Source organism: Aplidium turbinatum, chromosome 11 (assembly GCF_918807975.1).
Source record: "Aplidium turbinatum chromosome 11, kaAplTurb1.1, whole genome shotgun sequence".
NCBI classification, from domain to species: Eukaryota; Metazoa; Chordata; class Ascidiacea; order Aplousobranchia; family Polyclinidae; genus Aplidium; species Aplidium turbinatum.
This window is the reverse complement of record NC_137482.1, coordinates 1,672,049-1,808,550: the sequence shown is the minus strand read 5'-3', so window position 1 is coordinate 1,808,550 and position 136,502 is coordinate 1,672,049. Positions and strand designations below refer to the sequence as shown.

Genomic DNA, 136,502 nt, shown 5'->3' with positions numbered 1-136,502 from the left:
ACTTAGGGAAAAAAATTAGCAGTCAGTCTTGACCTAGTAGCCTAGCTAATCACTCCAATATTGTGCAGAAGTACAAATTAATAGGATAACAAGCTAAAATTAAACAAAAAAATGGAGTGGTATCGTACGATGAACTGTCCAGATTTAATCTTTTTTCTTCTGAATTTGAACTGTTTAGCTTCCAATAAATGAACCTCTTTGGTGTCGATGGTTGAACTTGGTCTTGATTGGGTTGAAGGTTAGGCTACTTATAGTTGGGTAAAAAATAATGGCTCGGTTGAGAAAATGTAAAGGATGCCAAAATGAGTCCTTTTGACTTACTTTTCTTTGTCTTCAAAACTTGATGATTTGTCTAGCAGCAGTGATTTAATTTCTTAAATGCAGAAAATGACTGTTGACTTGTTGGCTAGTCTAACTCAAGGTTTCTTCAAATTGTATTATCTCTGCAACTTTCTGATGGATTTTGAAAATTTTGATTTTGATATGACTACAATTAAATTTTCTTCTTGGTTCTTCTAAAATTAGCTTTTCTCCAGGCCTTATTTTTTTTTATGAGTCCATTTTTTGATTTGGGCCTGGAGAGAAAAATTTTGCTGCTTACTCTAAAAAGCGCGGGAAAAAAAAGGCTATTAGGGAGCAGCCAGTCTGTGGTTTCATCATCCATTATCTTTTATAATATTTGTCAATCACGCACTGTGGCCACTTCAGTTCTTGTGGCAAGCGTCAACGCGGCATTATTGTCAAGAGGGTATCGCGGAAGCAATTAAGCAGAAAGTAAGATCCATTGTTACAAGCAAACATCTTGAGGGCTCTTTGAAGCAACATAGTACTAATTAAACGTCTGTTATATGGTAAACATTTGAAGGTGATAGAACATAACCATTAATTTAACAGAAAAGCATAGCCTAAGCTGTGAGGAAAAATAGTAAAGGTTTTATCTAGCTGCTTATTCTTCGGTTTGTTAGTCTCATTTTTATGTTCTCGTTTTCGAAAACCACTCTCTTTTTTCCATACATTCTTCTTTATTAATCGATTGTCATGTTCTAATGTTACCCTGCCAAATAATCCTTTGAAAATTAGGAAAGTTGGCAGCAGTGGCCGAGTGGTTAGCGCGTTGGGCTCACAGTCGAAAGCCTGCATGTTCGACTCCAGCCACCCGCACTTGCTGTTGTTTCTCTAGGCAAGAAACTTTACGATAATTGCCTCTACCCGGTGATCGATTTCGAGTAATGGGTAGTACCAAATTTAAGTCATAAATAGAGTAGACAACCGGAAACAGACATTGCAGTCGGCTGCAGCGTGGGTCAGGTGTACGTCGGAAGGCGTACACCGATGCATAGCGCTCAAGTCCGCTTTCCCGCAATGCAGGATAAAGATAAACAAACAAACAAACAATAACTTGGTTCCAGTCTGACACCGGTAGTCACTTAACACGTCCATTCTCAGTAAGACCCAATGACATTATCAACCAATCCGAACCTGTTTAAGGCTACCGTCCAACTGTGACCCTTCGAGTGTTCAGCCAGAGAGTTGGTCCGTGCTTTGAACTTTGCTTGGTAATTATAGAAGAAAAAAGAGTTATGGTTTGGGTGGGAATCGAGTACACGTCATCGAAATGTATTCCCCAACTCGAAACGTTTACTTGGTTTACTTTCTATCAGAACTGTTGTCATCTTTTCTTTGTTCTACCTTTCACTCCTGATTGGTTAAAACGCTATTTTACCTGTACTTCTGATTGGTTGATTACTTCGAAGCTTCACTGGCTCTTGCAAAAGTTGTTATGTTTTTTGTTTTTTTTTAAGTTGTTATGTTTTTTTGTTTTTGTTTATTTCTTTGCTGCTCTATTTCACTTAACGTACAATTCGTAAATTCTGAAGAAAACAAAGATACAAAAACAAAATAAAACAACAAAAAGCATCAAGTGAATGAATCTTCTTAGTATTCTTCTCCTTCCTCTTCACCCTCGCCTTCGACGGAGTCAACTCCGACAAAAGCCCTAAACCCTGGCCATCCGCTACACACAACCACGCTGAGATATCCACCAAAGCAGCGGCTAAAATCAAGAAAGCCACTTGTACGCGCTGCACAAGACCTTCTGGCAGCCTATGGTGGAAGCCCCAGCAAACAGTGGTGCCACGCGGCGTGGTGTGATCAATGGTCAAGCAGCACGTCCCCACTTCGCCAAGTACTTAGATCCCCGTCCGAAAACCAGCTGGGACATGGCCTCTCTAGACTTGCCTCATCAAGGCGTAACCGTTTGCTCACTGGTGTTGGACGCTATGGTGCAGATATGTTGCGCTGGGGCTTGGCAGAGAGTGCTGCTTGTGAGTGTGGCGAAATGCAGACGGCAGCCCACATTGTCAAGGATTGCCGGCTATATAGACCACCCCATGGTATGGAAGGCCTAATTTCCATCGATGACGACACCAGGCAGTGGCTAACCAACGGATGCCCTGACCTATAGCGACAATACGAGAGAAAAAGAACTCCGACTTCTTCGTAATCCTTCTCAAGAGCGTCCAAATCCTCTCTGGATTCTGAGAATTCTCCTTTTTCCATGCCTTCGCCGACATACCAGTGGACGAAAGCACGCTTGGCGTACATCAGATCAAACTTCCAATCCAGACGAGCCCATGCCTCAGGGTAGCCACTTTAACAAGTCGAAATTCTGCCACTGAAATTGACTGGAATGAAACCGCCAACCAATCATAAGCTACGGTTTAAGTGACGTAAAAAATGGCGAAAAGAAGATCATAGAAAGCAAATTAAGTAATGGATTTTTTGTCAGCTGGTTGGCTTAGGGGTTCGGGCTAGAAAGTAGTCATTTCATTGACGCGTGTTCGATTCTCACCACTGCTATTGCTCTTTTCCTTCTGTAATTACCAAATTAAGTTCAAAACAAGCATTAACTCTCTGGATGAGTGCTAGAAGGGTCACAATTGGACGGTAGCCTCTTATAACACGTTCTGATTGGTTGGCGGTTGCATTGTAGTCAATTTCAGTGGCAGAATTTCGACTTGTTAAAGTGGCTACCATGCCTCAGCCATGGTGCTCCGTCTACCGGTTGTTTCTTTCTTTAAAAATTTCACTTGAAGTTACTTTCATGTCTTCTTCACCTCGAGATGACAACCCAGCAGGAAGAGGGTACAACTAGTAGCCTTGACAGGGGTGGTCCAAGGGGTACCTTTGGACCCGGGCCCGGGATGATTTTAGGGGCCCCGAAACATTTTCAAGCTGCCCGGCAACATGAAGAAACCGCCGCGTATTCCGTGGATAGAGTGAGTTACTACATTATGTTTTTCTTATGAAGGTCTTGATGGTAGATGTCTCTACATCCAAGGATATTATTGGGACCGACCCAAATTATTCTCTCATCAGCCATGGTTGCAACAGTAAGCTTCTTGAGTTCTCCACATCTCGAGAGCGACATATCAAACCATCTCCACTGAGCGGTGCAATCGTCGAATAGTAAAAAGATTGACTTCAGCTATTATTTCGACTTCGAATAAGCATTGCTAAACAGATCAACGTTAAAAGGCTTTAAATATCTTACGCAATCCAGTGGCATAGGCAGGGAGGTGGGGCATCCAGGGGCGTTGACAGGGGGGTCTAGGTGGTACTTTTGGACCCGGGCCCGGAATATTTAGGGGGCTCGGATTTTAAACATTCCCAACGACTTCAAACATTATCAATATCTTAATATAATCAGATCTAAAGGAATTGCCATCAGAGGTTAAAACAGCCACTTCAGCCGTCAGATGATAAAGTACCGGGCCCCCTTCCGGGTATAGTGATTTTCCTAACCATGATTCTTTTTCTCGAAAACACGAAATATTTTTCTTTACCCACTCTTTAATTCTGAATATATATATTTTTTGCCCCTATTCACTTCGCTACTTGCGTCTACTTTACAAAGAATTAATTTCAGCCGAAAACTCCGACAACTTTAAGCATACCGACGAAGATCGTGATTGAAGGCACGGATTTTGCGGTTTACGAAGAAATCCCTAATGCGCAATTGCGCAGTTGGGGAAATTCGTGGATAAAACAAATCTTTGAGAGTGTAGTATATATATAAATAATATTTCTCTTAATTTTCTACTTTGAACGGCATATGTCATCCTCATTTTAACAATACATCGATAAAAGTTTTACACAACCTTTATATTCATACCATTGTCGATGAAGGGGGCCCGAAAATAGATTGGTACCGGGCCTGAGAAATCCTGTCAACGGCCCTGGGGGCATCTTATCATCAGTAACTCTTTTAGCTTCATACGTCGCTGTGGAAGTAAGATGCGTTTTATTAAAGCAGTTTTAGGCCTACAAAGCTGTTAGGCTACAATAACGTGATATTCAAAGTAAATGTACAACAGACAACACTTGTTGCATATCGGGATGTCAGACATTGAACCTAGTGAATGGAATAATTATCCGGCAACAAGACTTCAACAATCGGAAAACTTCACTCTGCCAATCTCGGTAACCGGCCCTGCATCAAAAGCCTCTACAAGTATGCGAAACTACCAGAAATAACCAATCAAGGCTTTGTCAATCCGAGGCAGTGGCGTAGCAGCCACCTGGCGGTTCTGGCTCGGCGGCAGGCTGCAAGGGGGCGGCAAAATGAGACTGCACAGTGCACACAGCACGAGAAATTAAGTAATGCAAAAATAAATAAAAAGTAAAACAAGAAAATGATTTACAAAGAGACAGCTAGCACACCTTAAAAAATGTAAGGATAGAACAACAGCTAAAAAGCTCAAGTTGCTTCTTGCATGATGTTGGATAGCTTTAGGGACCGTTCAAATATTACGTAACGTTATCGAGGGGGAGGGGGTTATGAAAAGCGTTACGTTAGCGTCACATCGGGGGAGAGGGGGTTCAAGCAAAACGTTACGTAACGCTTACGGTACGGTAGTTTATTTGTGCTGGCTGATATCGTCGTTTGGATACTAAATTAAGCTACGACATTCATACGTACGCGAGTCTGAAAAAGACAATTATGCATCAAGTTCGAACCACACAAGCGAGAGTACTGCTCCAATATATAGAAACATTTTTGAAGCATTGATGACCCCATTCGAAGATGCTTAGCTTTCCTTGCGGTTTCTTTAGCGATGTTGTTTTCAATACATAACCAAACAATGAAAAATGGGCTCAGTGCCGGTCTTTGGGGTGTGCAAACCGTGCGATCGCACAGAGCCCGCAAATTAGGGGGCCAGCAATTTACTCAGAAAATGCAGTAATTTTGTTATTTCCAATGGAAAAATTCAACAAGTCAATTCAACAAAGGAATTAGCAACAAGAAAACATAGAGACTCAACGGGTGCAACCTATTTCGTCCCCTGAACATTTCGTACCCTGAAAAGATCGAGAAAAAGAACAACAGAGCCGAAGTCGCTGATCGGAGTTGCCGCAAACATTTCAAATTTCTCTCGATCTTTTCAGGGGACAAATCAGGTCGAAATTTGATTTTCTTACTCCGATTTCAGGGTACTGAATCGGGGTGAGAATTTTTTAAGGGACGAAATAGAATGCATCCAAATCAACATAGAGACATAGCTTTATATTTCCGAAAAATGCTGAGGAAAGCATGATCTTATCCTTTTGCTATGCCACCGGACAACACCATTTTACAGTAATATTCATACCCAAATTTTTGTTGAACATGCTCTCAGAATGCACCAAATTCAAAGTAATTTTTCAAATTTTCTGGGGGAGGGCCCCCAGACCCCCGCCTCAGGGTGTCGCCTTCGGCGATGACGCCTTCAGGCTTCGCCTGCCGACCGTAAGACCATCCCCCCTCCCCTTTCAAAATAACCAGCTTCGCTACTGAATTGGATCATTGTCATTGGGGCCTGCAAAGTATATTCCGCACAGGGCCCGAAATACCCTAAGACCAGCACTGGTGGGCTATTAAACGTTTTCAGTAGGTACATAACGTTTTAATTCCAAAAAAAGAATATAGCTAAAATTTCATGTCTCAAACGTAAGCTTTAGGTGCATACAAACCAAGATATTTTATCAGCACGTGTTTCCACGTCATAATTTTGATTTAAACTGGCAAAACGGGCTTTGTAATGGAAAAGCATCACGTGGGGGAGGGGGGTTGACAAAAAACGTTACATTGGCGAAGGGCCGGATTTAGCTGATGGGGGGCCCGGGGCACTTTTAGATACGGCGCGAAAAACCATCTCTACGTCTACAGTAGCATCAGTCCAGTACTGCACAGCATTTTGCAGAAACTTTAAAGGCCAAAAGGAAAAAAATCACATTTTTTTCCACATAAGGGGGCCCTTCAAAAGTCGGGGGGCCCGAGGCAACTGCCCCCTCTGCCCCCCCTAAATCCGGGCCTGCATTGGCGTCACATGGGGGAGGGGGTCAAAAATTTGGAAAAACAGCGTTACGTAATATTTGAACGCTCTCTTAGCCTGTACTCCGTCTGTTGTTCAATTCTTAGTAACATTTATTACGTCATAAATCTGTTGTTATAATCACGATTCATTTTCTCTATCTTCAAACAGCGTTTGATGTTTTACAGTGGTTAGCTAAATCACACCTACTTGATTCGACACCATATTTATGCTTGTGTCTGAAACTTTATCTTACCATTGGTGTTTCAATTGCGAGCTGTGAGAGGAGTTTCTCAAAGCTCAAAATGATAAAGTCGTATTTACGTTCTACCATGAATGATGATCGGCTATCAGCTCTATCGATTCTTTCTATAGAAAGAGACTACGTTCAAAAACTTGATTTTGAAGATATTATCGCTGATTTTGCTTCGGCGAAAGCTTCAAAAGTTCAATTTTGAGGCGGCTATTGATCTTTTATTTGCCTGATACATTTGTTGTCCATTTTTTGTCTTTTATTTTTGGCCTTAACGCTGAGACAGTGAGGCTTCTTTCTCAAGCAATATAGAACTTCTGAGACGCGGCACATTATTTGTAATTATTTTTATTGAAAAGATTGCTTATTTGCCTGATACATTTGTTGTCCATTTTTTGTCTTTTATTTTTGGCCTTAACGCTGAGACAGTGAGGCTTCTTTCTCAAGCAGTATAGAACTTCTGAGACGCGGCACATTATTTGTAATTATTTTTATTGAAAAGATTGCTTGAACATAAAACTATTTCAAAATTTGCTGCAGTCTACTTAGGGCGGCATTTTCAACGAAAGCCTGGGACGGCAGCATATGCTCCTACGCCACTGATCCGAGGATAAAGATTCAAAACCAACCAACCCTCTTCAATACAACTTTTCAACAGGTACAGCAAAACTTTCAGTAGTTCAGTTCAGAAAATACAGCAGCTTAGTTCAGAAAGAGGCAAAGTTTTTATGCGGTGTTAAGTTACAAATAAATTAAGTCTACGAGCTCTAAATCCTGTCACTTTGCTTTATTAATATTAATGAAATCTTCGACTTTCATAATTTGCACAAAAATTGTCATTATTAGACCGACTGCTCGCAGACTAAACAGCTCACGAAACTCGACGGTGACGTCACGAAACTCGACGGTGACGTTGAATCAATGCAAAACGGCAGATTTTGCAGTTTGCTTGCTGGAAAACCACATGCTTGTACTGTAGCCAGCAAGACCAGTATAATATTTAAAATGTAGGCTACTCCTTGTTAGATCTTTTAGCGACAGGGTTCATTATAAGTTTTGCATTAGATTTACGATGTCACCACATTATTACCCGACATCCTGATGGCGTTATGGAAGAAAGAACACAACCTCTACCACTTTATAGTGTTTGGTTTAACACGACCCGGAAACGAACCCAGATCTATCAGCCTACTCGACCACTGAGCTGATGCAAGCAGCAAATTTCATTTCGAGCTTCTCTTTCTTTGTCAGTGGTAAGAAAAGAGTTTCAGCTGCGAAAATTCACAAGGCGATTTAATTTGCAAATTGCGATGTCATCGATTGGATATCTGAGGACGTTGCAACAATGTACGACCCACGCGACTGACAAATACTGCAAATCGTTGCTCATTGTTTGTTCTGTCAAGTAGTCACGTGGTAACAGATAAGGCAGTCACTGAATTCTCATTAATTTTAAGGTTATGAAGTGAGTTGATGATGAATGGCGATCCGATGATTATTATCTTCCCTCTGTTTGCACTCCCATGTTGCAATCGCATTCTTCGGGACGCGAGAGATAATCTTATCTGTGACGTCACAATATCAAACAGCACATAAATTCAGTGACATTGAGAGTTGTTTGCTGAAACGCGTTTTGAAATGTAAGGACAAGCGGCAGCTTCAGGCGACGTGGCAGATGTTAGTTCTGAAAGTTTCATAATTTATTTCCTTTTTATGACTTCAATATACTCATGTCTCAGCCAGCATCTTCATTTGGACGCAGTTATGTTTGCAAGCAGAAAGTTTTTTAGCAACGAGAAAGAATCTTAATTGTTGTTGTATAAAAATAAAACAATTGAGCTTCTGCCTGTGCATGGGAATACATAGATTTATCAGAGGCCTCAGCATCTTGGTGATTCAGGTCAGAAACAAATCACGGAATGTGTTCTGTTTTTCAAGGATGTACTGGACAATTATGATTATTGTTATGGGCTTATAATATTAATATTATTATTTAGTGTTACCAACGTTCTAACTTCTAAGCAAACATATTTTGAAGGTGTATCTTTATTACGATTGAAAGTTTCGATTAGTTCTTGAAAAGAAAATTCGTTTCCACCGTCTAAATTTGGAATTCTCCTAAACTCCTAATCGTTTTTCAAGTTCTTTTGTATGACCAGTTTTGAATAAGATTCTATTTGAATGAGATTATATATACTGAAGAAGCCACACTTGTGTGGCGAAAGCTCTATATTTTAACAATTAATTTTTCTGATTTGGTGTGATATTGTTTATTTTATTTCTTTTGTATGAGTTCGAGATAGATCTCGAAAGAAGAAAGATATTTGACTTTTTTTCTCCGATTCAAAAAATTTTTACAATGTGAACTTTTGGTCCACACCGAAACAGCCGTAGGCTGACGTCATAAATATAATTTATTTTCAAAGTGTTTAGGAGCACCTCGGCTTATGTGACCGCCTTTTAATATAATGACTGAACTGTGATAGTGCAGCAGTATAATTGAGAAAAAAAACGAACCCTATAGATTTGAGTTTGTAACATATTTTTAATCCTAGTTCAAACGGTTTAGTTTTAATATTTCAAGTCAGGCTTGAAATTTATTATTATCAATAAATTTTCATGGAAAATAAATAATTTTTCGTGTTTGATTGGTTTATTGATTGATTGATTGAATCTTTATCCTCGGACTGGGAAAGCTTCTTGCAGAACTTAATCCTGGCAGTTTCGCATAATTGTAGACTTGTAGAGGCTTTGATTCATAAAGCTTCAACATTTTGCAGTGTTAGTGCAGCGATTTCCCCTTTAGAAGTTTGGGTCTGGAAGAGATAGAATTGCTTGAGTGGGTTTCCAACTTTCGTAGAGTTTTTGTTTCCTTGTACCACAATGTCATACAATGCATAGGATTTAACATTTTGTTTTCATTAAGGGAAAAAATACAAAAAATGTATTGGACTTTGTCGTAATCTGTAGGACTGTCACCATGGAGACAACATATGCAATAAAAGTTACTAGAAAACCATTGTGATGTCAGTTATTTTTGTTTGTTTATTTTTCAATGGAATGATCAAATGCAACAGCTTGACTAAAAGAAAGGCAGATAGGCAACTAGGCAATCCCCTTTTAATTTATTTATGCTTTGCGTCAAAATCGTATTCACTTGTCTATGTTGGCAAGGCTTGACCCCGGTGACAATGGTACAACCCTTGCGTTACGTCACTGATCGTATACGTCATTTTGTTGATGTTTTGCAATCACTTAGCTTGTAATGAGTGACGTAGAAAATAATTTATGTCAATTTATTGTTGCTGTTTTGAGACTACACTAAAATACTATTGATTTCCAAAACCAACGACGAATGTTTGTAAACGGACAAAGTTGTTTACCAAGTGCTTTCGAGTAATAGTGTAAGTAATAGTAATAATAAGTGCTGATATGTAAGTAATAGTAATAATGAGTAATAGTAAGTGCTTTTTTCGAGTAATACAGTTGCAGTAACATAAATACGAAATACTTGCTTACAGAATAAGAGATGTTGAGAAAAGCAGCCTTGTTATTTACTCACCCATTGCGCGATTTAATAAAGCGACTTCTTTATGACGGGATACTGTGGTTTTGTTACATGTCAGCAACAAACTTATGATGAAACAATCTATGGTTGAACTTGTTGGAACTTCAGCTGGGTCAATATCGAGTCTTTCGTCGACTTCAGCTTGATATTGCAATTTCCGCTAAGATCTGTTTTAATTTAGAATTTCTTGCAGCAAACTTACCTTGGCGTTTTTATTTGCTGTTTAGACGTTCACAGACGTCAGAAAAACATGGTAACAGCGCTAAGTTTGTGAAAAGATCACGTGTTTGTCTTTCGCAAGGTTAACACTCAGAGGGCAGGTATCAACAGAGTGAAATTTTTGCGGCTTTTTTCATAAAATTTGACCACAAGATTATGTTTGTAGCTATTCAAAATATGGCAGACTTTCTAAGGCACTTTTGTAACTGTTCAGCGCATAGTGTTGTTGTTTTGTCACGTTCAGTCAAGATGAGATTAAAAAGTTTTCTTCTTCAGATTCTTCAATGTTTATTTTAGTCCCAGCAATTGTCGATTTGAAAATTTTAAGTAAAGAAGAAGTTGAAATCACAAACAACTGTAGATTTGAAATCTCATACAATTGAATTGTTTTGTCAACCATGTGATAGGCTAGACTCCAAGCAGTAGGTTTAGAAGTTAGCCTAGAAAAGCTATTATATCTCTTTGTTACTTTTTTTGGCAAGATATGCCACAACGCAGTCAAGCGCTATATGTGAAAGTTGAACAGACAACCGCCTTCAAAATAGTATATTGCTGCGTTGCGCTCTGTGGTTCTGATCTATTTCATTTATTATTTTCCTACATCAAGACTGCCCAAACTATAAGTCGCAACCTATAACGACGTCGCAAATCGCAATTTTAGGGTTGAAAAATTCAAAATGGGCTCACAGTGGGTGGTTTACATTGGAAACTACCCATCAGTGGGTTGCATAGAAAGTTATTTTCTGAAACAGGGTCATACAATAAAAAAACGTTTGAGAAACCCGGCTCTACACGATCCTTTTTACTGCTAACTGTTCTTCACCACCCTGATTCAACTTCCAGCACTTTTTTTGTGTTGTGTTCTTGTTAGCGATCGACCTTTATTCAGTTTATTATTGAACTGCACTGTTGTATTGGTGCGGTCGCAGTTTTAAGTTGTGTAATGCTTTGGTACTGATGTAATCTGATTCACTCCAACAACGCATGTTAAAGGTAACCAGCACACCAAGCATTCTTTGATAACATTTACAGGATCTTTCCAGTCGGATGGAAATTGAAATGAGTCGCTTTGACGTAAAATTTGTTTCGTTTCGTTTCTTTTCGATTCAATTAACTTTCCTATTTAAGATCAATTCAAATTCGTTTCAAAGTTTTAATCCCTGGGCACTATTGCATTTTAAAACACGTTGGAAGTGCAAGAAGAAACCACAAGATGTGACAAATGCAGTAATTCCGCATACTGACTCGTATTGATTGATGCAGTATAAATTTCCCGCTCCTCTAATAGGCTTGCGGTGTACAATTGTACATGTGTCAGTTTATAAGCAGGTGTTCCGTAAATATTGCAGCCCAAGTGTTTTACTTGTAAACAGCATAACTTGACAGCGTTTATGGCAGACTTCTAATTGTACAGCTCACAATGATATGTTCATCAAACTTTCATGACCTTCAGCGTTTGGTCTATGCAGCTTTGCACTTATCTGGTATTGAGGATTTGTGTACGCAAGGTAGCCTATCGAATAAAGTAATACATCTTAGTCGGGAGTAGAACTAGGCTCCTACGATCGTAGAACGATAGTAGCCGTCTTAATTAGTCTGTGACAACAATTTCGTTTTATATCAGATTGAATTGGCATAAATTAGTTGTCTTTGCAAGCAGTTGGAGTGAAGAGATAAGCAGCTTAAGGTGTTTACTGAAATCGATTAGGAGTTTCATGGCCGTGTTCTTTTAATGGCTTTAAGACAATTTATTGGGGCACTTACTTTGATAACCTGTGATAAGACCTCACCTTGTACGTCAATTCAACGTATGCTGGTGTTGGATCGATGAAACTTTGTGGTTGCCACAAAGAAGTTGAAAGACAACACTTCTGAGTGGTTTACGACCCAAAGCAGGTGTTGGTCGTCGATTTCTCGACTTTGGTGACTGCATTTACCATTTCTAACCATCCCGCATTAGAAATAGCAGCATTGAGGATACCTAACATAAAAATTCTTCAATGTTTGACCCCGATTAAGTTTTCGAAAAGAAAAACCCTTGTTCACGAAAAAACTTGAATAAAAGATGTTTTTTGTTGTTCGAGAAATTCTTTGTTCTTTTTTGTTGTTGGAAGATTAAAGTTTACAGAATGAGACAAAACTATTAAGCAGGTATTCTCACTGGTTGGATATGATTTGCCAATGCGAAGTGTGAACCTATTTTGAGGGGAGTTGATCTGATGGCCCGATCTTTGCCTATTCAGACATCTTTAGTTTTGCAAATGAAAGTAATTTTCCAACCTATTTAAAAGTCGATTTCCATTGTGACGAAACTGTCACATCAACCCGCCATTGTAAAATGTTATGGTTTGTGACTAAACAAAGAGTAGAATTTAAAAGGAAACATTTGGTTGTCTGCATGAGAAAAGGCTTCTTTGTTGTCATCCCGGCTGAAGATGGTTGGTGAACGCGTCATTTTCAGCAACGATTTTTTCCTGTGATGTCATAAATAATTCGAATTATCTACTGCGCCATCTTTGTTCGAAACTGGACTATTGTGACGGTTGAGTGTGAATTGATTACGTCACAAAGATGTTGTGGGCCGTTGAATTGACCACAAAGATAACGGAATTTCTTGATGAGAAATCAAACTATTCGATTTGAATCAACGCTACGAAACGTAGAATCGACGTTGAACCAACAAATTTGTCCTTTGGGCTGTTGCGCAGACAATCGAAGGTATTTTCAAATGACAGCTTGTGCCCCCACAAAAGCGTCTGCGGCATTGTCACCAACAATGAACACTTTGACGAGATACTCACTAAAGGCGCCTGTTAGTGGCACGAAAGATCTTTAGTTATTTTTAGTCAGAAATTTTATCGTTTGTCAATTGAACATTCGTCGATGTGGTGCCTTGGTGAGGAAATAGTAGTTTTTTGTTTTGCTTTGAAGTTCAAAATATCGCAGATTATTTTGTTGCTCAGACATTGCACAATAAGCTTTTGAAAGCAAGAAATGAGATTATAGCAGAAGTAAACTTTTTGAAAGTATTAGCTTTAAAATGTGTTTGACTTAGATTTAGAAAAGATTAACTTTTCTCACGCACTAAGCTTTTGTCTGTGAAAATGCAGTCGCATTTGATAGGGACGCACGTGCCAGTGGCACGCGGCAAGCATGATTGGTTTTCGTTGATAGCTTCCCAAAGATGATTAATGTCTTCAGCCATAGCTACCTGCATATCCAGGTAGCCGCTTCAGCCAATATAAATATAAAAATCATTGAAAGGTGTAAACTATGAGCGGCAGGTGTGGTGTGTAGTGAAACAAGTAGACATGTAGTAATCTGTACTGTACGTGATGACTGAAATTTAATTTGAAGCTGTTGAAGATTACTTTTCTCTGGGGTGTGCTGTGGTGTTCATTTGTATACTTTACATTGCTGCATCACAAGTATGGAGGGCTTGCTGTACCACAAGTATGGAAATACCACAAGTATGAAAGCACTGAAGTTAGTTTTGACCAGATCAGAATTGCTGATAATCCAACGCGACGACTTATCCAAGAAAGAAATTGATGTTAGATCTTCCCCAGACAGCAAAATCCATCCTTTTTACATTGATTCAACGTCTGCAGGCGTTAGACGTTGAATCAATGTAAAAATGACAAACTTTTCTGTCCGGACCATATGTCTTGTTCTGGCCCGAATTATAAGCCATGGATGTGATGTGAATTGAAACTGAAACCACGGCAACTGAGTGCATTGAAGTCATTTTGTTGCTTACATCACAACTAAGCGCACGATCTCAGACAGCAAGGTTATTCCTTTTATATTGATTCAACGTCTACAGATGTCAAATCAATGTAAAAAAGTACACTTTACCTGAGATAAGCTCACTGGCCAGAAGAGATGGTCAATGTAGGTTTGAGGCAAGGGTTTCAGCCGGGAGATGAATTTACCTTCTTTTAAAAAGTACAATTACTAAAGCAAAATTACTGAAAAAAAAAAAAAAGAATAAGCAAAGATAAATTGCCTCATGAATGTACAGGTTCTCTTATACAAATAAATGGTACAGTAAATTTATCACACTGTAACTTTTTTTGCTGTAGGAGATATCTCGGCAGACGATGAGACAATTCAGGGTTTTTAAAAAGTAACAAGTTTTTACTTGTACAAACCATGATCATAATCAGATTGTTATTTTGAACTTGATCTGTAGGTGGGCGTAGTGTTTGTATACAATCCAAGTGACACCTTGCAGATCTATCCACTGTTCGGGTCGTCGGCTGTGTTTGATGTTGTGACGTAATAATACACCGTAGCGGACGATTTGACACATTATACTTTCTTCAAAACAATTATCTAATTCTGACATCGGTTTAACATTGCTTAACATTGTGTTTGGCAGTAGCGCCTTGTTCTGTTAAAGTTTCAATTTCCAGTAGGTAAACTAAGCCGTGTTTATTTTCAGCATGTTTTGTTTTTGAATATATGAGAATTAAATAAAATAATAAATCATCAGCATAATTTCCGATCCCTGAAGCAAAGTAGATGTTTTTATCGCTGGATCTAGTTGCTAAGACAACAAGCAAGACTGGGTTTATTGTGGATTTTACCAAAAGGAAATTTATCTTTATTGGAAGTTACAATGTTTAGAAGTTGTTTGGAAGCTACACTCATATTTACAAGTAAGAAATTGTCTTATATGTTTTCGGTAATATGGTCAATGGTCATACAATCAGAAATGTTTAATTCAACTGTTTTCGTTTTTGCCCCCTTCGTTTGGTTGGAACTAACTTCGGAGTTTCTTCAGACAAAAATATTTTGAAAATTAATTGCCAGGAAAAAATGTTTATGTTTAGGCTGAAAAAAGCCTCTTTAAAGATAAATATTGTCAGTCAAACATAGTTGTACCGACCTTGAACCATTAACCCAGCCTCGGTCAGTGGACAAAGTCAATGGTTTTTTAATTATTCCATCCGTTATGCACTGCTAAATAAAGAGCAGTCTTTGCAATATGCTTTGCAAGTGCACACCCCAAGAGTTGAACATACGTTGCTTGTTCTTGCCATGTCTTCGCCATAAAGCAGGATGCTTCATCATTGCGCTATCGGGGGCAAAGATTTTGAATTTTAGAAATATATTTGGCTTGCACAAATTCCTTTCCTTTCATTTCATTTCGACTAACCCTACGTACAAAAAGAGCTTGTTTTATTTCCGCCAGCAAAAGCTCCCACTTGACTTGCACGATGAAGGGTAGGTAATGTGATAACTGGCTTGCAAGGCATATGATCAAACATCATTTATTTGTTATCGTTATGCGTGCAATCCGCCTGAGGGGACACCGCCATGCTGCTTGAGTGCTCAATGGAATCGTAATGAGATAAACTTAGAACAATTTTCTGTTTATTGGATCAACAAAACCATTGACTGCTTTTTCGGCATGGATTTACTCGAATTAAAATCCTATTTATCTTGATGTGTCTGAAACAACAGTATTTTTGAGACATTACAAACAAAACAGTACTTTTGAAATAAGGTGTATTTTCTCTTCCTATTATACGGTGCACTATTATGTTGGAGTGCACGCAATAATGTGTTGTTTATGACGCAATAACGGCAAAATTGCACAATGCATGGTTATCGCCAACAATGAAGTACACTGGGGAGGGGCAGGGGCGAGTTGTGTGCTCCCATTTATTTTGCAAATCAAGAAAATTTATTTTTGTATGATTCATTTTGTTGCGTTTTTGTTGGAAATGAAACTTTGTGATGATGTGTTAAAAAATTGTTTGTGATGTAATAAAAGGTTATATTTCAATTCTTGGATACCACTCAGGAAAGCATAATTACTCCATTTGCTTGATTTTTGGTGCCAGAATGATATGTTCTACCCGCAAAACTGATTTACATTTTACAACAGTGTAAATAGAGCATAGTATGTGATCTACCGGGCTATTTCCAGATCGATTATGTTAAAGCAGTGCATTGGCATGTCAAAGCAAGCTGATGCTCCTAAATACGTTGTTTTTGATTCCACAATTCATCAGCAACCTTTTTTATTTTCACTTATTTACTTATATAAGTTACATCATATCCTTTGTGGATCCTTCTCTTGCATCATTTTCTTACAAATTTTATCCAAACTTATGCTTCTAGCATCCAGTTTCTGATATTTTGCATTCATTTTAGTTGATTGTTTTGCCCTAGTCTAATTCTTTCCTTTTATTTAATTTTTCATCTTTGACATATTCCAATTGTTTCTTTGCGCAACTTCTCTAATAAAATTCAACCTTCTTATTTGCTGGAAAAGTTACGTTTCGCCAGCGTTTGAACATCAAAGTTGAGTGACTTCTTATTCTACGTTTTGAACACTGACGAAAGCAACCATCTCATGCGAGGAATAAAACATTGAAGCAAAGGAGATTTTTATCCTAACATTTCACTTCTCTGAAGAGAACGTTAAGTTGGAAACAGTTGGCCCCTGGTAATTCCTTTTTAGGCATTTTCTTACAAAATATAAAAAGATTTATGAAATCATGTAATTTCACTGTGCGTGGCATTACCATGGTGTTGGTAAAATTCATATTATGAAACATTACTCCTATTTTCCTAGTTGATGAGATTATACTACGAGTCGATTTCTGTACAAGGTTTTCCAGGCATTTCTGTCTTCTCTGACTGCATTATTTTGTACCTTGTCTTGAGATTATTGTTTCACACATCCTCTTATCTGTTTAAGGAGGATTTGTTTTCTTTTTTTCAAACCAACATTATGAGAAGCACATCACCTATTTGAGGCGAGTCCCAGCCAACAATAATAATTGCTGTCTTTTTTGTCGTTTCAACGTTGTTTTGCTGCCAAGACGTCAAATTTCAACCTTTCTTGGCTGGAGTGTTTCTTCAGGTACCCGGTCATTTGGTCGACAGGACGTTTGGTCGACAGACATTTGGTCGACAGGACGTTTGGTCGACAGGACGTTAGGTCGACAGAACGATTTATTTTAGGGTTAGGGTTAGTTAACTAACCATAACCCTAATCTAACCCTGACTCTAACCCTAACCCTAAAATAAATCGTTCTGTCGACCTAACGTCCTGTCGACCAAACGTCCTGTCGACCAAACGTCCTGTCGACCAAATGTCTGTCGACCAAACGACCGTGCACCTTTCTTCAAGTGTTGCATCAATGTAAAATGACCGAGTGTCCGACTGTATGGTGCTGACTGTGTGAGTGTGTGTCAATAGAATGGCCATGGCGCCGAGATCTGACCGAAGGTCACTCCCTTGTCTCTCAGCTAAGACTTGTAATCACAAAATAGTAAAGGAATTTATGTCATGAAATGCGAAACGTGTCTATTCCTTGACAAGCTTCTCAGTCATTACAGGAAAATTCAAAACATCCAAAACGCTGTTATCTTATCTTGAGAAGAAACGATCAAGTTTTTGAATTGCTTCAACAATTTTGAGACTTTCCTCAACCCCAAATTTTTTTTTGTTATACTTAATATGAGATTTGGGTCAATCTACCAATGGGTGGGTTTGTTGAATATTTGAAACATAACATAAAACAATAAACAAGCTCTCACAGCTTAACCAACTCATGTACTTGATAAATTCATTTTAAGCAACCGCGGTTTTGTGAGGTCGCTTTGCTACACAATTGTTTTCAGATAAGTCGCCATACTTTCGTCAGAATTTGCACACGGCTCGGGCTTTGAGAAGGATGTTACCTTTATGATCCTCCAATACATTCAGCTCGCGATGCTTATCACGGTGTTAACAAAGCGCGTTCTTATTTTGTATATTAAATGTCATATTTTACTCATCTTTAGATGTTTTCTTGACGTTTTCCGACGTCATAATCAAAGCCCCGAAGCAAATCGTCGCTTTTTCAAGTGACGTCACCGTCACGGTTGCAGGGGCTCAGGCTGGGAGATTAATTGAAGTTTTTTACGGTGATGAGACCTCCCCAATCACCGGCCAGATGGTCACAAGGTTCAACGGGCAGGTAAGTTTTGCTGTTTTCCCCAGAAGTTTATAAAGTCGGCAGAAATTGATAGCAATTGTTATTTTTCCTTGCATAACGTAATGAAGAGAAACGGAACTAATAAAAACAATACTAATACGTTTTTATCTAGAGCTGTATCAAGCTCAAATATGCGCTGCACTCATCACTTTACAAAGCAGACATCCTCACACACATATATTGTGTGCTCACCTACAAATATAAAACAAAATTTACATTATGCAGTTGATGCCTTGAATAAACGTAACAGCTAGGATGAGATAACAAAGGTCATGTCTCTACTTGTGATTATTTTCTTGCGTCGTGGCTGCAAATCATCATGAACTTATTTTTTATATCTTGAATTGTGTTGTTTTTATAACAGGAGCAAAAAATTGTTGTTTCATGTGATTATCTCCATGGTAAATTTCAAAAACATCAAAAGAGTATTCACTCTTAGAGAACCTATTTACTTTCATGCGCTTATTTTCTTACTTGGCTAAGAACTAGTTGATGGATTATTGACTTTAAGTTGTTAGTTTAATTTTTTTTTTTTTGAGGCAATTATTTGTTCCTTGACGAAGGCAAATACGTTTCATCGCTGCTTAGTTCCACCTACATGAGTGGGTAGTGGTTTCGTCTCTGATTCGGATAAGTCTGTGTTCGATACCAGGTCGGACCAGACTCAGGAATTAAAAACAGACTCGATTGTTTTCTTTTTTGAATGTACGATGAAGCATAAGTCGGGTAGCAATGCGATTTCATTGTAGACATAATACAAAATTGAAATTGACAATCAAATTCGCGAATAGATTCTAACCAGACAGAAAATCAACCTTTTTTTACATTGATTCAACATCTACAGACGTTGAGTTAATGTAAAAATGGTTGATTTGCTGTCTGGCTAACAATTGTAGAGCAACAGTGCTGTAAATGAACCATGCTGCTATTGGGCTTATTAATTCTTCTGTATGAAATTTTCCAACAGGTTGTATAACTTATTATCCTAATTTGGTGTACAACGATCACGTTTTATCGCTGCTACCTTTTTGTTGGCCTCTGTTCATCCAACTAACCCAAAGCAAGATATTGATCATCGCCTAATATTATTTGTTTGTACCTGGTCAGACTTCCGTCTGTTGTTTATGTTCTACTTGTTTTATTTTGTTTTCCTGTTTATTTCTTTGTGTGACTTTCGTTTCACCCAGTTTCACAAAAAGTCTTGATCCATGATTCAGATCTTCCGCGAAGTTTTTTTTTCTTCATCAAACATCCCGGATGTGCAGATTCTGTTCTGTTTCCGCGGTGGAAAATTCTCATCGAGTTGAATTTATTTGTTCGTCAATTGTATCACGAGTTCGGCATGCGTGATGTGATGTCATAATGACGTTTTATTTTATTACAATTACAGATTGGTGATGACGTCACATTGGTGTTTGATTGTGGATATTTTTCACGGTTGGGTGATTACAAGTTTGTGCTGAAAAGTTTGTCAGGTGAGGATTAGAGGTTACTATCGGTCACACAGTGACAATGTTACGTTGTTTCAACGCTTTCAACAACCACAAACGTCTAAACTTTGAAAGCGAAGTTTCATTATCCTGTTATGTCACAAGTGAAATGAAAACGACGTAATAAAGAATGCTGCAAGCGTCAGACTGAACTAAAGCGTTAAAAGTAAGAATTTTAAACCTTACGAATAACTCAATTTGAAATCCATTACTACATTGAGGGCACTAGAGATGAGTTTTGCACAAAAAAGATTTTCATTAAAAACGATCCAAATTTTATGAAGTTGTTGAACTTTCCAGTTTACTTGAAGAATATTTCTAACTTTGCGAGGTTAATGGTTATTGGTTGCCGACCATGGAAGGATCTCTTCTCACTCAATTGGTCACTGGGCGGTCGTTAAATTTATTGCCTTCATTTCCCATAAAGCGATGAATGAGTTTTATTGTCTCTTTGTCTACTAAGTGTTTTTCTGACATCATATCAACGTGTTTTAACAAAAAATTGATGAAAATATTTGCATTTTGAGACCTGGTGATGGCCATGAAGCGGCTTCAGCAATGCAGTTGGTTTTGAAAATGTTCTTCAACATTGTTTCGTCATAGGAGAACGTTCAATAAACCAAAGAATACGTTATTTTTTATTCTGCTTTTATTGCCTTGCTACTCAATATTTTCAGGCGAGGCTATTTTATAAGAATCTATCAGTGCATAAAGAATAAATCGCGTCGCTTTCCCAATGTTGGAAATCTTTCTCAACCAGCGTCTTGTGCGAGAATGAAACGCAGTCACTACCTAGCAAACAAAATCCGTCCTGTTTGCATTGATTCAACGTCTGCAAAAGCTTAATCCATGCACAATGTACGACTTTCTCTAGCTGGGCATGATCTCTCTGATGCTGTAGCTTCATTGCAAATGTTTGATTCAATACGTTTCTGTGTTGTGCTATTTTGCTGCTAAACATGTAGTTTTCACCTATTTCATTTCCCTTGGTAATAATATTCAGTCTCTGACTGACGAAATATTGATACTAAAGCTGGTTGCCATTCTCAGCATGTTGTGGTGGCCTAGTCTGCAGTTACCACAACAACGCAAGAAATTGTTTTATAATTATCCATATCGGTGGTACTTATGAAAGAAGCGAGAGAGTCTAAAAGGTAAAGGTGGTCCCATACTTGACTCAAGTGTTGGGTATGAGAAGGTGAGGTTCTCATTGTAGCCTTCGGCACTAACGAGAGTAGGATGGTCAGTTCCTTTCTCTCGGCCACCTTTCCTTCAGCAACTACGCCCACCCAATTTACTACAATTTACGCCCACCCAATTTACTACACCCTGAATAGAGGTGACCGGTGTTTTTCAACAACGAGCTTTAGCGGGAAGTCAAACCAGGGTTGAATGATTGCAAAGCGAGCGCCTTATCCGCTGCCCCATCTCACCGCCAAACAGCGTACGCATCTAAAAACTTGTAATTCTTTTGCAGGTTATGACAATTCATCTTCAGCGAGTGCTGTTTCTACTGCCAACAGGTGGCCAGACATTGACATCTCCGTGAAATCATTCCATGAAGTTTTCACCACGGATGTGACGGTAAGGTCAGGAGGGATGACGTAAATGCTTCATGCAGGTATCGCGCTTGAGTTGTTGTCCAACTTCTACGATTCCACATTGCATTGAATGGTAACCTCTTAAACATGACAATTTCCCGTAAGACCTCGCCAATCAATCAGAACATATGTTTGAGTGACTATTGTCCATTTGTGACCCTTCAAGCATTCAGCCAGAGAGTTGATCCTACTTTGAAGTTTGTTTGGTAATTATAGAAGATAAAAGAGTTATGACTGGGTGGGAATCGAACCCACGTCATCGAAATTTATTCCCAGGCTTAACCCACTAGACCACGCTGGCTACGGCGGAACGTTCAATGATTTTACTTTCTATCTCAAGAGTTTGCGTTTTTTCTCCATCTTACCTGTAACTTTCTGATTGGTTGAAACGCTGTTCCTGTAACTTCTGATTGGGACAATAATTCATCTGTCTAACCAAAAATTTTTATGTTTAAGTGCTTCCCGCATTAAATACTTGGCAAACAGTCTCAATCAATTTTCTTTCACGTTTGTTTCGGTAGTGTTTATCGTACAGTACTTTCATCTTTCTAAGAATTCCAACTCATTCTATTATTTTACTGTATACCTCGGTCTCTTTTGTTTAAATACAAACTAAAGATTTTGTACAGTTTTATATGAAGTTAACTTCTATCTGAGCTTGATGCTTGGTGAATGAAGTTTGTCGTCTTGGCTAATTCCTTTTGTGAAATTATCCAATCACCTCAAACACACAAGTTCTTGGGCTTCCTGCAGCAAGAAAGATATTCCGGGTTTGTGCTCGACACGTTGTCAAGTCTATTTTAAGGTTGTGAGGAAGTTAAATCCATCGTAGCCGAGTTGTAGAATCCACCTCATTAGATGTTATCTTGCCGTGGCGTTGTGTGGGATGCACATTGCACAGCTGGTGAGGTTGTAGTTTTGCAACTTTTCTACGTTTAGCAATGTTGAAACGATAAAAAAAAGCTTTTGCAAACAAAGTTGAATTTTATGACATTTTCTACTTTTTGTTGTTTAGGTCACAATAACGCCACCACGCGACGTGTGTCAATCAGCTGTAGCTAACCGGTACAAGGCGCAAGTGCGTGTCTTTAGAAATAACACAGGTGATTGCCTTTATTATATTTGCAATTATTCCAAGCTTTTTATATTTCTTAAATTCGAAACAGTTTATGACGACAGCAAAGTAACTTGTACTGCACTAACATGCTTCAAACAAGTTGGGTTTTATCGTGAATGATAACAACAGACACGCCTGCCTTGTTTTCGATTCCAAAATACAATTATTCCTATACCCTTTAAAACAGTTACGTTTTTTACCTTTTCCGTTCACTGGTGTATCGTGTATTGTAATTGGCATTTTCGTAGTTATCCGGTACATCAACAAGTTTCATCGAAAACTCAATGATGAGTCAGTTTAGTTTTGGTGTTTCCTGGTAATGCTGAAGTTGCTGTTATTAGTGAAATTGATCCTTTAACAAACTAAGACGAGAGATCAACTTGTGGTGCAAATGCCAGCATTCTGTGGATGCAAATTAGCAATAATACCTCAACTGATAATAATCAGAGCAATATTATTATATATATTATGTTATAATTTATTATTATTTTATATTAATATTAATATTATGTTTATTATATATTATTATTATAATAATATTAGCAGTAGTCTATAATATTCTCAACCACACTATTTTCCTACAGTTGCCATGAAAACCTATGACGTGTCGTTTCCGCCAACGTCAATCGTTTGCGAGTGTGACGTATTTTCTAAACCTGGCAATTACGTTGCGCAGTTGCTTGTAAGCAGCGGCATGTCCGATGTCGTCGTCAGCGAAAGTGACGTAATGCGCGCTGATTGGAGCGGAGAATACTCATTAAAATTAAGCAAAAACATATTTCCATGCACAGGTAAGTTGTTTAAGTTGGAGAGATAAGTTAGAGAGATAAGTGACAAGTTATTGAAATTGATTAAAGTATTCAAACTAACACACATAGTAAATTAAAAAGTTTTTATTGCAAAGTTGTAGCATATTGGTGTTCTTCCCAGCCAGCAAAGCCGTTTCCTGATAAGTTGGTTGAAGCAGAGAATTGACTAAACCCCGCAGCCTATACGGCTTTATCTGCACACCTCTAAAAAGTGTAATGTCTTGTCCTGCCATGGCAGGAAGATAGTTAATGCAAGACTTGAAAGCTTATTATGTACAAATGTACAGCATCCTTTATTTAATGTGACTGTTTTCGAACTGAACTATTTTCGTAATTCTAAAATGGTCACAACAACTAAATCTGTTGCATTCAAGCTTCGGTGTCTAAGTTTGTGCTGTACAGTCACAACGTAGCTACGGTCATAAAGCTACTTCTGACCGCACAAAGTGTTGTCAAAGTTTCTGCAAAAAGGTAGTTTCTTCTATCACGCAAACAAAATGTGATCATCCCTATTTGTTCACAGAGCGGAGAGTGATGATTTCCGTGGAGAGGCCCCCTTGTGTTCCCCGTGATGACGTCATACAGGCTGTCGCTATGTTTCATGACGGCTCGAGTCGTGTGATCGCCAACGTCACAATTGGGAATTCAGGTTTCGAAAAGGATTTCTTGAATTTTGTTGTTTTCATCTTATTTTGGAACCCCTCAACAAATTACCTGTATCCTTTGTAACCTTAAACAGGGGCGGACACAGTGATACTCACGAGTGAATGCACGCCCCTAAACACATTTTATTGGGTTAGTTTGAAAGTTAGTTGCTAAACAAAAGAATTGTAACCATACTAAGTTAATTGGAATCATAAGTTGTGTTCTGCGATCTGTAATGCAGTTTTGTGATTTTTTTGCTATGGATTATATGGTTCAGCAGATATACATTTTCCTCTTCATTCGCTTCGAAGAAACTTGGTTTTCATTCCAAAACACTTGGGTCAACCAATTGTCTGCAATGACCTCTCCCTTTCTATTGCTAATATCTTCAGTTTTAACAAGTTATCGTGCCATGGCATGCTATGTGAACGAATCGTTCAACTCTCAACTACCTTACCACACGAACACATGGAGACTTCAAATTGTCAATTTTGGTGACAGGGGCTCAGGCTCTGTGAGTTCAGAGCCTTTGTAAGTATATAAAATATTTTGATTCAAGTTTAAAACAAAGGTTTTTCATCTTAGGATGAATCTAAATATTACAGAAAGACCCCAGATTGCTTTTCAAGATAATACTTCTTCAGTTTTGAAATGAATCATCTACGTTTTCTAAAATTGTTTTATGTTTCTTTCCCAGATCAAGTTTCTTTTCCTTGTTCGATGCTCCAACCGTTCGGTTCTGCGGCAATCTGCTTCCGCTATGTGACGTCACACACGATCGTTCGCACCGTTTGTCGGTCACGTGGCAAAGGTATCGTGGCAAGTTATAGAGTTACTGAAGTGTTTCCAATCAGAAAATTGCTCTATTTTACATTGCATGACGAGTGCATGTAAAAAGGATGTTTTTTTCTGCTAGGGTGCTACCCGGTAGCCTACATCTTAGGCTATCTTAGATGGCAAGCTGTTGTCTCTTGTGTATCATGGCCAGAAGAAACCTTTGGCAACACTCAAAACAGAGAAGATGTGATTGAATATTAGAGTTTTTTACTTTAAAACATCATATGAAAATTATAGCGTTGAGAGAGAAGAAATTCTAGGGTATGAATTGTACTGTATGTGCTATATGAAAATTATGTCAATGTTTTCATCAATATTGAAATAAAAGTGATGGAAATGTTTCGTTTGGTTAAAGATGTTTGGTTTGTAGAAACTGGCTTGTCAATCAATAGCTAGTTATTTATAGTTGGAATGTCACAGATTTTGCTTTGGACGGTAATTGGTCTATTTGGTCGTATTGGAACACCTGCAGTCGTAAATGCTCTCCCCCTATTCGTCAGCGTGTCAGGTCATGTGACAATCCTCAGCCAATCGGAGTCGGTAGAAAATGCGACAAAAGTAAGTTTTGTTTTGTTTTACTTGTGTCATAGTTGTGGCTACATAAAACACGTGTTCGAAACCCCACTCACCACTCATTCACTCACTTTTTTTTAGCTAACAGCGTAATTTCAATATGTTTCAGTTACAACATCTAAAAATGTTTGAAGGGTTGATTGGTGATAGAGAACTTAAAAGTAGCAAATAGAAGGGTGCTCATAGCTCGAAGTTAAGTCTGGCGACAGCTCCTGAAGAGAGTCAGACGAAGAACTGTAACTTCGAGCTATGAGCCACCGTCTACTTGCCATCTGAAAATGTTAATATTAGATCGCAGCAAACTCCGTTCTCAGAGTTGCGAGGATAATTTTTAGTCTCACAAATATCAGTCCAGAAAAATCAATATTTGCAACGAGTTGATCATACAGGGGTTGAGTCGTCGTACCATTGGACGTGGTTCCAGTCCACGGTCGCTTTTTCAACTGTCACATTTAGAGCGTACTGTAGCTTATCAGTTGGCCATGGAAAGATTTTTACTAAGATTGACACATTGCAAATATAAAAAAATAATAACTTTTAAATCGTATATATTGAAAAGATTCGTAAATTGTTATCTTATCAGCCAACTTCAGCTTTGAAAAAAAAATCGTTTAAACTAGTTTTTCTCGTTTTCCTTTTGCAAACTTTAATGGCGTTCCTAAAATCGGTATATATTTCATAATATTTTCCTGGAATACCAGCTCAACACATTTTGAAGTTAGCCTACTTACAATCCAGGTTCTAACAGCTCCACCCAGTTTCAAGTCGTGAAGGAAAAAATAAATGGAAATAATTTTCGATGTCCTTTCGACGTCACGTCTACGCAATCTGTGACGTCACAGTGTGCATGCGGGTGTCTCGTGTCCGCTGTTGAAAAAGGAATATTTACGTCACCTGTTTCTGGAGAATGCAGCGAACAGACCACCCTGGTAAGTGGTGCATTTGATTCCGCAACAAAATATCCAGTTTACAAAATATTTTGTCATTATGACGACTTTGTAATGCAACAATAACTGTCTAAAGTTGCTGTTTCTATTCTCGTCCTTGGGCTAATGAATGATCTTAATGGATAGTTTCTTTCCCAAACGACGGATTTGCCGGTCAGCTGTTAGTGGAAAGTGTTGTGCAAATGTGAAGAAAGGGGCGTTCTTCCCGGCTATCAGCACAAGGCTGAGCACTCACTAGCACTGCGAGCAGTTGCGATTCGCTAACCATAACGGTGTAGCTTCCACGCTAGCCATTCAGACCATCCAATCAACGATGTTTCTCGGCAGCCGATTTGTAGCAAGAATTGACAGCGATAGACACGTGTTTTGCCCACGAGGCTGGGCTCATCAGTATCGAAAGCGGCGGTCGAATACCTTTGTGGCAAGAATACGGTGCGATACTGATTAGCCCAGCCTCATGGGCAAAACACGTGTCTATCGCTGTCAATTCTTGCTACGAATTGGCTGCCGAGAAACATATTGTTGTGCAAATGTTACTGTAATGAAACTGTTATTGTAATGCAAGTTCCTCGTTTATCTTGGGGCTCGTTGTCAACCTCCTAGTGCTGAGCCCTGGTAATTGATTCTTGCAAATGCAATCAAGCGAATGGCAACAAAATATAGACAGCAATTATAGCTTGCAGAGCTCTATGCAATTCCATCTTTGCTTATTTATAAGAGTCTAGTCCGACTATATTTGGCTTTTGTTTCGATGATTGCAGAAAGCCTGTTGAATTTTTTTAGTTGTAGCCTATAGTTTTTAATTGAGATAACCATTTGTAGCTGAAAATTTTTTTACATTTACAATAATACTCACTTTAACAACTCAGAAAGGTATAAACTTAGTCAGAGAGTAACATAACAAAAATTAAATCACTTTCCACTTTCAACACCAGTCAGTGGCAACTGGACTTGTCTTTCCTATAACCCCTTACTAGTGAGAGGCATGTTTTGATGGAGGAGCAGCAGTTTCGAATGAAAATTTCAACAATTTTTGCTTTTATCTTGTTGTCGGTGCAGTTTCTTGTTTGCTTTGAATAATAGCATAGATGACGTCATTCGTTTTGTTATTTCAGGTGTGGAAATTTTATACGTCATCAAATCACGTCATTCGTTTTCGTGTTGTCGACTTTCAGCTTAAATATGACGAAAGCCTCTCACTGGCTGACCGTAGTATAACGTCAACAATCACGCTTCATTCACGGACAGTGACCTCACAACACAACGTAGTTGACCTTCGATACGTGAGGTCATCGTTACGTCAGAACGTGGATTCTTGTGGCTTTGTTTTGGCGTACGAGTCCATTGGTGAGCTGAGATAGTTTGATAAACATCCTTTGCTCGGTCTGGGATTCTTACCATCAAAAGAAATAAAATATGTGATCTTTGGAATCAAATTGTGTTTGCAATTTCAGTTTTTATTACTGACCTGTGTTGACATGTTTGACCAAGGTCAAAAGTTAACTTGTTTGATGGCAACTTCCTGCCTGATTGCTACGTTTACTTGAAAAGCTGCTTTTGTTTCAAGTCACTTATTCTCTTGCAGTGTTCTCGTTATACATTTTTTGATAACTTTTTCTATGATTTTTAAAACGGAATCATGAAGTTCTATCAGTTCCGTATTTGTTTGCTGGCCACCTCATCAAGTTGAGAAAGCGTCTGCTTGTGCTCAAAGGGAACTCGTGTCTATTCTCTTCCAGGGCACACAACTATGTAAAGGTGGATTCGAAAATATACTTTTTAGCCTTTCCGTCTGCAAACGTTGAATCAATAATAAAAAGGCGGATTTGCTGGCTAGAAACTATTTTTAGAAACTATTGTGAGATTTTCAAAAGGTTTTCATTAAAGCATATTCTATTTGAATAAAAAACTTTTATACATCTCACAAAGAGAACAAACTGTTACGTTTTTTTGAAAAAATATTCTATTTTTTTTTAGTTGTGGCTTTAATTTACTTTCCTTTATTTCACGTGCTGTTACCTTCCTTGCAGAACGATCAGAATCTTTAGCAACAGCACCAACTGGTGTTTTTGGAAATTCAACAAAATTACCACAAGGGGGCGATAGCTGGATGAATGACGTTGTTCAAAACCCTGTGTTGGCGATCGGGGTGTCCATTTGTGTCGTCATAATCCTTCTTGTGGTTGTCATTGCTGTGGTCAAGTGCAGACGTCAACGGGTCAAAGGTGAGAAGTTATAGATGTCACGTACAATCGCTGATGAATTTCTAGAAAGGAATAAATAATTCTAAGATCATGATCTTTGCAGTTTAAATTTATCGCCATGACCACGTGAGATCATATTTTTTTCAACGTGTACAATGCACTTGAACAATAAATTTATATATTTTCAACTTCAAAAAGCGTATGGTGCTCACACATTACAATGGAAATATCACTTCGGTTGATTTTTAAGACCAATATGGCAAAAGTGCCAAAGTATTTTTGTTGTGCAAAATTTTGGGGTGACCTGGGCGCATCAAGTTTGAGGTTATTGCCATCCCGTCAATCAATCATCTTCATACGTTACTTAAATGTAACAAAGACTGGTTTGTTGACTGGACACAAAGTCAAACGCGACAATGGCGATAGCGTCTTACCAAGACCTTCATTGTCCAACAATCTAGACACAGCCGGCGTCCATGAAGACGTGGCAACTGCAAAAACACGTTCAGTGGTCTGTTTTAGTTTATCGGTTTAGAAAACGTGTTAATTGAAACACTTCAATACTTCCGTTGTGTATTCATCCGTCATTCTCTGTAGTTCATTGATTCACCCAACCTTGTGTTTTCTTTGTAAATATAATACGGTGTCATATCTTAAAACATTGCTTTCATTACAATTTTATTTTATTTGCTTTTATTGAAGTTATATAAAGTGTTGATGTATTTTGTTTGTAATATTTCTATTTTTCTTTGGACAATCATTTCACTGGTCTTCATTTAAACTACAACTGACGAATTAGTGAAGTCGTAATTATTTTGAATAAATCTAATTTTAAGCTTCAAGCCAAGTGCTGGTATGTCAGATATGGGCAATTTGTTCTGTGCTGTTACACTGTGCACTTCATTAAGCGCCTTATAGTTAAAGAATTGATTTCTTGATTTTTCAGATGACAAATTTTCACAAAATCTGCCAATATCCTTAGAAAACCGACTCACAGCGCCACCTGACGGAAAGAGTTCAAGCAATATTGATGCAGATTCAGGTGAATGAGATTTTTATGTTTGTAAAACTTTATAACGCGAAGTGGGCCTAATAAGCGGGAAGTACTGTATTTACTGCAAGCACCAACATGTGCTCTCGCCTGGTATCAAACCTACAACCTTTGGACTGTGTTTTTGAACTTCATATGACTTCAAACGAGGCCAATAGCCGTTTTGCACGTTTTGACATTAGGCTATTGTTTTTTCTATGTATTTCGTATACGAAAGCGCTGCAAACAGGATTCGAACCTGCGCGGGAACATCCCATTGGATTTCAAGTCCAATACCTTAACCACTCGGCCATAGCAGCAACAATTCTATCGATGAGGACACCAGGCAGTGGCTAACCAACGGATGCCCTGATATATAGCGACAACACTAATAACAATAGAGAAGAAGGCTATTGTTAAAAAAAAAACACTCACAATCGAATGCGTTTCGTCACCACACAATCCAAGATAAACGCAATTTTTAAAATACTAAATCAAATTTTTACGTCATTCTATTTTTATGACCACCACAGATCGACCACCACCGTTGGGAGAAAATTCACGTCACGATGACGTGCCGATGACGCCAAAACCACGTGCTGCTTATTATTTGGCTCAGCGTCAGTTGCAGCTGATGAAGGTGAGTTATAATGACGACACAAAGACATTTATTAATGACATGCTTAAATAAAGTAACCTTAGCGGGTTTAACATAATGTATTACACACAAAACAAAATATACAACATAATAACTCAAACGTTTTCGACACGTACGTGTGTCCTCATCAGGAATTAAATCTGCAATACATAAAATGAAAAATCGTAAGATAAATTTGACTTTGGACTGAAAAGCACAAACTGCACAAGTGATACAAGAATGATTGCGAGTAAATTATGCGGTGGGAAACAGATCACGTGAGGTGTAGACTACAGGCATTGGACAAACAATTAGAACACACACAAAAGGAACGATGAACCACAAGCGAATCACTGCTGGTTGAGAGACGGATTGTTACGTTTGATTCTTAAGGCTTCCATGATCTCAGTCTGAAAATCAGATCTGATTATATACGTGGTAACATCTCAAATTTTGAGGCCTATATCTTGAAGCTCTAGGCTTCAGCTTTTACAGTCTGATGGTAAATCCGGCACTGGCTGTAGGGACATTCATCAGAATGAGAAAGTGTCTGAAGTGCTGCCATTTGAACATGTTGCTCAGCCACGAACTCTGAGGGTTGCGAAACAATTAATAAGTGTTGCCAGACGCCGTCAGCGAATTACCCCACCAACGCTCTAAAGTTCCTTTAACTTCGTGAGTATTTCTAGACCAGGGGTTCTTAACCAGGGGTGCACGCACCACTAAGGGGTGCGAGATCTGTGCCTAGGTGGTGAGGGGATGCTGAATTATCAAAGTTTGTTATTATATGATGCAAGAAGCTAAGTTGTTTTACCAGGTTTCAACAAAAATTTCGAACTGTAGGCGTCTATTACTTTTCAACCAATCCTAGGAGGAAGTACGTGAACTGGTTGGTAAGTTCAAGGTGGTGCCTACAAGGCAAAAGGTTAAGAACCGCTGTTCTAAACGAAGTAGGCCTACGTCCCAAAAAGGTCTCCTGGTACCCGTGTACAGTACTTCGTTGAGGTTATATTTTTCATTATGAAAGATAAATTACTTTTTATTGATACTTTTCAACATTACTGTTTGATTGTTTGATTTCACAGAAAGAAGGCAAAGACAACTCTTCCCAAGTTTACGCTTCGACATGCATGAATGACCAGGCCATCCATGAGCAGGAATCGCTTTTGTTTGGCCCGTCTGTCAACCAATCAGAATCCAGCACGTGAAACTGAATGGTAAACTGCTGTGATAAACTTTCTATGTAACTTCATAAAAAGCACTTGACAGCAGATCAGGTTATTTATCAAAGCAGATTTAATCGCTTAGAAAAGAGTAGCAGTAGTAGCGTAGAGTCTACCATCATCTTCATATTGACACCTCCTGCGTTCAATTTACGCAGTGTAAAAATTTATTGCTTTAGTTTTGTCATTAGAATTAGTAATTTTCATCTTGCAAGCACTCAATTTTTATTATCGCGTTTTTGTTGGAATTTGCATTACTAGGCTACTGCTCTACTAGTGCTGCTAATTTATTGATTCTTTTTTCATCTATTTTCTAACGGAGGCAAACTGAATAAGGAAGGAGAACCTCACCTTGAAGTGGTTGGATTAAATGCCTTTTGTCCTACGCTACTCGTAGGCCCGGATTTAGGGGGGGGGGGGGCAGAGAGTGCAGATGCCCCGGGCCCCCCGACTTTTGAAGGGCCCCCCTACGTGGAAAAAATGTGATTTTGTGTTTTTTTTTTTATCTTTTAGCCTTTGAAGTTGCTGCAAAATGCTGTGCAGTGCTGAATTAATGCTACTGTAAACGTAGAGGTGGCTTTCCGCGCCGTGAGCGCAAAAAAATTTTTTGCACGGTGGCCCCCAGATCGAAAAGTGCCCCGGCCCTCCACCAGCTAATTCCGGCCCTGGCTACTCGTGTTTTGGCTTTTAATCTTGATACTTTTTCTGTAACGCTTAAACGTGATGTTTTGTTTCAGATGTCGTGTTGAATACAGAAATCCTACCTCATTGTTCATGAGAAGTATACAGAGGAGTGTGTACAAGCCGCCACAAGGCAACCCCGCGAGAGGACGAGTCGATCTTGGACGAGGCTTGAGCTTGGCCTTTGTGTTGTTTTCACTGTGGTTCAAGCAATAAAAGAACATGTCGAAAGCGACTGCATGTGTGCTTGTCAAACTTTTATATATTTTAAATTAAAAGTAATGTTTTACAGGACAATAGTTGTAACATGTGATTTGTTCCGTTGACCGTAGTCTAGTTTTTTCTCCGTTGCAAAGCTTTTGGTGCAAATGTTTCCCAGCCGGGTGCCCTTTCTGAGGCCTGCCACAGTTGTTGCTGGAGACCCGAACTTTATCACAAAATGGTGAAAGTAAAATCAGTTTAATTTTCGACGTTTCGTCCGTAGACTCGACTCGCTTCAACCAACATCTATTGTCTGCTCAACAATGAAGGCGTCCATCATTTACAACTTCTGCTGAGGCTAAAAATTGAATAAGGCTGTTCACCAGGCATTTAGTTGTTATTCTACTGAGGCTTTTCATGAAAATATCTTATTCATGCAGTCACTTAGCTTGGAAAATGGCCGACAGAGATCTGGTGTCCTTCTGGGGTCACCATTGGAAAGCTAAATCTTAATCTTTCAAATCGCAACAGGATCACAGAAAATTGGTCCAATCAAGCCAAAACAATAAAGTAATCAATTAGGCGAGGCAGCATCTTCTTTATTGAGGAAGAATTCAAAGATGTAAATAGAATTGTGAAAGACTGCCACTAGGCATATGGAAACTCACGTCACAGTCAACGCGAGCGATCTGTTGCCTCCCCAGTAGCTGTTGTGATGTCACTGCATGAAAATGCAAGCACAGTGACAATTGAAAATATTATAGAAGCCGATTCAGTCAGGTGTCAGACGTCACTTCCAAAGGATGTGGACGTGTTTTAGACGAAAACATTTCCCATTTATCAGCATATGATGAGGCATTGTAAAGCAAAGGTGAGTAACTTACTCGGATTCGAACACTTAACAGTGTTTTGAATCATGGATTCATCAAAGTGTAATCAAATTCTTAACCTAAGGGAAGTGTGGCTGTGCACTATATCCTATATTTGCTTCCAGCACAGCAGCTTTACACAAAGTAAAAATTTACTCTACTTGAAAAGGCCCCTTTACTTTAAAGTCTAAATGCTCCCTTGGTGTGAGCTGTTTTGATAACTTCCAAGACGGCTTTGCATCAGGTGTACTGAGCCTAAGCCATTAAACTGCCATTACCAGATTGTGGAAATTGAACGGCGTAATATTTTGCAAAAATGCAGGCAGCTGCAAAGCATATAGGCGCCCGTTCTGTATATCCTTCCTGTTTGGCATAGTTAAGATCTACACAAACATCTACTGTGCAACAACAATAGCATTAGTCTGCACTCGATTGTTGCGTTAGTGAGCTACTGCCCTGGTACAAATGTTATAGTCAGGTCTCAAAGGAGTGTATCAGTAGCCTACCTGCAGACAAACCTATTGATGCAAACTCTAGCAAGCTTTAGGTCTACTTTGTTGGTTGTAGCAGTAGGCCTATGTATGTAGCCTATGGCATAGCCTATAATTACAACAGAGACTGAGACAACTGAGACAATTTATATTTATCAAACTACTTTAAATGAAATAAGCAATATTATTCATGCAATGCCAGCAAAAACTAGCAGTGGCATCGATGAAATACCATCCATAGTTGTAAAGTCAACCCCAAACAACATACTGCATGCTTTAACTCATATATTTAACTTATCTTTAACGAGTGGAAAATTCATAAATTCATTTAAGTTGGGGAAGGTGATACCTATCTTTAAAAAGGGTAGCTGCAAAGATTCAAACAACTACAGACCAGTCAGCCTACTACCTGTTTTTTCAAAGATATTAGAAAGACTCATGTACAACAGATTATACTCGTTTTTAATTAGACATAAATTTTTCTATAACAATCAATTTGGTTTCAGAAAAAATCATTCCACAAGCCATGCTGCTTCAATGCTAATAGATAGTATCACTAGTATACTCAATGACAACCACCCTGCATTAGGAATCTTTCTTGATTTATCTAAAGCATTTGACACCATTGACCATAAAATATTGCTAGCTAAATTATATCATTTCGGAATAAGAGGCGTGGCCTATGATTGGTTCATGAGTTACCTGAGTAATAGAAAACAAAGAGTGGTCTTCAATGGCACACTATCTTCTAATGTTAACAACATATCTTTGGGTGTCCCACAAGGGTCTATCTTAGGCCCTCTTCTATTCCTGATTTATGTAAATGACTTTCCTAACTGCCTTCAACACGGAACTGCAATTATGTTTGCAGATGACACCACCATTATATATAAAAATAAAACCGTTTCTACGGTATATGATACGGCAAATCAAGAACTTGTATGCATAGATCAATGGCTATCAACAAATCGATTGTCTCTAAATGTCACCAAAACCAAACATATATTATTTTCAAGTCAAGGAAGCAAGACACTATCATACCACCCACCCTTGAATATTCGAAAAAGCAACATAGAACAAGTTGCCTCAATAAAGTTTCTGGGAATAATTGTAAACGAGCATTTGTCATGGAAATCTCATATGGAAATCTTGCTTCAAAAAATAAGATCAACACTCTGCGTGACAAAAAAAATTAAGCCTTTCCTAAACAAACAAGCACTTCTCTCCATTTACCATTCTCTAGTTGAGAGTCAGATATTATATTGCATCTCAACGTGGTGTCATGAAAACAAAACTATATTGCAAAAGCTACAACGTACATGCAATAACTTTCTTCGTACTGTATTTGACATTGACCGCAGAGAAAGCATAAAAGGTGTAATGGAACTCAATAATTTAAAATCAATTAACCACATGAAAACTACAGAGATTGCAACTTTTATGTTTAAATATTCAAAAAAGCTGCTTCCCACAACATTCAATGATATACTTATGTGTAAACAATCAAGTAGCCTAACAACAAGAAGTAATTCTCCTTATATTCCGATATATTGCCGAATTAACACTTGCAAACAATCAATACGGTACATGGGGCCAATAGTTTGGAACAAGCTTCCCCCTACTATAAGAAATGAATGTAAAACTGTAAAAGGCTTTAAATCAAAAATAAACAAGCTAAATCTTCCTTGAAATAATCCCATCTAAGTATTACATCATGCACCAAACATACTAATATATAAAAGATATATAAAAATATATATATATATAGATATATATAAATATATTTTTGATTTAAAAGATATATATATATACATATATATATATTTTTTTTTTTTTTTTTTTTTTTTTTTTTTTTTTGCCCAGCAATGATAAGCCAATGTGTGTAGATTTATTAGCAAAATAGTAAGATTGTAAGTACTCCTACTGGCCTTCTGGTTCTTGTGTTTTTTTTGTCCACAGAAGTTCTACAGAGTCTGCAGAAGTTTTTCCATCCTTTTTGACCAATCTCCATCTTTCGGTGAAGCGGTGGCCAGTTGTTTTATTTCAATATCTTGGACTGGATCGTCATGCTATTGTCTGATTGTTTATCTATTTTTTTTTTTTTTTTTTTTTTTTAACGTAATATGCCAAATTGGATATTTTTTGTCACTTTAATATGGTTTAACGTGTAAAACATACGGTAACCCAAATTTATCATATTACTGGGACATACCACTACTACATCCCAGCTGGCGATGCCTGTCATTTTTGCATTAATACAACGTTAGCTAACGTTGGATCGGTGTGGAAGTGGCGAGTTTAGCTGACTGGGGTCTAAAATTATCGCTTTATCAACGCAACTTTTATCAAAGCACGCTTGATATCTTTAAGACATAACTTCCCTGGGTATAATTGAATTTCCGCAAGATGATGATGTTAGTTTTTTGCTAGTTTGTTTTTTTGTCATTGTTTCATGTCGTCAAGTTATAGCCTATCTATTTTGTGAGTCGTGCAAGGCCTGGTGCGTTGCGCTTGAAATGGCTTTGCCCGTGGTAGGATTTCTTTGTGGGGTTTTCTTTGCCTGCCTTGCTCTTTGCTATGAGCTAAACGCATCAAGACGTGTTCCCCTTACGACCATCAGCACTCTTGATAACGCACCATGGCCGATCTTCATAGCAACTGTCCATACAAATCTTCAATATATCAGCTAAAGTTATGTAGGCTAATAAAGTTATAGCCTATAGGCTATATGTTTATTTGTTTTGTAACATTTTTTATTTTTTTAATTTTCCCTTTATATCTTAAATTTTTCTGAAGGTGTTGCGACCGTGCCAAATTTTTTTCAACTCAATAACTTACTTCGATCACAAGCACGTTTTAACGTTCGCGTTTTGTCGCTTCTACCTTTTTCTTGACCTTTGCTATGTTGATGTGTATTGTGTTGATATGATGGTCAGAAATAAAAAAACAACTGAACTGAACTGAACTGAACAGTAGTTAAACATCTCAACCACGCATAAGGTTACTAGGTGAAGCCACGGTCATCGAATAGTGAGCTGAACACTTGTCTCCGTTCAGCCAAGTTCTTATATTTCAAAAAATGTGTTAATTAAAACAAGAATCGCCTCTTCACATCCACCTGTTGTACTAGTGTTGAAGTGTTACCAACTACCGTGAATAATTACGTTAATTAATGTCATCATGCAGATGCAAGAACGGTCGAAAGAATCCGAATTGACAAAATGAAACTTGATGCCAACACTCAGGTGGCACCTCAATAGCGCAGGTGGGACCAATGTTTGTGGTTGTTTAGATTGCGACCAAGCTGCAATTACTTTTATGATAAATTATTGTTAATAAACATGAAAGCGATGTAATGTTAATATACTGGGTACTCGTCCTGTTAAACTAAATGTTTTATCACTTACATTTTTTGTAACTTGACGTGGTTTAAGAAGCTTTGTGAAGAGGTATTAGAATAACCAAAAGTCGAATCAAATACTAAAAAATTCAAATAAATAATCGAAAGCTTATTTAGTTACAAAATGTTTATTGTTACAAGGCTTCCAAAATGGCCAAACTGTTTCCAAAAAGGGTTTTTAAACAACTTTCAACAACAGCTTTCTAACATAGTCTAGGTAGGTAGTCATGACGTCACAGGTGGGCCGTTCTATCACAACAATAGAAGCTAAATAATACATGAACTCGGCAAAGAGAGGATGCTGTCGGTTTGTTTTTATCAATACAAATCCAGTTTCAAATTTGTAATATCTAGTTTGTTGATGTTAGAATCAATGCTTGACGTTGGCCCTACATTCTTAGACGTTCAATTCTTGTTAAACCAAACTCAACAAATGTGAGGCATGTCTTAAAGGTTATGTGCATTGTCGCGTCACAGGGTTGTGACTTCTTTTACGCAACACTAAAAGAGCATCTAGCCCTAATAAAAGGTTTGATGTTTAAATAAAGCTTCGTTTCAACACAATAGATACATTTTCGAATCTACAGTTTATTCTATAGAAGTCTAACAGAGCAGAAACGCAGATAAAGGTTCTGGTTTGCGGCCTGTCATCTTCCAATACGTTAGTTGCACAGTAACCTGCTCATTGGGACATTTTCTCTTTCTTTCATTGTTCCATATTTTAAGTTTATTTATATTTACAAATTCAAGATAAACCTGGAATTGTTCTTTGATCCATGGCTCAACTTCGGGTTTTAGTTCCTCATGATGAACTCGAGTCCATCAGTTCAGTTTCTTGTCTCATTTCTGACCATCAAAGCGATCAATGTTACTTGCCAGAACATAACCAAACACAGCAAAAATGATCTGGCCAGTGTTCCCTCTAAGAAAATTTTACGCTGAGCAAATATTTAATTTAGTGAGCATAAGCATTTTAATGCAGAGTTAAAATGAATTACCAACTTTGTGAACCGAGTTTGGAAACCACTGGTCTAGAAAAAATTTGATAAAAAGCGAACAAATTACACATTTACTTCAAATAGTTTCTTCTTGTTTTCGTGGTTTTCCGATGTTTATACACTTTATCTATATTTATTGCTGAATCTTCGATGGTAGCTGATTCATGATCAGCTGTTTCCGATGCTGTAATGATAGACTTGACAAAGACAAAGGATTGTAACAAAAGGGTACTGCATGCTCATGTGCATCAGCACACGGTATAAATGCGATAAGCGCAGAAGCGTTCTGTCCAAAAATAATGTTGAAGATCATTTTACTTTTAAATTTGGAAATTGCAAGTGCGCAAGAATGAGATTTTACTGCGCAAATAGTCTGGTGGTACTGCGCATTTGCTCAGTTGCGCACCTTAGAGGGAACACTGGATCTGACTAAAGGTAGAAGCGACAAAACGCGAACGTTAAAGCGCGTTCAAGATCGAAATGAATTCAGGGATTTGGCACGGTCAAAACACCTTGTCACTGGCATAATAAATTAGAACAAAATTTTCAAACTGCATTTATTTTAGAATCTGCGACTCCTAACAATCAGCAAATCATTAAAGAATAACCACGCTCTTTAAATTCACGCTTACTGAGGTTCTAGCTTTCAACGAATCAAATTAATTGTATTCTGAAATAAATCGAAAAAATTTCTTTACCAAAAATAAAATTCGGAAAAAAGTATGACCAAGAATTTTTGGTTTGAAACAAAATAATAACTAAGTTAGTTAAAAATTGCAGTCGTCCGAAATATCATCGCTGGAAGAATCGTTATCGGTTCAAAGAAATGTTTGTACGGACATTGCAAGAGAAATACTATATAGCCTATATTTACTTTTTGGACTGTGTTGCCCTTATTGATGAACTTTATGTGGAACTTCCACAATTTTGGATCTGTTTCTGCAGCTTCCGAAGGGTTGAGCGTAAGTTACTTTCAGGACAAAATAGCCTACTGTCTGCGTCTAAAACCGCAATTAAAAATTGCAATATTTGTTCTGCTAGCACAAGATTACTCAACTAATCTTAACAAAGGTCCAGTTTGACAAAGTGAATATGTTTAGCAGTCCGGTAAATAAGTTATTTCCCACGCAACCACGAAAGGTAAATTATCCGTACCAAACCACTTTTTAGAAAAAATGTAACTCGAATGGCATTTCTGAGAAAGTATTGGAGAATCTGGTAGTCGAAGCCCCCCAGAAAGTAGGATAATCACAGTAAAAATTGCTTCCTCCCAGTAGAAATCTGTTTAAAGAAGCCCTGAAACGTGGCAATGAGGTTATTCTTTCAAAAGCTCAAGGTCCACCTTCAACACCCAGAAGGTCCGGATTCAGATCGCGGTCCGCCAGTTGAGTAGCCCTGTGCTAGCAGGACAGACCGCATGCAATATCATCGTTGTTAGTTGCATCATTGAATCAAAAAGGTTTGCGTTGGTTGGATGGTAAGACCGAAGACTAGCTGCTCTCTAGTAGACTTCGATGTAGTCCAAGAAACATCAACCTAGGGGGGAACAAAAGTTAACCCCTCGACCCGAGAAGTTTGTATGACCACAATTATGACGTAAGAATAAAAAATAAACCATTTCTCAGAACTTTCTAGAAACACTTGTTTGCCTAAAGTGTAGTTCGTAAATTCCAGACTACAAATTCACATTACAGGAACTCGTCAGAAGTGGAATTAGGTTCAAAGTTTCAACATTAACCGTCAATCTGAGTTGTTTAAAGTGTTTTCAATGAATTTTAGTGACATAGCTCTCCAACAACTTAATGTATTTGTTTGCGTACCATCTGCTTTTAGTACTTTTTTTCTATGTTGTCAAATATTTGTGAATGACTTCAGTTACGTTTATAGGCTAGGTGAATATTTCTTCACTTTATGATTGAAGTGGACGAAAGGCGTTCTGTTGGTTCAAAAGTTTAGTATCAAAGCCAGCAGAGTAACTATTTTTACACTGTTGAAACGTTTAGCGACGTTAATACAATTTTGGTAGAGAGGTGACTTTCTTTAACCATAGACAGATAAAACCAAGCAACCACACGGCATTTAACATCATATTTGAGTGAACAGAAAACTATAAACTACGAACGTTTTCGGCCATACTCAAGTTAGCCCTTCTCAAGTAACGAAAATAACTGATTTCACAATAACATCTACATTGTATAGATCAGTTATTTTCAATGTGGATGTTATTGTAAAATCAGTTATTTTCGTTACTTGAGAAGGGTTAACTTGAGTATGGCCGAAAACGTTCGTAGTTTATAGTTTTAGCGACTTTGTCTAGCAAACTAGCAACAACCATCTAGCCACGTTGAAACGATGTAAAAATCGTCAAGTTGAAAACGGAATTCAATGTTATTTCGATGTCCATTTAACCAACAACAATTGTACTTGTTTTTCATGGTAATAGAAACAGAGATACAAAGAAATTAAGACAGAAGCAAGATACAATCAACTAAAAAAGTATTTATTCTATTTTATGTACGTAGCCTATGTTGTTCTGCCAAGTCTGCCCTATTTTGTCCACCAATTTTAGTCGCAATCTCTTCGTAAAACAAAACATAAAATTAATTGCACCTGTAAAAGGTAAATGCAAGTCCCATACTTCAATCCAAGCGTCGGAGAACGAGAAAATAAGTTTCTCATCTTGTTAAGCCTTGGGCACCAAGAAAAGTAGGGTGGCCAGTTCCTTATACCTGTTTCTATTATTAGATTAAGCACCGATTTGTTCCTAGAGATGTGCAAGTGGGTCAGCCTTTCAGAATCTCAACACGTTTAATATCTGTGATATTCAGTTTCATGTTTTCGAGACGAACAAGCGTTTGGCAGTTTTCTTAGTGAGAGCAGAAAAGATATGGAAGAGTTTTTAAGGGTTTTAAATTCGTCCAATTTTTTTAATGCTTTGTGTATGTACTCAGTTCATAGTTTTGTGAATTTGTAAATTCAAGGATTTTTTGAGAATAAAAAAGCCAAAAGTGCAACATTTTCCCATTTTTTGTTTTGATGAAAGAAATTGTCACAAAATGTGTTCTTTTAACTTACTTTCAAGAATTTATTTTTTTGTTCCCAGTAGCCTAATATCCTTCAGCTTTAAGTAAACCTTACTTCATAACTTTAACTTGTAGAAACGACTTTATTAGTCACAATGCAACTTTATTGCTGAATAAAGATCGTATTTTATTGTTGATGGAGTAGCCTACATCTTTAGAAGAGAAATCAATATTCTGCCATAATCCTTAAAATTTTCACTTTTTTTGTATGAATTTGTTTTTATGACTGCGTGACATTTTTTAACTTTCCGGAGATCTTGTCACAGTAATACCCGCTAAAGGTCGCAGACACACGCGGCCTCTTCAGGTAATAAGTTTATCTCTCAAGCTCAAGTTAATAACCTGCGAGAATGCGTCGAAACTGCAGTGGGATTATGCTACAATAGAATTTTCCAACAGAATTAAATTACAAAAAAAAAAACACCCAGAAATACGGTTGCGTAACATTGTTCGAATCTTTGTTCTTGGGGGGATTTGGTATTTAACTTGTGAGGTTCACAGCGTTTTCATTGTGACATAGGTATGTATAGTAGTTGGTTGACTTATTTGTAATCACGCTTATTTTATCTAAATCTTTAACCACGAGGCAGAAGCCTGTAATAAGTTACAAAAAAAATAGTTCCCTCTTGATGGGTGTTGTCCAGGACTTACACAGTTGTAACATTGTCTCTGTGTTGTTTTGTTGAGCTAGTTTTTGAAGATTGCGGAAAATCAGAAAGCCTGGGTCCATCTTTAGGTAAAACATTCTTGTCGATGCGCATTGATAAACTAAATGCTGAGGTCGTAAATTTTGAAACATCACTTGTCTACTCTATACACCAAATTAAACAAGATGAGTAATTTCCGAAAAGAATACCCAGAATTAGAACATAGAATGTTACAACACTTTACCAAGCTAAAAAGCTGGATAACTTATTGGTAGAGCGAGACGTAATGAAAGTTGATTGCTTGGGTTTATGTAAAATTGCATTAGTTGGAACAATTCGGGAAAATTACTAAAAACAAAATGATTTTCTATCTAGCCGATCCAAAGCATTAAGAGGGACATATCTCTAGCATTGTCTGAGCAACAAATGTTATTGAGGAAACTCAAATTAAGCCTTTTCACCGTGAACATTGTATATGCTTAAAAAATTGCTATTTTGAATAAAGATAGGCCTAGTGGCCACTCAATTGGAACGTGGCATGAATGAAGTTTTTCGGTTGAGGAAAAAATACAATTGCACTTTTGAAGTTTTCCATTATAAAGGTTTGGAGCACTGAAAAAGATAAGGCTTTTATGACAAACATGGACTAAGGCGTGGTCGCTTTGAAACCAATGTGAAGTAGGCTAAATTCCAAAACAGAAACCAAACGTATTCGACGCAAGCGTCTAAAGCTTTTATCTGTCTTCCTACCACTTCTGTTGCCTACTTTTTAGACTCAAAACTACGTCCAATCTCAAAGAAAGAAAAGCTAAAAAATGTTCGCAATAAATTTTTTTTAAGACTCTACTTTTATTGACTGAAGAAGAAAAGTGACCAGATGTCACGTGACTTGACAGCTATGCACAATAAATTTCCGGTTGACAGAAGGAGCGGCGTTGTTTGCTTGTTCAAGTCGTTTGTTTGGTCAGAAAGATTCGCCTTTCTCCGCTGTCAAGCTGTTAGCGTGGACGCGTGGGTGTGGAGGAAATACAAAAAGGCATTTTGGAAAAGCACAAATTGTTCCAGGCAGAGTTAAAGCATGCTGTAGTTGTCTCAGTAATTATTGTAAGGTAGTAAATTGAACGGACATTATGTGAAAAAGGGTAGTAGAATGTTCGCTGTGTGAATAGGAAAAACGAATATCTGGTTTCAATGAAGTCAAGTCAGTAGATAGATTCTGTTACAAATATGTTTAAATGTTATAAAGGTGTAAGCATAATCAGGGAACAAATGAAAAAGTCGGGAAAATCGCATGCGTCATCTTGTCTACTGTATGTAAGGCACTGGCACACAATTTAAAAAGTCCATTCAAATTCGTCCGAGGCCAGTGGCCTTCGAACTGAAGGTAGAAAAAAAATTAAGTTCGTTAACTTAATGAACGGTTTGGATTGATTGATTGATTGATTTTATTTCGTTGTAAGTAAATATACTAGCCTACAATAAATACAGCAATAAAAAAGGAATTTCCAGTAACGGAAATCTGCGAAAAGACCATGGGTCTTCGAGTCAAGCAGATACCCCAGATTCTAATAGAAGTACTAAAATTGCGATAACAGTTAGTTACGAAATTTAAAAGATCACTACGAATAATCGACATAGGATAGAGAACACAATGAATAAATCAATAACGAAAATTGAGACAAGGTGTTAGATGATGGTCACAGAGAAATATACAGTATTAAGTAGCCTATCGGTAGCACGAAGGTAGTACAAAATTAGTCGTTCTAATATTTGGCGATGAACGGTACATAGCATTTACAAATATTCACTGGACTGAAGACCTACAGATTGCATTAATGTATGATTAGTGTCAGTTTAAATATTATTTTTTTCCGGTTTTCTAACTTGTAAGTTGTATTTGTTGCATTAGAAATGGACATCGGTATACAACAAAGTGCTGCAGTGGTGACATGACACCACTGATTATCACGATCGAGTAGGGCCAACAATTGAAGCTGTTGCAATCAGAATTATAAATACTTAAGTGAAAAATTTTTCTATAACTTATTATATGACATAGTTTTTATAGAAAAACTTCGGTGGTAATTCAAATTTTGAAATTGGACAAAGACTGATTGTGCTGCAATAAAGTATGAGGATAATACAAGCTTGTTTTTTACATACTGTGCGGATGGTATTGTAGTTTACTGTGTAAGGTGAAGGTAGTTTCCCTTACTTGAATCTAAGCATCATCACAAAATACAATAAGAGTTTCATTGTACTTGGCTGTCTGCACTAAGTAGAGGTGGCCAGTTTCTTTCCCACGGCAGCCTTTCATTCAGCAACTAAACCCACCCAATTCATTACACCCAGGGTAGAGGAGAGCGATGTTGACCAACAATCAGCTTGCGGCGAGAGTCTAACCAGGATCCCATGCTCAGAAAGCGAAAGTATTTATTGTAATTTAATCCTTTCTCTGCTGTGTTTTTTTGTTGGCTTTTAAATTATCATAACCCATCAATCTTGCTGGTGTAGGCTACCCGGTGTCGTGCAGTGTCCCAAAGTGTTCTTGGTTGGATAATTGATTTATTCTGTTAATAATTTGATAAAATGTTGTTTGAGTTATTGTGCTACTGGCAGCATATAGGTTTATCTTTTCCAAAAATTGTTGGCTTAGTATAATCTAGTTACATAGTAGTACAGTAATCACGTCACGCAACATAAGACCAACACGTAAGTGTCAGTTTTTTTTTGATCAAGGTAAACTCAAGGTTAGTAGGTACTGTATTTTTGTTTGTGCAAATATTTGCAATGTAAAATAAACGCAACGTTGATGTATAACCTATTGACGCTTATCGTGTGGTTTAGTTATTCAATTATGACACTGTGATGATTAATTTGACATATTCAAAATAATTGCATTGTGACGTCATAAATAGGATTGTGGAAAATGTTTAACCGTGTTTGGTGTCGTGTGGTGGCGCCAGAGAGTAAAAAGTATAAAGTTTCGTTGAAAGAATGTCACTTGTGGTTTTGTTTGATGTCATAAAAGAACCGGTTTGAAACCCTGTCTGGTCAATTCATTCATGTGTTTATTTTATTTTTAATCTAGTATTCTCTGTTTATTAAGCCCACGGCTTGTAGGCCCATCCGCTCATGAAGTCAAAGTTGATTCGGTGCGATATTTCAGAATGTATAGTATAAAAGAGATGGAGAATCGTTCTCTGCTTAATAAGCCCACCCGCTTGACAAGCCCACCCGCTTAATAAGTCTAAAATCGTCTGGTCCTGAAGTAGACTTAATAAGCGGGGACTGCAGTTCTTGTACTTCAACAACTTTTAAATGAATTTGAAAACAAAATAAAGTTTTCGCCTTTTGAAAAATCCTGACAAAAGTAAAATCTCTTTAAATTCGACTCAAGCGCTTTGAGATCGAAAGATTATTTTTGGAACAGCACAAATAAAAAACAAATTTAAATTAAATTCAATTACCTACCAAACTTTGGGGTGATACATCGCTAGTAGCATGGGAACGGGGTAAAAAGGGACTTTTAGGTTTGGACAATGGATTGTTTATTTTAGCAGTCAGGAACCTTTCCAAGTAGAAATTGAAGATAATATTCAGCGTATTCTTCAGATATAGTATGTTTGCATTCAACGTGATACTTAGGAAGCAAGTTTTGCTTTTTGGGAGAAAACCCACTTTTCCTCGACAATATTACTGGTATTTCCTTAACATTTGTCTTTTTGGAGGTACCTTGTTTGTTAGAGGTACCTTGATTTGGGAGCCCTAAAGCCTTGTTGGCATCGGGCTCAAAACATCATACCAACGGCTTTGCATATTGCAACCGATGATGGTATTTTCACCTCAACAAGATAATGCCAAAATTAAAACAAAGTCATCAATACAATAATAATTGTTGTTTTAGTCAATGCTGGGACACCACTTCAGTTTCAGAAGCTTCCAGTGTTCGACAAAAGTTACGTTTTAAGACTTGACTTAAGACCAAGTTGTTATCCATACGCTGTGAAGACTTTTGCAAGCATGAAAAAAATGAAAGCTTTTTCATGTTATTTCAATGCTACTTGACGTTAAATCGATGTTCTCGTTTTGTAAATGCACCACAGTGTGACGTCACAATATCCTGTTTGCTGTGCATTCATCATGAACTACAAGTATGAGGTTAGTTAGATGGTTAGATCACAGCTGCATCATGGGTACTTTTTTTTCACGCAGAAATAAGACAGGGTTGAAACGTCATTACGTTTCACGTCATCAAATCGTGACGTCAAATAGCGAAGACTGTTTACTTGTGTGCACTAGCGCTCCGAGTGTTGAAGAAAGAAAGCGAAATTTTGCTAAAAATCCTTCCTCCGACAATCTCGATCTGAAAGGTTTTGAAGATTACGTCATCAGTAAAAAAGGAAAGAACAAAATGACGACAAAGTTTGTTAAAGAATGCCTCTCCGCACACAACACATACAGGAAAGCTCACGACGCTAAACCCCTCAAGCTGAAGGAAGAACTGAACAAACACGCCCAGCAGTGGGCCAACAAGCTGGCAGCCTCTGGAACGCTGAAGCATTCCAACAACAGGAGCTTCGGTGAAAACGTCGCAATGACCTCAAAGGGAGATCCATCAGGTGAGAATAGTTCTTATCCTGACAGCAAATCAACCGTGTTTTTAAATTGATTCAACGTTTGCAGACGTTGAGTCAATGTAAAAAACGGTTGATTTGCTGTCTGCGTACAAGCTTTGCTGGTGCAAACTTTTTGTGGTTAATTCTGAAAGCAAACTTATTTCAGTATCTTCTATTTGTCATAACCACACAGCACACATCTCAAAAAAAAAACGTATAAAACTATTCAACAACGCAGAATTTAACTTTTGCATTGGTTGGTTGGTTTTGAATCTTTATCCTCGGACTGACAAACCCATTAAAGGTTTAAGATTAAACTTTTCATTCAAACACATGAATAATAATAAATACAAAGAAATAACTGAAGCACTCTCGGTTTTTATTGAAGCCTTTATCAGCATTTGTTGCTGATGTGCTTGATTGAAATTAATTTTAAGCCTTGTATTGATGCTTAATTTTATATTTCAAGGATAAATTATAGCAATTGTAAACAATTGAAAATGAAAATGATGAAAATGAAAATGCAAGGATGCTTAGTTTTATATATTTGTAGTACAATTGTACAAGTATAGCAAAACATAGTCTATCAAAGCTATAACTAAGCAATAAAACATTGGGATTTTTCTTATCAAACGGTAATAAATCAAATTGCATTACAGGACAGGAAATAACAGCCATGTGGTATGATGAAATACAAAAGTACAACTTCCGTACTCCTGGGTTTAAGTCCGGCACAGGTAGGTAACATTATTTATCATTGTATGTTGCATTATTTGATAGCCCACTGGAAAAAACACCAAGAAGAGAAGATGGATTAAATGTGGTATGGCTTGAATGGCTTTTTCGCTTCCGCGTCAAGCTATCGTACTTATGAGGTTATTAAAGTGGAAAGTTTATTTTCATAAGAGCTACATGTTCTCTACGTAACTTATATGAGCAAAATATTGCAAAGTTAGACACAAAATTATCATATCCTCTAGTAAACGTTTAGTAAAGTTGACTGTTTTTACAACTTTTTTTACTTTACCAGGTCATTTTACACAAGTTGTTTGGAAGGGTTCCACGGATTTGGGTGTCGGGATAGCGAAGGGAAAGTATGGAACATTTGTCGTTGCCAACTACGAGCCAGCTGGAAATATTACCAATCCAGGATACTTTGAGAAAAACGTTGCAACACCAAACAAAAAAGTTAAGGTTGAACACAAGGCACGAAGCAGAAAAGATTCCAGTTCATCTTCATCTTCCTCATCCGATGATGAAACTCCTCCTAGCAAGCCAGGTATTGTGACATCACAGATGCTTTTTATTACGTAAAGTAAAATGCAGGATAAGCAACTGTAAAATTATTGGAATTGAGTCCATTTTCTGTTGTTGTAGTTGTGTGCTGTAAGTTTCATAAATGAATTGAAAAAACTTATTCTCTTTGTCATACAAATGCATTGTAAGACTGGTCATAGTCTTTCCAAAAAATGATGTATCCATACATTACTCTAACCTGATTCTGATGAGTTTTTCTTGTTTCTTTTAGAAGCGAAAAAACATGGGTAGGTTGTTTTTTTGCATCTTGCCTAATTTTTTTTGTGGAGATTTTTCAAGGCTTCTACGTCTGCCTATAAAATTTCTTTCGTTGTGTGCACGTTATAGGCTACAAGCCTATTATTCTTAACATGCGAATGTGCTACACACCGCACTAAAATGCCGGTAGGTTACGGGTTTGCAAAGTTTCACTCAGATCTTTTTGCTGTTTCAGCTTCATTGCGTGGAGGAAAAAAGACTGAGACCAAAGTTGAAACTAAAGTGAAAGAATTCACAGATAGTCAAGGTATGTGGTTCACTGTTAATAATGTAATAGCCTATAATTTAGCCAGAACAAGAACTGAAACATAAACTACTTTTATGATTTTTTTTATATTAGTTACTTTTAGGCATGTAGGTTACATAGGCAGCAAGGTAATAATAATAATGTTATGGTTTTATTGTACTGTCCCTCTGCATAAGCTCAGGTCATTTAGCGACAGGCCTCATGTTTAATTCGATATGAGGTTTACGATGTCATCAAATTGTTATCCGACTGACTCTCACTACATTATGCAAGAAAGAACACAATCTGTACCGTTTTTAAAGTCATCACTATGACCCGACCTGGAATCGAACTCATAGATTAGATAGATGTTTATTAGCTGCTGCAAAAAAGATGCACAACAAGTCAAAACACAATGTAGATAGCAAAACTGTTGAAATGATTACCAGATTACCAGCACTCGAGGCAAAAGCGAAACCTCTCAGCCCCTGCGCTGGTAGGCAGCAAAGTAGTTTTGCCACTACCTTTGAAGAATTTGAGCCTGAAAATATTTTCAGCAATAAAATCAATATTATTTTTACACCAGTTCAAATCTGTCTGAAGATAAACAAATATTGGCAAATTTTGCCTTCTGAGTTTCTATTGGTTTTCTTTCAATTTTCTCTATTTCGTTCATGTATGCAAACATCAAACGACTGGCCCTGGAGAGACTAATGTGGAAAACTAGACTCCAGCACTCAACACAAGAAATATATCTGATGATAGCATCTGTAAAATTGTTTGATGTTTTAAATTTATATCAAGGTTTTGCATTGACCCTTTGGTTGCACTTTGTAAAAAGATTCACTTCATTCAAGTTATTTCATTGGGTTGAAGAACTGAAGTTAACACGAGGAGCATAAGCCTGGGGAACTGTGCATCTGGAAAACTAAGGCTGAAACTGTGTCGTCCTCTTTGCTTAGATTTTGTACCAAGAATACTTTGGTCACAAGTAGGCTACAGTATGTCATCTAGTCTACTTTTGAATTATTTTTCCGTTGAATCTACTTTTATTACGTGTTTTCCGAGTGGACCAAACTTTTAGCTGCACCATGTTAACGGGTTTATTACCGCACAATGCTCATTGGTACCTCAGGTCGTAAAGTGAAAGAAACCACAAAGATTACGACAACGATCACCACCGAAGGAGGATCAAAGTCCACGTCCACGAAGACCGATGTCCACACGGAGTATCTCGGTGGAGCAGGTTCCAGCGGCAAACCAGCAGGTACAGTACTTAATTCATCATTAGTAGGATTATTCACCCTTTGATTGAGGTAACTTGTTTTTAGTTTTGACAGCGGCGCTTTGGTACACATACAAGTGACGTAATTCTAAATTTCTTCAAATACCGTCGTATTATGTCGTTATAAAATACGCAAGAACTTACATTATATAAAACAAAGTAGACAGTATCACACTAAACCAGAAAAGTCAGTTTTATTAATAAAGCTTTTGCTACACAAATGTGGTTTCTTCAATATGGTCCCATTTGCTACATTATGTAACCTGCAAAACAACTAGTTTGTTCTAACAACTGGTTTGCACGTCTTCAAATAATTTGAACACCCGATTTGTGCGAACTTGTGAGGATTGGTTCAACCCACTGGTGCTTGCACCGACTGGTAGAGGTCTTAGACCACCAACGCAAGCCACATCACCGAAGTTAACAGCTTGAGACATTCGCTTGTGGCTGCCTTTAGCTAATTCCTCCCCAAGTGCAACTTAATCGAAAAAGATTACATATTCATCTAAGCGGCTGTTTGAAAGAGAAGTGAAGGAAAAAGCCATATATCGTTGTTTTTGACATCAGACTGCTTTTTGGGTGGATGTGCTTGTGTCACGTGATAACGTATCGGACACAAACTCATCCGATGTGTTCCGAGTTGATCCGAAAAAAAAAGAGACCATAGAGCTTAGGAGAAAATTACAGCCAAGCGAAGGGCAGTCCTCGCACTAAGCACAGGAATATGGTAAATTTAACATTTCCATACGTTGAGCTAACGTCGATACGTCTCTTGCGAAAAGTTAGTGAAGGCCACGAGCAGTGATTGCATGTTTGGGAAGTTCCCTCGAGAAATCAAAATTGATCAAAGCCACCCAACAGTAATTGGCTACCAAGATAAGCTCGTTGCTTCATCTGCAAGCTTTGCAAGTATAGAATTTGCTGATTGCAGTGGAAAGCTCAGACTTGGAAAGGAACTTTTGTATTTGAATATAGCATTACATTGTTGCATTTTGAAACTAGTTTGTTAACATTGGACGGTACAATGATGAACAACAAAGATATGCAGTGGCTTGCTTTACAAAAGCTGTTGAACAAATACACCAACAATGCAGGTAACATCAGATATGTAACGAGTGAATGAGAAAGCATTTCAGGAAGGTTCAAGTCGAAAAACATTGAGTTCTATCAACTGTTCCTTGCTCTGGTTGGCAGGAACAACAGAATGATGGTACATTGACAGATTTTGCTAAACACTATGCATGCATTGATATATAACACGAAAGGTTTGCAAAAATACCAAACACAAAAGATATCTAAACGATAAAGATATCAAAAAAACTCATATGATGACGTATACAATGACGTATATTTGAATAAACATCAAACGCGATACAGTTTGAAATAATCGAATACTTTTATGTTTCTGAGATTGTTCAATGAAACCGTCTTCACTGACTAATTTGTTGATTTCTTCCAGATGATCCTACTAACGCGACAAAGATCGGCTCCATGAGCATCGCGTCTCCTAAATCTTCGATGACGGAGATGGATCGCAGGACGTTCAGGATCGAGTGCTTGAAACGTCATAATGACTTGAGAAAGAAGCACGACACTCCACCGTAAGCGCTTTGCCCTCGCGGTCATCGATTGTTTGACAATTGTGTGAATAGAATATGAGAAATTGTTGTGTCAATTTTTACCCTGGGGTCTATTGATGACGTCAAAACGATCCTCTCCATTGTGATGCAAGCTTCGAGACTGCACAGTGCCGCAAAAAGCTACAACGCTTCAAAAACATTCCAATTTTTAATTTAAACGTTGGAATGCTTTTGCTTTGGAATATCGAAAAAAAATTGAAATACTTGTGTGATTTTATGAACTCTTTAAAATTAAAGGTTTCAAGATTCCATTTAAACCAGGGAAGACCCCAGCAAGTAGCCTTAGTGGGAGAAAAGGAGTGGTTTCACCAAAACGCAATAATGTCTACATCTACATTAATCCGACCTTGCAAATACTCCGTAAATAACGTTACTTTTCTCTGTTCTAAGAGAGGCGACCGCCCTTCCTGGCTCCGCCACTGATTTAAACGTTATAGCTGCAACTAAGTTCAACTATGACCTTGACGTCACTTGTGTAGACTTGTCGTGACTGAAAAGCTGGAGAAGGCTGCGCAGAAATGGGCTGACCATCTCGCGCAGATTTCGCGGTTGCAGCACAGCAGTGGTAACGACTATGGAGAGAATGTCGCTTACAAATTCTCGTCAGACAAACGGAAAGTTACAGGTAAGGATGGGGCGAAAAAAGAGTGAATGGGTTATGGAAAGACAGGTTATATAGGATGGGATGAGTATTGCCTACCAAGATTGGATCAAGGATATGCTGGTACAGTTGCAGGTTCTTATGTAGAGAGTGGTATCTTTACAAAACGATGCCAGTTGATCGAGAATAATCGTTGAGCAATATGGTGCTAGCTATTGGGGAAACTAACAATGCCATCATATGAACGCTACAAAGTTTACAAAATGTTAAATCTCCAGACTTTAATATCTCTATGAAAAGAGCGTCACCTCTTGCAACGTTACTCAACAAAAGCTGCTTGTGACGCAATTCATTATAGTTTCGAATACAGTAGCTGCGTTTAGAGTTTAGATTTGAAAATGCTTGTGTTTCAACTAGACAACAAGTGAAGTGATATATTTGCGCACAAATACTTGCTTTTCCCAAGCATCTATTATTTTATCTTGTGATGAAATTTTCCTGAACATTTTGTGACGTAAAGTTGAATTGAAAACTGGTTTAAGGAGGAGGAGGGCCGCACTACCAGGTGTAGCGTTTATTTATTTCTTTTCGTTTATTCCTTTTCGTTTATTCACCAAAAACGGAGAGAATGCAGCACGTTCCAGATTCAAACAACAGCTGGTGTTTCCGTTATATGCTTTGAATCAGTAGCGTACACTCGTACAGTGACCATTTTTTGGGTGTTAACATTTTTACAAAGTTTCAAACACATCCTTGATTTGCACAGTGACTCTTTGTGTCATGATCATATCACATTAGTTATGTTGAAATGATCTGAACAGCTATTGAGCAAACTGCAAACCTATTGTGTGTTTAAAGCCTGCAGATGAAAAGTGAATATCCAAAAAATGGCCACCGTGTGCCACTGATGTGTACCGTACAAGACCGTTGAGAGAATAATTTGGGCCCGGTACCAATCAGATCCTCAGGCCCCCAATGAAGACACTTCTAAGAAAAATTATGTATACCCAAAAAATACACGATAGCTTCTCCAAGTTTCCAGGCCATTTGGAAAGGTTACTGGCCCTCTAAAATGATCCCGGGCCCGTATCCAAAAGTACCGTTTGGACCCCCTCCTTGTCAACACTACTGGTACAGTATCAATTCTGGCGTCTCTAGCAGTGAGACCATGCAGCGTCGATGGGATCTGCTGCTCCAAGCTAATGTTGAGTCGACGAGATTTGAGTCAATCCATGACGTAGGGAATTGTAGTAGGCTGCTACCGATTTGGATGCATACTTTTAGTTGTAAGACTAAATAGTGGTGCCATTTGCACGACGACCTTTTAATGACATAATGCAATAGATTAATCAAATTATATTGAATGTTCAGGCGGAGAGATGTGCGACATGTGGTACAACGAAATAAAGGATTATAAATTCAGCAAGCCTGGATTCTCTTCTAACACAGGTATGTTGCTCTAAATTCTAAAATGACGTCATTGTGACGTAATTCAACCTTTTGAGAAAATCTTTTCATTCAAAAGTAAAATATTTTATCACAACATAAAGCATTCTAAGTGGCACAATATTTTGGTAAAACTTAGTTGAGTTTCGTTTAGTCGAGTTTTCTTAGAGGAAAGTGGTTTAGTTTTTATTAGCAGCGGCTTCGTTGAAACTGTGTTCTTGGGTTTGTTCGTAGTTCTTGACAATAATTATTTTTCCAGAGAAGTTTGTGTTGTGAGGGGTAGCGTTAAAAATGTCGGAATAGTTTAACATTTCTATTCGAATAAAACTATACACTAGCATATATAAACATACACTAATCGAGGTTTAAAGTAGAAAAAACAATTTAGTTTGGTCCTAAAATCATTTCACAATCCCAAATCCTAAAACCTAAAAAGAAATTATTTTAATAGCGATATTTATTTTTTAGTTTCGGGAGAGAGTTTGCTTTCTTGTACCAAAGACAGGCACAACACAACAACAGGGTTGAGCATTATAACAGTATATTTTACATATTTACAAATAATTTTAACAGTCAAATGTTTTCGGTTTAACTTAAGCCCTCATCAGGAATCTGAAAATATTTATAACAATGCAATAAATTTCAACTTCTTGAAGGTAACTAACTAACTGACTATGAGCATCAAGAAACACGCAGCGATTAAAAGCAATAGTGTGGAGAAATTTATTGCATTTTTATAAATATATTCAGGTTCCTGATGAAGGCTTAAGTTAAGCCGAAAACGTTTGAGTGTTAAACTATTTGTAAATATGTAAAATATATTGTTATATTGCTCAACCCTGTTGTATTGTTGTGTCTTGCCTGTCTTTGGAATTTATTTTTGTTGATTGTTTTGTGTTTTTCAGGCCATTTCACTCAAGTTGTCTGGGTCGATTCGAAGGAGGTCGGGGTTGGGGTGGCCGATGATGGAAAAGGAAATACATTCGCTGTAGCGAATTACTCTCCGCCGGGGAATTTCCGAAACAAATTTGAGGCAAATGTCAAAGCGCCCCGACGATGACTTAACAACTTGTAGAAATCACCTCAAACTAATTTCCTGAATTGTTGGATTCAGCAACTGGAAACACTTTTTTGTCTTGGATTGCACGAAACAATTTATCAATCTGCAAAATCGTTCGTTTGGAAGGAATTTTATTCACAATAGTCATAAAATCGACAGCTACATCATTTATTTGGAAATTGCTGAATTTTTTTAGCAAAGCTTGAGAGCAAACGTTTGACGAAAACTTATAGTAATTCAGTCTCAGTTCAAGCTAAACTCTTTACAAAACTATATTTTAGATGACAGATTAAGGTCAAACAACTTGTTATGATCCAGCAATCAGCCCGATTTTATTCATGATTTTTTAATGAAAGTTCAATGTAGGCTACAGTGTATGTATGCAGACTTGTTTTTTGTTCGAAAGTTCAAAGTTGTTATTGTCTTCAAATTAAATTTTATTTCTAATTTGATGTTTTTTCATTCAGTTTTCGGTTTTGAACTACACCTAAGTGCACTTAAAAGAAATGTAAAGTAGATTTTTAGCATTGCATTGCAGATAAAGTATTCTCTGCAGATAATGGAAGAAAGATTCCATAAATTTAGTTGCCTTGCCAACCCATCGGTATAAACCGAGGTTATTTAAACCGTTTGAAGAAAAAATAAACGCAAGAAAAATTCGAAATATTGCAGTTTTAACGTTTCTTTTTGAAAGTAGTTGTATTTGGTACAAAGTCTCCCACAATACAATCATGGGACTTTTTTTTTATCTCGGACAATCAAGAAATATTTTGATACTCTTTAAAACCTAAATTCTCCCGGCATGTAACATAAACCTTTTCGTACCTTTCGAAACGACTCGACTAGGTTAACCATCTTGCTGGCATATTGCAATATATTATATACTGCAACGTACCTCACATAAAATAGTATGTATTCCAACTGTACATATTGCATATTATTTGTATATAGTGCGAATTTATCAAGTAGTTCATCTGTATTGTAAGACGTATAACTATTGCCCTTTGTTTTCACATAAAATGAATTGCATTCTTGAAGTCTTTCCGACAGTATTGGAATGATTGATTGATTTAGAGTAGGTAATTATTTGCCTATATCGTGATGAGCATTCAAGAAAGTTTTATTTTAACTTTCAGCAATTATTCAAAGCTGCATTGAAGTATCGCTTCATTTATTTGCATCTCCTTCAAAATTAAAGCGTTTTTACGTTGATTGTACGCAAAATATTGCTATAAAAATTGTGTGTGTCCCACTTGACAGCCATTGCTTCCCAAGCTACTTAGCCGTCTAACAATTTGTAGAATGCTAGATACAACTGTTTTATTATTTCATGTTTAAGTTGTTTACAAACAAAAATATGGAAGTTTTGTGTTTTCTGAATTGATACACTTCTTCTTTTGCTGTAAATAATTTTGAAACTAATTCAAATAAACTGTATGCTGTAATTAAACGTTTCTTCAATGTAACGCAATGTTAAGAATTTTTGATGAAGTCAATGTTGCTAATAAATTGCTAAAGCTCGTCTAAAAACGTATCTTTTTGATTTTGAGTTTTATATAAGTTTCTAGATATTGTTTTTGTTTAAATTTTGCTTGTTAAAAAATGAAATTCAGCACGCGCATTTTTGAAATTTGAAGTTTTAAAACATTGGCTTCATTTTTACGTCACATTGACCTCATGTCTACGTCAAACTGACGTCATTTCACCTGATTGTGTGAAAGTCTTCTTCAATGTGACTGATTTTGCAACTGAAATAATTAAGCGATCACAAACCATCGCAAGTGCTTGATATATGCCAGACAACAAAATCCGTCATCTTCAAATTGTCTGCAGACGTTGAACCAATGTAAAAATGACGAATATTGCTGTCTGGGGTGTTGCTTTCATATCTAATTCTTCCACTGATTCCACGTTCCCATTTATGTATCTTCAATGTAGTTTCACGTCAGATTGCCTTCGAAATTTTATGCTACCAACTCTTGCATTGTGATGCAATAAAGTGTGAACGAAAGTGGCAGCGTGAGTGTTCATGTGATGACCCAGCCGAGGCTCCTATTGACGCAAGTTGAGTTCGATTGGGTAAACCAAATGCAAGTCAATGGCGTGCAAAGGATTACTGTTACTGGTGTACCGGGTTCGATTCCGTGTCGAGTCACATCAAAGTCTTGCAAAATGCTCCAACATTTTAATCATGGTAGCAAAAAATTGTTTCCAGCGAGTAACAGTTTCTCTGTTTCTCAGTTTCTCTGTTCATATACACGAGTAACAAGTTATTCGTGTATATAGAATGAGTGGCATAAAGTGATACCTGTCCCATTGGTGTGTCATGATCGAACCGCATATATCTGCCTCACCCGTATGGGGAATGGCCTCTTTCTCTTCTTGTGAATGTGGTGCTGAGGGACAGACCGTAGACCACATCATCAACAACAATATTCTTTAACTCTCTCATGCAGTAGAAGGTCTACGTGACTTGGATGATGAAACCAAAGACTGGCTGATTTTCCGCTCAGACGAAAAAAATGTCAGTGCTCTACAGAGGCATCCAAGAAACCAACTCTGTTTGCTGGGGAGAGTTACTGTAAACAAATTCCCATAGACGATGATATTTTATTTATGTGTTTCCCAGTATTTTGTAAATATAAATCAAAAAAAGTGCGAAATCATTGAAGCAAAGCAAAGCAAACCAATCTCAGCGTCTCTAAAGTCATCAAAACACAACAGACTACTTGCATTGTGACGTCATAAAACAACGACCAATCACGGATTGGTTGTGTCTGTGTTCTCGAATGTAACTTCTATCGAAAAGTCTTCTTTGAAAATGTGCCATGTCTTCTTCTTGTGAGGATTGTCAAGTTGATCACGTGATAAAGTCACCTGACAGTTATCAACGAATCCGGTGTTGAGCCAAAAGTAAAAGGCGCAATCGTCATAACCACGTGGCAGAGATGTCTACGGAACGACAAAAGTTTAAAGGAATTCATTGTTCAATTTCTTTTAAACTGAAAATATCGTATTCAAAAAGAGATATAGGAAAGTTGGTCTTTTCCCAAACATTTGTAACAACGACTTTGTTCCGGCAAGGTAACAAGCAAAAACTTTTACTTATAAATATGATAAAAAGCGTAATTTAATCAACTTTAAATTTATTTCAATAAAATAAGTAAACTATAAATGTATTCTCACATCGCTTGAAGTAAATCTAAATTTGACGTCACCACGAAGAGTCGGGCAATCAATGACGTCACACGTGACGCTGTTTTCTTGAGGATTGTGAGAAGCCTGAAATTAAACCATAATAGGTAGAGATAAATAACTACGTCACTTCCTGTTACCAGTTTCATGTTTTATTTTTCAATTCAATTCAATTCAATTTATTTTTCTTTGTCGGAAAGAAACAGCAATGAGACCATCAAGGGAAAAACTACGCGCAATGACATTTTAGGCATCTAAGAATAGTAGAAGAGACAAAACACAAACGTTAAAGCGCGTTCGCGATCGAAATGAAGTATTAAATACATTTCATAATTAATAGAACATCTTACGTACTGTACGTGTGATTGGACATCTGAAATATTGAGGTTGTTTTGTAAGTAATTGATAATCGTAGAATGAATCTGCTTTGTGTGCTTGTTTCATACATTTTTTTCTTTTCATTTTTTTTCATTTTTAGAAATAATTTTCATATGGTAAATGACAAGCCATTGGCAATTTTTATACAATAAATGCTTCGAGAGTTATAATTGTTGTGAAAAATCCAACGTTTCTAATTCTGAATGCAAATCATCAGTTTTGAGAGAACAGCTTTATTGCGTCACAACTCACAAACGGTGAATCTGTGGGCAGCCTTCCCGATCCAACTTCCAAGCAGATAGGTTGCAGGCATCTCGCCCAACTGCTCGCGGCATTCTGCGAGTCTCAAACATGCACTCTTTGTTGCCGCGGCATGGTTGCTTTCACCAGTTACTAGAATCAGATCCAGCAAGTCGACTTCAAATATGTTGAGTTTGACCATTGATAAACAAAACTGTTTTAAAAAATTGTCAAGGCTCCAACAGAGTTGATAATGTTTAAGATAGTTTGAGATTCAGGGTTAGAATAACGTTTTCCTTCTACATCGAGCGTGGAACATTTATGCGTGCTAAAAAAAGCGTGGCACTCAAAGTAGGTGCAGTCACTGTTGATTGGTTGTGCCATTATGGAGCGTCTCTCAAGACTGTAGGAAGACACTTGCTGCGTTCAGGGAGCTTCACCAGCTTGTTTATTTTTTATTTTGTTCTTCTCTGCCAAACTTCGATTAAAAATAGATTTTTATTAAACTATTGAACTTATATTAAGTTGCAGCCATCTGGACGGCATCTAACATTGCATTAAAAACTGAAACAAAACGAAAGAGTGTTGCCCTTCCTTTGAGAAGGCGCCTTTCCCGCAGGTGAAGACGCAAGCAACAATTTAGCGAGGCGTAAACACAACAAATTTTGCCTGGACCGACCCGAGAAGCAGGTTTGACTCCGCTCGTAAGGCAAATGAGCCTCCGGAACACATGGGTGATGGTTCAATTCCCTGCTGCACCAAGTTTGAGGTTTAACCGCAAGATGAGCGACCAACTATATGACGATTTCATTTAGAATTCATTAAATAAAAAATAATTATATGAATTTAATACAAAAAGAAATCCAATCAGTATGAACAGTTTTGTGTTGAAACGGAATAGATTGGTGTTTACTAGGGGGCTTACGATTGCAAGCTAAAAGTGCAGGGGAGCCTTTGGGAAACGAAATAGATTGGTGTTTACTAGGGGGCTTACGATTGCAAGCCAAAAGTGCAGGGGAGCCTTTGGGAAACGAAATAGATTGGTGTTTACTAGGGGGCTTACGATTGCAAGCCAAAAGTGCAGGGGAGCCTTTGGTACGTTTCGGTTTTGTTTTGATTTTACAACGAAACGATATCAAATGAAATAAAAATATGTGCGCTACAAAGAAATGGAATATTCTAGAATATACTTTTGTTTTGAGCAGTTCTAACATCAACGTAGAATCGTGTGTATCGTATTAGACTGCCACATTGCGATATTCAGCAATGTTTGCAAAAATGCTGTACAGTAGGCTATATACAAATCTTTGCAAACCAAACATGATTGAAATTTAGTGTTAAAGGGTGTAAAAGAAATTTTGAAAACAATTATTTTAGAAATATCATGCTGTGCAGTGATAGTTTTGTAAAGTTGGTGGCAGGGGCAAGCCGACTGTCGGGGCTTTCAAACATCTTCATTAAATGAATCGTTGTGAGAATTCTAACTGGAAAGGTTCGGCCTTAAGAAAGCCTTTTTTGAAAACTTCAGATTAAGAAAGCCTTTTTGGAAAACCTCAGATTAAGAAAGCCTTTTTGGAAAACTTCAGATCAAGAAAGCCTTTTTGGAAAACCTCAGATTAAGAAAGCCTTTTTGGAAAACTTTAGATTAAGAAAGCCTTTTTTGAAAACCTCAGATTAAGAAAGCCTTTTTGGAAAACCTCAGATTAAGAAAGCCTTTTCGGAAAAGCTCAGATTAAGAAAGCCTTTTCGGAAAAGCTCAGATTAAGAAAGCCTTTTTGGAAAAGCTCAGATTAAGAAAGCCTTTTTGGAAAACCTCTGATTAAGAAAGCCTTTTTGAAAAACCTCAGATTAAGAAAGCCTTTTTGGAAAACCTCAGATTAAGAAAGCCTTTTTGGAAAACCTCAAATTAAGAAAGCCTTTTTGGAAAACTTCAGATCAAGAAAGCCTTTTTGGAAAACCTCTGATTAAGAAAGCCTTTTTGGAAACTTTATTCTAAGATACTGTATCAGCCTAAATAAATTATATCTTATCTATCAGAATATCATATTGTTTGTACTGTACTTGTACACTTGGGCATTTCATACAGCAGGGTGCGACAGAAAAACTTACCTCATTTCAAATTGTTATTGTACCAAAGCTGTAGCAGTCTAACAGGAGGTTGAATTGAAATTTTGCAGCAAAAGACCTACCATTTGTTTTTCATGTTTTAGTTTTTATAAGTAAATAATGTTTTGTGCACATTTTTTAAATTTTTTATCTGTAAGACTGTATATAAAATGGCCTGGACTAGCGAACACAGTGCATTTATTGTGGAAGATTTCATTAGAAATGGGGAAATTAAGAAATTTTAAGACTCATTTTAAACTAAACCATAACGATCCTGGTCCCAATCGAAAATCTGTAATGCTCCGAGTCAAAAAGTTCAGAGCTACGGGTTCAGCACTAAAGCGACATCCACCCGGAAGGCCTCGAAGTGTTCAAACTCCAACAAACATCCTTGCTGTAAAAGAGTCAATTTTGCAATCTCCTAATCGTTCAGCTCGCAAGCACGCTTCGGCACTGAGGCTTTTGAGCGAAATGAGCAAAATACATCAAATTGTAACTTCTTCACTTTGAGATGAGACAATAAATGTTTTGATTGCTTATAAATTTTGCCTCTTTTTCCTAGTTTGAAATGTGGTGGGTTTTTCTACCGCACCCTGTATAACAAGCACCAACCTTGCAATTGTAATCTTCGGCAAATTTGCACATTAGAATCTCTTCGCCTTTCACTATAACTTGCATCGTTAGATCAGAACCGTTTCCTCTGCCAACACCTGTAAATTTACGGACGTCATCGAAACGAACAAAGAGGTTTTGTAATCCGTGCATCTTAAAGGCATACTAAATGAAATTTTCAAACGGAAATTAAGCATTAAAATGCGTAAACTGAACATTCAAGAATAAATTTCAAAAAAAAAATTACCGAAAAAAATTTGTTTTCAATGGCACTGGCAAGGCCCAAAGTCCAGTTTTTCATTTATTTTTAATTTTTTCAAAAGGACCAAAAAGTGGAAACACTGCTCGAGAATACGTCACTATCGACAGCAATAACAAAAGCCACGTTACCACATCTGATGTTTTAACATCAGATCTGATGTTTTGAGCAAACTGTCTGATGTTTTGATGTTGAAATATGATGTTTTGATGTACAATTGTACATACATACATAGCCTACAGTTAAATCGTTGGCAGTAACAACTATTGCGCGATCAGCTGATCGCTAGTCTATAGTGACGTAGACTGTACAGTCGCACGCTTCGCTGCTCACGCCCATTCCCGTTTTGAAAGCTCTGACAAAAGCACGCGCAGAACGCTGGTCAGACCGCAATGGGGCTAAATTTTATTGAAAATCGTTTTATGGTAGCGCGTTAAACACAAAGAACGTGTACACTGTACAGTGTACAATCGCCAAGTCAAGTTTTTCCTTTAGTATCCCATCAGCCATTAAGCGAAAACTTAAATAAAAATAGATTTGCAAGTCTGCCTCAACCTACTGTAATAATCTGGAAAAATTAGCACTTTTTCTTTCCAACATTGGTGAAACGGTACTGCAGCCATAAAGTTACTAGAGTTGCCAAATAACTTTCTTATTGTCACAATCAATGTGCAAGGCCTCGCGATGGACTGCTTTGTGTCTTCAACGAGCGTGTTGTTTTGATTGTAAAATTCTGGTGCGATGTGTTATTATCGGTTATTGACCTGAAGTAACCTTTGATTGCAGGTCTCTATTATGTAATGTGTTTCCAGAGCATTCGGAACATTCATTCAGAACAAATCTGGAATGTTCTGTTGTTTTTCACAATTGCCGAGTGACGTTTGTCATGACGTCATAAGGATGTTGACCAGTAGATCTGTGATTGCGAAATCTTTATTATGTAACGTTTTTTCTGCAACCTTCTACGCCTACGTGACTATCTAGAAGCTTCTTTAAACCTGCTATAATTATGGGAGTTGTATTATGATGAGTTGATTACTATGATCAGTTGGTGATGAGAGATCATTGTTGTAGTAGTAGCAGTTGTTAATAGACGCAAAGATTATTGTTGATCGAGAGTTGAAGTATTGAATACGAGTAAAGCAAAGTTGATGCTAATACAATTTCTGATTGAAACTAGAATCGTATGAGAAGCTGTGAGTGGATCACGTTAGACTCGATCAAAAGCCGCAAGCGTTGGAATCTATTGCTGTTTACTGTTACTTTGATTAATTGCTGGAAGTGGTGAACCATTCGTTGGAGTCCTTCAAGCGTTTTCATATATATATCATTTCACTAGTAGAACTATCCGTGAATTTAATTGACTGCTTTTCGGTTTAACCCATTAAACTACGTCATTGAACCTTTCCAAGTCTTTTTCCTGGTAAGAGATAGAAAGAAATCGTGACACTTATTTATATCTATAAGTTGCCTACTTTAGGTGATGTAACTTTAACAACGAAAAAATTAACTTTTCAACAATTTCTCACAAGGAATTGTGCTTGACATTGAAAATATTAGAGTTCTTAAACCTACCTTGAGCGGCAAAATATTATTGCTCACCCATCCGCTTGGTGAAGCGCGAGTTTAATATGCCACCACAATGTCTGCGGATATTCTACTACAAATCGCTTCCATATCAATGTGAGTGTACACTAGTGGCGTACGGTTACCATTTTGTTTGGGTGTTCACTTTAACACATGCTTGATTTGCACTGTGATCATATCACATCAGTTTATTCTGATATGATCTGAACAACTATTGAGAAAACTGAAAATCTACTGCAGTTTGTGTTAAAAGTCTGCTGAAAACAAACAATCATTCAACAAAAAATGGTGACCGTACTCCATTGTTATTTACCTGCAATTGAGTTGATGACGATCTTGGTTAGTTTCATTTCCCTTTGAACAGGAACGGATCCTTTAAATTCATGCTTTATCCTTTCAAAGTAACCGACGTAGCGGATCTGTGATGCAGTTTCTACTCCTTGGAACGTTTCTCCAACGTTCATGTCAGTCCTCCGTAAGCCGAAGTATTCCAGTGCATCCTACAATGATAGCCTCAGCTTATCAAAAAAGAGCTGAAAGTAAAGATACTAAACTCACGCTCAGCAAATGTTTCGAAAACTAGGCTGTCTTCATCTTCAGTCTTATAAATTATATTTACGAGATATAATTTAAAAACGTGATTCGTTGACCAGTCAATAGTTAATGGGTGGGCCAGAGTTATGTTTCCTTGACAAACTATGAGTTACTTAAGTTGAACCTGATTTCATATTAACTTTCACAAAGGGTAAAGCATCTATCACGTCGCCTGATCGTGGTACCTACCGTGGCAGTCTGGAACTTGCCAGTGTCAATCAGCCAGGAACAAACAATGGTTCCGGTCCTTCCTTTCCCGCCTTTACAGTGGATGGCAATCACGTGACCATCCCCACTCGTCATCCACTGACGTGCGTCATCAATGAACTTCATGAGGTCACTGAGGAAAACGACAAAAAGCTTCAACAATAGGTAACGTGGAAAAGACATAAAACTGGCAAAGGAGATCATAAGATGGTATAAGGTTTATACCACAGCAGGTCGGTTTCTTTCTGCGCTGCCTATGTGTGTTGTTGAGTGATGGCATATATTGCTCTGTAATAGCCAACTGACTCTAGACAGCACAATGAATTTACTGCAATATTACTAACAGCAACATTATGCTTCGGTTTGCTGTGCTGCACAAGCCAATATGCATAGAATATATTTGCGGTCTGCATGTTGGCTAGTTATCAACGAAAAAATTGTCCCATAATCAGTTAAGTTTGCTACGTTAAGCCTTGGATTGTTTTCCTGCCTCCGAGCTTCAACCACCATTATAGGCTTAGCCTGAATACGAATAAGTTAATAAAGCACAACAATGAATGCATGCTGTATTTGCTACGTAGCCTAGGCTATGCTCCGTTGAATTGTGAAAATGTTTCATTTGAGCAAAAATATTCTCACAAGCAATTAGCTGCACCTGATGGTGGGTACATTGTGGTCATCGATCATTACTCTGCTCACTCTATTCTCGAACATGCGCGTGTCGTAACTTCTTTCACCTGGAACACAAAACAACCTATTTATAGCGCAAAGGTGTCAGCAAAGCAGTTTAGATGAAGAATTAGTCCCGGAAACAATGAAAGATCCATCCCACCAATCATGCTTTGAGGAAGGGAAAATGGCCAGTTAGTTTATCAAAGAAAAACGTAGTTTTCCACAAAAACAAAAGTTGCAGTTAAGGGGTGTCCAAACTTTTCTCGAAGAGGGCGAAGTATTATAATGCGGAAGTGCCCACTGGCCAACAATCTGTGATTCTTCTTCTTTTTGCATTTGAAACCGTGTGATACTTAAGACGCTGAAGACTACTAGGTGTCCTGGTCCGAAAATGTTCTTTGACCCACATGTCAACACTACTCCTTGTTTGTAAGGTTGGTTTTCTACAAGTGCTTTTCAAAAATGGTTTGGTTGATCTTCACTGCACTTTTAACCTTAATAGGCAGCTCTAGGTCAGTTGAAAGATAAGATAACGGACAAAATGCCACCTTTCAAACTCACTACACAGATTGTAGATTTTGTATTTTCCTTTGTGCTTTGTCTCAAAGAATCTTCTCACTTCCTTGATCGGATTTCGAAAGAAGCTCTGCACGCCACTGCTGGGAAATGACATCGCTATGACGTCATCGGTGACGTAGGTTAAGTCCAAGTCGAACCCGTCTTTCTGATTGAAGAAAATTAAAGTGAAATTCAATAAAGTGATTCCTGATTTATTTGTTCATATATAAAACGGCATAGCCTAACTGAGTATAAACATCCCTTCGACCTTCTTAGTGTGTTAGTGCAGAAATTGCACCTTAGATAACCCAATCCCTATCTTAACTTTGTAATTGAAATTAAATTTATCAAATTTTGATATGTTTTTCATGGTCATCAAGGACAGAAAACGTGGACAAATTAACAAATGTTCTCTCTGTTATGATCAACAACGCTTTCAGCGTTTGTACTTTATGTTGGCTAGATTAAAATGCAGGCCATTTGTGTGTTGTCATGGGACATATTGTTATGTAGTTTCACTATGGCTTCATTTCCTTTCAGGGCCACTCTGTTGTGACGTCACTTTTGATTGCGCACCTGGTAGCGTCGTTTGTTCTGAGACACCGTCATTCTGCTCGACTTCTTCATCTGTTGGTGGGAGTAAAAGATCCGGGCCACCCGTACGACGCGGAGCAACCGCGCGAACACGATTAGTCTGACGAAAAAAAGTCTTATGTGAGGATAATATTCTAATTTGTTGAAAGATCTATTTCCTCGAAGAACTGGTTACGAAAAGTACTTAAGTTACATTTGAATAAAACAAATTCAAACCACTTCAAGCATCTGTACAACGAGCCTTACATGCACTAGCAAGATATCTACACCAGAAAAACTACGTTTGGACATTCAGGTACCATTTTCAGATACAGATATCTTGACAATGTGTTACATGTTGATTGCAGAAATGCTTGCTGTGTTCGGAATATATTTCATTCAAATGTGACAAGTTGTTTTCGTAATCAGGTTTTCAGTTTCATACTTAAATGCAATTACATCATACTTTAAAATGTTTGGCTAGACTTAGATATACACAGGAAAACGTTTAGGTATTTACTTTTGTGTCACGATAAATATCTTGTCGTCACTTGGTTTTATTTGCACATAATTCAACAAAGTAACCTCCTTATCAACATTGTAACTTCAAATATGGCAGTCACTATCGAGGTTTAGTACTTTTTTGTTGGAAATTCCAACTTATCAAAACCACACTCATGCTATTTTGAAAACTTCATCGTTATCTTTTGACTTTATAAATTATAAACGAACGCGATGTTGTGAGATCAGTGGAAGGATTCGATAGGATTCCAACCGGCTGTTCATTGGTTTTAAATCTTTATCTTCGGACTGGCAAAGCCTTTGATACATTACTCCTGGCAACTTCATAGCCTAATTGCAGAGGCTTTAAATCACTAACGCAGGGCCAGTTACAGAGATCGACAGAGCCAAGTTTCCGATTGTTGTTGAAGTGTTGTTGCCACGGAATTATTCTATCTACTAGATGCCGCTGAATAGAGAACCGTCTTGAAATGCGTTGCTCAAGCGCACACCCCGAGACTGAGTCGAACCAGCGCCTTTTGATCTTGGGCGCGTAACCACTGAGCTAACGGGGCTAACGGTTCGCGCGAACCACTACCTGAAAATAAAAAAAGACATTGGCAGAACCGGCTCTTGACCAACTTTTTCTAGTGGACCTAACATTAATCATCCTACGCAGAGGTTACAAAATGTGGATAATTTTAATCAAAACAAACCGGCTGTTAACTAGATTGAATCTCACTGGCAAAGAGATTTAGACAAATCCGTTACCTTCCCAATCCTTGAGCATCCGTCTCTTGTATGTATTCATCTAACGCTGTGTAAAGAATGGTGACCGCGAATGTGACCACAATGACAATTCCATCCATGACTTCCCAGACACTTGTGAAAAATTCTCGAAACCTGAGTTTGAAATAGACAACAACAAATAAATGCAGCATAAGGTTGTGGAAAGTTGCATCACCATAAAGCAGTTGTGGTGATGTAATAATTGGCAGAAAAGGTTTTGAAAAGTTCCAGTATTGCATCTTCCCTCAGTAATAACAAAATTACTCACCTACTTCTGTATACTTCTGTATAAAATAAATATAATTGTTGCACTAAACCAGCGGTGCCCAGAGTGCGGCCCGCGGAAAAACTCTCTGCAGCCCCCGTCTGGACTCTAGCATACAGTATATACATTAATTATACAATTAAGCTCAGACCAAATTTCCAGAAAACAATGAGTGAAAATTTTATTGGTTCCCCCCAAGACTTGCGAAATGCAAAGGGCGGCACATGGTTCAAAAAAATTGAGCACCCTGCGATAAACTTTACCAATCATTTTGTAAACGAAGCGTTTGGAGCTACTTTGTTGTAATATGCCAATAAGGTCTTGTGCAATTTTTACTAAATATATGAGAGTACAATACTAGCAATAGTAGAAACAGCAATGAGGTATATCTAAAACCTGAAAATTGATTTTTGAAGCTTGTCGTGGGTGGCCTGCATGTCAACCAAATGTGCTTTATGGCACTTAGGGCCGTTGAGAGGATATTTTGAGCCAGGTGTCAATGAGACACTCAGGCCCAAAGATACTTTTAAGACAAACGCACTAGCTTATTTTTAAAGAAATCCGGTGGCTTCGTTAAGTTTTCTGGCCCCTTGAAAAGATTACAGGCCACCAAATCGTCCCGGGCCGGGGTTCAAAGGTATCCCTTGGAACCCCCCTCTCTCAAATAGTTTTGTCTAAACCTGAGCAGTTGCCAGAGATGCATGTTTATCAAGATAAAGCACGACTGGTGGTGGGAATGTGGATATATTCCTTATTTTTCCACATGCAGCATTCCTAATATTTCATGGTGGCGATGCCTCACTTTCCGCCGTGTATGCCAACTTCAGCAGTAATGTAAAAAATCCAAGAATGTCACAAACAATAAATTAGGCTAATAGAATAATTGTGCCTAAAATTGAAATGTTTATCTGACAAAGGCAGGTAAATACAATGTGTAAATGAATTAAAATTTTACATGATTTGTAGCATAATACTGTAGAGTGCGTATTGTATGCTACACTACATTCTTACCCATACGAAAATATCCGGAGAAATAAATCGATCATAAAAATTGAAGATAATCCCAATGCCATTCCATCAAAGAACAATTGACTTGATTCTGTCTTTTCTCCGAGACTTAGGTCTATTATCATTAGGATGATGTCAAGGAAAATGAGGAAGACTCCAAAAATCCTTACGCCGAGATGGTCAATGAAGGTCCGTATTGCCATTTGAACCTTTCTGCAAAGCATTTTTTGGATGACGAGCAATCTACGTTTGCATAAGAGGATAGACTAGCGGTTCTCCGACTTACAATGAACGGGCCCTCAAAGATTTTATTAAAGTTCCAAGAAGTCCGTGAAAACATTAGTTTTGGAAAAAAGCACTACGGTAGCCTACCTTTTATAACTTGCATTTACTGCAAGAATATTGTAATTATGCAAAAGCTCCGTCGGTTTCAGCAGTTCTAGCGTCGACAAGCTTGTTAACTTTTTGTAAGAGTTCTAGATTACAAAAGGACTGGGCACGACCAACGTGCATGATTCAGATTCTTATATGATGAAAAATTCTTTTTCATTATCAGTTTTTAGAGCTAAAAGTCCTTCCACGGCCCCAGGCTAATGTGTTTTCTTCCTGGATTACACAGGAAAGCTGTTAGAAAACAACTAGTTATTGGTTTCATTCTCGTTCTCATGCAGTCGTAGACCTTTTGCTCTTTTTTGATAGGTTGATGCGTTCGTGGAATTGGTCTGTGGTCTCTTCCTCATCACCATATTTGCAAGTAGATTTTACTCTATATTAGTGTACAGTTGAGCGGAAAAGCGCGACGCCTGATTATTTTTTTTACATAGAACGTTTGCTTCTCATTCTTCCAAACGAATAAACAACATCTCTTTTAGGCGAGGTTACATTATTGCAATACATAAGTTATAGACTGCAGAAAATTGTATTCAGAGAGTAATTTGAGCTGTGAACTGAAATTTCTGTTATTGTAAATGCACTTCTCCGCTGCTTGGGCGAGTGACAAAACGCCTTCGCGACACTCAATGGGACATCTGTCCGACACCAGTTTAAAGCATACGGCTGTATCCCGGCAAGACACCGGCAGGAAACTTGATGTCTTATTAAAATAAGAGTAGCAGATGTCACGATGATCGCGTTTCCCACAATTATGGTCGCAATGTATTATATGTAGTCGCATCTCCATGGTAATCGCAATGGGCGCAAAAGGAAACAAGATTATTATTATTATTAAATCATAACTAATCAACTGATTAATCATGCACAATAATCGTTCACTGGATAAACAATTGTTATGTCAGCGGTTTCACTTGTTATGATTGTGCTTGTTGCTCACTTCTTTCACCTCGTGACTTATTTCCTCCATTAGTGGTTCAGTGTTTTGGTAGCCTAATTCTAAATTGCAAATTGGATATATTTAAAATGGCCAAATTTTCTCTTGGTCTATTTTATTATACACTAGATTGGCTGCTGCATTGCCGACAAGTGAGACTTCTGGTTCGACGTTCAATAGGGCGCCGGTTCGACACCGCTGAAAAGCATGTGGCTGTGTCTTTGGCAAGACATTTAAAGCTGATTTAAAGGCATGTTGTCGATTGCGGAGTGGCGCCCCTTCGACTATAGCTCTTGCTTTCTCATGATTATGAACAGTACGATGCTCTAGAGAGAAATGCAAATGCCTATGGTCTCTGCGGCTACGACCGGCTGAATTGATCTTTTAATACTGGCTCCAAAGAATCTAAGCTAGGTTAATTTCTTTTCATCTGTGTTCAAAGAAGCTGACAGGAATCTTTGTTGTATTTGTCTATTTCTTTTTATTTAAAGTGTTCACCACTGTAATCAAGTATCAAAATAATCTTCTTCATGAAGATCAGACAAGTTCTATCAGACTAAGGCTCTATTAACTGCTTCAGTAAACTAAGAAAGTTACGACAAGCACTCGCTTTGCATGATTTTATCAACTGGCACCATGAAAGGAACACACCATGAACTCGACTACACAGAACACATGGAACTAAACACGCACACTTAAACTTACTCGAAATTGTTTTGTGGCTGCTTCTCCTTTCTTCCTCCATGAAGAGCCACATTATTCCACCAGAGATCGGATATTTCCGGTATCCCTGAAATTTCTCCTGATGGTTTTCCGGTGGTGTTTATTTTGGTTTGCGCCTTATCAATGACGTCATCTTCGCTTCCTTTCTCTTCGTGTATGACGTCACTGACCGTTATCACAGATTCCATTTTCACTTCAGGTTCTTGAAAACTGACTTTTTTCTGCCTTGTCGCCTTGGTGCTTGCGTTATTTGTGACGTCATCATGCAAGGGCGGAAGGCGAGGAATGTGCATTGACGGGCCGCTCTCGTGGATCAGCTCAGCCTCAGAAGACTCGAAGCTGCCGTTGATGAAGTCATTCATTTTGCCGACTCGCATAACTGCGGAACGGAATCCCATTTTAAAGGTAACCGCTCGTCAATTATTAACTGGGGATATCGCAGCGAGAGTGATGCATGAGCTGTGGCAGTTGTGTCAACAATTGTTGACGAAACAAATGCGTTCCAGTGGAACTAGTTACTGGTCGATTGCTTATTTTACGCTTTCAACGCAAATATGTCAAAAACAATCGAGACTTTGCTTGTACAAAAATAATAAAGCAGACCTGGTGACCCAGCCAGAAAATTAGTACTTTTTATATTAATTCAACGTCTGCAGACATTGAATGTTAATAATCATGTTTTATTTGCGCCCATTGCGACAACATACAGCGCACTGTGGTCATAGATGCAACACAAGAGACAACTGGAAGCAGTGCCGGGTCTATCAAAGACTTGCAGATGTTCTCTGAATATAGTGCAGCTTCGTATCCACGCAATCTGCCTTTCAAAATGTTTTAAGGTTGTAAATGTCGTTTCATTTTAGACGCTTTCAAAGAGAAAATGTCTTTTCAAACATCCTCAATTCCTTTTGGAAGATGACAGGATTCGTAACCGCATTGTCAGTGAAGTGTGGTCTCTCGTGAGTGCTATGGTGGATTGAATTAATCTCAACTAATGAACTTAACTGTACAGTAGCTTATGTTTGAAAGTGCGGGTTGCGTTAACTCATAGTGAGTAAGCGCCCGCAAGACCAAGCGGCGCTGGTTCGGCTCTTGGGCAGTGTTGTACGCGTCAATGAAATAAATTGACGACATCAGCGTCAGCGCGAATTGCCTAAAAACTTTACGGCGTAAACTACTGCGTAAGCGCTTAAAGAAATTGACGGCGTCAGCGTCAGCGCTAATTTTTAGCGCTTTTTAGCCAGGGTCTCACAAAACGGAAGTATTTCAACCAAGTTTAGGCTAACAATAGCTATGAATAAAGAACAGGTAATATGTTTTGTGACTGTATTGTAATTAGATGCTTAGCCTATTAGTTATTTCCTTGTAGAAACACAAGCATTTCAAAACGTTTGTCCGACAATCTGCTGCGTTTGGGACGCATAATGTCCTTTCCAAGTGAAAACATGCGTTCCACAGCAGCGCTGGATGGTATCGGTGTGTTGTATTTCAAAAACAAGCCTTGAAAACGTTTACTCGGAATGGTAGCCTATCACTGTTCCAAGCGTGCTGTAATGCTTGGCATATATAAATCTTTTAACGAGGTCCACTGCATCATCATCATCGCTCTTTTCTGGGGCATAGAGCTCTTGAAATAAAGTATCTTCAACCTCCGCGATGACATTCATTGATTTTTCGCTTTCCCTCTCTGACCCCTCGTTCTCGATAGGCTACTGCTCAAGATAGCCTACGAGTGATCACCATTTGGCGAACTCCTTCCGCTTGTATTCCGGGTAGCCATTTCAACCAACTTGAAAGCCTGTAATTCGGATGAGTCGCGCTGGCCAGAATACATTGTGAAACGAGATTTTCCATGAAAACAAAAAATGACGCATAGCGCTTGACGCTTAAAATCGACAAAAGTTGACGTGTGCTAGTTGACGGTGCTATCACTTCCGTCAACTAAAAAATAAACTGACGGCGCTAGCCTCAGCGTCAACAAAAAGTTGACACCGTCAACGTACAACACTGCTCTTGTGGTGTGTGCTTGAGCAAGACAGCTCTCCATTCAGCGGCACCTACTGGGTGTATTAATTCACAAACAACACTTTAACAATCAGAAACTTCACTTCGTCATTGTCGGTAACAGGCCCTACGTCAGAGGTTCAGAGCCTCTAGTCTACAAGTATGCGATACTACTAGGAATAACTAACTTATCAAAGGTTTTGTCAGTCCGAGGATAAAGATTCAAAACCAACCACTTGAGGCTGGTAGGACGGTTAATGCGCCTTGCCCTTTATGCAAAGTTAACAGAGACAAATCACTTTCGCAAGGTCTTTTATTCTTTTTTTATAAAACGCAAATATTGGATTTATGAAGCAAACATCACAGGTTCGATATAATCAGCAAAGAAACAATACAAAATAATTGCCACACTACGATACTGAGCAGATGGTAACAGCACGTGGTACAGTAGAGAACAAATTAGTAAATCGTAGGTGGTTGTGAGCCACGGGGTAGAGTTCTACCAATAAAAGCAAAAGCAAATCGATTTGAGACCGTACCGCAAGCTAGAAATGTTAGGTCATATGTTTAAATGCTTTTTGCCTTTGTAAACGTAATATTGAACGTCTATTGATTTGAAGCTGTTATATTGGGAATGCACCTATGCTTTTGTATTCCAGTAATTATCAATGTTTTCACTTGAGGAATTTCTTGAGCCACTCAACAAAGTATTCCAAAATATTCCTTAAGAAAAAAATTTGCCACCATTTTCATGGAGTAAAATTCGGGCTTTTTTGCATTACATTTTGGTAAATCTCGATAACACACATGAACTCAACGTTAAATAACATCAAGCTTATCGTAGAGAAATGATAGTTAGTGGGCTGCAACACTATTTCTAGTGTACATGAAACTGGCACACGTTCAAAATGAAAACAAAGTTACGCAGGTTTCTGGGGTAGATAGGAAGAATGCTTGTTATGCAAGAAGCGAAACTTTGAAAAGCGTAGAATGGTGCAATTTCAGGTGCAAGCAATGAAAACATGACACCATCTTCATTGTTGAAAGACTTGTGTATCTATTTACCCCACTGCAGCCAAATTTTAGCATCTTTAAACAGAAAATGATTGTTCTGTCAAGTCCTCAGCAATTTAAATCACCATCGCTTCGCCTTCGCACTGCATTACATAACACCACGGCCAGTGACGGGAGGTTTCGATCAAACTATGACCTCCTCAGGTTCAACTGGAGATGTCGGCTTGGTAGCGAAGGAGAGGCGCACATCTGCACTCGCCGTTGTAAGGTCATGAGCACGTGAGGAATCCTGGAATAACAAAAGTTGTTTGTTGAGTGACAAACCGACACAGACAACCAGGAACACCAGCTTGCGGATATTCAAGCTTTTCGCTCAATCAAACTATATGAAATATTACAGACTGTGATAAAAATTAAAGAATACCTCTCAAAAACCAAAAAATGTAGCTTTAAATGATTGTATCTCGATAAGTAATGGGTATTTTTGCTTCACGTGTGTAATTATTTTACTGGGTTAATGTAGAATCTCTGTGACAATGTAGCTTTGTTTCCTGCTCAATAAGTTACTTACACGAGCGAATTTTAGTCAAAATCAGTTAAATTTGTGAAATCAGTGAAAACATTCCTCTTAGAGCAGATAGAAATGTGACAATCCTGAGTCTTTTGAGCCAACAACAAACTTTCTACTGTATGTGGTCCACAAGTTACACGATTCGGGGGGGTGGGGATTTGGAAAATTCGGAGGGGAGCAGGGGACCTCTAAACGTTAATCTTTTTCGCTCAAATTTTTTTGGGCTGACTTCACATGACTTCCCACCTAGACATTGCTATTGGAAGTATTTTTGCAAAACTTTTTGTCAAAACGCAACACCCTACCGGTCCTTGCCTCGCATTCTTAATTTCAATGTTTTAGGTTGAAATATTTTGAGCGCTATAATACATCTACCTCTAAGCCACAACCTTTGTAGCTTGAAGCTTTCTTGGCTATTAAACTTGATTGGTCTGAAGCACCGTCAATAAACAAGCGGTAACAGACAATGCAGTCGCGATGCCGCTCAATTCATGATCCGCCCCAGGCTGGGGCTGCGTGGGACGGTTGGTCGTGACCGCTTGTTTATTGACGGTGGATGAAACGTGCAAACTATCGTAGATAAATTCATCGTGAAAACAACAAAGAATGTCACGAGAAAGTTGCTGTATGGTAATTGCTATCTTGCTCGTAAAGAACTCAAGTACGTACTATTGTACTATGCACTACAGTCATAAAACGTCGAATCAACGTAAAATGACTGATTTGCAAGCTTGTAACAAACGGTTGAAATGGTGGTGAATGAAATGTAATATCTCTGAAACTCTTTCAACTGCAGGTTAATTGTTCAATAAAATACTGCAGAGCATCCGACACTCCGCCGTGCCGGATCTCTTGTGGTCTGATGTTGCAGATCCATCGCTCAATCCACCAGAGGCACAACTTGGAGCCACCGCCACAGCACCAAGTGGAAGCTAACAATGCCGAGAAGCAACTTACCACATTTCTTGTAGTTGACGTCAGGGGGGAGACGACATTCTGGCTTTCCGTGCCGCCCATGGCAACATTGCTGCTTGCCTGAGTCTGTAAAACATTGAAAATAGAATTCGTAGTGTATAAGTTGATGCCATGCAGCAAAGTTCTATTGAAGACGATCTCGGCTTCGTCCACTTCTTCCAGAGTTTTTAATTCTGTGGCCCCATTTCATAACATTAATTACCCTCCTACAAGTTGGCACCAAATTTAAGGCGAGATCGCGACCCACCGCTTAAGCTTTAATCGTGATTGCCTTGGGATACAACCCGGTTGTCAGAGTTTGTCCTAATTGTTCTGAAAATCGCATGTTATAAAGTCATATTGCAGTGAAAATACCATTTTTAAAACATTTCAGTCAGACTGTTACTAAAAGTCTGCAAACTGCGACAAGGCCGTAAGCAAATCTGCCATTTTTACATTGATTCAACGTATGCAGACCTACCTTTGATGCAACTCCCACTTTAACGATATCCATCTTACACATGGGGCAGGTGTGCTTGTCTTGTAGCCAGGGGTCGACGCATTTCTTATGGAATGTGTGTCTAAAGAGGAGCAAGATGATTTATGATGTGGATTGTGGCGTCTACTCTTGCATAATGACATGGAAGCTTAATCGCGAAAACTACTATCGCTTGCTCAGTAGCGAGCTGCGCAATTGCTTATGGTCGAGACATATCTAGATGTCAGATAAAAACATCAAGTGAGAAGAGCTAACGTAACCTTCCCATACAAAGTATAGACGGGGAAGAGGATATAAGGAGCTTATGACTGTAAACAACCCAACTGAGCACACTAACCTACATGGTAGATCTCTGACGCGATCGCCGCCTTTATAGCTCGACAAGCAAATGACACAAACACCTTCTACTATCAAGTCATCGTTCTGCTTCAGTGAACGGGGTGGGAGGGAAGCGAGCATCTTCTTCGCAGCTTCCACGCGACGTTTCTACGAAAACAACAAACGTTTCAAACTGATTGACAGCATGGCAGAAGACAACTTGTCATTTCTGTAGCTCGTCGTGCAACGAACTAGGCTGTCCAGCACAGACGAATTCTTTTGAGGGTAATAATTGCCTCCGGGTAAAGATGCAATCTAACAATGTCACAATATCTTGCTACATGAAAACGATAGAACAGATCAATTATGTATTTGATATTTTACAAAAGTAACCGGGCGGCAGGGCGGGTGTCTCAACACTTCGACATCTATAAACTGACGGGGACCACATCGCAGACTTGAATTAGCTAAGTGCCACAGAAAAAGTGTCTGACCAAATATCACCGACAACAAAAGAATAATCAATATAATCATAGTTTAAAGAAATTAAATTTAACTACAGTTGGTGAATCGCATAACTACTGTGTCTTGCAATGTTGCTGGATTCGGAGTTGATGTACTGTATAAAGCCCTAACACATTTTTTATCTATGGAGTAAAATCGAATTTACGTTTTTAAACGTTGGATCAGTGTAGTCTGTAGTGGATTGTTGTACGCCGCAAGTTCTCAGAGATCACACGGTCAACTCCAATAAACAAGAAACATCGCTATTACTGGTTCGGTGACTGAGTGGTTTGAGTTCCCGTTTTACAATCGGTAGGCATGAGTTCGATAGGCCTACCCTGTCGAGTGTCGGGTCATATCAGGGACGTCATAAAAATGGTACCAAACTCGTTCCTGCTCGGCATGATGAGAATGAATTTAGGAAAATTTGTTCGCTCGGTTGCGTCCTTACGGAGCACCGAGTGTATCGATTGCGTGAGAAAATGTCATTTCAACCGCCACCGTCAATAACAACTAGAACGGTCAATGCAGCACAAGGTGACTGAAGCTTAGAACCAATGGGTACAGCAGCTTTACAAGCAAATAAGTAATCCTGTTACAAATGTTTGTTGTTTTTTTGGAGGAAGGAGGGCGGAAGTTCTTGTATATCGCAAAACAAAATCCCCTGGTGGAAAACTAAACGATTATGATCCACTGCAAACAAGCAAAAAACCACAGGTTCAAACACGAAACTTTACATGCGACAGAAGCTGCGAGGCCGGTTGGGTTTGCTCGAAACGAAATTATATCGTCAGAAACATTTGTTTAGGTGCAAAGTTCATTTCCTTAACTTTATTTCAACTTTAATCTATTGACGAACAGTTTCGATCAAACAAAATGTGTTTCGAACAGCCAGTGTTGCCAGACTCACCTTATTGCTTGTTCTCACTTGGTCGCTACGAAACCTTTCAATGTAGTAAAACAGAACCCATGCAAATGAGACCAACATAAGAACGATGAAGGAAGCACTTACAAATACAAACGATGTCTTGCTTAGCTGTATCGATCTAAACATAAAAGCAGGAGCTTCGAGTTATTGTGCAGTTTGATCGATAGCAAGGTTAGTACGACCACTGGTGGGTCCTGAATAACTGGGAGAAAGATGAATTTGTCAAACTTTTGGAATAGCCATCATAACAAGGTAGGCTGAGTTTTAGTGATGAATTTTCGGCGAGTCGAATTTCGTAATTTGTAAACTTGCGCCCTTCCCGTTAAAGGGCATAACTTGTGAGTTGGTAATTTTCTCAAAAAACGTTTTCAAGTCTCACATTGCATTGACGTAAAAACAACAAGCTTTTAATTCAAAACCATGCCCGTGTGTCAGCTGGGCCATTGAATGATGTACGTACAGAGGAAGGAACAATATTTTCGGCCCCATTTTAGAGGGCAAATACAGGACAGGGTAATTAATAAGCCCATGGTCATTTATCAAACACTGAGGTGGACGGCCACATTAACTTGCTGCACTTGCAACGCCACGTTATCAGACATTGCATCAACGTAAACGATTCGAGTTTTTGTGTGAATGTAAAATACAAACCGAAGTCGCTGGATGTGAAAAGCACAAAAGGTCAACTCTTAATAGATGAATGCGATGCAATACGTTTTCTCTACCGCTAATTATTGGAAAGATGGATAGATGTTATTGCGCCAAGTGGACATTAGAAGGGTGTGTCCTCGCAAGATGCGCATACGTAAGCGCTGCTAGGTCGAGCTCTGTGCGTGTTGACTTGTATCATCAGCACATTTCAGCTGTTTGCTCAAAGCGCCATATGTCAAAGCAAACAAACTACAATTAAAAGAAAATGCAAAAATTTTACAGAAAGTACCCAATCCAAACCATATAGGACGTTGAACAATAAAATAATATGGAGCACGTCATGTTTAGTTTAATAGGCACGTGCCCCGTACGGATTTGGCCAACCAGAACAACTAACCGGTAATTACCTGACGTAAGAATGGGAGCATCCTGTGGTTATAGTGACGTAGACGGCGTATCCTTTCTGTGCAGCTACAGCCGCGTTTCGTCCGAGGAGGTTGTTTATTGAAATCGCCACAATATCGTCTGCTTCTGCAAGTGTCATATATCGATCCATTACTTAGAACGCACTTAAGCTTCTGCAGTATGGCATTGACATTTAGTGAATAGTCGGAAACATTTCAATACCTTGAAAGCATTTACAGATTTAAAATCCTGAAAAAATTTTAAATTCGAGTTTCCAAATAAGATTGAGAAATTTTTTCGAAATATTCTGGAACAGCAATCCTTATCCAAGCCAGCAAACAAGTTGTTTTTACATTGATTCAACGTCTGAAGACTCAACTTGGATTAGACACCTCACAAGAATCCTGAGTGACTTAAACATGGTATCAACATTAAACCGACGCACAAGAAATGACGTCATCAACTGACATTGTCTACGCACCGTGATGACTCATAATGGTGATAGTGGGTTCGCCTTCGTAGTCGTATATGAGAACAGCGCTGGCGTTACGACGTTGGGCCTGAAAGGGTAGGAAGATGGTGAGGTAACCCTCACAACACGGAAGTGGTTTGTTTCTGCCACAAAACTGTTAACCATCCTACAATATAAAAAACTGGCCTATGTGCAACAAGATACCGGAGGCAACATTCCATACGTTCGATTACAAAGCAAATTAAGCTTTCAAATTGCATTTTTGAATGTGTTGTTATGCGAGACGCATGGTATTGGTGGATGGTGGATTCACCTACATTTAAAATTTTCGTGGAGAACTTGCAGTGTCCTCTTGCAATAAGAGCCACCCATTCAACTCCTGGTTCGACATGGGGGTAGTTGGAATTGCACCCAAATTTATCGCCATCATCATGTAGGTCACTGAAGGGGAGTGTGACGATGCCTGATACGTTAACCTTTGGAGAATGGCCCCCATAAGAACCAGCCTCTACAGTAGGAGACCCCTGCAAAATAAATTGGAATTATTACGTCATCACAGTAGCTCAACACAGTATCCTTTCCCAGACAGCAAAACTCGTCATGTTAACATTTATTCAACGTATGCAGATGTTGAATCAATGTTAACATGACGGGTTTAGCTGTCTGCGTTTCTATCACCTGCCATTCATGTATGCCTGCGCTGCTCTCAGCTGTGGACAATGGAGACAATTAAAGGAAGCCCCACCGATGTTGTGCAACAAGTGGCCGTGTAACGTTTCTTTACCAAATGCCGGGTGAACAAAGGAATGAAGCCGGTGAAGCTTCTTAATTAAGCTTTCAACGTAATCAACTGAAGCATCATAAACAAGCGGCCCAGGGAAGGAAGCAATATCTGCACGAGTACTTCATCAAAACAAACCACTACAAATCACAACAGGCGTCTTTAAAAACAACTTAGCCAGTCTGAAATAATAAGTATCAGCACCCTAACGAAGCCATGCTGAGAGGAAGGAAACACGTTTATCGCATGGAAATTTCACTAACTATTTATATTCTAGACTTTTTCATTCTCACGTTATTGGATAAGTAGTTAATTAGTGAATAAAAGCTGAGTAACCACAACAATGTTGTTTCTACCATAGTTCTACAAGATTTTGCAGGAAAAACATCATCAAAGTATTAAATAGAAAATAATTATCAAAGAACATGATCTCAGTTCAGATGCTACAATAGCTTACAGTCCGCCCAGTTAGCTCAATGGCTAAGCGCCTGACTCGAGATCAAGCGGCGCTGGTTCGACTCTCGTAGTGTGCGCTTGAGCAAAACATTCCAGGATTGCTCTCCATTCAGTGGTACCTAGTGGATAAAATAATTCCCTGGCAACCACACTTTAACAACAATCGGAAAACTTCACTTCACTAATCTCAGTAATCGGCCCTGCGTCAAGCGGAATGGCCCGTTTCGGTGAGTCCGATCCCTTAACGGGGGATTTTTTCAATTTTTTTTTTAAATTATTGGGTACATACCGTAGCCTAATTATCATTGCCGTTTTAGGGTTAGGGGTTAGAGGTTAGGAACTCCCCGAATCGGACTCACCGAATAGTAGCAGACCCGCGTCAAGAGCCTCTACAAGTATGTGACACTACCAGGGATAACCTATCAAGGCTTTGTCAGTCTGAGGACAAAGATTCAAACCAACAAAACCAACCAGTACTTGGGTGACAGTCAGCAAATAAATTATAAATTTGAGAAAGCACAAAATGTTGGCAACTGACATGCCAGGAAGTAAATTGTGATGACGATGAAAACATCAAATTCAGTTAAAAAGTATTTTTATTCTGCAGTAATAGATGTTTTGCTTTTATCTTTAAAAAAATATTTCAAAAGCAACCTGTCAAATTTAACATTCATTCCGGCAACCTGTTCTATTCTTATTCAAATGAAATATATATATGTTTGTTTTTCAATTAGATTTTTCAATTAGATATTATTTTGTACTACAATAATTCTCTCAATTGTTTGTTCACTTTTTTAATACAATTTTGGTAAAGAGGTCACTTTCTTCATCCACAGACATATACAACCAAGCAACAACACGGCATTTAACATAATCCATTAAAATTGAACATAAACTATAAGCTACAAACGTTTTCGGCCATACACACGTTAGCCCTTATCAAGTAACAAAAAAATAACTGCTTATCATATCTACAATGAAAATGAATAACTGATCTAAACACTGAATTGAAAAACGAAATGCATAAAATGAAACCGCAAAGCAAAGGAGAAAGGCACATCACATGGCGTTTAAATTACGCGAGGCAAAGACGCATCATATGACGCATGAAGAAAAGACGTTGAGATTAAATAGTTCCACCGTAAATGTTCCACCGAATTCGACACTAAAATCCATGAGGCTTTGCTAATAAAATCATACAATCCTCGCCTCAATACACAGTTGTTTGCCTCAGGCGCTTCTTATTTATATATTCAACGTCTTTTCTTTATGCGTCATATGATGCGTCTTTGCCTCGCGTAATTTAAACGCCATGTGATGTGCCTTTCTCCTTTGCTCTGCGGTTTCATTTTATGCATTTCGTTTTTCAATTCAGTGTTTAGATCAGTTGTTCATTTTCATTGTAGATATGATAGTTATTTTTTTGTTACTTGATAAGGGCTAACGTGTGTATGGCCGAAAACGTTTGTAGTTTATAGTTTATGTTCAATTTTAATATGTTAAATGCCGTGTGGTCACTTTTTTAATTTTTACTTTTTTAAGGGCTTTGACATGATCATACTGAGGATGTTGTGGTAGCGAAATAAATCGATTTATGATTAAAACATAAGGCTGATAAACCGTCTGTTGTGTTGAGTAACAAGACTTATACTAATGATATGACACAGTCAACCGCTTCAAGTGGACAGTTTGCTGAGTTGGTTCACAAAAACAGAAAAGTTTTATTAGTCAATCTGTCTAGTACTATTCATGGATTGAGAAACTTATTTGCAACAAACAGGCACCGCCTTCATATTGAAGTTCAGAAATAAATACGGTTATACAGTTGTGGTAATATAATATAGCCAATAGCCATTGAACTTTTTAATCACATAGTAACACCCTTTGTGTTATTGTTTTTAACAAATTGGTCAGTATATCATCATTTTATCTGGTGTCATCTTACTAGGGGTTCGGGCTGATTGTATTATAACTTGGGGGTGCTAAATGGGAAAAAGATTGACAACCCCAGATCTAACTACACTGTTCAAAGTTTTGTTATTGAAGTGACTTGAAATATAATTTATTAATAATCCTGTCAACTGACAAGCTACTTAGGCATAGTCATACTTGCAATTGTATGAAGTCACAATGGCCAACAAAGTAGTATGTTGCTTGGCATTATCTTTTCTTAACTAGGCTATACACTATATCGAAATATAACTATATATATAATATATATCATGAATAAAAATGAATACTCTGTCATTCTGTGAAGGGATTCAACTCAATTAATTTTCATACAATATAGATTGCAACTTGTCATAGTACCGGTACCAATACGGAAAACCCACTTATATTTAAGTTTAACTTACAAATATGCAATTAAGACCACACCTTAAAAATATTTTACTTTTTATAAACCAATATCATCAATTGTTTGCAACGTACTATTAACGACAAAATAAGTTATCATTTCAATTCAATGCTTAGCAAACTACAGACCAGCACATTATTGAACTACTAACAATGTATAAAGTTTCTTACCAGCACAACTGTGGTTGTTGCGTTATCATCATTGATGGCGTCAGTATAATTGAATAAAACAATAGCTCCAGTATAGTCGCTGGATCCATCAGTGACCATTCCAGAACAGAAACCACACATAAGACAGAAGAAACAGAGGTTTTGCAGTAACATTATTTAAATTGATATTCTTCTTTGAGTTACAACTTGTAAAGTTACTTGACTAGCTAGAGGCAATCTGTTACATAAAATTTGTTTTGATTAAAATTACTTTCTAGTTCAATGACAAGCAAATATGAAGTCACAGATGGAATGAAAAACTGGCAGATATTGTCAAGGGTTGTCAGACCACAAACTTAACTCTAACCAGAATCAGCAAAACCAATTTGAAGCTGACAACCTTGACAGTGTCAGATATTCCTCACAATGGATACTTAGCAGAGGTGTACAGTACAGAATCAGTTTTTTTGGACTCCTGCTCCACTCCGACGTCTGTGACTCTAAAATATAAACTCTAAATTCCATTCTTCGATCCGAAACGAAACTATAAAACCACAATCAATATACCTTCCCATTCTCATGTCATGAAAAGAACAGCATATTTTAAAATGAAAAAAAATGACTGCTTGGAAAATAAAAAGGTAAAGAAAATCTGGGGTCCACGTCTTTTAGGCGCAGACAGTTAGGCGCCGGTCAAATAGGCGCGCACACTGTGGCGTCTGGATATTTAGGTGCGGAGCACTGTGGTGCCCATTTATTTAGGATATATGATATTCCTAGTAAAGTCTGCAGATTGTATGTGTATCAGCTCAGGTTTGGTAAAACCTAGTCGTGGTTTTGACGGAAAACTAAGTTACTCTTCACTCAAGCTACCACCTACCACCAGCTTATATAGGCTATGGTATATTTTTTACTGATGTTTAGTGTAGTTATTCTTTGACTCTGGGTTTGTTTTTTTTTCAGTCATTTATCGGTCATTGACCGATTTTTTAGCAAAATGTCCGAAAAAAATATAGTCAATTTGGTCAACATGTCAGAAAAAATATATAGTCAATTGACTGTATATGACCAAAAATGACTTAAAATGACCGAAATATACAAAAAATGACCGAATTTTTTTAAGTCATTTCGGACAAATGACCGAAAAGTCTCAGCAAAAAAATAAACCCAGCTTTGACTTACATAACTAAAAGAGAACTCAGTCATGTTCGGAAACTTGAATGATTTATTGATAAAGCTTTCGCCGACGCAAACCTGGACTAACAACAAATAAATGCCGAACACGCCCATTAAAAAACAATATATTTTTCTGTTCAATATAACATTTTGTGTGAAAAGCATTACCGGTTTAAGCAGCTTCACTTACAGTGCGAAGCCATGACATATTTTTCTGCTCAATACAACATTTTGTGTGAAAAGCATTGCCCTACCTGCCAAGCTGATACAATCTGCAGACTTTACTAGGAATAGCACCTAACTGAACAGGCGCCACAGTACTCCGCACCTAAACATCCAGACGCCACAGTGTGCGCACCTATTTGACCAGCGCCTAACTGTCTGCGCCTAAAAGACTTGCTCCCGAAATCTGGGCGTGCTGTCACAGCACGATTTCAATATGAAAACCAAAAGTATAACTACGAGTTTTCAGTGGAAGGCATGTTTTCAGTTCTCTTTCGTAAAAGCAGTAAAGAAATTTGTCACTAGCCTATACCAGAAATTATGAGGAGTAAGACACTGCAATACAACAAAGTTGAGCATTGTAAGTCAAAAATATATTTTACATTTTTATATACGGTACAGTATAGTTTTCACATTCAAACGTTTTCGAGTTTCTCCTGATGAGGGTATATGTTATGCCGAAAACGTTCAATTGTTACAAAAATTTGCAAATATCTAAAATATATATATATAATGTTATAATGCTCAACCCTGTTGTATTGCAGTGTCTTGCCTGTCTTTGGTATAAGACTCTCCAGAAACTATAATATGAAAAGTGCCATTGAATTTTAGACAAAATGAGGTTTAGCTCATAAACTGAAAATTAGTCTGGTAAAGTGAGGTATGGCTATAACTGATCAGAAAAGAACTTATTCACTAGCTTTAAGCGTGTTCTTTTTATCACAGCAAGCAGATGCAACATGCTGTGGAGACGCACACTCGCACAGGTATGTTAATTGTAGAAAACACGTTTTTTAAATTAGTAACAAGGCCTGCTCTATGCTCTGTGACAACACACGGTGGGGTAGGGCATGTTATTACAGCTTATTCATCTGCATAAAATGACGAAAAATAAAATGAATGAAATATACATTTAAATGCAAAAACTAAACCGAGAAAAACTATATAATATATACTTGTATCATAGCTAAAAGAAGTTAAATGATTCCTCTTTCAATTGCATTATCCAACATCTACATATATATATAACTGCAGACAGTGCACACCATTTCGACCTTCCTGTCTCGTCAGTGCAGTGTTTACACTGGAATATATACCATTGGTGCAGAACGAGATACAAGCTTATTTGTAAAAATTGTGACAACATGCCCCAGTTTTCATTGCAGCAGAAACATTTATAGGCTTAAAGTATAAACTGGTGAAAAAATAGACTCAGGCTGCAATCCAGCTCCTGTTTTTGCTGAGAATTTCAGACTCCCGCAGTCCAGCTTCACTCAGACTCTAGACGAAAAACGAGACTCCGGCTCCTGTACTGTGTACTGTACATCTTTGGTATTTACAGGTACCCACAAAGATGCTTCAGCACATTTTACTAACAGAAACATACTGATTGATTAAATATAATATTTATCCTCAGACTGGGAAAGCTTCTTGCAGAGCTTAATCCTAGCAGTTTTGCATACTTGTCATAGAGGCTTTGAATCACTGATGCAGGCCCGGTCACCGAGATTGATAGAGTGAAGTTTCCAATTGTTAAAGTCTTGTTGCCAGGGAATTATTCCATCTTTTAGATATGCCGCTGAATGGAGAGCAGTCCTTTACGTGCGTTACTCAAGCACACACACCGTAAGTCGAACCAGCACAGCTTGATCTTGAAGCTACCATACTTTGTTAAAAAAGTCACGCATTAACCAACTGAGCTAACTATAAATACAACAGGATAAATATCACAAAACGCAATGTGGGATATGTACCGAGTACCGGTACCTCATGAACTCAAGATTTGCACCACCAGGTTGCACTGTCTGGAATGAATGTTAAAAGTTTTAATCTGTGGTCTTAATTCATCTAAATCGATCACTTAAGTCCATAACATTTTCTAGTTCTATATTGTCTTGGCTTCTGCAGATTTCCTCTATATTTCTTAATTGCTGTCATATAATTTGAAGCATACCTATGTTGTAATGGTTTTCACCCAGCCACTGTGTTGCACAATTTCACAGGTTTCTCGCAACAGACGAAATAAAAGGTTTCTCTCCCCCTCTCTGTGTGTACAACTGTACAATTTGTTTATTTTTGTCTTTTCGGATGATCATGAAACTTTACTGAATCACTGAACCGAAACTAAAGTTGCCAGGTAATCCTGGAGGAGGCTTTATAATTCTGACATTTTCAGACAAATAATGCAAAACGCTTTATTTATGGTCCAGCACTTCACTGATATCACCGGAAATTAAACGTGAGCACAAAAATGTCTGAATGACTTACTATCCGTTGGACATATAGGATATAAAATTAGGCCGATTTATCGTTTTTTTGTCCGAGTTTTAAGCCACCTGGCAATTTTGGCTGAAACTAGTATTATTTAAACTTTTGTGGGGCTAGTTTTTGCTCAGGAGGTTCAATTTTTTTGGGAGATGGATATTAGGCTTCATTGATTGAATCTTTGTCTTTAGACTGAGAAAGCTTTTTTGCGAACTTAATTTTGGCAGTTTCATATACTTGTACAAGTTTTAAACCACTGACACAGGCACGATCGGGAGAGGCCACGACTGTTTAAGGCCGAGATGTCCAACCTGCGGCCCCCATGAAGATTTTGTACGGCCCGCTAGTAAATTTCACTTCAAACAGTATTTTCACTCCAAACACAAATCTTTAAAACATCTGCCATAAGTTAGGCTATTAAGAGTTGATAAAGCTATCGCCTAGATATAATACGTTGTTGATTTTCATTTTTGTTTGTAGCCTAAATTTGTTTTTCCTTTTATGGTTAGTTAGTTATCTTAACTTTTTCTGAAGGTGTTGCGACTGTGCCAATTTTCTTTTAATTTAATAACTTATTTCGTTCTTAAGTAGCTCCTACGTTTTAACATTTGCGTTTTGTCGCTTCTGCCTTTTTCTAGTCCTTTGCTATGTTAACGTGTATTGTTTTTGCTGTGATGGTCAGAAATCAAAACAAATGAACTGAACTGAATTGGGGGAATAGTTACAGTTTGAACGGAGCGACTACGGACACATAAAATATCCTACCTGTTCCATTAGGTGCCACCAATCTGACTGGATTTATTTATTGTTCCATCAAACTAATTTTACCCCAACTAGAATGAGTTTAAATAAATAGGCCACACCTTTCAAATAGTTTATTAATTCTACGTTACGTAACGTGTTCTTCTAACGTAACTCCTACCTTTCTGGTCGTTTTCACTACATCTATGACGTTGACTAAGTAGCCTAAGCGAGACGAAACCATCTTAGCCTTTTTAGTGCTTTAAAGGAGATGTAGAAATGTTAAGTTAGCTTGGGCTACAAGTAGCCTAACTTAATTAAGCTTTCATCTATTTTTAAAATTACGGTAGGCTACTTTATCGTAGATACGACGAACATAATGCAAGACTGTGGTCAAATTAAAGTTGCGATAACGACAGGTTTGCGTTTTCGTTTTCAAGTAGGCCTATTTATATTAGGCTATTAGAAAATTGGCCATGTTGTGTGTCTCAATTCTCACAATAAAACGTTTTCTTTCTGCAGTTGCCAGGTCGGAAGCACTGTCCTTAACACAATAGGCTATCAACTCACTCGGGTATGGGAGAGACTAAACTAATTCTAAAAAAATAACATACAGTCTGTTAAGCTTTTTACCTTTTTTGTCAGAAGTCATCAGCGTTTTTAATGGAAAGCTTAAGCCCTGAGGCAACAAACGTGAAAGATTTACTTCTAGTTTTCTTCTTTGAAGCAATTTGATTTTGTAATTGTGCCACGCGTCGAGATGACTGACGAGGGCTTTGCGAACGGTCATTAGGCTAATGCCAATATTCTATCTTTGCTCCTAAGACTTGCACTTTGTAATTGAGTAAATTCATTCAATTAAAATATATAACTTATTTCTGTTGATGTTTGTTATTGTTTGAAGTTAGAGCCACAAAGTTTGATCTAAAATTGAAAACAATAAATTTTTGTGTGCGTGTGGTTGTCCGGATGCAACTTGAAGTTAATTCAAGTTCGCTTTGTTAGTAAAACAAAAGTTTCCTAATCGATACGTCATAGGCAAATGTGTCAACTTCTACAATAGGCTAAGTGACTGCAATGCTGTTCGTAATAATGGCACAAAGGATTTGTGACGACACAGACGTAATGGAAAGAAAACTTTAATATAGAGGCTTTGAACCACTGACCCAGGCTCGGTTACCGAGATTGACAGAATGACAAAGTGAAGTTTCCGATAGCTGTTGAAGTGTTGCTGAATGCTGCCGGTGAAATATTCCATCCACTCTGTAGGTATCATGGCTGATACAGCCCTTGATGTACAATGATGTTCCAGTTTGATCGATCTCGTGCGTCTTGCCAAATTTTAGTAGGGTTCTTGGTATGTGGTTGAAAATTGTGCAAAAATGTAAATTTGTGAGCTCCTCTTGACCGTTTTCCTAGTATTTTTCCACTTAAAGATAAATCTTCAAGTTCGCCTTTCCTTATGATGTGACCCAAGAACTTCAGTTGCCGCATTTCTATAGATCTCATTATCTGCTGCTCCTGGCCAATCTGTTGGAGAACTGCTCTGTTGGTTCGAAAAGCTGTCCATGGAATTTTGAGAATTCTTCGGTAAAACCACATTTCTGCAGCTTCAAGCTTTTTTCGTGTTTTTGCCGTTAGCGTCCAGGTTTCACATCCGTACATCAAAATTGACCAAACAAAGGTGACCCTAAATGGAGTGCAGTCCTGAAATGCGTTGCTCAAGTGCACACCATGAGAGTCGAACCAGCGCCGCTTGTTTTAGAATTTTCTTCGTTTTTTTCACGTATGAAGTTAGGCGCTAAACTAATTGAACAAACGGTGAGGTAAGTTATATTGTTTCTCAACGCAAAGTTTGTTGTTTTGGTTTTGATTGGAAACAATTTCTCTGCAAAACGTTTTGCTTTTATTTTTAAATGAAAGTTTCTTGATCATTTGGGTCTACTGCGCACTGCTTAATGATGTCATAACCTGCTGTGTCACGTGACATATGGGGAAGGTAGCAAAGGATGAAAATATGAGCTTAAAGAGTGTTCCACAGATATTCGCAAAAGGCTCCAAAATGCAACAATCAGACTTTTAAGGATCCAAGTTAATAAGTTTATTTGTTCAAATCAAATTTCCATTTGGACGCACAGCAAACAAACAATCAAGACATTCAATGTATTTTATAATAAAAATACCTGACGAAATTTTATAACTGCTAACAGTAAAATTCGCCTATGGTGATACTTAAAGGACGTTCGAAAAAGTGGCACTATATAGCGAAATATCATCAAAGCAGTAGGCTACACACTATATAGCCAAATTCTATCTGAAGATTAAAACGGGACTTTGCAACAGATGACGCTACAATAAAATGTCATTACCGTATTGCTGAAGTCAAAGTGTTTTTTTTTCTTTTACTTTGGTACCAGATGAACAACAGCATGATGCCGAATGGAAGAGTAGGCTAATTGTTACAACACTACGATGACAATATCAGTTTTACATAAATGTGCAACTCTTCTTGAAGTCTGTTGATTTCCTTTTCCAGCCATTTTACTTCTTCGTTCTCATAACACAAATTAGTATTCCAGGTCTCTTTCTCGCAAGCAAGGATTAAAAAACAGCCGCTGAAATAAAAAATATCTTTAGAAACTTTTGGTTTGCAGGATTGAGCAGCCTAAGAGTTCATTTTCAAGCTAGAGTTGACAATGGAATCAAAATTGTCAGGTTCCGTCCAGTGGCGGATTCAGAACGTAATGTATGGGTGGGCCTAGGAAATATCTTGGTGGGCCTTTTATGGGCTGTTGAAGTGGTATCATGCTGTGAAATAGTGATGTCACAGACAATTCAGTGCCACTTGTTTGTTCTAGTGTTAAACATTGATATTTTTTTTTCATTAATCTGATTTTGGGTGGGCCAACTGTCAATCTGGGTGGGCCTGTACCAATCAGGCCCACCCGGTAGATCCGCCCCTGGTTCCGTCGTTCCGTGCAGGTTAAAAATTAAAATGTTAATAGTCTGTAAAGTCTTGTGACATTTTTTATGTTAGAGTTGGACTGTTTGTCTTTAATTAATTCAATGAAACAATTTAACTTTGTTTGACCTTTTCAACTAAATTTTAGCATCTAGGTTAGTTAGAACTTTACACAGAGCCGATTTAAAAGTAAAATTTGTTTCTTCAAAAATGACAAAAGAGAACTTTTTATGAAATTACAGAACTTGTGAACTTCAATTTCTAAGTTTTATTGGAACTGGAAGAGTTTGCAATTTTTGTTGTTCACTTGTTAGGCTACAGCAAAATGTTGAACAGTGGGGCGAAGACATTGAAGCTTGCTTCGGGTACAAGATAGTCTTGCGCCGACCCTGCTGACAGATATCTTTGTTTAGTGGATTCGAACAAGCAGTTAGTTTTCACAAAGCAATAGAAGCCTGCTGTACTGTAGATACTGTAGCGAAATAAGTCATTAAAGCAGTATAGGCTGCAAAGAGTGAAAGATCAATAGTAGGTTACTTTAAATTACAATTTACTTGCATAGCCTACAAAAAATTGCAGCATATAAAAATTTCAAAACGGTGACCTATCTTGCTTATGCAGATGCAAAGTATTGAATAGTATTGTCAAAAATTCAATTTTTTTTCGATGAGTAGCCTAAGTTTCCTATTTATGGTGGGCCGAATTTTTGGGCCTGAATCCTCAACTTGTTCAGCTTTATGGATAATCCAGCACTGCCTTCACTTTGAAAATGTCGTGAAACTATTGAACTCAATTGCTGCAAAAAATACATTCCTGATTACTTTTTTTGTCATTTCAGCCGCATAATCCTTGCTTGGCGGAAAGAGACCGGCAGTTTTGATTCGTGTCATGAGGATGAAGAAGTCAAAAGGCTGAAGCAAAAAATTGGCACACTGCATGAAGAGTGGTTAAGAATTAGAGAGCAAATATTGTCATTGTAGTGTTGTAAATGCCCCTTCAAAGGCCATCATGTGCCGTTATATTTGGTACCGAAGTAAACGACAAATAGCCTACAGGAGACTGCGGTTATTTTTACATTTCACTACAGTGAAACTTTTCCGAAGATTTATTAAGGCGTCACTATAGGCGAGTTATACCGTATTATGAAATTTGATCTGGTAATGTTGTATAAAAATACATTTAATGTCTTGATTGTTTGTTTGGTATGCTTCTCAAAGGAGATTTGATTTGAAGAAATGCAATGCTTAACCTTGGATACTTAAAAAAATAATTTGTCGCATTTTGGAGCATTTTTGGACACTTTTGCGAATTATCTGACAGAAATTTCCTAAAACTCACAAAATTTTATCATTCACTGTCTTCTCCACGTGTCACGTGACACAGCAGGTTGTGACATCATCAAGCAGTGGTACTAAATAATCAATAAACTTCAATTTTGAAAAAGAGGCAAAACCTTTTGCAGCGAAATTATTTGTAATCAAGACCACAACAACAAATTTTTCTTCGAAAAACATTATTTTTGACCTAACTGTCCTCCTCGCCTTAGATTGTCTTCCTCGTTGGTTCAGTTGGCTATCCACCCGACTTCATACATGAAGACACCTCAAGATCAAACCTGCTGGTTCAGCTCTTGAGGTGTGTGTTTGAGCAACGCATATCAAGACTGACCTTGATGTAGGAACCTAGTACAGGGTTTCCCAAACTGTGGTCTGCGGTGACTGCACAGGTAGTCCGTGGCAATATGACAAGAAATTAAAAAGTCACACATATAGGCCTACGTTGTACAGTACGTAGGCTACCCTGTCAAAGATAATTGCCGCAGTTTTTTACAACTTAAATGATTTCGAAAGCTTTTGCTATCCAGTATCGAAAACCTTACTTGTTGCACCTTCGTTGCAGTTAAAAAGTTGTTTACGAAAAATTTGTATTGCAATTTATAAATATTTTTAGATTCCTGACGAGGGCTTAAGTTAAGCCGAAAACGTTTGACTATTAAACTATTTGTAAATATGTAAAATATATTGTTGTAATGTTCAACCCTGTTGTATTGTTGTGTCTTGCCTGTCTTTGGTACAGAAAAGTAAACTCTCTCCCGAAACTAAATTATAGAAAAGTAAATAATCATTACGTGAATAAAGATAGATGGCACGTTTCCTAACACAAGAGTAGTTTGACTCTTGAGTTAGTGTTCCATCATCCATTGATTGGCAGGTATATGATCTTGGAATTCGACGATATTGTATCTTTGCAAGGAGCAAATAAACATAACCAACTTCCAAAAATCCAACAGAGACAAATAAAAAATTGCTGAACCGAGGAAAAGGAGGTAGAAACATTCGAACTGATGGTTTGGTGTAACAACATAGTTGCCTTAAGCCCAGTTGAAAGACGCTACAAATGAGAGCTAGACGCAAACTTATCTTGCTGGATTGGATTACAAAGTTGCAACTAGTTGCCAAACGAAAGTCAGGAAACAAAAACAGACCAATGATTGCAAATCCATAGAAAAGAAAAACTAAGGAAGTGACGTATGCGATGCTGACGAGTAGGTGAGATATATTTTCACTTCTGTTTGAATTTCCTCTCAGTTTTTTGAAATTGTATAAGAAAGCAGCAATGGAACAGCATACCATGAAAAGAGCAACAATCGCAAATACTGCAAATGTTGAATAAAGGCTCACCGATCTCAATGTAGGTCTCAAATGCTCATTTCCAAGTGTTGGAGCTTCATTAGTCAGGCCCGTAGCCAGGGGGGGTTCTCAGGGTTCCCGGGAACCCCTCCTTGAGCCGAAAAGGTCCACATTTTTCAGAAGGTGTAGTGTATATATAATCACAGATAGTTCTAAATAGGAGGTTTCTGGAAGATAAATGGAAGATTGAAAACATTTTCGTCCGGGACGCGTTAATGACGAAAAATAAAATGATTCTATTGATAATTCTATTGATAAAATCTTATGAATACAGTTCTCGTGATAAAAGATAGTTGACGTGAGAACAGGCAAAGGAATTGTGGACGCGTATTGGTTTAGTGCAGTAGTTCTCAACCTTTTTGTTGTCACGGACCTCTTTAGACAAATTATTAATTCTGCGGACTCCTACCTAAATTTTGCTTGAAACTCAATTAACATGCTATTGACTATTGTAATAATTATGCTACTCAACTACTGTACTGTATCATATTGCATTGCTGCTATGACTCCTGCGGTAAATATTAGGTTAAACAGTCGCTCAAATAAGAAAATGAATGAATTGTTCAAGAAATGTCAGCAGTATTTGATTATTAAGGTGACCCAAAGTGCCAGGCCGAAACTTTTTCAACGTAAGCAAATTTAATGAGAGAAATGAAAGTAAAAAGATCGCTTTTCGTTTTTTTTCTCTCCAAAATTCATCAAGGTAATCACGGACCCCCAAACACTTTCTCACGGACCCCCAAGGGGTCCGCAGACCCCAGGTTGGGAACCACTGGTTAGTGGATAGTGTAAGATCTAGCTTACTTTAAACTGAATCACAGTGAAATTCGCTGAAGCTTAGTCTACGTGTATTTGTGCCATTGTCCCATGGCCATTTTTTAAGAAAAAGAATTCATAAACCATTGGCAATTGATGTCCATTATGTGAACCAATAAAAGTCTCTTTGGACCACTAAAAATTCCAGGTGGACCACCAGTGGCGCAAATTGTTATATTGCAAATTGTGCAGTAGCTTACATGACCTTATAAGGGCATCTGCCCTCTCCCCCCCCCGCTTCCGGCACCCCTATCGGTTCCACTGTAGATGTGCTATTGTTATTTAAAAAAAAAAATTGTAGCCTACCGGTATTTATTCATTTTGTTTATAATTGACAATTTGAATTTTGTTTTGTTTGTTGGTACATGTACTGCCGCTTCTTATGTTTTTGCTTGCTTGCTTTTGCTTGCACCAAGAAGAAAGCGTTTTCAAAAGGTCCATATTTTTGGATTTGGGAACCCCCCCCTTGAAAATGTCTGGCTACGGGCCTGTTTGGTTATTCATTGCTCTTTCTCACACGAACTTTGTTTTTTCAAAGCTGACTGACCAATGACTAATCAAGGTTGCTAGCTACACGGCAGTGCATTGGCTGCATGTTTATGTAAATGCCGTTATGCACTTGAGCCTTTTTCTTGTGTCTTTTGTACCATTAGCCAACTGCTGGTTGCTATTGCCAAGCGTTGCGATTGTTTTGAGTAGGTTAATGAGGGCGTTAACCAAAACTCAAACATATACAGGCCTACATAAATTTTGTGTAGGCCTACTACTGTACGCTTACACAAATTTTTGTTTTGGTTTTATGAAACTTAAATAAACTTTGGACTTTCTGTTGCATCATTTGACAGTTTTACTATTGATTTAGCCTGAGAATACTCTCAAAATGCACAATTCAAAGAGTTTTATTTCAATGTTTTCTGTGGAACCTCCATCCACAACTCCTCGTCTGGGTGTGTCACTACCGTCTCACGCGCCGGCCAGATTCGCCCGACGGTCTCACTGACACGTGTAAGTAGGCTAGTGGCTATATTGTGAATACAGAACGAAATTAAGAAAAAAGTCAATGTTTGCATAACAGAGATTTTTCATTAACAAAAAACAAAAAAAACAAACATGAAGCTTTACACATTCCGTTCGAGACAGCAATAAATTCACAAAGTTTTGATCAAACAAGTCTTTTAAAATAAGTAGGATTAGCCTAAGTTACAATTTGTTTTCTCGCTGTTTGAAACTGAACGGTGGAGCAAAATTGGTCAAATTCGATATAATTTGTGGCAAATGACAAAGTAGCACCATTCATACAAATACAATATATCATAGGAATACTTGGTTTAATTATTCATCCGGGGCTGTCATTAGGCTACCTAGTTCAGGCAAGGCAGAAGCATTGAAAGGAAGCAGAAGCACTGACGACAAAAACGATTATTTTAAATATTTGCAGTTTGATTTGGTTTGCAATTTACGTAGGCTACGTGTAGGCTACTCAGTGTTAAGAAAATTTCTGTCTCAGCTCATTTAACATGGTAAAAGCACATTTAGAAAATTTGGACTATATTTGTGTAATTTGGACTACGTGAACGTGATTAATTTTAACCTGTTGTTACAATTACATGGTGACTTGTGCAGTTGTGACTTATTGAGACCAGTCTTCAGTTTGTGAACTGTGTTCACTTTTTATCACCATGTTAGTTTTAAATGTCACTTTATCTGCCAACTACATAGGTTATTCGCCAGCATTTTGAATCTTTTTGCTTAAAAATTTCTTCAAATACAGAAAAAAAATCGTCCAACTACATTCTATTTCATACAGTATAGTACACAATGATTAAAATCATTACACTTTGGCCTATATGGCCTATGTCATGCTTTCAAATGCAGGAGTGACCTAATCTATGATATATTATATACTGGTTCAAATTACAAATGCCTTTAGTCCGTTTTACACGCGGTCCTATGTGTAATTTGGGTTACATTATCCGAACTTGAATAAATATATTTTTGATCGTACTGAGTAATCTTTAAAAAAAAGTGTGTATTTGCTGTGTTATATAAATGTTGGTGGGCACAACACAAAAATTAGTTGGTTGATTTGAATCTTTAATCTCGGACTGAAAAAGCCTCTTTTCGTCGTATCAAGGCTTACACCCGATGGTTGGATTTGGTGTGAATGGGTAAATAAGGAAGCCAATCTTTGTGTTTACCTTCAGGCATGCATTCAAGTGTCCTGCTAAAGACGCAACCGCATGCTCATGAGCGGTGTCGAACCAGCGCCCTTTGGAGTGCCGTACCAAGGCTTCCACCACTCAGTCATCTGGCAGTTTTGCATACTTGTAGACTCTACAATGTGAAGACACCACTGACGCAGGGCCGGTTAGCAAGTTTGGCAGAGTGAAGTTTCCGATTGCTGAAATGTTGTTGTCTGTGAGTTATTCAATCCACTAGGTCCTAACATGAAGATCAGTCTTGACATGCGTTGCTCAAGCGCACACCTCAAGAACTGAACCAGCAGGTTTGATCTTGTGGTGTCTTCATGGATGAAGTCGGGTGGATAACCAATTGAACTAACGAGGATAATTAGGGCGAGGAGGACAGTTAGGTCAAAAATAATGCCTTTCGAAGAAAAATTTGTTGTAACAGTTTTGATTTGAAATAATTTCGTTGCAAAAAGTTTTGTTGCTTTTTGAATATGGAAGTTGGTTGATCATTATGTTTATTGCTTGATGATGTCACAACCCGCTGTGTCATGGGACATATGGGAAAGACAACGAATGATCAAAATGTGAGTTTTAGGAAATTGTCAAATAGCTTGCAAAAAGCTCCAAAAGGCGACAAATCAGACCTTTAATTATCCCAGTTAAGTTTATTTCTTCAAATCAAATCTCAATTTGAAAGCCCAGCAAACAAATAATCAAGGCAATAAATGTATTTTATATCTTAAAATATCTGATGACATTTTGCAATACAGTAAGTTTATAACGCGCCTATAACGACACCTGAAGAGAACTTCGAAAACGTTTCACTATAGCGAAATGTCATTGTAGCCGTTTTCTACCTGAATTTATCGTTTAGTTTGTTACCAAATATAAGGTCACATGGTGGCGCATGAAGAAGTAGCCTATTTACAACACTACAATGACAATATCTGTTCTTTAAAATCTTGCACTGATTGGTGAAGTGTGTTGATTTCTTGCTCCAGCCTTCTGACTTCTTCTTTCTCATAACATGAATCGAGAAAGGTCTCTTCGTTGCAAGCTTCGATTATACCACTGAAACGAAAAGTAGTCAGTAATTTGTTGTTTGCAACGATTGAAAACACCAACACTTTGGAATTGCACGTCATTTCCAAAGGGGTTGATTGTTCGCTATACTATTACGCCTGCTACACCATTACATCATTACCAGATACACCATTACCCTGCAGTTCTAGGCTACACTCAATACATTGAGCTCGCCAATTTATTCAATACGCCAGGCGATTAATACGAGACCAATGCAAGAAAATAAGTTTAGTACTTATTTCGAGATCGACTTGAGATTAGTTCGCGATCTACCAGTAGACTATAATCGACTGGTTGGGCAACCCTGGAGTACAGCGACTGTCTTGGTAAAGGGCGTAGTTCGTAACTAACTCGAGAACTAGACGGAATATCAGCTAAGTATATTTTCATTTGCAGAAAATATCGCAAAAACAATGCCGTGCCAGTTAAATTGATCGGTGTGGTACTTTTAGGAATAAGCAAAGTAAATGTTTATCAATCACCTTATTTTGCGCTGCAACGCTTGAACTTGCGTGTCTATGTATGCGGCGTAAGTTCTAAATCAAACGAAGCTTGAAGATGGAAATATCACTCTCTGAATGGTCGTGATGGTCCCAATCACCGTAGTGGTTTATTACGCCATTCTTGATCGTTCTGTTCCCTTTCGAAAGAGCAGCCATTATGACGAGGACAACTACAAGTAAATCTATGAGGTTAGTTGTCACACTTGGCACAGAAGTAATCTGTTGCTTTGCTCGCTACAACAACCCTACAGTATGATTACCACGTTCGGGTTTATAGACTTTTCATCGAAATTGTAAGCTCTGCTTCCTTCCAATATTAGAAAACAATAAGCAGCATCCGTTGATCACGTGCAAACTGCAGAGGTTTGCTTTGTTCAACGCTTTCTCTGTTTTAAGTGTTGATAAAACATCCTTCCTCTAACATCAGCCGGAGACAGACACATGTTGTTTCTACACAGTAACATTAAATTTCCTCCCTATGGTACGCGGAAGCAGATGAAGCGCAGAAACACTTTGTTACTTTGCTGGCTGCAACAACGTTATGGTTGCCACGTTCAGGTTTGCAGGATTTTGAACGAAACGCGCAGTCTGCTTCCTCTCCATAGTGCAAAACTAAGGAGCATCTGTTGATCACATGCCGCGGTATTTTTAGTTCACTGCTTTCTCTCTTGAGTGTTTATAAAATATCCTTCCTCTAACATCCGCCATATGATTGCTGGATGAAGCTTAACAGATTATTATCAATAAATTTCTCAAAAACTCAATAGGATACATGATAACAAAAAAAAACACATAAAAAATTTTAACATTAACATTGGTAACACAAGCATTCAACAAAAAGACCAAATAAAATACCTTCGAGTTTACATAGATAACATGGAAATATCACACAGATAAAATTTGCGGAAAAGTAGCAAAGGTTCACGGGCGTTGCTAAACCTCAGAAAATATGTCAACACAGACACTTTAAAAGATGTGTATCTGGTCACAGCGGAAAACCATAATATCTCCGTGGGAAAGTTGTAACATAAAATTTCCGAATCATTTCGTCTGTATACAGGGCCGGATTTAGCTGATGGGGGGCCCGGGGCACTTTTAGATCGGGGGGCCCCCGTGCAAAAAAATTTTTCGCGCCGTAGGCGCGAAAAACCATCTCTACGTCTACAGTAGCATCAGTCCAGTACTGCACAGCATATTGCAGAAACTTTAAAAGCCAAAAGGAAAACAAATAACACAAAATCACATTTTTTTCCACATGGGGGGCCCTTCAAAAGTCGGGGGGCCCGGGGCAACTGCCCCCTCTGCCCCCCCCTAAATCCGGGCCTGTCTGTATACGATAACAACCAGCGAAACACACTTCTCTTCACGAACTTGTCACCACAATACAGATTTCTGGATAAAAGACGGAAATTTCGTATAGTTGGTAAGCACAAGCAAAAGTTGGCAGCAGTGGCCGAGTGGTTAGCGCGTTGGGCTCACAGTCGAGAGCCTGCGTGTTCGACTCCAGCCACCCGCACCTGCTGTTGTTTCTCTGGGCAAGAAACTTTACGATAATTGCCTCAACCCAGTGATCGATTTCGAGTAATGGGTAGTTCCAAATTTAAGTCATAAGCAGAGTAGACAACCGGAAACAGACATTGTCGTCGGCTGCAGCGTGGGTCAGGTGTACGTCGGAAGGTGTACACCGATGCATAGCGCTCAAGTCCGCTTTCCCGCAATGCAGGATAAAGATAAACAAACAAAACAGTTTTAATATTCGACCAACCTTTCCGGCGACAATTCTAAAATGACAAAACTGACTTGGGATATTTCAAACCACATAACTTGCATCTGTGACGTAACAGTGACTAGTATTGTTGTGTCATTTCAGCACGAGGCTAATTTGGCTGAAGGAATAGTTCAAATTACTTCTAATTTTTTTTTTAGGTTAATTAGATATCTAAACAATATTGTATCTACCCAAACTAAACATATTTTTGGAAAAAATTGCGTTTTGACCCAATTTTTCGATTTTTGAGCCCCATGAGAAGGCTGAAGACAATTTTTTACAAATCTCAAATTTTGCCATGATTGTTTTCTCACTCATTGGCACCATTTCCTCACTACCCCGAGAGAATTACAAAAAAAAGTTCAAAAACGAGCCACCCTAGTGTGCCGGCCTTGTGTCTCTGGTATACAATAGATTAATCTCCTGCGTTTAATCCCAGCTCGTAACTATAGTGTCTGCTGTTCTACTTTTACGATAATCGTATCAATTTTTAACTTGCACGAATTTTCAAGACCGGCTTAGTTCCTGAAATGGTCAAAAATTATTCACAGCTGAATAGACAATCGATGAGAAGGCCAGTGGCCAAGGACAGTGGCCAGTATCTTCTCAAAACTTCAAGATAACTTTTCACTTTCAATTTACTACGCTCCGTAGTTACTTTTAAACAAACATAAAAGAGTCAAAATGTCTTTTTAGACATTATTTTTTTTTTAAATAAAAAAGAGTCAAAAATCATGAAAATTTCACTTTGTGTGGAGCTACATGTAGCCTACTTGAGTGGTTACTGTTATTTCTTTATTCACTTGTTGATTTATGTACATCCTCTGTGGATCCTTCTCTTGTATCAATGGCCAATCCTATAGATGTTTGGTGGTACACCCCTTCATTTGTTTTTGAATCTTAGTTTTTCTGCAGCTTCGATTGTTTTCAGTCTCCTGACTGGTAACTTTGTCCAATAGCGTCATATAAGTGTAGCCTAGTGATTCTACTGAATGAGGGGAAATGAAGAAAAGCATAACTTTTGTTGTTTTTTTTTTGGAAAAATTAAGTATTCATTGGAAGGTCATAGGTTCGAATCTCGCTGAAGGTACCAATTTTTCTTTGCTTGTTGCTTAATCTTGCAGCAGTCTTTACAAGAACACTGGTAGTACTTCTCTCAAGATTTCTTATCTGTATATTATGTTGTTATCAGCAAATTTACCGAGGTCCGGTGATTGTTTAATAAACTTAATACCGGTACCACTAAGTTTTTGTATAAAAATATGCATCCTCCCCAATGTTCAAAATCGTCTAAAATTTGATAAAATATTGATTTATCCCCCCCAATCCTCAACTAACTTCGGCACCACTGAGTATCACGCTTTGATTTACTGCCATTTAGAATACTGTATATCAAGTTGGGGAAAGGCCTGTGACAGTGTATTGGATCCATTAATAAAATTACAAAAAAAAAGGTATAAGAATAATCACAAAACAAAATTATTACGCTCACACTAATTTTTTATTTTTCAAAACGAACATCTTGAAACTAAAAGACATACATAACATTGAAATAAAAAATCATATGTAGCCTACAAAGTTCATATGAATCAGTATCCCTCTACGTAACCCATTGCGATTTATTCAAAAATGCTTCATCCATTCATAACCATAACACAAGATATCAAACAAGCAGTAACTATTTTATAAATAGATCAAACACAGAATTTGGCAAAAAATTCATACATGTAGGCTACTGGGACCAGTGGTCTGGTCAGAGGTTGCAAGCAGTTTGAAAAAACTATCATTTCACTGTTTCAAACAAGAGATCAAATTGTTGATTTTACGAAGCTATGGCGCATTGTAAACGATAGCCTAATGTTATGGAAATTAACTTATTAACTAATTGAAAAGGTTTAGTTTGAAACCTGAGTATTCTCTGCTCGATTTTTGTAATTTTGTGTTTACGGTATCTCCTTATCTTAAACATGTTTCTTTTTTATGTGGTATGTATTTTGAAACGAGGGAATGTTGTGTCTCTGAAACATTGGCAAAATCGTCATTTCGGTGGGGTGGCAATTGAATAGTAGACCGTATAATGTTCTGATTCGCTGCAAAGTTATACTCAGCTTGCTTGCACTTTTTTAATAATCGTAGAACAGGTTGCCATGTGTGAAAGAAAATTATATACACAACGATTCATGCAATATTAATATGAGAGTGTAAATTGAAAAGGCTTTGAATACTACAGACCGCATGGTCGTCTGGTTGTCATCCTGTCATTACGGGAACATGTGTAACTTTGTGATGTGTAGGTTAGGCTATATTACTTGCATATTTCAAACATGTTCTTGTTGCTGGCAAATAAACCATTGATGGATTGATTGATTGATTGATTGATCGATGGATTGATTGCCACGTTCAGGTTTACTGAGTTTTCAAAGAAATAAGATTTACTTTCTTTCCATAGTAAAAAAGAATAAGAAGCATCTGTTGATCACGTGCAGCGGTATGTTTAGTTTTATTACTTTCTCTTTTTGAGTGTTGATAAAACATCCTTCCTCTAACATCAGCCGGAGATAGACACGTGTTGTTTTTACACAATAACGTTAAGCTTCCTTCTCATGGTTAACGGAAGCAAATTACGAGCACATCTTGAAGAGATGCAACGCTTTGTTTCGTCTTACAATCGTGAATTTGCACGAAGCCAACACTGTAACTTTATAAAATGGCTTGTTGCGGCTGTGACAATTTCTTGTAGGCCTATTTAGCAAATCATTTCGGTCTTGAGCACGTTATGTTCGCATTTTGTCGCTTCTACCTTTTTTCAGACCCCTGCTATGAATAATAAGTAACATGATTTCATTGGTTTGCTTTGAAGATTGGAAATAAAACATAGGCTACAACTGAACTGAACGAAACAATTGTGAAGAATAAAAGTAGATGACAGTCACCATTTAATGGCTTTAATAAACTAAACAGGCACTGCGTCTGAAAAACATAGCAGAACATAAATATACCTCTACGTAACAGCAGCAGAAAACTATACTAGCGCCACCCTATACTTCAACCCAAGCAACGTGATAATAATAATGTTATAGTTTTATTTATTGTCGCTCTACAACAGCTAAGGTCTTTTAGCGACAGGGCTCATTTTTAATTTATATCAGGTTTACGATGTTATCACATTATTACCCGACTCATTCTCACTGCGCTATGCAGGATAGAACACAATCGGTACCGTTTTTAAAGTCTTCGGTTTGACCCGACCTGGAATCGATCTCAGATCTACCAGCACCAGAGCCGAAGGCGAAACCACTCGGCCACTGAGCTGGTCCAAGCAACGTGTTAATGGTAACTCAACAAAGGTGTAAAGCAGTGTTTCCCAAACTTTTTTTTAATAGCGCCCCCCTGGACAACGAATAGAGTATCAAACGCCCCCTTCGACAAAAAAAGTAAAACCAAAGTTATTTTCCATTCATCACAACTTAAAGTCCAACTCTAATGAGACGGATGTGGTTGGTGCAATGCCATCAGCCTCTTGATATTTTCAGTTTGGATAGGAACAACCTTAAGTCTCCCCGTTTAACTACAATATATCAAGACGGTTTCTTTTGTTATCCAGAAGCGTTGTTACGGCACTGAAAGCACGCTCCACCAAGTATGAGCTGGGAAAGGCAATGATAAAAACTTTGACCCGATTCCACACGTGAGGGTATTTTTTTTTTGATTTGGTTCTGTAGTCAGAACGATTGATACGAGATATTCAACTTCGGTTTAAGTGCAAAATCGATTTACAATGTTATGAGTTCCTCCTCAAGAATTCCATGTTTGGAAATATCACAGAATGGGTCGATTATCCAGTCATGGATTTCTAACTGGAATACATCCTGGAATTGAACTCCCATTCCTTTGTGTACTTCTTCAAGATGATTGCTGTACGTCTCTACATCAACATCAGATATGCCTTTGTCACCGGTATCAAGTTGATGCAAGCTTGAGAATTGGAAAAATTCTCGTCTAGCTAAATTTCGCTGACGAGCTTATTTCGTTACCCTGAAGGGATAATTTTAATTCATTAAATTCGGAAAATGTGTCTGACAAGTAGGCAATATCATTTTTCACAACAACCAGGACGTCATTCGCAAGGCCAGGGTCACAACTATTTAGAAATTCCACAATAGTTTCAAACAGGGAATAAAATCGTGCAAGCCAATTTCTCTTGGAAAACCATCGTACTTCGGTGTGGCTCAAAAGCTTCATCATTCTCATTGCACAATCGTTTGAATAAGCGTATATTCAGAGCGTGCGCTTTAATTTTATTCACTGCTTTGATGACAGTCTTCAAAGATAAATTAAGACGAACGCTAGATGACGAAAATACTCTCGGATTGTAAGATCGGATTTGCGTAATCGCAGTGCTTCAAATTGTCATGCGTTACGTTACGACCTCAACTAACTTGTAAGGCAATGCGAAGCGACATTGCCACAATATCTGCCACAGAGCTCTTATAGTCACCGTCTTCTTTTGTATTTCTTTGAAGCAAAACATGACAAAAAATGCTTTGCCATGATGCCATCCTCTTCTTGTAACTACCCCGATTTACTCTCAGCGCCCCCAATCGCCCAGCGCCCCCCAATCGCCCACTTTATAGCCAGCGCCCCCTTCATGGTCGCAAACGCCCCCAGGGGGGCGCTGGCGCCCACTTTGGGAACCACTGGTGTAAAGGAAGACGCGACCTAACACGTCAGCGGCGCCGCTGCAATCAACACAAAGCCTTAGAGCAGTGGTTCCCAAACTTTTTCAGCTTGTGGCACACTAGAAAAATTATGAAACACTTGCGGCACACTTACAAGAGAAGAAAAGTTGCTTTAAAAAAAAAAAAATTATTTTCACGTGTTAATGCGATGGATGTGCTTGTTTATACCAATACAAGCTTCGACTGAAACGAGGTTGCATTGTTGACAAACATATACCAGAATTTCATCGTCAATTTCAAACACCAGCTCAGTGGCCGAGTGGTTTCGCCTTCGGTTCTGGTGCTGGTAGATCTGAGATCGATTCCAGGTCGGGTCAAACCGAAGACTTTAAAAACGGTACCGATTGTGTTCTATCCTGCATAGCGCAGTGAGAATGAGTCGGGTAATAATGTGATAACATCGTAAACCTGATATAAATTAAAAATGAGCCCTGTCGCTAAAAGACCTTAGCTGTTGTAGAGCGACAATAAATAAAACCATAACATTATTATTATCTAAGTTATTTTGGCAGCCGATTGTAGCATCGAATAGACAGCGATAGACTGCCAAAATAACTTAAACGTTTAATTGGAGGTCTCAATGGCTGGCGTGGAAGCTACACCGTTCTGGTTAGCGAAGCGTCACTGCAGCTCGCTGTGCTAGTGAGTAATTAGCCTTGTGCTGATAGCCGGGAAGAACGCCTTTCTTCACATTATTATTATCGTCAATTTCAAGCAGTCTCTCTCGTTTACAGCTTTTAATTTCAGTCAAAACAGAAAAGCCATTTTCACATAGGCCTAGCCTTGAAGATGCAAATGGCAATATAATTTTGCTTGTTTTTGCACCGATCGTGAAATAGGATTTGGAAGCAGACAGCCAAAACTCATCCAAGTTTTTTTTGTGGAAACAGCGTTTGAAAAAACGGGTCGTTTCATAAATCAATGAGCTGTTCTTCTGCTTCTTCAGAAAGATTGCTTCATTGCAGTGCCGGTCTTAGGGTTTTTCGGGCCCTGTGCGGAATATGCTTTTGCGGGCCCCAATGACAATAATCCAATTCAGTGGCGTAGCTAGGTACTTTGAAAGGGGAGGGGCGGCGGTGGCAGCGTGATCGCCAAAGACGACAACCAGCGACGGGGGGTCTGGGGGGCCTCCCCCAGAAAATTTTGAAAAATTACTTTGAGTTTTGGACATTGTGAGAGCATGTTCAACAAAAATTTAGGTATGAATATTACTGTGAAATGGTGCTGTCTGGTGGCATAGCAAAAGGATAAGATCATGCTTTCTTTGGCATTTTTCGGAAATAAAGCTATGTCTCTACAGTATGTTGAGTCTGGATGCAACCTATTTCGTCCCCTGAAATTGTGTAACAAAATTAAATTTCGACTTATTTCGTCCCCTGAAAAGATCGAGAAATTTTGAAATGTTTGCGGCAACTCCGATCAGCGATTTCGGCTATGTCGTTTTTTTTTCTCGATCTTTTCAGGGTACGAAATATTCAGGCGACGAAATAGGTTGAATTCGTTGAGTCTCTATGTTTTCCTGTTGCGAATTCCTTTGCTGAATTCACTTGTTGAATTTTTCCTTTGAAAATGACAAAATTACTTCATTTTCTGAGTAAATTGCGGGCCCTGTGCGATCGCACGGTTTGCACATCCCAAAGACCGGCACTGTTCATTGCTTCCAAATGGTGGGAAGTAATGTTGCAGTGCAAGCTGAAGTCTAAACAATGTCCTCACGATTTGCGGAAGGATTTCTTGTTTATGAGTTGTGTCATTAAGACCAGGAAACGAATCAAAGACTTTCTTCGAGACTTTTATTTTCCCCCGACAACCATCAATACAAACGCTCACGCAGCTACTGCATTTCAACTCAGAAAACAAAATATTTTCATCTGCCAATTTGAATATGTCTTCTCCTTTGGTCGTGTCCTTCGATTCTTTGCAAAACAAGCGTTCATTTACCAATGCTTCAGTGATAATAAAGAGAATAAAAGCCAGCAAATGAGATTTCCCAGTTCTGTCAGTAGATCCGTTAACTTGTAAAGATCATAGTACAGGCAGGCAGACAGCTCGTTGTCTGTAGCAACAAAGTGTTCGCGAACTTGATCCATTAAATCTGAGGGTAGCTCTTCTATCCTTCGTGAAATTGTGTTATTTGACGTCGGAACTCAAACTTTTTCGGAGGAAGCATTACCAACCATTTCTTCAACAACGGATAATGCCGGTCCAATTACTGTTTCTGCATCCGTGTGTGCATTTTTGTGTTTCGCCAACAAGTGTGCCACTTTGTAACTTGCAATCAATCCTTTTTCCGTCAGCTTGAGGTAGCTATTCATGATCTTTGCCTGCTTGTTTGTTTGGGACTTCAGGTTCGCAAAATATCCTTTTGGTTTATCCTTCAATGTTGGATGATTTTTCTCCAAATGTCTGCTAAGCTTACTGGGAACAAGCGACTCATTAGATAAGGCTTTATTGCAGATAATGCAGAAAGGTTGTTGGTTTTCTTCGGGTCCTGAAGCAATAAACCCGTACTGAACGTATTCTTTAGCAACCCGATTATGACGTGCCAATTACCCTACTCTATCGGCAATGCTGGTTTCATCGTCACATGTGCTTATTTATCATCTAGTGAGGCAGTTGGAGCGCTTTTAAGTCGCATATATGCTTGTCTGCATGGTTTATTAATGTATTTATACAGTTCTTTTCCAAAATTCCAACAAGATTCGCGGCACATTTGAGAATCTGTGGCGGCACACAGTTTGGGAATCACTGCCTTAGAGCAACAGAACAGAACTTCACGACAACACTTAAGCGCTTCAGCTATCAAGCTTAGGCTACGCTCTAGTCCAGGGGTCACCAAATGGCGGCCCGCGGGCCGTATGCGGCCCGCCACGCTGTTATGTGCGGCCCGCGGAAGGTATCAGCGTACAAGTATAACCAAAAATACTTTTCTTGAGGAGTTAAAGAGCACGAAGGCAAAAATACTTTCTGGAAAGCATATTTTCGCTTTGCATACCATTCCACCGACCGACCAATCAGATTGTAGTTCTAGGTAGGGTCGCTTATTATTCACTATATGCAAGCGTTTGTTGGAAAAATAGGTCGTTGTGCCAACTCAGTTTATAATAAATTGGCAAAATATTACATAAATTTAAAGACTTTTTCTGGTTGTATTATGAAAATATTTAGAAGCAACAATTCTTGCCATGCTGATATAAGCACCGCAAGTGACAGTTATCTAATTAATCAAACAAAGACGATTTTATGGACTCTCACAAAAATGATGAAAAACCAACTCATTGCTTATTTTAACGGGAACATTGTTCATAAGTTATGATAGAAACGTTTTTTCGGTGATTTCCACAGGCATTTGTTTCATGGTGCCTGGTTTCTTTCTCCCTGTTATTGGAGCCTATTTTTCACTGATATGTTTGCAGGTCACCATTGTTGCCTGTATTGCGATGTGTCAAACATTTCCTTGTTTACTGAAACTGTTAATTGCAAGATATTTTTTGTGAAGCGAAAAGACAACACCACTCTTGCTTGGTGATGAATATTCTGATGAAACCGCTTGCCTCGCTATAAGTGCGCAAAACAAGTGGCCTCGTTTATTAGGCGTTGTTGAAGAAGTCAAAAGTGTTGTTAAAGGAGCTTGGCCTGGCAGTAGTGTTGTTCGACTAATTTTATTGCTGCGGTATTCTAAGATAAATATTAACAACATGTAGCTAATCCGCTTGATAGGCTACTGGGTACGAAATGCGTTCTTTTCTAGTATTAAAGTCAACCTACCTAAAATTTTATTTGTGCGGCCCGCCACAGCTCTCCTTGGTGCCAAAGTAGCCCGCGTGCAAAAAAGGTTGGTGACCCCTGCTCTAGTCTATTCGAAGCAGCCTACAAATGGAATTGATTAATCCTCGTTTGCTTTTGAAACGAAACAGAACCATTTGGAAAAGCTTGCGTTTAGATTCAAATTGAAACACAACAAAATTTTGCAAATTTGTTTCCAATCATGGACAAGTTAAAAGAACAGTGATCACTTGTTGCAAAAGTTAAAAGTACTTCTTTCTCTTGTGCAACTCACGGCACATCTCTGATACTTTTTAGGGACACTCTATGAGACTTTTTAGGGACACTCTATGAGACATTAGGATCAAATTGCAAATAAAAGATCAAACGTGAGATACAAACAAAAACATAAGAATAATAACACATTTGTCATTTCTGTTAGAAAGTAAAGTTTGTATATTTGGGACTTGTTGGAGACAACCGTCAAACAAAGAAGCATTCGTTCGTTAGAGCATCAACACTTTGGTTGTTTTAGACCAGGGTTACGATACAGAACATCGCAGATAGAAAGGTTCAAACATCCACCTAATCGAGTGTTTCCATTGCCTGATTTGAGAAATAAAGCAATTCATTGATGATTGGAGACTAAACCGCAAAATCCTTGTTGCTCTTCAGTTTCAATTTGAATCTAATTCTGAGTTTTCAACGGTTTTGCTTCAAAGAACACTTTTACTTGCACTTTGTCTGATAGAGCCCAAGCTTGTAAGAGCAGAAATGCTTAAATGTTTAGATGTTCAGTTCAGTTTCGTGTTTTATTTCCATTTATCCAAGTGAAAAATATCACTTGTCATAACATAGCAGGGGTCTATAAAAAAGTAGAAGCGACAAAATGCGAACGTTAAAGCATGCTGTAAATCGAAACGATATACTAACTCCCCGTTAGCTCAGTGGATACGCGCCCGGCTCACGATCACGCGGCGCTGGATCGATTTTCGGGGTATGCGCTTGAGCAACGCATTTTCAGGACTGCTCTCCATTCAGCGGCACCTAGTAAATGGAATAATATCTCGGCAACAACACTTCAATAATCGGAAACTTCACTCTGCCAATCTCGGTAGCCGGCCCTGCGTCAAGAGCCTCTGCTGCTGCAAGTATGCGAAACTACCAGGAATAACCTATGAAGGCTTTGTCAGTCTGAGGATAAAAATTCAAACCCAACCAACCAACCCAGGGATATCTTAAGATATCCCTGAACCAACCATATACAAGGATTAGGTACAGTCAGTGGCGTACGCAGGGGGGCATTGGGCCATGCCCCCCCCTTAAAAATGTTTTAGTAGTTAACGACGTAGATTAAGGCATTTAATATGTTTTGCATTGCTCTGTCAAAGCAATTACTGTAACAATGTTGTTTTATAGACTAAGCCAATACGAAATACATGGCCCAATCCACCTACACCACCCCAGGTATGCCAATGTAGCATAGTGTTCTATAAGCCTATTATAGTGATTAGTGAGAGAGAAATGGATAAAATCTAAACTAAAACCATACTGGGATATCATAAAGACGTCTGGGATATCAATGGCCAGTGGCATAGCCAGGGGGAGGGGTGGGGGATACATAGCCGTAGGAGAGTAAAACATTTTGGGGGGGCGAACAAAATTTGCCCAAATTTTTCAAAGTTTGCCCAAATTTTATCTTTGCGTTTATATTTCAAAAGCACAAAATTACTCACAATCTCTGAGGTAGTGCATTTAATATCTCTACAGGCATCAACTTGGCCGTGTACGAAAACACAGGCAACATAACTTAGGCTACAACAGCAAAACAAGGCTAACTTAACTGTAACGTGCATTCATAGGCCTGTCTTGTGTCCCAATTAAATAAACAATCAAATTGAAACACTCTTGTGTTGCACATAAATATATATTAAGCCTAGCTGGATTCAACAACAATTTAAACTGACTTCAGCAACAACTGGGTAACAATTGATGAATATCCTTGTCGTCAGATTATTGGAAAATCTCCAGCCTAACTTCACTAAAAGGCCAGACAAAAAGTAGCTCAATTTTTTCAATATAAAAATAGTCCAAAGACTCAGTATTTGTAAATTTGCATTAAAAAAAATCTAGAATGACAATCTATTTACTTATCAAACCAGTAACATTACCTTATCCATGCTACTTTAAACACTATAGCCTAAAAAGAATTTGACAGTTTATGATGCTATGCACATCAAACTTGCACCTTTGAACAAAAATTACTTTTAATATCACAAATATTGATATCATATTACAATGAAATCATACTCAATGTTCTTACAGAACATCATTAGAATGATATTCTGATATTTTTACTTTATAATAAAGCAGCTACTCAAATCGTAAGCACTGAAGAAAAGCGACTCCCAGGTAGTAACTTCAAACTTAATCCTTGCCACAAAATATTACAGACCTCATTACCAACAGCACTATTTACATTGCCTGATGCATCAACTGCATGAATTGGATAACACACATAAACAACATGACAACAACATAACATGTCTTTTTATATTTGATTGTTGTTGCTCTAATACTGTACGGTATCATAGATAGTAAATAGCTGAGCACATCAACCCCAGGACTAGCAAAGACAAACAGCAGTTTAAACAAAACCTTCTTTACATATAGAAAACAGTTAAACCATAGCCCACAAATTACATGAAACTACATGCTGGAAAATTTACAAATTATTTTCATTTAATATACTTTTTCACTTTGTGCAGGCCTATGCGGTAGTTAGTTGCCGAGATCAAATGTTCGCAAAAGTGGTGTATATGTGGCTTCACAACTGTTGATTTTTAGAGTTTATAACAAATGCTTAACTTGTTTGGCCATATCTAAAAATGATAAGCTATCTTTGTAGTATTTAAGTTAAGTTTTGTGAGCATAGTATAACTCATGATAAGATTAATTTATCCTCAAACAACTTACAAGCAACTACATTAGTAGAATATATAGGGAAAAAAACAAAACCTCATAAGGTTACGAGAATCCAGTAGGGTTTCAAAATTCTACCCACAGAGATTCTACCAATGAAGAAATGTAAGCTGGGGTGTATATATCCTAATGAATACTGAATAGGCCTATCTGTAATAAGCTTACCTCAGCTCGCCAAATGCATTATTGTACATTTACTTTCTTCAGATAGTGAATCGAAAGTTACATTCTGCCCGAATTTCTATACCATACACAAAAGTTTTCAAAACTGTTGATGCTACATTTACATTCAAAGAAAAATGTTAATGTATTTCATACAAAATGCAACACTATAAAGTTACTAAACTGGTAAAATGTTGAAAACTCATGGTAAGAATTAACGAAGTGGCTATTTTTACACACTTGTTGCCATGGTTGCTTGTGAAAGGTGTTGCCAGAGTTAGGATTAACTTTTCTCAAATTAGAGCAGAATTCCTTATCTGGCAACACTATTACGGCTATATTCACACTATTATAGTGTAAATATAACCACAGCCAAGAATTAATTTATTCAAATAACTAGATATTTTTGCCCAAATGATTTTTGCAAACAACTACATCACAGTAGTAAGATATTGAGGAAAAAAACAAAAAAACCCTCGTAAAGTTACCAGTACCCAGCAAGCTTTTAAATCTTATATATCTAATGCAGCCTATGTTTTAGTGAAAATCAGTGATAAGCGTACATTTGTTTGCCAACTGTGCTCTTTTACAGTTACTTTTTGCAGTTTTGGAATCGAAAGTTATCATTTACATGCCCAGATTGCAATACCACATGCAACTGTTTCCAAAATTGATGATAATGCATTTTACATTCATTGAAAAAAATCAATGCATCTCATAAATTATAATAATTGTATAAAGTCTATAAACTGGTGAGACTTCGAAACATCATGGTAAGATTGATTTGCCCAAATAACTTGACATTTTTGCCCAAATTCGCGACGTTTTTTTTTCAGCGGGGGAGCGACCGCCCCCCCTGCCCCCCCATCTCCTACGGCTATGGGGGGATACAACCCCACTTTGGCACGCGTGTGACGTCACGATATTGAGAATGATGCGTTCAGTTTCTTTACGCTTGGGAATGACGCCTTAAGCCTAAAAAAAGCTTGCCCAATTTTAAACAAAACTGCATTAAAAGAGCTAGTTTTGCCAATACCAAACATTCAAACATCTCAGCCAGGAATTAACAAGAAAACATAGAGACTTAGCTTTATTTCCGAAAAATGCCGAAGAAAACATGATCTTAAACTTTTGCTATGCCACCAGACAGCACCATTTTACAGGAATATTCATACCCACATTTTTGTTGAAAATGCTCTCAGAATGCACCAAATTCAAAGTAATTTTTCAAAATTTTCTGGGGGAGGCCCCCAGACCCCCCGCCGCTGGGTGTCGTCTTAAGCGAAAATGCCGTCGGGCTTCGCCCGCCGGTCGTCAAAACCCCCCCTTTCAAAATTCCTGGCTGCGCTACTCTTAATGCCCCCCCCCCCCTTGAGAAAATCCTGCGTACGCCACTGGGTACACTAGCATCACAAACAAACCAGTCCATAAAGTTCCAGTGGTAGATTTATTTACTGTACATTTAAGAACGTAAGACGAAACATGACGTTGGATTTCTTCAACTTGTTTGGGAGTTTTTGAGAAATTTATCGATAATAATCTGTTAAACTTCATCCAGCAATCATACGGCGGATGTTAGAGGAAGGATGTTTTATCAACACTCAAGAGAGAAATTAATGAACTAAACAAACCGCTGCACGTGATTAACAGATGCTCCTTAGTCTTTGCACTATGGAGAGGAAGCAGACTGAGCGTTTCGTTGAAAACCCTTCGAACCTGAACGTGGCCATCATAACGTTGTTGTAGCCAGCAAAGTAGCAAAGTGTTTCTGCGCCAAGTGTGACAACTAACTTTACTGTCTTACTCAACACTGAACGGTAAGTGAATAGCAGCATGTGATTATACTACGAGAATTTGCACTGATAGTTATTATTTTTTGCTAAATTTCTTGCACCAAAAAAGTGTTTCCCTTGAATAGCAGCATTTAAACTACAGGTATCAGCCAACAACAAATTGAATAGTTTGCATTGTGACTTCATCAAGGAAGAATTATCAGCTAAGGCACTCCATATTACTAATTTTGTTTTTAGACGCAGTTCACTGCAGTTGACTGCTTTTTTTTTAGACAGGGCGCATTCCTGCGCCAAAAATAATGAAATTTCTCCGGTTCTTGGTTTACTTATTGTATCAAAAATAGTATTCAATTAAAATACTTCATGGTCAGTCGTTTTTATGCAAAAACAACTTGTGATTAGAAAACCGTTGATGAAGGTTTGCAGTTAACAAAGAAAAACAATATGTACGAAATTTAAATGCAAAGCACCTTGCTGATTGTGTAGTACTGTAGTCTATAGGTTTACTACACTTCAATCTGTTGATGTCCCTTTCCAGATGAACAAGTTGATCCTCTTATCTTTTGTGGTTGTCCTCGTCATAATGGTTGCTCCTTCGAAAGGGAACAAAGCGGTCAAGAGTGGAGCAAACAAAAGCAGCTACTACGGTAGGAGACCTCATCTTAGGAGTGGAGGAAGTGCCTTCATTCATGGCAGCAGCAAGCGTGGTTGGGATGGCGGATATAAATCCTCACGTTTAATTGCTCCGATGCAGAGCGACATAAGGTGATCACCGACATATATTTTTCTTATTAATAAGTTTCAATCTAAGATCAGTAAAGCGTCCGTGTAACCAATCAATCAATCAATGTTTTATTTGTTAGTAACAGGAACATAGTACATGTTCGAAATATGCAAGTAACATACACAATGCAAAAGTTACACAAGTTCTCATACCGACAGGGAGACAACGAGACGACCATACGATCTGTTGTTCAATAAATGACAATTTTGCCATTTTTAAGTGCAAAGTTTTAAGGAATAGGTAAATCTTGTAATTTAAAGCATTAGTAACTAGAAACAACAGTTCACAAGTAATTTCATAAACTGTTTACTTCGTATCACCTTTTGGATGAAACAAATTTTAACTTTAAATCGTTTCTGTGTAACTCTTACCATCAAGAGCTTTAAAATTATTTGAAAAGATAAAACAAGATTGAAAGTTGAGGAAATAATAATAAATAAATTAAGAAGCAAAAAAACCCATTCTTTAGAAAGGTTGCACAAGGTTTAGAGATTTTACGAAGAACTTTTTTAAGCTTAAACCTACACCGGACCCAAAAATTCGGTTTAAATTTTAATTCTAGTTTGGAAATATATTCATGTTTTTATTTTGCGCCCATTGCGATAACATACAATGATGATGATGGCTATCCCTCGTCTTCGAGGATGATGGTCCTCGCAATAAGTCTTGCGAAGACGCCTCGGCGTGGGTTGATTAACGTGGACTTGATGGCGCACACATAAACTTGACAAGGCCACCAGCTTTGTCAAATGGCAAGCCAAGAGGATTGGAGCTTTTGATATGCTGCAGCCTTCATTCACCTGTTTCGCCGTAGAGGACTTAGGTACTTTGGACTACGTTTTGTATGGCCTTTTCCTTTCGACCAACCTGGCATGGGTGACCCTTCTGGGAGCAGTTAGTTCCCGCCAGTACAGCTCTAGAGGTTACTGAGGCACGCAAACTCTCTCACCACGTTAAGGTAGTACGGTAGCCCGATGGGAGAGTAACTCTCCACTGATCGCCCTATGGGAGAGTAACTCATTACACTGCGATCACAGATGCGGTACAACAGACCACAGAAAGCAGCGAAAAGACATATAGTCTTCGAGTCAACTGCTCCCTTTATTTTGGCATGCCATTAAATTTCTTTGCCGAGACACAGCCGCGTGCTCTGGAGTGGTGTAGAACCCACATTCTTTCGAACGTCGTGCAGACGTTCTCACCACTTGGCCACGCAGTCGACGTGTAGTAACGTGTAGTAAAATAATTGAAATAGATTCCGTTCCGCCGCTGTAAGCAATAGATTTTTGATTATCGTACTTTTTTCATTTTAACAGAAGAAGGTATCGCAATTCCTTTGAGGAAAGAAGAGTGGGATGTAAGGACGAAGAAGCAATAATGGATGATAGGGACAAAGAAGCAATAATGGGTGCTAATGACGAAGAAGCAATAATGGGTGCTAAGGACGAAGAAGCGAAAGCTCTGCAGTAGGAAATCAGCAGGATGCAAAAAAAGTTGCAAAGTGTTGAAAACGATATTTTGTCATTGTAGTGTTGCCAATTCTCGCACATGCGTCACCATGTTGCTGTACAATGTACATTCGGTACCAAAGGAAACGAAACATTATGTTTATATTTGTGTATAAAATGCTGATTCATATTTGTCTTGAAGCAAAATAACAACATTTCTAAAATAAAACTTCGATTTGCTCACTTGAGTAAGTGATAGATATAACTAAGTACCAAAGTAAATGAACTCTGCTACAGTGGCATTTCGCTACATAGTGAAACATTTTTGAAGGTCGGTTTCAGGTGTCACTATCAGCGAGTTATACTGGATTATAAAATGGTGTCAGATATTTTGTTATAAAAATACATTCAATGTCTTGATTGTTACTTTGTTGTTGTGCTTCCAAATGGAGATTTAATTTAAACAAATAAACTTCTTAACTTGGATACCTACAAGGTCTGATTTGTCGCATTTTGGAGCCTTTTGTGAAGTACCTTTCAGAAATTTTATAAAACTCACATTTTCATCATTTGTTGTCTTCCTTACACGTCACGTGACACAGCAGGTTATGACATCATCAAGCAGTAGACCTAAATGATCAATAAACTTTTATTTTGAAAATTTGATACACGCAAAATTTCGGTTGTAAACAGTTTTACTTGAAAGTAAATTTCCTTGTTTTAGAATTGAGTTGGGTGGGCTTGCTCTCGCATCACGAGTAGCCAACAATATCACCTTTTCATGCAAACCGTTTTGCTTCAGTCACGGTCAGGTCTGGATTCGGACCGTGGTCCGCCAGTTGAATAGCCCTGGTTTAGAGTATCAGACTTTCTTACAGTTAAGATTGCGAGTTTTCGAAAGTATAGCATAGTCCAAAAACAGAATCAAGAGTAACCTAACTGAACCATAATCCAAAAATAAATGCTAAAACTTTTAAGATAAGGACAGTTCAAAATAATTAAAGACTAATCGACATGCGAATTGCATAATTTGTCACATTAACACTTAAATAATTTCACTTCATTTACCATGTAAAGAATACGCTCTTACATTCACTCTTCATTGAAACTGCTTAGCTAATCAAGTGATTATTCAACCGCATACAAAGTGAATAGCTTGCAATTGCAAGATTTTAGTACTGACAACAGAGTTTTTCGTTTCATGTTTATCAACAAAGAATCTACAATACATGAAGCAATACTTCGAAAATGTGTCTTTGGTATTTGTCACCTCAAGTCCAGTTGTCCATTTGTCACCTCACCTCAAGTCCAACTCAAGTCCACTATATGTCTGTGGTTCAAGTCCAGTTATAATCAACAACGGCAATGGCTTTTTTAGTAACTTGCTCTGATGATATCGCCAAACTTCCAAGCTTTTCTCTCACACCTTTGACGACTTTGTAAGCTACAGAGCTTGCTGATCAGATTTTTCCTTTGGAGATGTCTTCGAGTTAAAGTCAGTTGCTAACCCCAATGCCCGCTCTGGAGCATCATTACTGCGGGTAATTAGAAACTATCAGTTTACTTTCAGAGTAAGACTTAAAGCTCAACCACTTGTCATTTAAATAACTGGATTAAAAATGTGCTGCTCACGAGGATACTGGTTTTACTGTGAATGTTGTTGGGCTCTTGTTCTCGAACTACCGTCCGGGCAACAATCGCGTTGGTTCAATACAACTCGAAAATTGATTTATTTTAGTTTAAGAAACGTAATCAAACGGCTACTCCACAGCCAAAAAGCAGCCTTGTTGTTTTAATGGTGACGTAATAAACAACAATATTGTCGCCCAGGCATCTACGGCCTCCGAGAAATACAAGAATTCCTATTATACGTTGTTTGAATCATTGTTTCTGTCTTGTAGTTAAATTGTTTCAGATGAGCTTGTCTTTGCTTGCCACTTGCTCGCTTTCCATTGTTGTATTACATTCGGGCAGGGGTTCTTAACCAGGGGTGCATGCACCACTAAAGGGTGCAAGACCTGTTCGTAGGCGGTGCGGGGATGCTGAATTATCAAGGTTTGTTATAATACGACGTAAGAAGCAAAGTTGTTTTACCAGGTTTCAACAAAAATTTCGAACTGTCGGCGACTATTACTTTTCAGCCAATCCTAGGAGGGGGTGCGAAAACTGGTTGGTAATTTCAAGGTGGTGCCAACAAGACAAAAGTTTAGGAACCACTGCATTAGGGTTAGACTGTAAGTGATACATGCAAGATTTCGGCCAATCAGCAAAAACAAAACATTGTAATGCAATTACCGGCCGAATACACGAAGCAGTATTAAATGTTGTTGGGCACAACACAAAAATTAGTTGGTTGGTTTGAATCTTTAATCTCGGACTGAGAAAGCCTCTTTTCGTCGTATCAAGGCTTACGCCCGGTGGTTGGATTTGGTTTAAGTAAATGGGTAAACAAGGAAGCCAATCTTCGTGTCCACCTTGTCCTTCAGGCATGCTTTCAAGTGTCCTGCTAAAGACGCAACCGCATGCTCATGAGCGGTGTCGAACCAGCGCCTTTTGGAGTGCCGTACCAAGGCTTCCACCACTCAGTCATCTGGCAGTTTTGCATACTTGTAGACTCTACAATGTGGAGACACTACTGACGCAGGGCCGGTTACAGAGATTGGCAGAGTGAAGTTTCCGATTGTTGAAGTCTTGTTGCCGGTGAGTTATTCAATCCACTAGGTCCTAACATGAAGGTCAGTCTTGATGTGCGTTGCTCAAGCGCAAACCTCAAGAGCTGAACCAGCACGTTTCATCTTGAGCTGTCTGCGTGTATGAAGTCGGGCGCTAAACCAATTGCACTAACGAGGAGGACAATTAGTTGCAAACAAAATTAATGTCTTTCTAGGAAACATTTGTTGTTTTAGTTTTAATTGAAAATAATTTCGCTGCAAAAGTTTTTCTGCTTTTTGAAAATGAAAGTTTCATGATCATTATGTTTACTGCTTGATGATGTCACAACCCGCTGTGTCACGTAACATATGGGAAAGACAGCAAATGTGTTGTATAAAAAAACTCACATTTTCACAGATTTTTGCGTTTCACAAATTGTCAAATAGCTTGCAAAAAGCTCCAAAAGGCGACAAATCAGGCTTTTAATTATTATCCAAGTTAAGACGTTTATTTCTTCAAATCAAATCTTTATTTGAAAGCACAGCAAACGAAGAATCAAGGCACACAATTTATTTTGTATCTTAAAATATCTGATAACATTTTGTAATACAGTATAACGCGCCTATAATGACACCTGAAGAGAACTTCGAAAAAGTTTCACTATAGCGGAATGTCACTGTGGCCGATTTCTACCTGAATTTATCGTTTACTTTGGTACCAAATACAAGGTCACATGATGGCGCATGAAGAAGTAGCCTATGTACAACACTACAACGACAATATTTGTTCTTTAAAATTTTGCACCGATTGATGAAGTGTGTTGATTTCCTGCTCCAGTCTTCTGACTTCTTCTTTCTCATAACATGAACTGAGAAAGGTCTCTTCGTTGCAAGCAAGTATTATACCGCTGTAACGAAAAGTAGTCAGGAATTTGTTGTTTGCAACGATTGAAAACATCAACACCTTGGAATTGCACGTCATTTCCTGAACTCGCAGCATCAGGCTAAAACAGATCGTTAAAATCTACACTGTGAAGCAAACAACGATTAAACTGCTAAAAGCGAAACTCAATCTATTGCATTTCCAAAGGTGTTGGTTGTTTGCTATACCATTACACCTGCTACACCATTACACCATTACCAGATGCACCATTACCCTGCAGCTCTACACTCAATACATTGAGCTCGCCAATTTATTCAATGCGCCAGGCGATTAATACGAGACCAATGCAAGAAAAAAAACTTTTGATTTTTAATTTTTGTACTCATCTCGAGATCGACTTGAGATCAGTTCGCGATCTGCCAGTAGACCGTGATCAACTAGTTAGGCAACCCTGGAGTACAACGACTGTCCTGGTAAAGCGTGTAGCTCGTAACTCACTCGAAAATTAGACGGAATATCAGCTAAATATATTTTCATTTGCAGAAAATATAGCAAAAACAATGCCGTGCCAGTTAAATTGATCGGTGTGGTACTTCTAGGAGTAAGCAAAGTAAATGTTTATTATTCACCTTATTTTGCGCTGCAACACTTGAACTTGCTTGTCTATGTATGCGGCATAGTTGTCAATCAAACGAAGCTTAAAGATCGGAATATCACTCTCTGATTGGTCTTGAGGGTCCAAACCATCGTCTGCCACATTCTTAACCGCTTTTTTTGCTTCCATACGACCGACCACCATGGCCAAGATAACCACAAAAGACGAGAGAATCAACTTGTTCATCTGGAAAATGACATCAACAGATTCAAGTGAGGTAAACCTATACACCACATAATCAACAATGTTCTTTTAAACTTGTAATATATTTATTTCTGTATTAACTGCAAAACATTCATTAAACCGTTTTCTAGTCACAAGTTGTTTTGCATACAAATAACTGATAACGAAATATTTTGATACAACACCAAATTTATAAACAACTGTAAACTAACAACAAAATAAATTCCAGCATTTTTGGCGCAGGAACGTGTCCTTGTCTAAAAAAACTGTCAACTGCATCTGAAAACAAAATTAGTAACATGGAATGTCGTAGCTGATGATATTTTATTTATTTTTTCCTATAGTTTGAATATTGCTATTCAACCGAAATACTTCGTTAGTGCAAGAAAGAAAGCACAAAAAATAGTTATCAATTTCATGAGCTTACAGTGTGATCACACATTGCGCCATTCACTTACCGTTCAGTGTCGAGTAAGACTGTAAAGTTAGTTGTCAAACTTGGCGCAGAAACACTTTGTTACTTTGCTGGCTAAAACAACGTTATGATGGCCACGTTCAGGTTTGCAGGGTTTTAAACGAAACGCGCTGTCTGTTTCTTCTCCATAGTGCAAAGACTAAGGAGTATCTGTTAATGACGTGCAGCGGTTTATTTAGCTCGCTACTTTCTCTTTGATATTGATAAAACATCCTTCCTCTAACATCCGCCATATGCTTGCTGGATGAAACATAACAGATTCATCAATAAATTTCTCAAAAACTCAACCCATGATAATAGCAAACAAAAAACACATAAAAAAATTCAATCTTAACATTGGTAACACAAGCATTCAACAAAAAGATCAAATAAAATATATAGGTGTTTGCATAGTTAATAAAATCACAAAACAAAAGTATTATGCTCACACAAAATCTTTATTTTACAAAACGAACATTTTGAAATTAAAAAACATGTATGACATATAATATGACTATGCCCGCAAAAGTCAATAAAGTCCAAAAATTTTTAAGGACCTCGTCTGTCCACGAATCAAAGAATAAAGTTGTTTGCAGCACCTATAGCTAGGGGACTGTTTCTAAGAAGTTTATAGGTCAAAATAAAGTCAAAATTGACAATAAAGTCAAAATTTTCAATAAAGTCAAAATTTGTCAAATTATGGCTTTTGACAAACTCATTGTGTTTTTTGAGAGTAATTTTTGTCAAAATCCTCGTGGAAGCATTGTAAATCAGGAACTACGACACAATTAAACCATATTAACCCATAAAAGCAGGAAATATGTCACAATGCCCACTGAGATTAGCAGTAACTTTTATCGCAAATTGTTAATTCATTGTCACGTATTTAATTATTTTTATAAAACACTTCCTCTTCGCAAACGTGGTCCTTTTGCAGATCAACAATTTAGATTTTAGAAATAGCCTACTGACATTCTGTAACACAAAAATGCCTAAGAAAGCTGATTGATTGATTGAATCTTTATCCTCGGACTGGGAAAGCTTCTTGCAGAGCTTAATCCTGGCAGTTTCGCATACCTGTAGAGGCTTTGAACCACTGACGCCGGCCCGGTCACCGAGATTGACAGAGTGAAGTTTCCGATTGTTGAAGTCTTGTTACTGGGGAATTATTCCATCCATTAGATTCCGCTGAATGGAAAGCAGTCCTTAACGTGCGTTGCTCAAGCGCACACCCCGAGAGTCGAACCAGCGCCGCTTGATCTTGAAGTTTCTTCGTTCCAGAAGTCACGCGCTAACCAACTGAGCTATCGGGGCGGAGCTAAATCGCCTTCAACAAAAGCTAGACATATCTGGGGAGATTTTCCTGATGAATTTAATGCAACTCCCGGAGGTGATTTACGGTGCAATTTTTGCGAGCTTATAGTGAAGTGCGATTAAAAGTATTTTGTTGAAAGCCACTGGAAAAGTAAACGCCATCAAGCTGGATTAGAGCGACAACAAGCATCGCAATCAAGGCAAACTTTTATTGAACACGTTTGGGTCTGAAATCGACAAAATATTATGTTTGGGTAACTGGTATCAATTCAAGGAAGAACTGTGGCCTCTACAAATAAGCAATTTCGTTAGGTTAAAATAAAGTCAAAATTTGAAAAAAAAATAAAGTCAAAAAAATTGCACGGTGCAGCGGAATGTTTAGTTCAATACTTTCTCTCTTTGAGTGTTGATAAAACATCCTTCCTCTAACATCCGCCGGAGACAGACATGTGTTGTTTCTACACAGTAACGGTAAGTTTCCTCCCTATGGTTAGCGGAATCAAAAATACAAGCACATGTTGAAGAGATGCAGATGCAGCGCTTTGTTTCGTCGTACATTCTCAAATGTAAATGAAGCCAAAACTGTAACTTTTATGAACTGGTTTGTTTCTGTTGCGACTGTGCCAAATTCTTGCAGGGCTACCTAGTATATCATTTCGGCCTTGAGCAACCCTTTACCGTTTGCGGTTTGTCGCTTATATCTTTTTTCAGACTCTTGCTATGTATAACAATTAACAAGTAACAACGTTTGCTTTGATGATTGGAAATAAAAAATACAACTGAACTGAACGAAACAATTAAGCACTTCAGCTGTCAAGCTTACATTCTATTCGAAGCAGTCTACAAATTAAATTAGTTAATCCTCATTTGCTTTTGAAACGAAACAGAACCAACAAAACGAAACGAAACAGAACGAAACAGAACCATTTGGAGAAGCTTGCGCTTAGATTCAAATTAAAACGCAACAAAAGTTTGCAAATTTGTGTCCAATCATGAACGAATTAACTCATTTACGGCCGGTGTCCTTTTAAAAGGACATCGGTTTGGATACATCAGTATTGCATCATCTTATTTTGATTGAATCATTTTGGACTTGCTAGTAGTTGTTTAGGGTCTGTTTTGGAAGGTGTTGATAAATATTTGCGAACAACGTACTTTTTCTGAATTTTGTGAAAGTTTGAAAATTGTTGAAAAATGAGAAGAGCCCGATGAAGTGAAGTGAGGAGGAACATGCATGTTTTATTGCCTATTAGTAATAGATATGAATTATGTCTCTTCAGAGTTTGACACTCTATAGCAGTGATGAGCAACCTTTTTGTGACTGTGGACCATACATTTTTTTTAGAAATCTTTGTGGACCATAGCCTTTTTTGTATATCAGATTTATAATTGTGGCTTAAGTTTAGAAAAACAACATATTTATAAGTAATAAATTTAACCAAATATTTATAAGTAACAATTGACCAAATATCATAACATTTTAGTCAGTGACTACCTTGTTCTTGATGTTTGTCACACATTAAGTCATAATTACAAGTAAAAGTTTGATTCAATCGTAATCTTACTGTACCACGCTTATTAATATCAAGTCGGTTTCTTTTTTTACAAAAAATGTCAATAATAACAGAAAACCCAGCCTCAACTAACCATGTTGTTGGAAAGGATATGATGAAAGATTGTATAATTTCGTAAATCTGTGGATTGGAGTTCATTATTTCAGTATAACCAAAGACACCTTCCTTTTTTATTTTTGTAACAAGCTGAACATTTTCTTTCATGTCTAACAGCTCTTCACATATTTTTGGATGAATAATTTCATTTGGTTCAAAGTTTGAAAGATCAAGTACCCATTCTGGGATATCTTTTTCCAGAATGTCTTTAAACCGTCTCTGACAGTCTTCATGGAGACCTTCCAAATGGTGGTAACAAGCGTTTATACAATTTTCTGAAGGATTACTGATTTCTAAATTCTTGAATAAAGATGTGTTTTTCTTTTGAAACAGATTTTTCCAATACATCAACTTATTCATGAAGCCCTTTATTTTCTGGATGGTTTTCACTAAGTCAGATTTTCTTCCTTGTATTGTCAGATTAAGTTAATTGATATCTTCGAAAATATCACTAAGATAGAATATTTTTGACTTGATTTCTGTATTTTCAAGCTTCTCCATAATGGTCTTTGCTTTTAATGCTTTCTTTTTTGAATAAGGTTCTTTACAGTCAGATTTAAGCTTCAAAAAAGCCATCACTTGTTCCCATAACACTACAAGTCTTCCTAAGCTATTGCGTTTGGAGAGCCATCTCACTTCAGTATAAAGCAGCAATGTTTTGAATTCTTCATCCTCACAAAGTTGTTGAAAAAGTCTGTCATTGATGGAATTTGCTTTTATAAACTTAATAACTGAGACAGCATAGCATTAAGAGCCTCTTCCATATCGCCGCCTAAGCTTTTAGCAGCCAATTGTTGTCTGTGAATTATGCAATGCACATGAGTGGTATGAGGGATTGAGAGCCCACTATACTTTCATTCTGGACACAAATCCTTTTCTAGTACCAGTCATGGTACAATACCATAATAATATGAAAATAACTTTACCGAAAGTGTGTGTGTCTTAAATTATTTTATCCGTGGACCACCGAAAATTCTCTGTGGACCACTTGTGGTCCACCTGGACCACGTTGCTCTTCACTGCTCTATAGTATTGTGCTTCCCACTACACTCTAATTTGTGTAAGGTTTTGCTCCTTTTATTTGTTTATTTTGCTTTATGTTTATTGTTGCCTTTTAAAAGGACACCGGCCACATGGCAGCATTTTTTTTGGCTGTTTGTAACACTGTCAAAGAATATTCAACATCGTGTAAAAGCAGCACATTGTGCCTATGGAAGACTTAACCATCGTGTTTTCAACAACCATGCTATATCTATCCGCACAAAAATTATGGTCCTCCGGGCAGTCGTTCTATCCACCCTTCTCTATGCTTGTGAAACCTGGACATTATACCGCCATGACATCAAACGTCTTGAAAATTTTCAGCAGAGGAAACTGGATCAAATTCTAGGCACTCGTTGGGAAGATTGTCTCACCAAAGATGCAATCCTTGATCGCGCTAGGTTGCCCAGTTCGGTACTCGGTCATTTGGTCGACAGGACGTTTGGTCGACAGACATTTGGTCGACAGGACGTTTGGTCGACAGGACGTTAGGTCGACAGATCGATTTATTTTAGGGTTAAGGTTAGTTAACTAACCATAACCCTAATCTAACCCTGACTCTAACCCTAACCCAAAAATGAATCGTTCTGTCGACCTAACGTCCTGTCGACCAAACGTCCTGTCGACCAAACGTCCTGTCGACCAAATGTCTGTCGACCAAACGACCGTGCACCGCCCAGTTCAGAAGCCACCATATTGCAACACTGCCTTCGCTGGACAGGACATGTCATGAGAAGGGACAACTAGAGACAGGTAAAAGCCCCCCCAGAAGACCAAAAATGAGATACAAAGATTAGCTGAAAGTCTCCCTCAACCATGCAAACATTGATCTGGATTCATGGAAAAACCTTGCTAGTGACAGATTACTCTGGAGAAAAAGATCTAAGGAAGGCAGGGAAACTTTCGAAAAAAAAGGATACAAAAAGCCCAAGAAAAACGAACACTAGATCTAAAAAAGCTAAAACTACCACGTCCCTACCTCCATACAATCCATACCCTCCATACAATTTGACTTTTGCCCACTTCTTTTCCATCATAGACTGGCCTCCAAAGCCATATATGACATCACCATCCAAAGCCAAATTCGATTTGATGACGAAACCAATGCTCGGTCACGAGCTGGAGCCGACGACTGTCAGTGGCGTATAACTATGGTTTGTGCTGCCCGCAGCGGACCATGATTTTGCACCCCTGAACGCGTGAAGTAGGAACTAGCAAAATAGAATTCGAGCCAAATCCGTTTCAAAAAAGATTTTTACTATGCTTTTTCGTTTACGTTTAAAAATATTCTGCCGCTACAAGCTTCCGACGGGGGGGGGGACTGCCTACTGGGGGGGTCACCCTCCCACTAGCTACGCCAATGAATACCGTGAATATAATATGTTCATGCAATAACTTTGAAGCGTCCTTCAAGAAAGATCTGACAAATTTCTACGGAAACAAACACTTTCATATGTTAAGGTATCGCGAGATTTACATTTGACTATGTGGCCGGTGTCCCTTTAAAAGGCAAACAAAAAAATGCATTAAAAAAGCAAAAATCATCAAATTTTTTTAAACTAATTAAAAAGTTATGGCAATACAACTTTGTGGCTGAAATATTTCCTAAAAAGAGCAATGGGAACTTGTGGCGGCTTTTAATGGGTTAAGGCAACAGTGATCTCTTAATGTAAAAGTTAAAAGAACTTATTCCTCTTGTGCAACTTACGGCACATCTCTAATACTATTTGAGGTCACTCTATTATGTCATAGACATTGAGTCTATGAGATATTAAGATCAAATTGCAAATAAAAGACCAAACGTGAGATACGAACAAAACATAGCAACAATTACACATTTGTCATTCCTGTTAGTAGAAAGTAAAGTTTGCATATTTGTGATTTGTTGGCGACAACTGTCAAACAAAGAACCATTCGCCAGAGCATCAACATTGTGGTTATTTTAGACCAGGGTTATGGTACAAAACATCGTAGACAGAAAGGTTCAAACACCCACCTGATCGAGTGTTTCCATTGCCTGATTTGAGAAATAAGGCAATTCATTGATGATTGAACCATAGAGAAATAAAACATAGTAACTTTAGCGGATTTAGCATACTTGATTTCACACAAAATATAACATAATTAAAATAAAATAAACTCAAACGTTTTCGACACGTACATGATTGTGTCCTCATCAGGAATTAAATCTGCACAACATAAAATGAAAAATCGTAAGATAAATTTGACTATGCACTGTAACTGTAACGACACTCTGGACTGAAAGCACAAACTGAACAAATGATACGAGAATAGTTGTATTTCCAGACGTTTAATATAAAATAAGCAATAATAATTGTAGTAGCCAACCAAGTGAGAAAACCATTTACCTCTTGTTACTTACTAATAATAATAATAATGTTATGGTTTTATTTATTGTCGCTCTACAACAGCTAAGGTATTTTAGCGACAAGGCTCATTTTTCATTTATATCAGGTTTACGATGTTATCACATTATTACACGACTCATTCTCACTGCGCTATGCAGGATAGAATACAATCGGTACCGTTTTTAAAGTCTTCGGTTTGACCCGACCTGGAATCGATCTCAGATCTACCAGCACCAGAGCCGAAGGCGAAACCACTCGGCCACTGAGCTGGTAGCTGGTTTACTGGTTCAGTGTATAAAAGCAACGCAATATATAGTAAGAAATAAACGCAAAACAATCAACTAAGGAACGTGGTACAGAACGCTCAATTGATTACACGCGTTGGTGGTAATCAATTCCAGCGTCTGTACCAGAAAACGCTGAATGTAATTATGTAGTGAAGCAGGTCACAAGTTACATAAAATCAACGTAAATAAAATGACGACTATAACAAGAATGATTGCAAGTAAATTATGCGGTGGGAAACAGATCACATGAAGTGTAAACTACAGGCATTGGATGAACAATTAGAACACACACAAAAGGAACGATGAGCCACAGGCGAATAACTGCCGGTTGAGAGATGGATTGTTACGTTTGAGTTTATTTTATTTTAATTATGTTATATTTTGTGTGAAATCAAGTATGCTAAATCCGCTAAAGTTACTATGTTTTATTTCTCTATGGTTCAACAAAGTAAACTCTCTACCAAAGCTTTATCATTGATGATTGGAAACTAAATCGTAAAATCCTTCTTGCTCTTCAGTTTCAGTTTGAATCGAACTCTAAGTTTTAACGGTTTTGTTTCAAAGTAGGCTTCACTTTTACTTGCACATTTTCTAATAAAGCCTAAGCTTAAGAGCAGTAATTCCTTAAATGTTCAGATGTTCAGTTCAGTGTCGTGCTTTATTTCCAATCATCCAAGTGAAAAATATCACTTGGCATAACATAGCAGGGGCTTGGAAAAAGGAGAAGCGACAAAACGCAAACGTTAAAGCATGCTGTTTATCGAAATGATTTACTAAATACAAGGAATAGGTGCAGTAGCATCACAAACAAACCAGTCCTAAAATTCCAGTGGTAGATTTATTTACTGTACATTTAAGAACTTAAGACGAAACATAGTGTTGCATTTCTTAAACGTGTGCTCGTTCATTTGCTTCCGCTAACCATGGGGAGGAAGCTTAACGTTACTGTGTAGAAACAACACATGTCTGTCTCTGGCAGATGTTAGAGGAAGGATGTTCTATCAACATCAAAGAGAGAAGCATTGAACTAAACATAGCGCTGCATGTAATCAACGGATACTGCTTAGTTTTTGCACTATGGAGAGGAAGCAGACTGCGCGTTTCGTTTTAAAACCCTGCAAACCTGAATGTGGCAATCATAACGTTGTTGTAGCCAGCAAAGTAACAAAGTATTTCTGCGCCAAATCATCTGACAACTAACTTTACAGTCTTACTCAACACTGAACGGTAAGTGAATGGCACTTGGCAGCATAGCATCTTTTCACATATAAACTAGGAGGGCAATTGCCCACCTAGTCCCTTTGCTTGCCCCCTTAGCTCTTTCTTTGCCCCCCTAGTTTGAAACTAGGTGGGCAATTTTTAAGACTTAATTTTTGTTTAAGTTAGATCCAAGTTTGATCCAAGTTAAAGAATGAACAGCTAATGGAAAGCTTCAGCATACATTTAGAACTTATGAGCCTACATTTTACCTTACGGTACTTAGAATATCCTTAATGTTCCATTCAAGCAGATTAATTAGCAATTTGTGTTGTGAGTACCTCAAATTTTGTGTGAGATTCTAAATGTCTGAATTACCGAAGTTTGTTTCCTGATTTTCATCAAAATAAAATACCAGCTCGAGAATCATCTAATTCTGCAAAGATTCAACTCATTATAATAAATATCTTAGCAGTTGTTAGTACGGTAGTTGTTTCTTTTTACTTTAGTACAAGAGACCTCTGCAAGTAAACGTTGCTAGATTAAATTTTATTACATTATTATTTATAAAATATTGTGGGCGGGGATGAATATAGGAACCAATTATGGGTCTCAAAAGTTTAGTCTAAGTATAATATGCCTTTTTACTCACAATTTGCCTGAGAAATGTACATTTTTAAGCTTACATGTCTTTCGCTTGGGGAAAACTGCCCTTTTTAACATAACTCTCGCGCTAAAAGTGCCCTTTTTTGAAAATTTGCCCACCTAGTCCCAATTTGTGAAAAGATGCTATGCTTGGCAGCATGCGATTATACTACGAGCATACTAAATTTCTTGCACCAACAAAGTGTTTCGCTTGAATAGCAGCATTTAAACTACAGGCCATCATGAGCCAACAACAAATCGAATATTTTGCATTGTGACTTCATCAAGAAAGAATGATCAGCTACGGCACTCCATGTTACTAATTTTGTTTTCAGACGCAGTTGACTGCTTTTTTAGACAGGGCGCATTCCTGAGCCAAAGATGCTGAAATTTCTTCTGTTGTTGGTTTACTTATTGTTTCAAAAATATTATTCAATTAAAATACTTCGTTATTAGTTATTTGTAGGCAAAAACAACTTGTGATTAGAAAACCGTTGATGCAGATTTTGCAGTTACAATTTGTACGAAATTTAAATGCAAAGAACCTTGTTGATTATGTAGTCTATAGATTTACTTCACTAGAATCTGTTGATGTCTTTTTCCAGATGAACAAGTTGATTCTCTCATTTTTTGTGGTTGTCCTGGTCATAATGGTTGCTCCTTCGGAGGGGAACAGAGCAGTCAAAAGTAAAGCAAACAAAAGCAGCAACTATGGTTGGAGACCTCATGTTAGGAGTATGGGAAGTGCTATTCCGACCAGCGAGCGTCGTTTGATCAGCAAATACCGGTACGCCGCCTTAGGTTTCCGTGCTGAACCATTGGAAAGCGACATAAGGTGATCATAAACATATATTTTTCTTAATAATGAGTTTCAATCTGAGATCACTAAAGCGTCCGTGTAAAGTCTTAAGGGATCGGTAAATCTTGTAATTTAAAGCATTAAAAGTTAGAAACTACAGTTCACAAGTAATTTCATAAAATGTTTACTTGATATCATCTTTGGAGGAAACAAATTTTAAATTTAAATTGACTCTGTGTAACTCTTATCATATAGGGCTCTAAAATTTATTTGAAAAAATAAAACAAGATTGAAAGTTGAGTTGTATTAATAATAAATAAATCAAAAAGCAAAAACAAACCATTCTTTAGAAAGGTTGCGCAAGGTCTAGAGATTTCACGAAGAACTTTTTTAAGCTTAAACTTACACCGGACCCGAAAATTTCGGTTTCAATTTTAATTCTAGTTTGGAAATTATATTCATGCTTTTATTTGCGCCCATTGCGATAACATACAGTGATGTGATGGCTATCCCTCGTTTTCGAAGATGATGGTCTTTGCAATAAGTCTTGCGAAGACGCCTGTGCGTGGGTTGATTAAAGTCGACTTGATGGCGCACACTCAGCAAGCACACATAAACTTGACAAGGTCATCAGCTTTGTCTAATGGCAAGGCAAGCCAAGACGATTTCAGCTTGATTGACTTCATCCGCCTGTTCCGCCGTTGGGAACTTGGATACTTTGGACTACGTTTTGTCTGACCTTTACCTTTCGACCAACCTGGCATGGGTGACCCTTCTGGGAGCAGTTAGTACCCGCCAGTAGCCTACTGCTCAAGAGTTCACTGAGGCACGGAAACTCTAGCAGTCCGATGAGAGAACAACATACAACGTAGCAGTCCGATGAGAGAACAACATATACGCTGCGATCACAGATGCGATACAACAGACCACAGAAAGCAGCGAAGTGACATACAGTCTTTCGAGTCAGCTGCTCCCCTTATTTTAGCATTCTATTAAGTGTCCTTGCCCAGACACAGCCGCTTGCCCTGAAGCGGTGTCGAACCCACGTCTTTTCGAACGTCACGTAAACGTTCTCACCACTTGGCCACGCAGTCGACGTGTAGCAAAATAATTGAAATAGATTCCGTTCCGCCACTGTAAGCAGTAGATTTTTGATTATCGTACTTTTTTTATTTTAGCAAAAGAAGATATCGCAATCCCTTTGAGGAGAGAAGAGTGGGATGTAAGGACGAAGAAGCAATAATGGGTGCTAAGGACGAAGAAGCAATAATGGGTGCTAAGGACGAAGAAGCAATAATGGATGATAGGGACGAAGAAGCAATAATGGGTGCTAAGGACGAAGAAGCAATAATGGGTGCTAAGGACGAAGAAGCAATAATGGATGATAGGGACGAAGAAGCAATAATGGGTGCTAAGGACGAAGAAGCAATAATGGGTGCTAAGGACGAAGGAGCAATAATGGATGATAGGGACGAAGAAGCAATAATGGGTGCTAAGGACGAAGAAGCAATAATGGGTGCTAAGGACGAAGAAGCAATAATGGGTGCTAAGGACGAAGAAGCAATAATGGGTGCTAAGGACGAAGAAGCAATAATGGGTGCTAAGGACGAAGAAGCGAAAGTTCTGCAGTAGGAAATCAGCAGGATGCAAAAACATTTGCAAAGTGTTGAAAACGATATTTTGTCATTGTAGTGTTGCCAATTCTCCCACATGCATCATCATGTTACTGTGCAATGTGCATTCGGTACTAAAGGAAACGAAACATTATGTTTATTTATGTATAAAATGTTGATTCATATTTCTCTTGAAGCAAAATTGCTACATTTCTAAACTAAAACTTCGATTTGCTCACTTGAGTAAGTGATAGATATAACTAAGTACCAAAGTAAATGAACTCTGCTACAGTGGCATTTCGCTACATAGTGAAACATTTTTGAAGGTCGGTTTCAGGTGTCACTATAAGCGAGTTATACTGGATTATAAAATGGTGTCAGATATTTTGTTATAAAAATACATTCAATGTCTTGATTGTTACTTTGTTGTTGTGCTTCCAAATGGAGATTTAATTTAAACAAATAAACTTCTTAACTTGGATAATTAAAAGTCTGATGTGTCGCATTTTGGATCTTTCTGTAAGTATATCTTTCAGAAAATTCATAAAACTCACATATTCATCATTCGTTGTCTTCCTTATATGTCACGTGGCACAGCAGGTTATGACGTCATCAAGCAGTAGACCTATGATAAAGAAACTTTTATTTTGAAAAAGAAGCAAAACGTTTTGTAGAGAAATTATTTCCAATCAAAACCAAAACAACAAATTTTTCTTCGAAAAACATTATTTTTGACCTAACTGTCCTCCTCGCCATAATTTTCCTCCTCGTTAGTTCAGTTGGTTATCCGCCCGACTTCATAGGCTACATGAAGACACCTCAAGATCAAACCTGCTGGTTCAGCTCTTGAGGTGTGCGCTTAAGCAACGCATATCAAGACTGACTTTCATTCAGGGACACCTAGTGGGTAGATTAATTCATAGACATTACACTTTGACAACTGGAAACTTCACTCTGCCAATTTCGGGAACCGAGCCGGCGTCAGTAGCTACTGATGCAAACTACTAGCCTACTTGCAGCAAGCAAGTAGTTACTGCAGTTCATTTGATAATTGTAGGCTACTGTAGGCTACAAATGGTGGCTAAACACAGAAATGTTTATGCAGAGAGCCGCAGTATTCTGGAACAGCTTAATATGTCACGACAGTGTTGCTGTGAACAAAGTGTACAAGGTTAAGTGGCACTGTGAAACTAAGCATGCAGAATTCAAAAATTTAACAAATTAAGATTGCAGGTCAGAAAAATTTTTGTCGTATCCAAGCTTAAGACTGTATACGATTCTATTTACCAACGATTCTAGGCTATTTCGTTTTAAAATACAAACAAAAGATTTTTACGTAAGTGATGATGATGATGATGTTCGCCCTTCGTTTCCGAAGATGGCCAATGAGACTGAGATCAAGCTTCTTTTTTTTTTTTTTAGTGTTGACTTGGTCAGTGTAGGCTACATGAGTGCGGAGATGGCTGATGAGGCCTATCTGTGCGGTGAAACTTCTGCTGCAGGATGGACATTGGAAGATGGTTGGCTAGGACCAGGGTTGTTTGAGGCTCGGGCCTTGCGATGTTCTCGTTTTCTGACAGCAGATAGCGTACGGTGTTTCTCAGCTGATTCTGCGCCTTTATAAATAAGACTGCGCCATGTTGGTTGTTCTGCGGCTAAGTCTTCCCACGAATCTACGTCGATGGCGAATTCTCTCATGGAAGCTTTTAAAGTGTCCTTAAAGCGTTTTCTTTGACCACCTACATGACGTTTGCCGTTAGTCAGTTCTCCGCAGAGCAGTTGTTTAGGAATGCGATGGTTCGGCATCCGGTGGACATGGCCAGCCCATCTTATTTGTGCCTTTTTTACGAGGGTAAGAGTGCTGGGCATGTTTGCTTTACTGAGAACTTCGGTGTCTGGGACTTTGTCCTGCCATCGAATCTTGAGGAGCGTACGTAAGTAGACGTTTACGTAAGTAGACTGACGTACGTTTACGTAAGTAGACTGCTTCAAATAGAGTCTAACATTGAGAGTTGAAGTGCTTAGATGTTTAGTTCATGATTTATTTCCAATCATCAAAGCAAACCATGTTAGGCTACTTGGCACATATATTAGGGATCTGAGGAAAGGTAGAAGCGATAAAACGTAAACGTTAAATGCTCAAGGCCGAAACAATTTAGGCCTACTAAGAATCCTCACATAAATTTGTCACAGTCGCAATAGAAACAAACCAGCTCATAAAGTTAATGTGTTGGCTTCGTTTCGAATGTATAACGAAACAAAGCGTTGCATCTCTTCAACATATGCGCGTTCATTTGCTTCAGCTAACTATAAGGAGGAAGCTTCGTTATTGCTTAGAAACATGTTAGAAACAAGAGGAAGCATGTTTTATAAGAGTGAAAATATTCAACTTATCATTTAAATTTTACATTAAATTTTGCTCCCAACTTTGTAGTTATACTGAACGGTAAGTGAAAGGCTGTATGTGATTGTGTGGTAAGCAGTAGCGTTGATTGAGGATCCAAGGGTAGGCCTACGTTTAGATCCAGGCTCGCGATGATATCAGAGTCAGGGAACCTTTCAAAGGAGATCGGGAACTTGATAAACCACCCAGACGGGCAAATCAGTCGTTTTAAGATTGATTCAACGTCTGCAAACGTTGAACCAATGTAAAAAGCGACTGATTTGCTGTCTGGGCACCGCGTATTTTTAGATATAAGCTAATGCCTTTTTCTTAGAAGTATCTTGATTTTGGGCCCGAAGATTTCATTGGTACCGGCTCCAAATTATTCTCTCAATGACCCTGGTTGTTAGCATATGAAATTAACTATTTTCTTTGCTATTTTTCTTGCACCAGCAAAGTGTTTCGCTTGAATAGCAATATTCGTGAGGTACGTTGAGCCATGATTTGACTAGCACAGGCCATTGCTAGTGCTAGAGCTCCGTTGGCCTACTAGGACTTTGCCCCAGCGTTTCCCGATCCTTACTACGAGAAAGCGGAGTTGGTCTTTAAGAACAGCCCAAGCAAAAGCAAGCTTCCAACAAATAAAAACAATATTCTTTGCAATAAAAATATCTCCTTTAAGACAAGGTCTAGACTTTTAAAATGCTATATTTATCCTGTTTTTCACTACAACTCTGAAACCTGGAATATTTCAACAAAAATGGCTGAAAAAATTAATGCTTTTGAATTGTGGTGTTTCCGTAGAATGCAACGCATTTCATGGCTGGCAAAGAAAACAAATAAAGAAATTCTACACCAAGTGAACCAAACCAGGACTCTGTTAAAAAGTATGAAAACCAGACAATATAAATTTCTCGGCCATATAATAAGAAAGCAAAAAGGGAGCATATCTCTGGTAAAATTTTTGGAAAGCGGGCAGCTGGCAGACAAAGACAAACACATCTGGAGCAATTTAACGACAAGACAGAAACAATCATCCATGCAACATACAATAGGAATATTTGGTGTAATTATTTATTTGAGGCCGTCGATGCCTGGTTCAGGCAAGGCAATTGAAGAAGAAGCAATATTCAAACTATAAACTATGAGGCAACAACAAATTGAACATTTTGCATTGTGACTTCATCAAGAAAGAATTATCAGCTACGGTACTCCATGTTACTAATTTTGTGTTTAGACGCAGTTGACAGTTTTTTTCCAAACCAAGATATAACATACTTCTGCGCCAAAAGCTCTGGAGCTTTTTTGTTGCTGGCGCCATAGTTCAACTATTGTTTGAAAAATGTTATTTAGCAGCTGATCTACTTTGTTATCAGTTGTCTTTCATGCAAAAACAACTCGTGATGAGAAAACAGTTGATGAATGTCTTGCAGTAAATAAAGAAATGTATTGTGCAAACTCTACTTACAATTTGTTGCGTACTTTTTTGTTTCTGTAAATGAAATAAACTTAAATATGTTAAATTTGATCACGCTGCTCGGCTTCGTATTCCTATGGTTCAACAAGACAAATTGTCGACCGAAGCTCTATCTTTATTGAAGCAAATCTGTTGATATCCTTTTCCAGATGAACAAGTTGATTTTTTCATCTCTTGTGGTTGTCCTGGTCATAATGGTCGGTTGTTCGGGGAGGAGAAGACCGGATAAGCGCGAAGAAAACAAAAGCAACTACCGTAATTGGAAGCATCAACACCATGAGCAAAAGTTTGATTTTGACAACACTGAGCGAGACTTTGAGAGTGAAGAAAGTGGTATCCCGACCAACAAACGTCGCCTGATTGACCACTACGCCACATACGTAGACTTACGTGTTAAAGCGTTGCAACGCGATATAAGGTGATTATAAAAAACAGTTTCTTGGCAGTGGCCGGCAATCTTGAAACCATGAACCAGCAAAAATTTAAAGATAAATGTTTTCCTTTCAGGAAAAGGAGACTAATATTGAGGCACAAAAATGAACAAGTAATTTTACAAAATTTTCCCTTGATGTCAAGGGCTGTCTAAGGATTAAAATAACAAAGGCCTTAAAAATATTTTTAAAAACTGAAACAGAGTTGAAAATTAAATTCTTTCTATGAATCACGCACCAAAGACAAACAGTCCTTTTGAAAAGTGAGCAAAATGCTAAAGATTTCACTTATAAATATTTTCAGGTTAATCCTGAACTCGATTCGACAATTTCCGTTTTCACTTTCACCAGCTCTATAGCTTGGAAATGTCATGAAATTATTGTAAACAACAATTACTGATAATGTTTTTCATTTCAGTCACATGATCCTTTGCTTGTGAGGAAGAGAACGGAATAAAGATTCATGTCAAGAAGGCGAAGAAGTGAAAAGTCTGAAGGCGGAAATCATCAGAATGCATACAAAGTTGCAAAGAGCTGAAGCCAATATATTGTCATGGTAGTGTTGTCATGATGTGCCATCATGCTACTGCACATCTGGTACCAAAGTAAAAGAAAAATATAACAAACATTGAATGTTTTGATTGTTTGTTTTTTAAGCTTCCAATGGAGATTTAATTTGAAGAAATAAACGTCTTCATTTGGATATTTAAAGGTCTGATTTATCGCCGTTTGTTCTAACTAAATTTCCTAAAAGTCGCATATTCATCCTTTGCTGTCTTCTCCATATGTCACGTAACACAGCAGGTCATGCATCATCAGGTGGAATGATAAAGTTTGACATTGAAAAAGATTCTCAACGATATTTAAAAAACTGGCCGTACGTCGCATTTCTAGCTAACAATGTTACATCTCTGGTTTCTGCATGTGACAGTGGCGGATCCAGGGGGTTGTGGCGATTAGGATGATTGTTCCCCCAAAAACAAACTAAAGTAATTTTATGTTTCGTTAAAACTCCCCCCTTAGGCTACCTGCCGGATCCGTCCCTGGTATGTGGCTATATGTGTGTTTACTTGATTTTTTTTTGCCTGATTTGAGAAATAAAGCAATTTATTGATGATTGGAGACTAAATCGTAAAATCCTTGTTGCTCTTCAGTTTTAACTTGAATCTAACTCTAAGTTTTTAACGGTTTTGCTTCAAAGTAGACTTCACTTTTACTTGTAGGCTACATTGTCTGCAGGGGCTCTATCCACTTTTAGAATTCGGGGATGGGGGTGATTTTTGGACAGTGGGCTAAAATAATCATTTCCACAACAACTTTCAACTCGTCTTAGTCACTCCAACCACTCTAATGAGTGTGGGGGGGAGGTGATCACCCCCATTCACTCCCCCTTTGATACAGCCCATGATTGTCTGATAGAGCCGAAGCTTAAAGTGCCTCTGACAGGAAAATAAATTCGCTCAATTTACCTAAGATACCAAAGAGGTGACACTAACGAACTTCCCTGACCAGCAAATCGTAAAAAATATCAACAGGCTACTAAGTTACACGCTTGCAAACTTTCGTTCACTGTCAGCAAATCTGACACTCATTTAATTGCGAAAATGAAAACGGCAACACTGCTGTGACGTCACCATGGGTGGGAAGAATAGTTTCTTTCTCTGTGGTGAGTTCGTAAGGTATGGCACGACAACTGCAAAACGTCAATGTGTGGGGCTCTATTGGTCTAAAGCACGTGCAAAATGAGAATTACCGAAATGAAAAAGTCAACTTATTATTACTATCAGGTTTAGATCAAATAGGTTGAGTTTATTTTTATCAAACAGCATCTCAATTCAACTGAAATTGCAGTTTTTCTAAACTCTTGTAGGGCAACAATTTTGATAATTTTTTATTTGTCCTAATTTGGCTATAGCCATTTGCAGTGTAACAGCAGTATCTCACAAACAGTACCCTTAATTTATGGTTGAGGTAATGTCTGCAAATTTCTGTTTATGTGTCAGTGACAAAGACGTGTCTATCTTTTCATGGTTTCAAACAAAACAAGGTGCTGAGAAGAAAATAGTCAAAGTTTTCTTCAAGTGAATAAAAAAATAACAATTAACCTCTCAAGTACATGTAGCTCCACACAAAGTGAAAATTACCATGCCTTGAAATTTCACTTTGTGTGGAGCTACATGTACTTGAGAGGTTAATTGTTATTTTTTTATTCACTTGTTGATTCATTCATATCAGTTTGTATCCTCTGTGGATCCTTCTCCAGTATCATGGGCCAATCCTATAGATGTTTGCTAGTACACCCCTTCATTTTCTTTGAATTTTCTTCAAGTGTTTGAAAGTGGATGGACCATACAAGTTGGATGGACCATACA

The 136,502-nt window shown here is 38.0% G+C and overlaps 7 protein-coding genes and 1 non-coding gene across 9 annotated transcripts; 4 read left to right on the top strand and 4 right to left on the bottom strand.

Moving 5' to 3' along the window:
* Positions 1-14,844: 14,844 nt before the first annotated feature.
* LOC145779555 (uncharacterized) lies at positions 14,845-32,479 on the top strand. Its single transcript, XM_082591171.1, has 16 exons — positions 14,845-15,057; positions 18,203-18,378; positions 19,787-19,871; positions 21,364-21,470; positions 22,503-22,590; positions 23,189-23,395; positions 23,937-24,062; positions 24,756-24,869; positions 25,316-25,453; positions 26,207-26,397; positions 27,531-27,762; positions 28,446-28,640; positions 29,566-29,661; positions 30,183-30,289; positions 31,372-31,503; positions 32,247-32,479. Exons 1-15 carry the CDS (start codon positions 15,018-15,020, stop codon positions 31,492-31,494), a joined length of 2,025 nt encoding a protein of 674 aa, XP_082447297.1. The 5' UTR covers positions 14,845-15,017; the 3' UTR covers positions 31,495-31,503; positions 32,247-32,479.
* Positions 29,888-29,969, bottom strand: Trnas-uga (transfer RNA serine (anticodon UGA)). Its single transcript has one exon. It is a non-coding gene; the product is annotated as a tRNA-Ser (tRNA).
* Positions 32,480-45,925: 13,446 nt separating the features above from the next.
* LOC145779709 (uncharacterized) lies at positions 45,926-56,348 on the top strand. The gene is made up of 9 exons (XM_082591346.1): positions 45,926-46,501; positions 47,158-47,235; positions 47,529-47,777; positions 48,249-48,320; positions 49,435-49,566; positions 51,044-51,185; positions 51,704-51,849; positions 53,197-53,274; positions 54,177-56,348. Exons 1-9 carry the CDS (start codon positions 46,036-46,038, stop codon positions 54,329-54,331), a joined length of 1,518 nt encoding a protein of 505 aa, XP_082447472.1. The 5' UTR covers positions 45,926-46,035; the 3' UTR covers positions 54,332-56,348.
* Positions 56,349-56,933: 585 nt separating this feature from the next.
* Positions 56,934-70,270, bottom strand: LOC145779602 (phosphatidylinositol 3,4,5-trisphosphate 3-phosphatase TPTE2-like). Its single transcript, XM_082591233.1, has 11 exons — positions 69,908-70,270; positions 67,879-68,088; positions 66,585-66,716; positions 65,316-65,433; positions 64,743-64,905; positions 64,165-64,246; positions 63,492-63,642; positions 63,022-63,208; positions 60,863-60,960; positions 57,518-57,613; positions 56,934-57,283 (listed from the first exon to the last, which is right to left on the bottom strand). The coding sequence occupies exons 1-11, from the start codon at positions 70,216-70,218 to the stop codon at positions 57,092-57,094; spliced, it is 1,740 nt and encodes a 579-aa protein (XP_082447359.1). The 5' UTR covers positions 70,219-70,270; the 3' UTR covers positions 56,934-57,091.
* A 1,954-nt stretch (positions 70,271-72,224) lies between these two features.
* On the bottom strand, positions 72,225-82,221 carry LOC145779553 (RING finger protein 150-like). Of its 2 annotated transcripts, none has more exons than XM_082591166.1 (9): positions 82,009-82,221; positions 78,563-78,769; positions 78,255-78,333; positions 77,776-77,899; positions 76,700-76,835; positions 75,305-75,453; positions 74,950-75,049; positions 74,472-74,555; positions 72,225-73,232 (listed from the first exon to the last, which is right to left on the bottom strand). In XM_082591166.1, the coding sequence occupies exons 1-9, from the start codon at positions 82,159-82,161 to the stop codon at positions 73,128-73,130; spliced, it is 1,137 nt and encodes a 378-aa protein (XP_082447292.1). In that variant the 5' UTR covers positions 82,162-82,221; the 3' UTR covers positions 72,225-73,127. The 2 variants fall into 2 exon arrangements, with proteins under 2 accessions (XP_082447292.1, XP_082447293.1); XM_082591167.1 differs by having other exon boundaries at positions 75,309-75,453.
* A 26,080-nt stretch (positions 82,222-108,301) lies between these two features.
* On the top strand, positions 108,302-114,567 carry LOC145780102 (uncharacterized). The gene is made up of 4 exons (XM_082591817.1): positions 108,302-108,376; positions 111,704-111,870; positions 112,385-112,611; positions 113,947-114,567. Exons 3-4 carry the CDS (start codon positions 112,385-112,387, stop codon positions 114,098-114,100), a joined length of 381 nt encoding a protein of 126 aa, XP_082447943.1. The 5' UTR covers positions 108,302-108,376; positions 111,704-111,870; the 3' UTR covers positions 114,101-114,567.
* A 2,687-nt stretch (positions 114,568-117,254) lies between these two features.
* LOC145780373 (uncharacterized) lies at positions 117,255-119,048 on the bottom strand. Its single transcript, XM_082592074.1, has 3 exons — positions 118,909-119,048; positions 118,242-118,453; positions 117,255-117,637 (listed from the first exon to the last, which is right to left on the bottom strand). The coding sequence occupies exons 2-3, from the start codon at positions 118,451-118,453 to the stop codon at positions 117,499-117,501; spliced, it is 351 nt and encodes a 116-aa protein (XP_082448200.1). The 5' UTR covers positions 118,909-119,048; the 3' UTR covers positions 117,255-117,498.
* Positions 119,049-128,077: 9,029 nt separating this feature from the next.
* Positions 128,078-130,315, top strand: LOC145780095 (uncharacterized). The gene is made up of 2 exons (XM_082591810.1): positions 128,078-128,262; positions 129,405-130,315. Exons 1-2 carry the CDS (start codon positions 128,078-128,080, stop codon positions 129,856-129,858), a joined length of 639 nt encoding a protein of 212 aa, XP_082447936.1. The 3' UTR covers positions 129,859-130,315.
* The last annotated feature ends 6,187 nt before the right edge of the window (positions 130,316-136,502 follow it).

Coding starts and splice junctions, on each gene's coding strand:
- LOC145780102 (XM_082591817.1), top strand. CDS start 112,385: ATGAACAAGTTGATCCTCTTATCTTTTGTGGTTGTCCTCGTCATAATG. Junction 112,612..113,946: donor CCGATGCAGAGCGACATAAG/GTGATCACCGAC, acceptor TCATTTTAACAG/AAGAAGGTATCGCAATTCCT.
- LOC145779553 (XM_082591166.1), bottom strand. CDS start 82,161: ATGTTACTGCAAAACCTCTGTTTCTTCTGTCTTATGTGTGGTTTCTGT. Junction 78,334..78,562: donor TCTCCACGAAAATTTTAAAT/GTAGGTGAATCC, acceptor CTACCCTTTCAG/GCCCAACGTCGTAACGCCAG. Junction 74,556..74,949: donor AAGTGGGAGTTGCATCAAAG/GTAGGTCTGCAT, acceptor AATGTTTTACAG/ACTCAGGCAAGCAGCAATGT.
- LOC145780373 (XM_082592074.1), bottom strand. CDS start 118,453: ATGAACAAGTTGATTCTCTCGTCTTTTGTGGTTATCTTGGCCATGGTG. Junction 117,638..118,241: donor GTGTTGCAGCGCAAAATAAG/GTGAATAATAAA, acceptor TTTTCGTTACAG/CGGTATAATACTTGCTTGCA.
- LOC145780095 (XM_082591810.1), top strand. CDS start 128,078: ATGGTTGCTCCTTCGGAGGGGAACAGAGCAGTCAAAAGTAAAGCAAAC. Junction 128,263..129,404: donor CCATTGGAAAGCGACATAAG/GTGATCATAAAC, acceptor TTTTTATTTTAG/CAAAAGAAGATATCGCAATC.
- LOC145779709 (XM_082591346.1), top strand. CDS start 46,036: ATGAGGTTAGTTAGATGGTTAGATCACAGCTGCATCATGGGTACTTTT. Junction 49,567..51,043: donor TTCCAGCGGCAAACCAGCAG/GTACAGTACTTA, acceptor GATTTCTTCCAG/ATGATCCTACTAACGCGACA. Junction 51,850..53,196: donor AGACAAACGGAAAGTTACAG/GTAAGGATGGGG, acceptor TTGAATGTTCAG/GCGGAGAGATGTGCGACATG.
- LOC145779602 (XM_082591233.1), bottom strand. CDS start 70,218: ATGCACATTCCTCGCCTTCCGCCCTTGCATGATGACGTCACAAATAAC. Junction 64,906..65,315: donor AGAACAAACGACGCTACCAG/GTGCGCAATCAA, acceptor TTCTTCAATCAG/AAAGACGGGTTCGACTTGGA. Junction 64,247..64,742: donor CAAAATCTACAATCTGTGTA/GTGAGTTTGAAA, acceptor TTTGTGTTCCAG/GTGAAAGAAGTTACGACACG.
- LOC145779555 (XM_082591171.1), top strand. CDS start 15,018: ATGTTTAGAAGTTGTTTGGAAGCTACACTCATATTTACAA. Junction 25,454..26,206: donor CGGTAGAAAATGCGACAAAA/GTAAGTTTTGTT, acceptor CTTACAATCCAG/GTTCTAACAGCTCCACCCAG. Junction 28,641..29,565: donor CAGACGTCAACGGGTCAAAG/GTGAGAAGTTAT, acceptor TTGATTTTTCAG/ATGACAAATTTTCACAAAAT.